Source organism: Plutella xylostella, chromosome 4 (assembly GCF_932276165.1).
Source record: "Plutella xylostella chromosome 4, ilPluXylo3.1, whole genome shotgun sequence".
Classification (NCBI taxonomy): Eukaryota; Metazoa; Arthropoda; class Insecta; order Lepidoptera; family Plutellidae; genus Plutella; species Plutella xylostella.
In genome coordinates this window covers 6,634,139-6,761,080 of record NC_063984.1, presented here as the reverse complement: position 1 = coordinate 6,761,080, position 126,942 = coordinate 6,634,139, and the positions used below count along the sequence as shown (strand labels likewise).

Sequence of the window (126,942 nt, the reverse complement as noted above, 5' to 3'; positions counted from 1 at the left end):
TTATAGATTTAATTTATTTTTAAGATGGTTAATAATAGTATTGTAGTATATACGAATAAAAGCAACACAGAAAGTAAATGAAACAAGTTATTAAGTGTTAAAATTACCAAATTTATTCTTGCCGTAACATAAATATTAAGGATGTTACGTTTTAGTTGTTTTTCGTTTTAAAACATAGTTGTAGTTTATATTAATAAGGAACATTTTCAATTAGCAGTTTTAAATCATAATAAACATCAGAAAAGGATGGACTGGCTGTTTTACTAAAGTAAATAGGCAAGTCATTAGTTATATGAATCAACATGTTAATTAGCTAGAAATAAGATAACTTATTCCAACCTCATTAACAATAACATCATTAACACATTGGCTTACCCATAATTGTAAATAATAATAAGTCTTTAACAAAATAACTAAAATCTTATACAAATGGAAAAATAAAAATTACTGAGCTAACCCCAATAATTATAATTTTCACCACTTTTTCGCCATAATGTCTTACGTCCATCCTTGTCTGACTTAAAGGACTTTTCATCACTAAATATCACCACATTGTTGCACCAATCAAAGTTTAAAATAGTCAGTCGCAAAACGCACTCTGTTTCGACATCGTCGGATCTGATCGGTTAGAGCAATTTTCTTCGTCGGCTTCCGACACCGCAACCCAGCAGCACGCAAGTGAACCCGTACGGTTTGTAGGGATAGATTATGTGTTGTGGCCGTAGAACGGGTGCTGCAGAACGGATCAGCGCTATGTGCAGCTACGATATCTCGATGGCGTGGTGATGCATCCGTATAGACGACTACTGTCTACATGTCCCGAATCTGCGTATCGGTGAACCCATAATTGAACAGTTCTCCTCTGCAAACAAAAAAAAACAAATACTTAGCTTATACAAATACAAATATTCTAACAGTCAAATAAAATATTTACAATTCTATGTTACTTACCGTTAAACGTCTTGCGATTTCACTAATTGTAATGTTTTGTTCATATAAATACGATTATCTCCGCCTTTTTGAACATGGTTAAGTGACTTTCCATACTGACTGCGAAGAGTAATTAATTAAATTGACAAATCACAAAGTGAATCACTTTGCAGACGCAGAGGTGAATTGTCACTAAAACTAAAAACAAATTTCGTTTATTCATATTGTATGAGGGTAGAATGGTTTTAATTCTCAAATGAAGAACGAATCATATATTTTTGGCGAAGAGAAATAGTCGACAGCTATGCAGCTTGTATTCATTTGTCAGTTTCAAATATATGAATTTTATACTCAACAGCGTTTAAATGAACGCAAAATTTGAATTAAGTTAAATAAAAATAACCATCCGTGGACTCGAACTCACGACCTATGTTTCATTAGTCTAACATTCTACCAATGAGCTACGAAGTGTATAGACACAGGTAGTGAAATTTTGCTTCACATCAATTTTATAACTATTTCACTAACACTACCGGTTGATATTTTTATGTCACAGCTGGTATGCGGGCGTTTGCCTACGCGCAAACTCGTTTGTGCTGTTGTGTGTGTGTGTGGTTTTTTACTGGTGTGTAAACCGATTTCTGCGTTTATGCACACATAGACAACGTTAGTGTGCACACATACACTACGTTAGTGTGCCCTGCCGACCATTTGATGTTGCCGTGTGTACCTATACCAAATTTCATTCAAATCCGTTCAGTAGTTTTGGCGTGAAAGAGTAACAGACAGACACAGTTACTTTCGCATTTAAGTATAATATTAGTAAGGATTCTCTAATAATCAGGTGATCTTGAGTCAATCTCATAGAAAATAACAAGACAGTTATTTATTTAACCTTTCGTATAGGCAGGCTGTTGCAGTTATACGAGTGTTATACCATTTGACGAGTCAACAGAATTTGTTCGATATCGTCTGTGACTGATTAAGCGACGGCGTAAAATTATTTTATGGTTCTTCGAAGTTATTAGACAGCCGTCACTGAGGGCGTAACTTTAGATTTTTACTGAAGTCATCTCGCTTGATGTGATGACATCCCGTCAGTGGTCGACGAATGGAGAACGGGCTAATGAGTTTTTTGATTTACAACCGCAGCCATGCTTGGAGATAACCGCGTTTCGACTAAAACCGCTAAATTGCAGCGCGACCGCAACATTCCCTGCAGCCCGCATCTGCAACAAAAATAATGTTACTTACATCGCTTTACATTTACAACGGAAAGTATGCTACTTGTTCCATTATGGTAATGACGAATTAATAGAACGGCATAAATACCTAATTATTTACGAAGCCTTCAGCTGTTTTAATTATCGATCATTACTTACCTATGTTTTTTAAATAATACTTATTCATATTTAAAATTCGTATCGAGCAAATATTTACAGTTTTTAAAGTACTCTCTTCTAAACTTTAACTTGTATTTAGAGGGTGATGTATGAATTGTATTGATACCGACAATGGCCTGTCACAAAATGTCACCCCAGTTTGTGTGACATATTTAAATGAATAGCAACGTGACACTCATGACGTGACGAGGACACCGGCATATTCGTGACAATTCAATAAAGGACTCTCCAGATCTCAGTGCAGAGCATCTCATTACCGCTGGGGATGAAATCAAATTATAAAGTTTCCAAGTGCTCGTGTTTACACTTGAAAATATTACTCCCCGCTGGGCTCATAGAGAGCTGAATGGTTCGCGCTGTAGGGTTAACGAATCTCACCCAGCATGCGAGTTGCTATTCAACGTTTCTCTACAGCTATGTTGCAAATACTTCATTTTATTATTATTAATTATAATATTGATGTTCTGCCTAAACCCAACTCGCTGTAAGGTAAACTAACGCAAAAACGTCCAAATATGAATGAAGAATATAGAGTTAAACCCTTAAACGTTCATCCGGGGCGCGTGTCAGGGCATAATCGGAAGATCTCATAAATAAATAGTGAGCTTTGAGTAGAAAAACAAAAGGGGGTTAAGTTATTAGCGAGCGAGCGAGCGCGTGCGGGCGGCGGCGGCGGCGGCGGCACATAGAGGGAAATAAATTGCTTTGAGCACATGTGGATGACTCAATTTTGATGAAATGGGCGTCTCTTATAATATCTTTCATAATAAACCAATATAAAATATTGTTCTATAAGGCAACGTTTTGTCATAAATTTTTTTTTTTTTTATGAGTCGTGAAAATCTGTAAGTGCCTTAGTGAGTGCGACAAATCTTTACTTTTGGAATAGAAATCTACCCCCAAATTTATAGACCTTTTTGACACTTTAAAATATGTATAAAATCGACGTTGTGTTATACAAATTTCAACTTTTTTATTGGCGTTAAGAGTCGAAACTCGTGAGTGTCGAAGTAAATTTTAACCATGTTGTAAATTTAAAATATGTTCAATGAATTTGAGGGCTATTCTCTATGTGCTAGACATGGAATTTGTCTTATAAAGTCATTGGCCAATGCTCACTCACGACTCACGATGATAAACCGTCATATTGTCATAAACATATCCCAAATAGGTTTCAGTTGATCATGTTTCTCGTCATCATTTATTTCAATAGAAAATGAATTATCTTCACATCAAAACAAAACAAGTAAATTATCCCGAGATCACTTAAGACAGTTGAAGAGTAGGTACCAATAAAATTTACGATGAAGCAGACAGGATCGCTTGTTTCATCTCGGAGTTGAAGTCTCGTGATATACGGCGCGCATGCGCACTCCAGTTGTTGGAGGAATTTATGATCGCTCCGAACACGGCTAATACATTTGTTAATAGACACATTAGCAGTTAACTGCGCCGGCGCAGGCTTAATTGCCGACATATTGTCGACGACGCACGCTTGATCTGTCCCACTATTGAATACATTCGACTCTGTTCACAAATTGGTCCGTTTGTATTGCAGTGCCTTTAATTCTCATATAAATTTATCTACACCTTTAGTACAGGCAATTAGGTACGTACTGCCAAACATATAGGAACAAAGTATGACTGTATATAATGTTCATTTATAATAAAAACTTTCTACATACAAATATAAAAATTCAACTCCTTATAGGTTGACAAGGAATTGAATAAAAACAATGTAATTTTAGCTTGGGGATTTACAAACAACATAAGATTTGCATAAAAATGCGTTGATGACTAAGTTTTCGTCTGGCACGGATCATGGAACCGCGACGATGACTCTCTAGCTCGGCGCACTGTGCCCGCTGCCCCGCTAACAATGCACATGTCATCACAGCGAACTCGCCCAGCAGTCTAGATTTATTTGCTTTCACTAACAGCCGCTCCCTACCGGCTCATCGAAAATGAAATGGAGTGAAAAGTAAACGTGCAAATAAAACGACAACAAAGCTCGGCGGTGCAATTAGCATAATGGCAACGTATGTGCAATGTGCGCGAGGTATTGTTTTAGCTCTCGGGCGCGTGCTGCTAACGAGCCACAAGTGGCGCGTGTGCCTTTGTCTCCACCCGCTGTGACGTCACACATCACCCACTACGACACTGCTAATGGCTTGACATCAGCCTCTTTACCTATTATAACATATGAAAGAGAACCAAGCCATTCAGCAGCAGATTACAGTTGAATTAGTGAATACCCTTTCATAAGCCGGACAATGGAGTGGGAGATAGAGGACGAATAGCCAATTACAATCGGCAGCGTCGACGTGTCTGCTTGCGCTGCAGCGGCAGCGGTGCGGTAGAGTGCACTCGATTAAGACTGAGATAACAATGTTGTATGAGTGTCCATTGATCGTGTAACAAAGGCTGGTACATTCAGCGTTTGTCGGAGACGCTCCGGAGCGCCGGAGCTGCGGACCACCGGCGGCGCGGCGGCTCCTGCGCCCGGGCTTGACCAGTACTGGCTGAACATGAATATACAATTATACTCCATAAGATACTGATTTATGCGTGTTGGGTAGTGAAACCAATTCGTAATACGTAGAATCAATAATGACACTAAATTCCTCATACAGTATTTAAGACATCAATCATTATAGCCATACGCTTTCCTTAACCGTTGGCATATTGTTGAATTTTAGGTTACTCAAAGGCTACTTCACTGGATAAAGGTCAGCAAGTCGACATTTAGAATGGCATTAGCCAAATAAATAAACAACATAATAACATTCTATTTGCATACTTCCCCCCAAAAGTTTTGTTATTGTGCAATATTTGACATCCATATTAATAAGTGAATTCGGACAATCGCTCGTTGAAGCGGCAGCGGCAGCGCTGCGCCCGCGCATTGTGCCCGCGCCATTCATCCGGCGCTATTGAGAGCCGATCGATACTCGACTGAGCATCGCTCCTTCACGCATACTTTAACACACTACAAACAGATCCGATCTCTATAGCACCTCGCTCGCTCGACCGACACCAAAATCTACAACCGAATTAACAGTATTACACCCTATTGCATCTTCAAGAAGACTCATATTCAGTATTCCCATGAAGAAGGCGAAGGCGGCATATCATAACAGAAACTAATGTTATTCTTACTTAATCTTTTGTACCAGTTCAAGTTTAAATACAAGGCTTTTATTGAAATGTTTGCTCTATACGAGTAATTCGATAAAAGAATTCAACTTGGTATGCATTTCAACACAATGCATTGCTACCTTTTTCAAGATCAAATCGAGAAATTCTAACAAATGGCTTTATTCGCCTTAATCTCATTTCTTTTGCATTGGTGTTTCACGATCTTAACTTTTGAAGTTAAAATAGTTTTGTTCATTTTGCAGGTAGCATTATTTTATATTTATTTATATGGGTCATATTTTTGTTAGTATCCAGCTAATAATAAAATCCATTAAGTACTTTGAAAAAATTATGGAGCTGCTAGCTTACGCCTCATTTCGGAATCCAATATAAAACGTGACGCAGGGCAGCTGGTAGAGGCCCGATTCAGTGACTCTCATAAAAACAGAAGAATTGTTGATAAAGTCCTATTCTCCATGTTATACAAGTTCTTACAGTCGAGACTGGCGGCGACTCAGAATCAGCTACCGTATTCACGCGAAGTCAGCGTTATCTTAACGACAGTAAGTAAGTAGTACATGATGATCAAACGTCTGAATCGTATGACGAAACTAGTTCACTAGTAACATTGTATTGCGAGCTCAATATAGTTTCGGTAACGCTTAGATGCCATGAATACGGCAGCAGGTATCGAGATCACGTCCGAAACGCAACCCGATAAGCTCCTGCTATTTGCCACCAATATTACCTAAATTACACATCATTGCGCTTCCAATTGAAAATAATTTGAGTAAACTGTATTGTTCGAATTGTTTGTTGTGGAAAGAAATATTTTATTTTCGTACTGATTACGTCTCGATCATAGGAACGAAAACCATACTCCATGAAAATTTCAGTTATGGCGAGCATTGAAAGCAGTGTGTTGGGGTCCACCAACCCGCACTTGGCCAGCGTGGTGGACTAGGCCTAAACCCTTCCTTCATTGGAAGGAGACCCGTGCCCCAGCAGTGGGGACGTAATGGGTCGTGATGAGCATTGAAAAAGTTCTACTTGTCAATCTTGTCATGCAGTTCGTTCCATAGAACAACGCGGACTCGAGATACTCAATGAGTTCGTTCCACAATTATGTCACTGGAACTTATTCATTGCTCGCGAGAGACTCGAGTATATATAGATAATGATGTTGATTCTGAAGGCAGAAATTCTAATTTTAACGCTGTCAAACTAAAAAAATTGCTAGCATAAAATGACATTTACGGAAACAATCATAGAGTCGAATTTTAAACAAAGAAATTAAGGTTTTGACATCGCTAAATTTAAAATTTCTGCCTTCAGAATCGATATCAATAATTAATTAATGTGTCATTTTCTGATATGTTCTTGTTTAAAAAACTTAAAAATCGTTTCTGCAACTGGGTGATACTTTAAGGCGTGGATTCGATGCTTTACATGACATGCTAACAGTTTGGAGGAGCACGCTGCAATTAAAACAAAAGAGAGCGGAAATAGTCATTTTGAGGAACTTAATTAGGACGATGGGCCGACACATGTTTATATCCGACAAAACAGAGCTATTATAGTTCGCTTAACCCGTCCGTGCGCCCCACGCCCACTTGCCGCGCACCGGCTGGACCCACGGACCTCACTATATCATCGCATCGGTCACGCACATTTCCCTCAACAAAACTACACAACATCAAAGAAGGGTTGGATTTTAATTACGGCAGTTTTCTATTATTTCCTACGCTCTGTCTTATTTTCGGCGCAAGGGTCGTGAGATGCAATAAATCCCGCTTTTTACGAGGTCACGGATAACCCTATTGATAACGTTTATCGCCCATCTGCTGGAAATTGGATGGCGATCGTTGTATTTATTTGGATTTAATTATAATTTGCGAGAAAAAATATAGTAAAACAGTACATCGATATGTAACCAATATACCTAGGTATATTAAGTACTATACATAAAAATAAAAACTTTATAAAAAATGATTCAAGTGACAGTGCCCTCAATTTTTCATGCAACTTCAACTCTGATCAGTCTGATCACAAAATGATCTAAAACATGTCACGGATAGAGGTACGTAATTAACTTAGACAGGAACGACAGCGTGACACACGTTAACATCGAGCTATAACAATGGAACAAACTTTATAGTACAGATATACAGTAAAACACCCTCTCCTGCTTGTACAGTAAACTACAGCAAGCGCCAGGCGAAGCAGATCGCACGACATAGAAAGTGGCGCCACCTCTAGAGGAGTGGTGGTGACTAGGCGCGATGTATAAAAACACCCCGCCGAACATTTTCGGACGATTGCCTGCGAGAAGCGTGGTTCAGATATAATTTTATTGATCACCTCATTTGCCCGCCTCTCGGTGTAAAAAAGTGATCTCTGTACAAAGGGTTTAATTGTTGCTATTAACATTAACTCAACCATTTCTTTTATTAATTTTGACATTGCTATTGTTGTGTTTTTCCGGATTCACACGCACGTTGAAATTAAGTTACTAACCTATAAGTACTTATTGAAAAATAAAAAATAATATGGCTACATCAGATTATTACATCGAAAACTTCTACTTCATTTAACCACGTGTGCGTTAAACTGTTTATGAATTAATTAAACATATTTTTTAAAGCTTGTCGTATTAAAATTTCACCGCATTTGCATAACATATCCATTTGTAAAGGGCTGCAATAAGCCGGGGCGGCGCGACAAGTGTTCACACTTTCTGATAAGGATTTACACTTGCGTGATTATGAACAATGTGTTGACGATATGCCCAGAAGTTTGTTGCTGGACAGTTAGAGCTGCATATGTAAGTTTAATTATCTCGGTGGGCAGTTGGCAATAATTGTATATTTGACCCGCGACGACAACTAAGCAAAAATTGGATGTGAAAAAGATAAAATGTCTTAGCTATTAATGTAGGTATACAATTTTTATGTTTTTATGGAAATAAAGAATGTTTATGTTTATACTTCGAAGAGAGTGAATTTTCAGTAGTCGGGTTGTGTTTGTCACAATGAAACCTATTTTTGACTCAGCTCTAGGATTTTCGTTAAATATTTAAAAGTCTGTTGTAAATGCTGATAAAATAGTTTTTATCGATTGTAGCTGTCATATATCACGGGTTAACTTAACACCGGTGCTAAATCACCGGATAACTACTACATAGGGTAGAGGTCTTTTTATGCAAACAGGCCGATGAATCGAAAGGATTGCGATTCGTATGAATAATTATAATTCTTTACTGCTTCGTGTGCTCAAGCGATTAAAAATATTTGAATACGGCTTTAATACAAATAGGTGTGGAGTGGAGCCGAGCGCAAATACAGATGTACGCGTTCACGCGGGGCGCAACATCGATCGAACCCGGACCCGGACCATTGAATACCCGAATCCGCGATTTTATATGATCCGGACAAAATAAACTCACGAGCAATGAAAAAGTTCCATTGAGAAAACCAACCACCAAATTACTCCTAAACGGAAAAAAGTGCAATATTTAAGTACATTTAACGGCTCATCAGAATATTCCGAACTAAAAACTATATACAATTATATAGTAATATAACTGTATGTATAATGTATAATATAAAACTGTATATAGTATATTTTGTTCAAATTTGCTAATAAATGTAAAAAGGGTCCTTTGGGGTCTGCATTTTTTAGGTGGAACTGTTTCTTTGCGTGAGTGTACTCAAAGGCATTTATGTCTGTTATATATTGTAGCGTAGCTAAATTACATGAAACTTAGATTATTCATCAAGATCGCATGGCGTTTGTCATATTATCAATTTGATGGTGCGATAAAATACTCGTAGTCCAAAAAATACATCTTACAGCAGATTACATCTCTCATTGATTGACGACGCGCGTATCCTATCATCCGCATTGTTCCAGCGATGGATGGCGTCCTCCGGTGATCGATCGCCCAACACGTGCTGAGAACGAGCGTTTTTTACCAAAAAAATACATTTTTAGCAGCAAAAAAATGTTAGGCAAACTACAACAATGGCTTTAATATCGCGATAAAACGTACCTAGTAGATAAACAAACATCGGCGGGGGCGTATCGACGCGTGAAACTCGCGCACAAAGGTATTAAGGATTAGTATAGGCATTAACGTTATTTGATTACTTAAACATATAGACGTTTATGGGAACATTGGGTGGATCCTCTTTCTTCGCAGGAAGCCTGTTGAGTTAAGAGGATTTAATCGCTTTGTAAGGGTAAACAAAATAACTACACTTACGACCATAAAAAACTAAAATGATGCTATTTAATAGTAACGATAGTTCTTTCTTGTAGTTAAAAGCATGGTTAAAGTAGCTTTTCCCGAAAGCTTCGCTTCGTCCTAAAGGGGTTTTCCGTGAGAATTCCGGGATAAAAATAGCATTTATTATATATAAACATCCCTCTCCTAAAATTCGCATCAAAATAAGTTTTGTATTTTTAAAGATCTATAAGCTTACATACATGCAGTTGCCGAAAGAACTTTGATGCAGGCTATAAATTACCTCTTACCTAATTCTTACATTAAAGTTCTTTCCTCTTATAAAGCCTTCGTAGCTATATCGATTGTAGAAAGAAATCGATAATGTTTTAATAATTTCAAATAACACTATCTATAATATACTAATCATATAATAATGCAACTAACTGCAATGGTCTTAGAAAATTTTAGCACAAAAATTCAGCGATATAAAACTGTATATTAAACTGTATTTTATGATTTTTGATACGGTTTAATTTACATATTTATGGGAGCAATATCATTTACATCATTTACTTCATAACATTTTACTAAACGAGATTTATGCCATACGACTTTTGGCGAAACGAGACTTTGACCAAACGTTACTATGCAATACAAGATTAGGCAAATAAATCTTATGCCAAAAAAGGTAGAACCCATTTACACACTATGCAGCTATAATACTATCTATCAATCGTCTATCGATACTATTGATTTTGACTATCGATCGATCTAGCATATAGTTAACTATCAACACTATTACATGCCACTATTATAAAAACAGATTTATCATATCATCGTAATTTATATTTTAGTAAACATATAAAAATAAAAATATTTATTAGGTACACAGATTTTAAATAAAAAAATTTGAAACAGCTTTTTGTTTATAAGGGCCAGTTTTTCAATGCCAGGATAATAGGTCAAATAACTATCAAACGAATAAATTTATTTGGCTGTTTATCGGCTTGGTAGTTGCTAAACCATTTTTCAATTGTGATTTATTCCATAGATAACTATCTTACCGATTTTTCTACTTGAACTCTGGAAAGGTGAAACAAGTATATGTAGACACCTAGTGCTAAAGCAGGACAGACTACTATTTTGATTGTCAGAGTCAACTGTCACTGTCAAGCCACAAGCCTCACTGACTGGTTTGGTTGTTTATTGGGTTGTTTCAATTTTGGTATTTATTTTTTGTTTTTGGATCGCAATGGAATCACAAAAAAGAGAGCGTTGGGCGAATTTTAATATTAATGAAGTTACTGTGTTAGTGAGTGGTAGATAAATTTTATTCAAACATGTCATAGAAAATAAAAAAACCGATGCAGCAACAAATAAAGATAAGGAGACTGCATGGAAGAAAATTGAGTTTCTTTTAACTCCAGTGGTATAACCAGTCCGCTCATTGAAAATCCTTTAATTAAAGTACGAGGGCATCAAAAAAACAATGAAGAAGAAGTCTTCCCTGCAAAGGCAGGAGATGTACAAAACTGGAGCTGGGCCCTCAAATGCTCCTTCATTTAACGATGTAGAAGAAAAGGTGTTAGGCATTTGCTCCAACATTAGCATTCAACGTATCCTTAATTTAAATTTAATGAATAAAAACTGAAAGAAATAACACCTATGTTTTATTATCAAGTACTGGATGGTTTCTCTCTTTTCTCCTCGGCCTATAGCCGTCCACTACTGGACATAGAAGATCATCCCGCCAAGCAGGAGGGATGTCTTAGATACTTGTATATGTAGCATAGGTTACCTACTTATCATAAAATGAAAAACTATAATGTACCTTAATATTTTATTATGAAGGAAGTGCTACTACATTCCTGTTTTTTTTTTAATTAATGCTTGAAAATAAATCAACATAATGTTTGTAGTCTGGCGCCTTTCGGCGATGAAATTCTTTTGCATCCCACATGCTGTAATGATCAGGCCTCGTTTTGACGACTCAGACTTTCCTTTCAACAGGATTAATACATTCGTTCATTACCTACTGCCTCTTTTTCGATCGCCAAATCATCAATATCATCGAAAATATCCATTGAAAAGACGATTATTCTCTGCGCTTGTAAAGTTTAGAATTGGTATACACACAAAAAAGAACTTACTTAATAAGAGTCAAATTATCAATCGAATAAGCACTATCTGGCGGCTCAAGCAGCAGATAGATTTATTCTCCAGGTAAGTGAGTTATTGGACGAATAAGTTCTATCTGACGGTTGAAAAATTCAATATTTCGCTATCTGTCGAATAAACGCTATCTGGTTGTCTATCTGAGCATTGAAAAATCGGCCCTTAATTAACTAAACACAGCTACGAGTATAAAATAAGCACAAAAACACTGAGTGTAATGCCAAAAAGAGATCCACACATGGGTTTTTTATTTCAGTTTTTTATTCTGTGTATTATGACATTTATTACTGTTACGTGCTTTCTCATAGCAGGACTGGCCCGTGCTACGAGAAAGCTCGTAGTGCCGCGTCCTCCGCTACGGGACTACGCCGCGCCGCCGCCGCCGTCGCGCCTGCGTTCTGCCATTCGCTGCAAAATCAATACTTTCTAGAATATTCTTCAACGTAAAAGGCTAAATAGATTTGATATAAGTACGGTGAATGGGAATTGATTAAAGGTAACTTTACGTAAAAACATAATTAGTAGCACTGCTCTGTATGTAATGTAATAGTTTTACAAAGATTTTTTTAATTTCTGGTCAGGCAACATTTGCTTAACTAACACGAAGTAAGCAATTGTCGTAAATATGTCTGAAGTTTGCTACTGTAAAATCGCGGGTTTTCTGAAAATTAATGTGCTAGCGTACTTCGCTTGTTTCTATTTGCAATGCAACTTCAACTTAACTTTATTTTGAATATACATTTTGAATGAAAATAGTATACTAATAAAATATTCATTGATGTTGATAATATGGGAATCATTATGGCCATTAATAAGATAATGACTACAAAGACTTTTTAAACGGAGGGATAAAAGGTCACGTGAAATCGTATTCAATTAACATTCAACGATGTGCTAGATGAATAAATATCTGAAACTCAACGTTATAACAAAAGTTATAAGATCCTAATTATGTATTCGTATTTTGTTCTTCTTAAGATTTCGTTGCGACATTCTGTATACAGATATCAGTTAATGGCGTTGATAATAATCCAATGAATAAAAGTTACCTTTTTAATAAAACCACAAAAAAACACAGGACATTAAAGTATGGATTAAGTTGTAGTCACACGTCATAATGGATAGAATAAAATGGAATGTCGACTAAATCTGTAAAATATGGAGCGATAAGGAACCGGCATTAATCATTGGACGCGCGTGAAATCAAATTACCATTTACTAGCCGAAGCCAAGCGAAAGGGTTGCGCAACCCGCCACCCTCCAGCAGCAATCAGATCCGCTGTCTTCATCCCTTTCCCTCTTACAAAGTTTCCTGTGAGCTAGTAAGGGACAAAAATCATTATGACCATGTATTCAATTCACCGCAAATCAAGAATTGTGCAAATCGAAAATGCAAACAAATCTACTCATGAAATTGGTTTTGTGTAGGCGATAAAATAAGTTTATGTTGTAATGAAAATGTCACAGCCAGGGCTTCTGACCTCCGTTCCCATAATATATAAAACAGCAGTTTGCTGATAATCCTGGGAGGCGTGAGAAATTAAGACATTTTAAACTTTTACTTGGTAGAACTAAAGCGTAGCCTGCATGTCCATGGCATGTTCTTAGATGCAGATTTAAAAACCTATTATTAAATAAAAACTGTATTTGAAATCAATTTAGCATCGAATGGTATTCACCCTTGTCACGAGATAGATTTTTTCCAATCTCGATTGACGGTGTAATAGCAGTCACCGGGTGCACACAATAGTTCTCAACTTCGGAAATGTTGAAATGTGCCGTTTACGTCAATTTTTAATCCCGGGATTGACTTTTGTCCCGGTCCGGGCTTTAATTAGGGCGAGTGGACCGCGCGGGCGGCACAATGGTCGCTGCAGTGATTGACACAAATTACTTCTAATCGAGAGTTCTGCACACACGGCGAGATCTATGAGTTTCACCCCATTGTAGTGCAGGATGCATGCCTTCTGCGCAAACTCTGACATCTGTAGATCGTTCTATCGCCATTAGCACGTAATAAATTGTGCCTATCTAACGTTTAATTTTGCTTAAAAAGGTTTCATCGTCCGTTTTTTTCGCCGTCAATGGTTACTGAGCAGGTAGGTGTTCAATACTGAATTTCCGTTACCAAAGTTCTTACAAAAAGGGTTGGATATTTGGATAGCTTTGTGCTCGACTTAAAATTAAATTTAATTGTATTTTAATCCGAGCGATAAACGTCAATCACGTTTCTGTGTCTGCGACTGTGATACATGTATCAGTGGAGCTCAGCGCCCCCGTGTGTGCGGGACTCGGGAAGGGGTGAAATTAAAATGTCAAAATAGTAGCGCGAGACGCAGGCATTTGTCTCCGGCCGTCAGCCGCCATTGTGCGCCCCCATTCTCTGCAGCTTACACGAAAAACGATACCGTTAAGGCTCTTTATTCATTACAAACTTTGTGCTTTTTAAAACTTCAATACGGGTGTTTGGTAAACATTTTTAAGTCGGCTTAAGGCGTGGGTACAATTTCAGCTACCTACTTAATAGAAATATCATAATATCATACAGGAAGCTACTATGAATGAGTTATTCTTTTCATGAACTGGCGAGGGACTCAAGATATTTTTTAATAAATGTAGAGTGCATTTCATAACGAGAAATAATAGAGGGCATTCCTTGAATTCGCATATTGTTCGTTGCATTTATTTGTTTGGGCGTTGAAAAGAGCCGGAGTGGGCGCCGCGAGGGTTCGGAGGGCAAATAAATAATTACACGCATTCTGCAGATACTTGCCCCGGGGCGGGGGCGGGCGGGGCGCGGGCGGGCGGGCGGCTACCGGCACTCGGGGGACATTGCGCATTGCTACTACTTATACGATGCCTATAACATTGTAACAAAGGCTCAGTATTTTCAGCTTTTTCTTAAATATTTATTCAGCATATTTTACCGTCAATATTTATAGAAATTGAATATTTATAACATCGTAGTAATGTTTTTCCAAATCTTAATACATAATTTATCTCTTCATTAGAGGAGTACTTAGTGTTTTATAGTTTATAAAGTTTCTTTAGCAGAAATGCAACCGCGAAGCCTTATTTATAATATAAAAAATACCAACCGTGATTGAAAATCTTGTAAGTAACATAATTGGGCCGCACAACGTTGTTTTCGTTGGTAGAAGAATAGAAGGCACAGTGAAAAAAATATTCTTCTACCATTACTGAGGAACCCTAAAAACGTGAGGAAACATAACGTTCCCGAAGATCAAAAGTCCCGACCCCTGCGAGCGTCGCTACAGAATAAAACAGTGGAATAATAAACAGTGAAATCGAAGGGCAAATCCATAGTAAGTTGCTTTGGACGTGTCGCGTTTAGTGTTTCAATTAGAGTTATTAGTCGTTGTAACAGCGAGGCACAGCGAGGCACAGCGAGGCACGGCGAGGCACAGAGGCGCGGCGGGGGGCGCCCGGCCCACGTTATTGCATATTCTGACAAATTGACTGTCGTTATTTTAGCAGAAAAAACTGTCGCAGATGTCGATGTTTTGTTTTCGCCAATGTGCCGGTCGGATGAAAAATTAATGGTCTAGTTACGTTGATATTCATAAATCACTTTAACGCAGATCTAAAGCTACCCCGTAGACCTAAACTTGGGTTTGTTTATTTTAAACGTCATAGAACAATAGTTTACAATAGCTTGCACGTAGTTGTAAAGTCTTTGGGTATCTTTTTGTTTCTCACAACAAGGTACATTTGAATGCTCTCAAAAGTGTTGTTAATTGTTGTTACATTACTTCTCTCAATCTTTTGTTGCTAAATAAGTCTGTAATTACTTTTCATCTCGTGAATTTCGGTAGTCGATGTAACAGAATGTGAACACAAAACCTTTTTATAGGCAGCAATCACACGTAGAGGACTGCAATTACGAGTGAGTTCTCAGTGAGCGGCGCGCCACCTGCGGGGCCGGGCTGTAATTACAACCTGGCGACGCCGACAGACCTATTGAAAACGATAACGCGGAAGCTGAAGCTAAAACTTAAAAAACTAAGTAAGTATTGTTACAGTAATGCATTTGCGAGTAAATATTGTGTAGCGACAAAGCGGGAGGCCGGCAGCCCTTGCCGGGCCGCGGGGGGCCATTACGCGACTCAAAGAGTTGGGAGTCGCCGGCCCGCGGGCGACGACGTCAATCTAATTAAAATATCAATATGCTCGCCGACTCCGCGACGAAAATTCGATTTCACGCCTCGCGCCCTCGCGCTGCACTATTCATTCATGGACTTTATATTCAAATATCACCATTGTCTGAGGGCAATGAGACAAACTTGTTACGTTTTTTGTGGCGTTGATCTAATGTTGCATCGTCAATTGAACGAAAAAAATATTAAAGGAAGTTTTATAATATGAGAACTCTGGTGTGAATAGAGCTATTTCTGCGAAAGAGCATCGATTATGCGGCCGTCGCGATATGTTTATAACACAATAAAGTCAACGAGTCGTCCATGAATCTGTCATCCATCCTCGTCGTCGGCGTGAAAGGCGATGTCGGCGCAGGCGCAGGAGTGCCCTTATTTTTTTGCGTATAAAGGTCCAGGTAGCAATACAAACATTTACAAAAAGGTGACGTATCAATCGATTTTTTTCTTGATGTCACAAATTCGCACAAATCAAACATTGAAGTGTTAAAAATAGCGGAGTACAATAAGGTTGGAAGTCTCCGGCAGGGGGCGCATTGTGCGCGTCATTAGTGCAGTCGGCGACGAGCGACAGTAAATCTTACACTATTTCTATCCAAACATCTCGCTGGATCTTTACAAGAAGGCAAACACGTAAACAACTCAACGTGATATACGAGCGCCCTTTAGCGACTAATTCCATGGACTTACTGGAAACATCAACATTGACATTTATATTTATATCTTTTGTATGTGCCTAAATTTTGTAAGATTCTCGGAATATTTTTATCATTGTATAAATTATTTTTAAATAATAAAATGTGTATTATACGAATTCAGAATCAGGTTAGCAAAAACTGAATACATTAGACGAAATATGTTTCATACCGCTATTATTATTAGTTCTCATTATCAAGCAGTAAACGACAAATGTTGCCGAGCACGGCTGGCGCAATATTTCATCGCTCTATTCTAACTAAATCGGAACCCTTTTTATGTTTTCTATTACAATCGTCACCCTTTCTCTTTTATTTCAATTAAATAATGTCTGGTCATTTGTGCGCCAGGGGTGCGGGGTGAGGCAGGGGTCTACTGTGATTTTGCGAATTCAATCTGTTGCATTGCACCTCTCATGCATTGCAATAGAGCAGTTGCGTTGTTAGGGGAGTATCGTTGCAAAGCTTCGTATCCGTGAAGTGGGACTAGCGCCCCCCGGGGTTGTTGTGTTCGCGCCTCCGCCGGCTCGCGAAGTGCGCGTCATCCTACTAACACATTAATCACTCCTATTATTAAACTTGTTATTGTGTTCATTTGAAGATAACGCGTTATAAACGGTGCCGTCCGCGCCCAACAATATAAGCTTCCTGTAATGACGTGTAAGCGACCCGGTTAGAGAGCGTTCTTATAAAAACGTATTGATTTGATTAATGGCATTTCGCAGGACGCGATAACAACAATCCCATTATTCGCAATCGCAAATCTTAACACTCGTTTATAATTTCTGGATTAAAGGTTATGTGGGATGAAAAAATCATAGTAGATAGGTATAATGGCACTCTGAAAATACGGTCGCGGTCGCGGTAAGACCATGACTTTTATCCGATTGATATATTATTTTATTAAGAAATGGTGAAACGGAGGGTCCGTTACATAGGTAAGTGTCTTATACAGACTGCGGAAGATTTATGAAAGCTTATTTAAATACCTACTGTACTACCACAAAATTTGATCAGTTGGGATTTGCTCATTGTCACTATTTGTCATAATAGTAGTAGAAGTCAAATTACATCGCATTATCTGTGTGATCCTAATGTGTCTTTTTAGTTTCATCAGACTTATTTCGTCCTAAGTAGTGCGATATTTGGCTGATGTTAATACGTAATCAAATAAATACATACTATTGCCATTTTTTCCGTAACAAAACCTTCAATTCAACTTCGATGAATAGTCCACTTCGGAAATACCGTGCGTGTTACGAAATGAGTGACGTCACAAGTGCAAGGCTGCACCGCCGACCACGACGCCTATGAACGAGCTGCCAGAGAACTATTCTGCTAAACGATTAACCTAGTTGCAATAAATCTCCAATTGTTACTAAGGTAATAAAAAAGCGCTAATTTATTGAAAAAATAAATGTCTTGCTCATTATCAGGCATCTTGTTCCTTGACATAAGGAGCGACCGAGCATCCGGGTCAGACTTTAGGAGTTACTTACAACTCTAGCTCAAGATTAGGATTAGATTTTCTTCAGGTATTATAAGAATCACTTTGGCATAGCGTCTCGCACAAGAGAAATTCGGACACTACTACTACTACTCGGAAAATTCGTAGATACTGGCTTAATGGGGTGCCTAGGAAGTAGGAAGGTACCAAACATTGCCGTCAGTGAAAAGGAGGACTTTGGACCAAATTCTTACTCTGACTTACACTAATAGGCAACTGGCAGGTATTGTGAGAGTATTTAGTCTCTCGATAAAACATTTCGGTTGGCCTAAAATTTTAATTTCAACAATTTAACAGCTATTAGAATTTACTGACAACATCGGTAATGTTAATCATTACAAAGAGTAGAAAGAATGGTTGTTACAAGCGAGCGCCGACAGTTTTTTCAGTAGAAATTCTCCAAGTGCTTCTCAATTGTTCGAAAATAACTAACCTTACCTAACTGAAAGATTATTTTACCGTTATTTCTGTATACGGCCTAACTTATGAGTAGAGTTGTCAATAGTAGAAGGGCGGTTGGTATTTCCGAGAGGTTGCCTAACGACTAAGCGACCTCTCTAGTTCTGGGAATCTATTCCATGTGTAGGTAACTCAGTAAAATTTTCCTATACATTTTGTCATAAATTGTATCTATGATATTATAATATTATGTTATGAGAAATATGATTTTATGTCGTTTTTAAAATATGGAAAGCTAGAGAATGGCAACTATCTACATCTCATCTACCATCTGTGAAACCACTATTCCTAATAAGCTACACTAAAATTATTAACTTAACAAATGCAGCATCTATGTAGAAGTTTAACAAACGCAAAAATGCCCTTTTCTGGCGGAAATAATTAGACTTCTACATCCTAGGCACTGGTTATTTTGAGATTCAAAATATTTTAATAAGCATGAAGTGTCAGTTTTAAGGGAAACACTGTTAATTTCAAACAAAAGTTGTCGGATTTACCTGCCTATTTGTATGTGTACATCAATCAAACTATAATATTAAGTTCATCATCGTAATTCACCTTAACAAAATAGATTTTAGATTATTAGAATAGGGACCTAATACATTGTTTATTATATCAGATTTCTACTCAAACAAATTAAGGGATCGATATAGGGAGGTACATTTTAAAAAAAAAACGTGTCACATACGTACATACATTACCGAGTAACTTGATAACAAGCAACGTATCCATTAGATAATTCAATAAATTGGTATCATTTCGCATAAAAGTTCAAATTAACAAAAATAAGCTATTTCCGTCCTTTTTTTACGTGCCGCTTTTGTATAATGTTTTTTACTCAAAGCAACATGTCAGAGACTACAAAAGCTATCACTAACATGTCCTACTTTATTTTCGTTTAGAGAATCTTTACCTGATCGGGTAATCTTCGGCGAAGGCCAATTTGAAAGAACCAAAAATGTTAATGTATCTCATCGGCTGACCGGATCCTTAAAGGTTCATCCCTACCGTTTTTTTGGAAACTTTAAAAAAATAATGTCAGGAAATTCGACTGATGTCCACATGGGTGGACTAAAACAGTTCTATGTGTGTATGGACTTCCGCCATAGGCAGGTTCACCGTTAAAGTTTTATTGGATTTGATCATAATATTTATTAGTTTATTTTATCGTGTCATAGCATACATATCCAATCCTCCATCTATGTAGACTTAAAACAATGCGAACTCGGGTGCTATGTAGTAAATGATGATGTCGCCTCTAAAATAAGTTGTTAAAAACTTATTAAATTATAATGCCTAAATGACTAATTAACAGGAGTTCTACCTCTAATAAAGACATCTCTCGGACTAAATGGTAGACAATGATTTCTAATAGAATCACATAGCTTGTACCTACTTAGCTCTGCTTATTCTCATAACCTCATTAGATAGACAGGTATTTCCCAAACGCCACACGAATCATAAGTTATTTCCACACCTGACCTTCATTCTCTATACATACTTAAATAGAAAAGCACAGTAATATCTACGTAAGTAAAACTCTAGATAATAATTATGAAGTTTATTCAGTTTTTTTTTAAGTAGAAGAATAATTATATTTAGGTACTTATTACTGTTAATGATTGGTAATCAAATATTAACCTGTTATAAGCGTAAACACGGATATTCATTATGTGTTGAGAAAATACGGACACGGACCAGGAAGCATTTACATTTTATTATGTCATTGGGAATTGGCTAAACTTACGTAGTAAGTAATGTGTAATCTGTGCCTGAAACTAACATGCACGGACCTCATTTACATCTAACATACGTAGTAAAGAATTATACAGTCATCAATAAATACTCCCACTTACTTAGATACCTTTTCTCTTTGACCCATTTTTACACCAGACACAATAAATTTTTCCCGAGATATGACAATTACATATTTTATCAGTTTTGTTTCGACAAGGTTCCTACAGGATGGTAGATTTGTCCCGATGCAAGGGCCGACACCGGGATAAGATATAGAATGGCAGCAAACTTTGACTACGTGACAGAATACTCGACTTCTTTCACATTACTATGCAGGACATATCCCTACATAATATTATTATCATTGTATGGGGCATAAATGGTAAGAAATATACTTAGACCCATTATTTAAAGGCACACCTTTTCAAGACCCAGCTAAGATAACTTATTATCTTGTCGTTTATTTATAATCTTGTTAATATACTTTAGTTTTTCATAAATGGTTAACTTATTATATAACATTGCAAGTTATTCCTCAGGTAATCTAGAATACTAAAATTAGAATCATTAACTCTTTAATCGAACCGACGGCCCTATTACTAAAATAAATCTCTTCCAGACAACCACAAAGAGAGAAATAAAATAGATTATGGAGGAGTAGACCAAAATTAAGTTTGAATTTTATCAATAAGCCTTTAAAACACGTGTTTATATTTATAACGCTGGTATTTCCGAAGGTAAAAACGAAATGAACGTGATGCGCGCCGCGCGAATGAATGACCTCCACGGTGCAGAGTTGCAGACACAGGAGGGTTACTCTATACTGATGAAATACGAACGAACGAGAGCTGTCGTGACATGCAATCGGCACGTTTGATACATCGAGATAGAGTCGTGCGTGTCTCACGCAGCAGCGCTGCGAAACTTAGTTTTTCCTCATATAGAGTGACCCCCCAGTGATGTGTCGTCACATAACAGTCACTGACGTATTATCGCCGTGACGAAACACATATAGTGCCACAATCTTATCTGTTCCGGTGGCGACTTCGCTGTGATCGAATCCAGTGATGCCATCGATTAATTTTTGCCTATTTCTGGTTTAAACGACAGTGCATTTCTGCTATTACCTATTGTTATAATAAGGTACATTCATAAGTATAGATAAATCAAAATATAGGGTCGATAGTAAATGAAAGAGGATATAATATATCAAACGACATTTGTTGTATGGAAAATTTGTCCACGGCGAACAGAAATAAAATTAGTTCTGATTATGTTCTGATATAGGAGATTAAATCTAGATTACAATGGTATAGGTAATATATGTGGGTCGTGGGAATAACGAGATACGACTTAAAAAAAACTATTAATTATTATTTTTGAACACTTTATTTAACATTTTTAAAGTAAATAGAAACAAGAGCATACAATTAAAAGAAATTCAGACAGTGTGCAAAGGTTAATTCATCATCATCATCATCACGACCCATCACGTCCCCACTGCTGGGGCACGGGTCTCCTTCCAAAGGCTAATTGCCAAAAAGCAATTTCTTTCAGCCAACTCTTGATAGGTTGGGAAAACAATGACATGTCATAAATCATCATTATTTCGTCTAAAATCGCTGCAGGTGCGAGAAATTCTTCTTGGTATACTGCATAAGATTTAAAGTATCATGTCATGTCCTCACACCTGTAATCAAAGAAAAATAAAGATTATATACTTTTCATCACGAGTATCACGACTATTCACGACCCATCCCGTCCCCACTGCTGGGGCACGGGCCTCTCCGCTCTCGGGAAAATATTTAACAAAATTACATGGAGTAAGTATATGGGTAAAATTATTCGTCATATTTGGCAACACTAACCTGTAGCCGCTGCAACTCGTTCTTCCAATTTTTCAAACGGAATTAAAGGCGCCTGAATATGTTATTCTTCCTGCATAAAAGGCAATATATATATAGTAATATATAGTACTACTTTTCTTGCATCACATTACAGCGCTTTTGGCAATATTTCACCCAGAAAATCACAAAACAAATTAAATAACGTAGCGTCAGCCTCTTCGTAGAAATTGACAACTCAAATAACGCACAGAGTATGAAATGACGTTTGACAATGACGTCTCGTTAGTTGCACATTTTGACCACCGGAATAGATAAGATTGTGGCACTATACAACCGGATCTCACTACACCTTCAATTGAAGACAATTAAAAGGTGGTTCACTCGTATGCGGATATTCCATTGCCTAACTCTGACTCATTGCAAGTTCGAACTGATCAAAATAAATATTGATGAAATATTTGCACCTTAGCTGTTAAAAGTATGGTATTGATGTGTATGGGTTTTTTTCATTATTTACCTAATATTGTTTATAGAAAATCACTGGGTTAGTATTAGTTTTGAAATTAGCAGGCGCATAGTTTAGAGCAGTAACGCTCGAAATTCATAAGGACTTCAATAAAAAATACCGTAAAATTTAAATTCGTGAATAAAAGCTTACAAATATACATCTTACATCTATGTAGTTGTAACTAACTAGGTAGAAGATTGTATCTTTACAGAAAGTACATGATAAGCTCACCATCGTTCGGATTCTATAATAAATATATCTTTAATAATAAATAATTTTTATCTTTTATCTTATCTTTATCTTTTTATAATTTACTACCATGGAAGTAATAAGTACCTAACTACTAATAAGTAGTAAACTACACAAAACCAGTGTCAAATTTAAAATGCGGATTGTAGTTTTCAGGAATTACCAATCTACATCCGCCATACGCGTCTAATAACCTCTCAAATAACAACCATTATAAATGAACAGATCATGTGTTGCATATTATATCCAATGACCTCGTGATAGACGATGACTGTAGATGACGCACAGCACACGGCTACTCGAGGTAACTGTGACGGAGACGACGACGTGACGACACTACAACAAGCTCAATCAAACCATCTCTGATATAGCAGGCATCTGACACAGCGTAAGATCCCAGGGGCCGGAACTGCCAACCGGTTTCCTCGTACAGTCGTACACATGTGGTATGGTATGGTACAAAATATACTTGTAGATTGTTTACTTTGCCGATTTACAATGAATGAGTAATTTAGCTATGTAGAATATGTGCTATATGAGTTTATTTTATTTAACAAATATGCACCGTTAGGGAAGAGAAAGTTCAACGGAAAGCAATAGCTGAATGTTTGCAAATATTTATTGTTACTGTTATCGTGCCTTTGTAAAATCCCTTTATCTTCTCCTTTGAACTGCCGTCGTGTTTGTATCCAGGCGCAGGTACGAAGTAGCAGAATGGATTAACGTTGCACCCTCATTATTCAAATTGCTTTATTATGTATTACACGCCCCTAAGACAATAGCAAAGGATACTCCACAATAGACACAATGCGACCCAAGCCGGGCAGCGCGTTGTCCAAACTTAGACATTTACGGGCCGAAATTTTACAAAAGCTAATTTTGTTGCAGTTTATGACTTTGAAATAGGATCAGCAGTCATTAGAGTTTTTTTTTAATACGCCTTTTATGAGGGTGTCATCCGAAGGCCAGGCGGCAAAAGACAAAGCTGCTATGCGTAGGGCTAAAATACGGAACGGAAATACAGGACGTACCACATTATACTTGTTAGATATCGAAGTTTTAAATGAAAAAATTATATATATATATCTTATATCTTCTAGCCATGGCGTGGCATCGAACACATCAAGAAATTAAAACTCCTGCTAATAAGAAATGACCTATCTATCTATACCTACTTAAATCGTAATACTGAGTACTCTATACTTATTTACTTACTGCTATATTTTATGAAGAATCGTAGCATACACGCTCAGTTTTACTTGACAAATGATACTCAGCTTCAGCGCATTATGTTACTATACTCATCTATAGATATTGCTAGTACGCGGCTCTTAGCCTGATGGCGACTGCTGCGGAATGGTTCGTATAAACAACCTTTGGCGGCTTCTTTACTGGTTTACGAGCTCGGCCTTCATCACTGGGCCCATAATGAAGTCAACATCCTACATCGGATGGCTGAAATATCTAATTCAAGCCATATCATCATATCAAACAATCTTTGGCAACAGTATTTATTTATACTTTTATTGCATCATCTACTTTCGAGTACTTAGGTAATAAATGTACAATCAAGTGGACTTAATGCTTAAAGTATTTTCTGCCAGTGAACCTGGAGGAGGTTCAGGAACCAAAATGTAAAAGGTTATGTGCAAAAAATATATATTAGTTAAACTTATAGTTTACCTCTGATATTCCTGCTTCCCATGTTACATTGAAAACTCTGTTCATTATTATAAGGTATGTCGAGTGTTCTATCATTTCACCTACTTAACTGACTTTCAAATAAGGAGGAGTTTATAAAATTTGTATGTTACTTTTACAATGTCTGAATGTTTCCCCATAACGTCTATAACACAAATCATTTTTTTATGGAAAGGGAAGTTGTAAAATAAAAGATTGGAACTATTTGGAACAAATGAGTTGACTGGCCAAGCGCGGCGAACAAAGAACAACATTCAGGAACATGTTTCAACCCTTTCACTGCTCCAGTTTGTATTGTTTCTGTGCGGGGTCAATGTGGGCTTTTTGCATCGCCATTGTAAAAAGGTTTATTAATCAATTAATTAAATGTCTGTACGGTCATTGTCCCTAAGTAAATATGTAAATTAGCCGGCGAGTAACAAAGCTTTGATTTATAGGCCATGTTAAAAAAACTTAACAGAAGGTGAGAATTAGTCGTTGTTGAAACGATGTTATAATACTTTCTTGTAGAAAGGTAACGTTTGATTTATTAATAGGGTTTGTTTTTTTAGATTTACGTATAATAATCATTGGTCATGGACTCATGGTTGTAGATGTTATAAGCCAAACTTAACTAATTTAAATGGGTCTGAGACAGTAATTGATTTGGCTTCACCTACTTTATAATACAATTTAAATATTTATGTTATGTTGGGTCTTGTGCTATTTCTAGTATATTATATCTAATAACATTAGATAATTTATTGTAAAATATAAGTAATTATAACTCAATTGGAACATATCACAAGCAGATAGCAATTGTGTGGGCGTGAGAACTGGGAACTACGGTAGGTACAGTATGAAATTATTATCTATGTGAAAATTCGACACAATGTATTCCCAACCACACGAATACCTAAATAGACACCGACAGTGCATTATCTACAAGGAAAACCATATAAATGATTTATCTACTTACTATAGATAAAATTCCTGATACTGAGAGAATATTTCTCTTATACCTACTTATATTTTATTTTTATTTTTTTGTATACATAGGATCTAAATTATTTAAAACGTTTCACCATGTAAAATACTTTATAATATACAGGGTGTCCCAAAAGTCAACGTCATCCCTTAAAGGGCTGATAGGTCAGCTCATGAGAGGCCAGAATATCACAATATGACCTTAGTAAAAACTCGATAATTTTCGAGATATTGACACTTTTATAAATTTGCTGAAAATCGACACCTTGGATCAGTTTTTTGCGTGCCGCCGGTACAAAAATCCATATTGTTAGAATTTGTGTGGTGTTGCATCACCCTGTATAGCCCTACTATTGATCGCAGTCAAAAAAATATCGAGTAATGCTGTATGTTTAAAAAAAACACGGTTTTCAAAGTCATAAAAGGTAATCGTATTTTTTTATAAACAACTTTGACTCTACATACTGTAAAAAAAATATACCACGCAAACCTGGCACCTTATTTGAAAAGATTGCTCATTTAATGCAGTTTCTAAAATGGTATGAAACGTTGCTATTGTTTCAATTAACAAAAAAGTTATTGCTATTTTAGTACAAAACGACCTCGATGTAAAATTGTTTGAAGGAAATTTATCTGACTGAATTTATTAAGGGTAAGTCATGTTGGAATGAGTAAAAGTAAAATAAGTGGTGTGGCCGGGAGTGGAAAAAGAGACAACGTTGTCACAGTTAACAAAAAAAACGCATTTTGAGTATCTTTCTCGAAAAAAGTGGACTATAGCAACTCCACATTCCCCATAAATGTAGCGCATGGTAACGTACATTCCTGAGTAGTGCTAATGTGTGATATTGTACAAGTAAAACGCTTACACATGTACATTGTACACCCACAGTACTCGTATCCAAAAAAGGGACAGATCAGTATTTCATTAACATTACCTCTAATTACTTGTTATTTATTTTAAAGTTCTTGTTAAACAAAACCAAACTCTCAAAATTATGATTATGACCATTAATGAGTATTATTTTTTGCTGATTATGTACTTAATATAATAATGTGGTGTTATAATTTTGAGAAATAAAAATAAAAGTCAATAAATGTTTGTTTTTTTTAAATAAGGTGTAAAAAACGCAAAAAATGTTTTATAATTCTTAGCTATTTTTGCGTCATCTATGTTGCCACTCCCAGCCACACCACCTATTTTACTTTTACTCATTCCAACATGACTAACCCTCAATAAATTCAGTCAGATAAATTTCCTTCAAACAATTTTACATCGAGGTCGTTTTGTACTAAAATAGCAATAACTTTTTTGTTAATTGAAACAATAGCAACGTTTCATACCATTTTGGAAACTGCACTAAATGAGCAATCTTTTCGAATGAGGTGCCAGGTTTGCGTGGTATATTTTTTTTACAGTATGTAGAGTCAAAGTTGTTTATAAAAAAATACGATTACCTTTTATGACTTTGAAAACCGTGTTTTTTTTAAACATACAGCATTGCTCGATATTTTTTTGACTGCGATCAATAGCAGGGATATACAGGATGATGCAACACCAAACAAATTCTAACAATATGGATTTTTGTACCGGCGGCACGCAAAAAACTGATCCAAGGTGTCGATTTTCAGCAAATTTATAAAAGTGTCAATATCTCGAAAATGATGGAGTTTTTACAAAGGTCATGTTGTGATATTCTGGCCACTCATGAGCTGACCTATCAGCCCTTTAAGGGATGACGTTGACTTTTGGGACACCCTGTATATACTTCGTAAAATATAGCATGAGTCCTAGGACAGCTTAAAATCTATACATTTTATTTGTCATTTATCTGTTTTTATATTTATTCACCAGGCATAACTGCGTGGTTGACGTGTCGTCGCACTGTAAACTTTTCAGTGCAAATGCTTGCTGATACTATTTTCGAATCTACACAAACATATGAAAAAAAAACAAATGTCACCTTTGGAACATTTTGACAGTGACAGATACTGTTCTTTTTGCATATGTTTGTGTAGATTCGAAAATAGTATCAGCGCAGCGATCTTGTGATCGCTGCACTGTAGCTGATTTTTGCCAAGCAGTGTTACCAAATAATGTTGTTGACTTTGACTCCGTCGACAGAATCGTGATATTTTCTAAATGATATTACTTATCAGTGTAAGCCCCTGTTCCACAATGTCTGGTTAGTCGCTACCTGTCGGATAAAATACATGCTGTCACTGTCTAAAAAATAATAACAGAAAGTGACAGCATGTTTTTAAAGAATTACTATTTAGCATGTGATGAGACTAGCTGTGACTGATGTGATAAAATCAATAATATAAGTAGGGTCTTATGGGAAAATGTTAACTATGAGTACTCCATTCGTTTTCCGGTAAGTCTTATATTAATTTAGTATATTACAGCTTTCGACTTACGTTTTTAAAAATATAATATAGTTTTTATGCGTCAAACTAAAAAACTTAAAACAGTGTTTCCTTTTCAAAACTAAAAAGGCAACAATAACAACCCTTGCCTACTGAAGCGTACGAGATAGCATCTCCATCGCAGCCCGACACTCACTCAACAATACTATTTAGGATCCTTATGCCATTATCTTTAGGGCTGTTTTCCATGACCATCCTAGTCGATCTGTATTTTCATGGTGTTGTAACTGATACGGTGTTGAGAAAGAACACTCGAAACTTAAAAGATTTTACCCAATGTTAGAAAAGACACTTTAAGTGGGACGGCATCGTTTGATTACAGGGATAATATGGGCCCGTCTGTACACACTTTCGGCGTTAAGATATTATCTGCCGGATGATCGAGATGTACTGCTTGCAATTATCTGCAACTCGGAATGACAATGCCTAAGTACTTGATATGTTTAGAACTATGACAAAAAGATGTGATGCTTTGATAAGTGTTATTCAAAGTCTGATCATGTTAAAAAGATGGCCAGACCAAACTGGATCAGGATATCTCAAATAAATTGTAGTAGTAAATGATGGGGCCTAGGGTCCTGACTATGATGATGATAGGATAAGCCCTAAGCTAATAAATGAGTGGACTGTATTTTATGGTATGAATAATTTAATGTCTGGTTTACAATGGTTGTATGACAAATATGTATGTATGAAAAGATCGTGCGTCCGAAAGGTAAGAGGGTAAGAGGGTCCGGACAACCGAAGATGACGCATTTATACGTGGTGTCGCTGCTCCCCGCGCTCCTCCTCTTGCACCGATGTTGCCAGCTTCAGTAGCCGCAACAAGCTCCCCGCCGTTGAGGTATTCAACAGTCCAAGGGTAGAGGACAGATATTGTTGTAGGCCCGTTGAATTATGCCTCGTTTGGTGTCTATGTCTGCCACTCTGCTGACTCCGTCTTTGCCGGTATGTAGCTGGACGATCCGTCCCATGAGCCACATCAAGGGGGGTTGCGTCTTGTCCTTGACCAAGACAAGGGATCCGGCTCGAAGGACCAAACTGATGGGGCCTAGGGTCCTGACTATGATGATGATAGGATAAGCCCTAAGCTAATAAATGAGTGGACTGTATTTTATGGTATGAATAATTTAATGTCTGGTTTACAATGGTTGTATGACAAATATGTATGTATGAAAAGATCGTGCGTCCGAAAGGTAAGAGGATAAGAGGGTCCGGACAACCGAAGATGACGCATTTATACGTGGTGTCGCTGCTCCCCGCGCTCCTCCTCTTGCACCGATGTTGCCAGCTTCAGTAGCCGCAACAGTAAAAGTAGGTTTGGGTTATCAATAAACGCGGTGTGTTGCAAAAGCGGTATAATAAGCCGATTGGGAGTTTGGGAGTGACCCAAGGGCTCATCCTAGCCCTGTACTTACAGGACTCTGTTAAGACGTGACAAGAGTTATCTGGACAACTATTGTTCCATGATTTTGGATAATTTGACTACCTACATTGTTACAGAAATTGTATGCGTCATCTCACTTTTTAGTATGGCATAGGTAAAGATTTTTTCATAATTTTCGTACACATTAACGTCGTAGAAGAAAATTTGTTCAGAATGATCAGCTGAGGGTGTTCCACACCTATAAATCTGGTCTTAGACGAAGAATTTTTCAGTCAAATAAATTGGTGAGCTTTTACTAGTGGCACTAGTGCTTTCTAGATGCTATAGATATACGAACCTTAGAGGAACTTTAGATGCGGCCGCCGTCGCAGGCTACATTTGCCTGTTCGTTGAGAGATTATTTACTATACTAATGTATAGTACTACTACTACTACTGTACTACTAATGTATAACATATAATGTAAATGATAAATAATTAAATAGCGACAGCCCGTATCAGTAACACTCACTCCTATGTTGTTGCAAGCATCTAACGTAATTATAGCGCAGCGCAGCTCCCTTTCAAGAGCAAATACAATTACAAGCTTCGAATAAACGGCTAATAAATGCAGCTTTCATGCCTGACAAAAATATCACGTTTCTTTTGACATTTTATCAGATCCTGGGATTTGGCTCCCCCTTTCAAAATGTATATAACATCTACACAATAGGAACAAAAGCTTCGCTACAAATATATAAAACACTTCAAACGTCGACAGCGGATAATGCCCATCATTATACATTCATGTGCTCGTTTCGTTTACAGTATTTATTTTCAAATGTATCGAGGGGGAAAACCCTCTTTTCGCTTGAAAGCTTCCGAAAGCGCGGCTGGGGGCGGTGCGGCGTCGCGGACGAGGCCCGGTCGGTGATTGGTGGACGCCCCCCCGGCAGGCCCCGCCCTGCTGCAGCTGCGGGCGGCGGCGGGGCCTCGCCGGCAGTCGAGCGGAGACGTCGAGGCAGGTGGACGTGTCGTCACTCGTGAGCCAACCTTCCGATTCGTAGTAGCGCGGTTGATTCATAGTCGCGCTGAGTCAGTGTGGTGCGCGTGCGCAAGTGATGGTGTATGAGCCCCGCGACAGTCAGTGACCCCGTGAAGCAGGACTAGTAATGCACGCGATGAGCGACCCGGCGGCGCTGAGCATGCTCCAGTTCGACTCCATCGGCCTGTACGACCCGCCCAAACAGCGGTTCATCTTCAAGATGCCGCGCGTCGTGCCCGACCAGAAGGGCAAGTTCGAGTCGGATGACCTCTTCAAAAGACTGAGCAGGGAAAGTGAGGTGCGTAATGTTGTGCTGTATTTCTTTTTCTACCCTCAAACATCTGATTCAACAATATTAGGTATTATTATAACCTACAGTCGGTTCTCAAAATTATTATGCACAAAATGTGCACTAATTGACTACTATTAGGTACCTATTACCTTGAAAATACCCAACTAATTGGTAGTTAATTAACTACCATTTAGTTGCTGATTTCACTATACACTTTAAATATATTTTTTTTATTTATGAAACGATGAATATTTTTATATTTTTTATATTCTTATTAAAAGACAAACTTTAAAGTTATGAACTTAAACTAACCATATGAAACATGGCAAATTATCTATGCAGAAGCAAAATAACGATCAAATCTGTCCATCCATTTCTCAGATGGTATTTAACGTGTTTGCTAACTATGTACCTACCTTCAAGGCTGCCACGCAATCCCAACATAATTTTCTAGAAGCCTACCCCCATAGCTTATTTTAAGTAGGTGGTACTATGTCTCTCCAACTCATATACTGATACAACCTATACCTAGGTACAATCATAACTTTTCATACCCAGTCCAATAAAATTGAAAGTCTTTATTCCCAGTCCAGCTCCAATGTTCAGAGGTACAGTTGCATCAACCTCTTCCCCCTAAGATCCTGTAGTCAACAACCTAGCTACCCTACAATATTCCTCAAACCCGGTCTTTCTCCCCCCAGGTCCGCTACACGGGCTACAGAGACCGCCCCCAGGAGGAGCGCATGATGCGCTTCGCCACCGGCTGCCGCGAGGGCCACACGGAGATCGCCTTCACGGCCACCGGCACCAACCTGCAGCTCGTGTTTGACCACTCGCCTTATAACAACCGAGGCTGTGATTTCAATAAGGAGAACGGGAAGGTAAGGGTTGTTGGGTTGATTTGAAATACACTCGCGAGCATTGAAAAAGTTCCAGTGACATGTGGAACGGATATGACGGGTGGAACTTTTTCATTGGTCGTGAGTGTAATATTTTACTTACATATGTTTTAACTGCCTTGAAAAAAGTCATCATTCTTAACACGATGGAAGAACTAAATTAACCTATTCTCCATTCGGATAGCGACCGTATAGGCTACGGAGAAGAACGGTGGCAAGATCGGCTACTCTGCTCGGTCTGCCATGTTGTGTCCTAATATGTAAATTGGCTACTTGGAGGTCTGGTTCATAGGTCGTAGCGTAGCTCACTGCTGGTCGTCTCCCTCGCCCGTCATCTCCGTCTTGGCCTGACTCTCCTACGGTAACCGTTGTGTCGTTGTTCGTCGGCCAAAAGACAAGGCTTCTCCACAAAATAATTATACTTTATATTGTTCTAGAAAGAACTAATATTGTAATCTGTCTAAATTAAAGAACTGCAGGGCTACTTAAAGAGCTACATTTATTTCATTAAAGTATGCTAAAGATTTATGGACGGAGAATAAATTTGGCTAAAGGTATACGTAATGTGATATTACCTATTTTATTTACAAATAATAACAAATTCAACTTAAAACAACAACTCGCGCTCACGTCAATTAAATATTCGATACATTATCCTTGTTTGCTATGCGAAAGGCAATACCTACCGTGACTAACACAATACGCATAAATATGTATAAAATGACTTATTTTAAAATCTGTTAGAATACCAGTAACGGTTTTACTAGATCGGCTAGGGGTAGGAGTAGGTGGATAGATCAGGGATAGATTAGATATGGATCCTTTTCTTTTATGTCGTGCAGTGTTATAAAAACTATATTAACTATATGGTTAACGGGGGTTTAGCACTGTATTTTACAGTATGATTACTATAATTAAACGCTGAAATTAAAATAAACAATACCTACATTCAAAAGAAAGTCTTCATAAGACAATCAACGGAATACGACGCTAATGCGAACCTCGGAACCCGTGCCTAATGACATCATCCGTCACCGGCCGCCCGCTGTGTCATCAGACCGGCACTTCCGGCCTACATCTCGACACTAAATTAAGACGTTAATATTCAAAATAAGAATAAAAAGAGACGAATCAAGAAGGCATTAAGAAAAGAAGGTTCTGTAGCGGAAAATGCACGCGTTGAACTCTTTTGTTTGGTGAAAGTAATTTCGTAGCATTCCTTGTTCGTAGCAGTCCTTGTTCGGTTTCTTTTTGCGATCGTTGCGGTTTTACTTTGTAATGTTTGGTATTATTGTGATAATATTTTTTAAAGTAGGTATATGATTAGGTATATTATATTGAATATTATTTTTGTAAACCTGTTTTCAAGTATTTTCCTACTTAACGTTTTTACTTAATTGAGGTAATAAATTCAAATGCATTTTGTATCAATCATAATATTTTATTTAATGTAATCGTAATAACTGTGACGTACTTCATTAATAATGTTGCACTTAAACCATATTTTTTTCCTAAACGTAGTGAGGTAATACAAATCAAAGATAAATTACTATTCGGTAAGTCAAATTAAGTAGTCGTTCTATCTGTTATTCCATGAAATATAAACAGGCGCGGATACCGTTAATTTTCAAAAATCCTACGGAACCCTTAAAATGAAGGCATAACGCTGCACATAACGTGTTGGTCACGCTCTGTCCCGATCTAATGCTCGTTTGAATGAAACACAACACATGTCTGTACCTGGACAATTACTGGACCAGATTTAATGTGACTCGGATCATGTTGATGCATTAATGACTACATGATATTAATAGTACAGAAGGTACTGCTGTTTGTTATTTGAGTCTTGATAATCAAAGACAAAATATGGTAGGTTTAGGTTATGTTATTACTTTTTACTCATTTTTTAAATTCGACAACGTTCTTCATATAGATAGTATGAGAAAATAAATTTCATTTTAAACATCTGTAGGTATCTGTACATTGATGACTAAATATTGAGTTACAGACTACTACACATCCCTAAAAAGATAAAGTCTTCAGTTGCAACCTACTGTGAAATTTAATAATGAAAGCTACAAATATTCAATGCAGTGCTATATAAAGATACACATATAAACATAACGAAATCCCATTTGGCGTTTCGTTTATTGAATAGCGCCCCCGGCCGCCCGCTGCGCCCCCTCGTAGGGCCGCTAGTATTTATTTACATACGGTTCATTTAACCAGCCACTCGAGCGTGATCGAGCCTTGCTATGAGTGAGTTAATATGATTTTAGGAGCTTTTTTTCATACGTCGAAAGTTTATAGTTAAGTTTGATGCCAGAATAGACATGTATGTTGAAGTAATTTTAAGGAAATATCTATAGTTATTTTTATCTAATAGAAAATATTTTCCTGAAAAAATTGCATTGATATTTGTAGGTTTTTAATCACAAATAAATATCACATACTTAAACGAGAACGACATAAATGTTTCAAATATCGTTAGATATTCAGTAATGGCGTTCATTCACCGTCAAAATGCAATTTCCCGACATCTGCTATTCCGGTAGCGATGCGAGTTTCCCCTGAAATCAATAAAGTCGGAAAATGCTCTTCTCCCATTGGCCGGCGTCGCGACGCCGCGCCCGCCCAACAAAGATGGCTGCCGACGCCGCTCGCCCCCCGGGACCCTCTTCATAAACATTCATTAATTTATCACTTCCACTCGAGTTACATGAGTCTCGTCCATGAGAAAATGAACTAAGATATGGGGGAACACTACGTAAGATATAATGTTGCATTGTTGAAATTGAATTTTTCAAAACTACTTGGTTTTATATGCATTAAAGGCAGATTTTCTTCAGTAGATAAATTATTTGAAGCTTTTAGGGCTTGGTTTTCATTGTTAGTAAGAGCTCATATATTTTATTTACGTATAAATCGTAACTGTTTCGTAACAGGAATCCATTAGTAAAAAAAAACAACCTTGCCCAAAAGGAAGCAATTAACAACAAATTTTGAGTCCCACTTTGTCCAAAATTTCTGTGAAACGTCCTATCAATACAAAACCCTCGCTCACTTCGCAAGTAAAGGATCATTAATCACGGAGCTTTGTTGGTAGGCCTTTTTGTACTGTTGCACAACGCAAGAAGCACGCCTGCAATAAGCAACACAATGAGAGGTGCCATACGGCGAACGGTCTGCTGCGAAAATACAAGCTTTTAGGAACAGGTTGTTATTAGTGAAATTACGTTCGAAGGATATGAAAATAAAAATAATGTGAAACAAAAAGTGTGTCTCGGAGCGGATGCCGGAACAAAGCGGCACGCGATGCGCCGCGAGGCCGCGCCCGCCACCGCCGCCGTCTGCTGCAGTCGCGGAGCTGCTGTCGGCTACACACACTGTCATTCATTTTCGATAATCTTTATTTATATAACTTTATACGTACTCTGTTTAAGTAACAAGTTAAATCTTCCGACTATTATGTGAAGAGGTTAAGAGGCGGAAGTAAAACAACTGACTAATTTGAGTAAACTCGAGTAGATAAGTGGTCTACAGTCCGCGGGCGACGATGAACGCGTGCCGCCTGCCGTCTGCGCGCCATGTGTCTGCGAGCAGTCGTATCTCTTACCTACCACCGAGAAAGCCCTAATTTCGACGTTTTTGCTGCTTTTTTTGTAGCCGAGCCCACTCAAGTAGTTTAGAATGATAAATTGATCGTGAACGTTGTATTGTTGCAGGTGCACATCGTGTCGCGGTTCATCATGAACGGCGTGTGCGTGCGGTGGCGCGGCTGGCTCAACCTGGAGAAGCTGGACGGCGCGGGCTGCCTGGAGCTGGACGAGGAGCGCGCGGCCAGCGAGGACGCGGCGCTGCGCGACCAGATCGAGCGCTACTCGCAGCGCCTGCGCGACTTCGAGGAGAAGCGCATGTACCGCGAGCACGGCGACGACATGCGCGCGCGCTGCCACCCCCCGCGCGCGCCGCACCCCGCGCCCCCGCACCCGCACGCGCACGCGCACGCCGCGCACCCGCTGCACCTCAAGCCGCACTCGCAGGGCGCGCTCATCTCCTAGATCTACACCACCGCCGCCTCGCATGATGATTCCTAGACGTGTACCTGTGTAATGTGGTACGATAACAGCATTTATTACCGCGATTATTTTCGCAAAATTTATTGAGTGATTATGAGGACTGCTCTGTGGTTACAAGTTGACAAGTTCGTAGTTATGAAGGCTCGCAAGAGTAGCCTCGACAGTCGAAATCTTTGAGTAGGTCGACTCGAGAGCTGTTATAGTAGTCGCCTATCTCAATATAAACACTTTCGGGGTAGGAAAGATGTGCGTTGCTGCTCCAATAGAGCACCGATGTTATGTATTCCCATTTTAATAGATGTAGGAGTATCGTACACCGTCTGTATAATTATGTAATTTACCAAATAGTTGCCCTAACCAGGAGGCGTAACCTTTGACATGACAACGTGCATCATTAGCCGTTGCATGAGACCTCTTACCTTATAATTGTCGACTGCTTACGAACAATGTAAAATTTACTGTTTAAGTACCTACTTATCTCCACCAAAAATAGCGAATAAGGTGTCGTAATAATGTACCTATATGTTTGAAAAGTTATAACATTTACTTTAGTCTTATAAAAAATTATAGCTGCAATGATAGATATCATAAGAGAATGTTAAAATGTCTACCAATATAATCAGATAAATGTATACTCCCAAGAAGTTTAGTTCGTGAATACTCGTGAAGACATACAGGACCATCTTAGGAAATATAGAAAAGTATTACTTATAGCAAGATCTCAACTTAAGCATATTATGTGATTCGTAAAATAGCCCTGTATGCCTTTCTGTAGTCTACAGTGATTTAATAAACTATATTATCAAATCAGTCAAGAACAACATCTATCGACCATCTAGATTCTAGAAAATACATTTAAAAGTCTAAAATAGCATCCATCCTAAGTTAATTAATGTTTTCGTTCATTATTTTTCCAAATTCCTAAGTACTCTATTAGTTAAATGTTCTTGTTCTAAACTTGTGTTACGTGTTAATTAATTTTAAGTTGATTTTATATTACGACAGAAATCAAACTATTGTGATAGAAATGTAAATAAATGTTTAAGCTAACTAAATGTTGAAGATTTTTAATTTTATAGCCTAGCCCGTGGTGAGAAGCCATGTCTGTCTGCTCGCAAATAACAGTAAAATCAAACGTGTAGTGAGCTATGATATAGCTACACTATCTAAAATACACATTTACCTAAAAGTTTCATTCTCAGTATAAAACATCAATAACAATACTTCCTTGGTGAGATGGTAAAAAGTAACAACCTATATCTCACAAATTTTATACGCTCAATGTAATGCATAATATATTATTCTAGTCTCTGGAATAAAATAAAATCATAAGAACACTATTTTTATATGCCTAAGGTACCTACTAGTACCTAGTTATACAGGATGTTGTAAAAAGGGTATACTAAGCCGTAACCTACATGTGCAGCATGGTATATCTAACCCTGAAACTGAAATCAGAATTTCAAAATTCGCGAAAAAAATCACTCTCAATTCTCAACAAAGTTTCTATGAAAATGATTTTCGCGAATTTTGAAATTCTGATTTCAGTTTCAGGCTTAGATATACCTAGGGAATGCAATCTCGTCTCGCCGAGATCTCGACCTCGCGAGATCTCGGCCATATTTTACGAGATTGAATCTCGTCAAATTTTGTACGAGATCTCGCGAGATAACGAGATCGAGAAATACAGCGTGACGACGTGTTTTTCATGCAAAATATGTGTTTTTTGTTTGACAAGCCATTTTCAGACAAACTAACTTTCCGTACCTTGATAACTTCATCTTCTACTTTAAACTTATTGTATTTGATTAATACGATCTCACAACATTTATTTCAAACTTGTGAAGTTAAATTTTTGTTTTTATTTATAAACAGTAATGTTGTATTACTCTTAATTATTGAAACTAAAGCAATACTTAATATAGATCATTATTTTGTTACCAATATTGTATGAATTTGAACTTATTGGGTTCCGCTCATCTCGCATAATCTTTATTGACCAAAACTCATTTCGCATAACTCGTATGGTCTAAACTTTTTCGGCCGAACCATCACTTTGCCAAGACTTATGTGGCATAAGGCTCGTTTCGTCTAAAACTCTTTAGGCACAATCTTTAAATCCTAAGTTTCGTTTGCTCAAATTTATGTTCGTCTATACCTATGTATAATCTTGTTTCTCCTAATGTTATCTTAATAAATAATATATTAAGTATGTAGTAAATGTACAAATTGTGGTATTTTCTCCTACATCCCGAAAATCACGATATTGTATGATCAAAAAATCGAAAGTTAAAGACCAATATAATTATTACAAACCCCATGAGATCGAAACCTAAAAATAGGTGCGACGACGAGCAAAGCGGGGAGGAGCGTGTTAGGTGCACATGTTCATCAAAACCAAAGCGGAGCGCAGCGTAGCGGAGCGGAGCGTTTTCCAAACAGCAGAAACAATGCAAGGCACCAGTTTGCGCTATGTAGGGAGACGCTCCGTCAAAGTTAAAGCCAAACGAATATTATTACTTTGTATAAACCTATGCCATAGCATTATTAGGCTATTCAAGATTTGGCAATACCATTATTAGGCTAAACAATGTTATGCGAAATAACTTTTTACTAAAGGAGATTTATGCCATACGATTTTCGGCGTAACGAGACTTTGACCAAACGTTACTATGCAATACGAGATTAGGCAAATAAATCTTATGCCAAAAAAGGTAGAACCATAATAAGTACTCTGCTGTTGATTTTTAAAAGAAACTTACATTATTTTAATAACTAACAACGAAGTTACTATTTAATTACAAATCATGTCAGTTACTAGTTCCTAATACAAGCATTTGCATAATGTTTTTATTGACATTCTCCCAATCTCGCGAGATCTCGCTAGGTGGAAATCTCGTACGAGATTGCATTCCGTAGATATTTAACATGCTGCACATGTAGGTTTCGGCTTAGTATACCCTTTTGCAACACCCTGTATATATATTTATTCTGTTCATCCTTGAAACAAAAACACTCACAGAGAAAATTCAATAGATTATTCAATGTACCACCTAATTGTACATAATTACTTTTGTATATTGTGCAATGAAGAATAAATAAATAAATAAATAAATAAATAAATAAATAAATAAATAAATAAATAAATAAATAAATAAATAAATAAATAAATAAATAAATAAATAAATAAATAAATAAATAAATAAATAAATAAATAAATAAATAAATAAATAAATAAATAAATAAATAAATAAATAAATAAATAAATAAATAAATAAATAAATAAATAAATAAATAAATAAATAAATAAATAAATAAATAAATAAATAAATAAATAAATAAATAAATAAATAAATAAATAAATAAATAAATAAATAAATAAATAAATAAATAAATAAATAAATAAATAAATAAATAAATAAATAAATAAATAAATAAATAAATAAATAAATAAATAAATAAATAAATAAATAAATAAATAAATAAATAAATAAATAAATAAATAAATAAATAAATAAATAAATAAATAAATAAATAAATAAATAAATAAATAAATAAATAAATAAATAAATGTACATACCTATTTCAAATTCAAAATTTAAAAGGAAGCAAGCTTCGGTTATTTAACCGTACCTATCGATGTTTGACCGATCACCGAGGCTACAATACAATCGAAATTAGGGGGCAATTCTGCTCCCCTTAGCAAATTAAATGCAATTAGCGTTGCCGGTTGCAGCGAGGTGCGCGGGAGGCACGCGACACCTGTGAGCGGACCCGGCCCCCGCCCTCGGTCATTACACGCAATTTACACAACTAAGGAAACGAGCATTGAAAATTTAATGAGTGCTGTAAATATTATTAATGCTGTAAAACCAGGGTATAAGCTGACAAGCTTGGCTTTGCCTTGACTTTGAAAATATTTATTAGGATTTTGATGTACATAACATTGCCAAGTATCCTAAAGAACTTAAGTTTCATTCATCTAAGTAGAAAGTGTTTCAAAAGTGGCATGAAAGGCAAAAGGAATTGAACGGTCTTTCGCTTATAAATACCCTTTTTGAACACTCTGTAGATTTGGGAAGCTGTACACAAGGGTGTGGAGAAATTCTAAGCTCACCACCCGAACCAAAGTCCTTGTGTACAATTCATGCGTTCTCAGTACCTTACTGTATGGTTCTGAAACTTGGACAACCTACAGAAAACAGGAGCGCCGTATTAACGCATTTCACATGCGCTGCCTGCGGATAATTATCGGAGTCTCGTGGAGGGACAAGGTTACGAACGAATGCGTCCTCAACACCACACGCACGACCAGCATTACTGCCATCCTGAAGCAGAGACGCCTGCAATGGCTGGGACATGTCCAAAGACAGGACACAGAAAGACTGCCCCGTAGAGTGATGTTGGGACAACTGGCCAATGCTACCAGACCAGTTGGGCGGCCATTACTGAGATTCAAGGACTCATGCAAGCGCGATATGGACGACTTCGAGATAGATAAAGATAACTGGGAGTCCCTGGCATTGGACAGACCAGTATGGAGACAACTGCTGCATCAGGGCAAATCAAAACACGATGGGAAATGGTTGGAAAAGTTAAAAACTAAGAGGCTTAATCAACATCTGGAAGCATCGCCAAACCCGAATTATGCCTGTGTCCGATGTGGCAAGCAGTGTAAGGCCCGTATAGGCCTGTTCAGCCACATGAGAAAATGTGGCTCTCAAAACCCACAGCCGCTGTAACAATCATCTGTCAAGATGCAGTGGCCAATGATGTAGATATAATAAACTTTCCATTAATAAACAACGGAGAACGTTCAGACGCGTCGTCGTCGTTACATGCTGTAGCCATCACAACTCACACCCTGCGTTATTTATCAGTCGATAATTTTGTACATTGACATAGCAAATTTTCTTACAATTTAATATTTATTCATACCTAAGTGTTCATAAAGGCATAGACTAATATTAGTGTATTAGTCTATGATAAAGGTAAGGGAAGAACAGGAAATGTTCAAGGTAAGTACAGTGCCACAAACTTATCTGTTCCGGTAAGAGCTCTAATATTTCTTCATTCTATAACATTTTAAGTTTGCTCGTAGTGGTGATTCGTCCTTACGATTTATATAAACCCATCTAATGTATATCAACAAATAATTCATTAGTAATAGTAATAATTCATTAACGGACGATAACGGGAAGTCGGTCGAAGAATGGGCGGATGCTCTCAATTTACAGCTTATACATGACGCCAAATTACCAGCTTCATTCAACAGCTGTAGGTGGAAGCGCGGCTACAATCCAGACTTGATATTCGCTAGCGCCCAACTCAGTCCACAGTGTGTCAAGTCCGTCTCCAATGCCATTCCACGCTCACAACACAGGCCAATAATGTGTCAGGTCCAGGCAGTTGTTAAGCCAATCAACGTGACATTCAAACGGCGCTTCAATTTCAATAGAGCAAACTGGTGTGAATACGCGGCAAAATTGGATAGCATGATGCTGAAGGTAACGCCCCTCCTACAAAATTACGATCTATTCGTGGAAGCAGTTCACACGGTATCACGTCAGTGCATCCCAAGGGGCTGCCGTACTTCATACATCCCAGGGCTTACACCAGATTCCGCGAAAGTACTCGCAAGATATGAGACCTTGTATAATGAGGATCCGTTTTCAGAGGAAACCATACAATCCGGGGAGGAACTTATATCTCTACTAAGCGAGGCGCGTAGAACCAAGTGGATCCAAAGTTTGGCTAATATTGACATGACACACAACAGCAAGAAGGCGTGGGCATCCATACGAAAACTGACGACCGATCCCCCACCAGCCAGTCAACAAGGTACCATTAACGCCAACCAGGTAGCCCACCAACTGCTGCTGAATGGGAAACCTCCGCGTCGAATACGTAGAACCCGCAAAAAGCCAAATCAAGAGCAAGCTGCCCCTGAATCTCCTGGTGACCCTCTGAGCAAGCCTATCACCTTAAACGAATTGATGAGAGGTATCAAGGGGTTGAAGGTGGGAAAGGCAGCGGGTGTTGACGATATAACGGTCGAACAACTGAAAAATCTGGGCCCTGCGACAATATCGTGGTTACTTCAGCTTTTTAACAACTGTCTCAGTAGCGCCAAAATCCCGAAGCTATGGAGAAAATCTAAAATCGTCGCCCTCCTCAAGCCTGGAAAACTGCCCGTGGAAGCAAAAAACTTTCGACCGATCTCGCTCTTGTGCCACACCTACAAACTCTTGGAAAGGCTTCTCCTCAACCGCCTGTCCAGCCGCATAGATCCGATGCTTATACCCGAGCAGGCTGGATTCAGGCCAGGGAAGTCATGCACCAACCAAACCCTAAAGCTCGCTCAGTACATCGAAGACGGATTCGAGCAAGGATTGGTTACTGGTGTGGTCTTTGTCGATCTATCAGCCGCATACGACACAGTAAACATCGGAAGGCTGCTGGGAAAGGTACAAAGCTTAACGAAGGACAATGACTTTGTTCGCTTTCTGGGTGAGATGCTGCAAAATAGACGATTCCAGGTGTCCCTGTATGCGAAGAAAAGCAGATGGCGCATACAGAAAAACGGCCTCCCCCAAGGCAGTGTCCTGGCGCCAATCCTCTTCAACATATACACGAATGACCAGCCCCAGGACCTGTCAAGTTTTCTATACGCCGACGACCTAGCCTTAGCTACCCAAACAAAATCGTTCGAGGAAGCAGAAGACAACCTCGGTGCTGCTCTGGAAGGCTTGGGGAAATTCTACGAGGACAATGCGCTGAAGCCAAACCCCTCCAAAACGGAGTCCTGCGTGTTCCACCTCCGAAACCGCCAAGCACAACGCACACTCAACATCACATGGCGTGGGACAAAAATTGAGCACAATGACCACCCCAAATACTTAGGCATCACACTGGACCGTGCCCTCACCTTTAAATGGAATTGCGTAAGCCTCAAACGGAAGGTGAGCTCACGCAACAACCTACTCAGGAAGCTTACGTCAACCAAGTGGGGAGCATCACCGGAAGTACTGAGGACCACAGGACTGGCTCTATGCTACTCTGCAGGTGAATTCGCCTGCCCCGTGTGGGCGAGATCTGCGCATTGCAGGGAAGTGGATGTGGCCTTAAACGACACCTGCCGGACAATCACGGGATGCCTTAAGCCGACACCGGTCTGGATGCTGTACTCACTGTGCGGTATCGCCCCCCCCGATGTGCGTAGAGAGGCTGCCTGCTCTCGAGAAAAACACAGACAGGAGACCGACCCGAGGCACCCGCTCTACAACCATGAACCAGCTCCTTACCGACTTAAAAGCCGGAAAAGCTTTCTTAGGTCTACAGTTGCCTCGCACAAGGACCCATCAAAGGAAAGGATAGACCTATGGCAGGCAAAATACCCGATGGCGAACTCCTTCATCCCTCCCAATGAGTCCCTGCCTCCCGGACACGAACTACCTTGGGCGACATGGAAGTCACTCAACCGACTCAGGACAAACATGGGCCGATGCGGAGAAAACATGTGCAGGTGGGGTTACCGCGGCCCTGCCTCCAACATCTGCGCATGTGGTGCGTCTCCACAGACCATGGAGCACCTGATGGTGTGCCCTGGATGTCCCAACACCTGCACCCGGGAAGACCTCCTCAAGGCCAACCAGAGGGGTATCGACGTGGCGGCCCACTGGGCCGCGCAAGTGTGACAGTTGCCATCGACACGACAAGAAGAAGAAGATTCATTAGTAAGTAATGAAATATGGATCAATATAGTTTGCTTTCACCGGAACAGATAAGTTTGTCGCACTCTATGCATTTATTTATTTATGAGCACTTTACTGTGCTTACACAAAAAAAAAGTATGAATACATTACAAATGAAAACAATTACCTACTTATGTAACTAGTTATTATGTAGTCTGAGCCTATCTGAAACCTAGTTAAACATTGTGAGATTTGGCGTTTCGACTTTCTCCGTGTTCGGCATCATAAGGGTCACAGTGACAGTTAAATAAAGTCCATTTTTCTCTCCACCTTTAGTTTGCAAGGTGCGGGTGCCTATATAAATAGAGTGAGTCGCCCGCGCGCCTCAGTTGGTTTTTGATTTTTGAAGTGAACACTTCGGCAAAATGGCTCAATGTAGCCACGGTTCTCGTCGGCTTCGCTCCGAACGGGGAAAAATATAATATTGAATTTGCGGAGTCCTCGCTGCCGGGAGCTGTAGCGTGATGCGGACCAGGCGGCGCGGGGCGCGGCCGCCGCGACACGTGGCGTCGGGGAGCGGGACCTGCCGGCTGCTGACGCAGCCATTACTGAGGATTTCGCAACGAAGGTTTGAGTTGATAAGCCGTGAGTAAAATGCTATTATTTACTGCTTTTAAAAGCTCAGCCACTGGTCATAATGCTCCGGCGCTTGGGGTTTTTATCCCACGCAGTAGGGTCCCATTCAATAGTCGTGGTGATGATTGATCACATATTCCGGTCCTACTAGTGGCGCTTGAGCTAGATACTTACATTAATGACCGCTTTAAGTAAAGCATATGTTAATTTTATACAGGAAAAAATAATAAAAATATATTTTTCTACCCTCAATTTCTAATATTTTTAGAAAACAGTTGATAGAAACTTTGCTATTACAATAATGCACTTGATTATAGCTTATGTAAGGCTTTACAAACAGGAGCTTTCCAGGACCGTCATAGGATTTTTTACAGGAAGCACGTGGCTCCGAGTTTCAGTATGTTGGGACATTGTGGCATGTGCGACAAGTAATGTGATCCGCCGGTACCTACCCGCTGAAGGGTAGGCAGGCCGATTCGGTGAAATTGAAGTTTCGTGTAACCTGCACCCGGCCCTGTGCTCCCGCGCTGGCCGCCGTCTCGTGCCACCTGCATCGCAGCGTACACCCGGCCCTGCGCTCCTGCCCTGGCCACCGGTTCGTGCCACCTGCATCGCAGCATACACCCGGCCCTGTGCTCCTGCGCTGGCCGCCGTCTCGTGCCACCTGCATCGCAGCGTACACCCGGTCCTGGCCCTGGCCACCGGTTTGTGCTACCTGCATCGCTGCATAGACCCAACCATGTACTCCTGTCCTGGCCGCTGTGATGTCCCACCTGCATCGCTGCGCACACCTGGCACTCCTGTTCTGGTTGCCGGATCCAAACGCCCCCTGTCTGGGAAGAGATTTTATGCTCAGCGGAACCGCCTGCACTATTGCTAGCACGGTCATCATCATCATCAGCCATCATTAGGAGTGACTTATTTAGAAGGTATCGAGTAACGTGCGCTATTCATCAGTGATTTTGGCATATGCAGACGAACGTTTACTGCCAAGCATAGCCATACAAGGGCACACCAACGAAGCCTGAGTAACCACCTGCAGTCGCCGTAGCCGCATCGGCATGGATGACGACAAATCGGGTAACGTACGTGCACCGCTTCTAAAAGTGTTATAGCACTTCAATTTGATGCCTCCGCTGAGGTAGGGTATTCTATTAAAGCAGCTTTCTTCTGAACTGCCCAAAGTGACCTGTAGACTGCTCCTGGGGATAGTTGTGCAATCAATTTTTTATTTCGATGTCTCTGCTGAAGAAACTGTCTAATGCAGCTTTTGTTCTAAACTGCCTAAAGATCATTGGACTGCTCATGGGAATGGTGACGCACGGTAAGTACAGGAGCGTTACTTTATACTGATGAGAAACGAACGAACGAGAGCTGTCGTGTAATCGGCACGTTTAATACATACAAACAGATAGCTCGCGCCGCAGTGCACTGAAAGTTCGTTTTTCGTGATATAAAGTGACCCCCCCAGACACTATCTTAAGTGTCATGACACATCCAGACGGCAGATTCCAGCTTTGAGTATTTTCTTTTTTCGTCTGTGAGCAAAGTGAATTCCACCGGCGAGTGTTCAACCTAAAAGCACTGAGCTAATTCCTGATTTCGTGAAAGTCACTGTTGCTATACCATACCGCTTCACAAGTTACCGAATTTATTATGATCCTACTGTCGGGTGATCATGATCGGAGTGTCATCGCGGTTTCTGAGTGGCACCATATTAGCTGTCTTCCTTATGTCCCAGTGGATTGTGAGTGTGTATCCGAGCTCTTTGTTGAAAAATGCGTGAACCTCCTACGCAGCAGCTGTCTACTAGTTGTGTATCGAATAAATCGAGTAACGGTGCTCTTGCACGAGACGACTACCTTTTGGTAAAATTATAACTTCCACTATTCTGGGAACATGCATATACCTACTGTGTACTGTGTATCACATCACGTGTAGCCGCAGCCCTACTCAATGTACGGGGCTAGATAATAAACAATGGCAGTCGTCATTAAATTTCTATGAATTTCGAAGGTCATCATTTGGAGCACAATCCAAAGGGTGAAAGTACCTATTCATGCCTAAACGGCTTCTCTAATGAAAATGTATTTTAATTTGATTCTGGCGCAAACGTTTCATAACTATTTTTCAACACTGTATCTGCTGAAACTACTTAGACTGACTGGTTAAGATGCAGACGTGCCGTTTTCGCAATTCCATTTTAGTAATCCTCAACTGTTTTATGGATCTTTCAGTTAGTTACGTAACTAGTTACCAAGTAAAAAAATTACTTGTGTCATGCTCGTACTCGCATCTCATTTAGGAGCTCCTGGCCTCTAGCTGAAGGCTAGAACTGGTATATATATCTACTAAGCTAGTACAGAGTTATAACCGGGCAGCGGTGACGTGGTAGCTGCTTGATTTATTAGAGTTTGCTGAAAACTTTCTAAATAAGTAATAATTATTAGTCATAATAGTAGCTCTTCGCAGTTCTTTCAGAATGCAATACCAGGTCGCTGAAGTAGGTAACCTTCCTTAGCTGGACAACCACAACAAGCCTTTTTGTTTTAAAGAATGTCACAGTTATTCGCAGTCCCACTGTAATATCGATGTCCAAGGAATTTTTCTTGGGTATAGCTAACTACCTAAGTTTACCTATAGATAGCCGCAAGCTATCTGCTGTTGGCGAACTGTCAGTTCTGATTGATAAGTCAGGCTCGAGGTGGCTCGTCCAACTGTCCATGTTCCCGCCACCATGATTGTTGCTTCCACAGATTAGAGAGTCTATGTTGGCTGTCGTTGCATCAGGTCTGATCAGGTACAACTAACATCTTTACGTACCATCTTTATTTAATCGAGCTATTTTATTTTGTTTTATCTAGGTTGACTTAATGGTTTTAAAATCGAACCTACAACAATGTAAGTAGGTACCTACATACGTATCTTTGAAGTTGCAACAAGGCGAAGCCTTAAGGTTTTGGCCGAGGTGACCTTGTTAATGTTTTTCATATGAAGTACTGAACATTTTACTTATCCTGGTGGCATGACTGATCATTTACTTACCCAGTTAAGACATGTTAGCCGGGTTTCATTTATCAACTATTATAATTGTTATTGTTGTGTTAATCAATCTTTATTAATTGATGTCATCTACCAAGGAATGCTGCCAGAGCTCATAATATTCACACATGATGATACAGAATGATAGTAGCCCACAAAATCGGTGCAAAGGCTTATAAAATAACTTTCCTTCCTAGTAGGACTGCACAGGAACTCGTTAACCGCCGAGTTAGTTAGAATACAAAATTAGACTGTGTGTTACTTGTCAATCTAGAATATGAATATAGTGACCTGCATCATGTTTTGAAAAACTGAATACTTAGTTATCCGCCAGTGTCACAGCCTTCATCTAATCTTTTCCAGTAGCTGATGAGGCTGAGATATTTAGTAAAATTATCTTCCCTTCAAGCACCACTCCTCGTTCCAAGGACTAGATGCCGCGCCAGGTGTTGCAGGCCGTGTCGTCATACAGGGCTGACTGAGCAGGTCCTCGAGGCTCCAGGGTCGGCTGCTGCATTTCTGAGGTCAGTCCAGAATTACATACCCTAGTCAGCATGTGCTGACCTGAGCCCCAGCGGCCTGGATCGATATTCTACATTTTACAACTTTTAAATATTGTTGCAAAGTATTTCACTGGTTCCATCCATTCGGCTAGTGTATGTTAAAAATATTGCCTTGACAATAACAAGATTTTGATCAATAATTACTTATAAGTATTGCTTTCGAAGAGGCACTGTGTGTATCCATATGTATAAATACCTACCTATATGTATAGGTACATACCTTCCATAACTTTCTGACAAGTCAGGAATATTAAGGAAGTACTTAAGTCTTATGTATACTTATACCTTTCTTTTTAGTATATCTATTACCTAGAAATCTATGCATTATAAATTTATAGATTCAAATATTTATCTACTGATACACTCATCAGTAGCTTATGGGTCACAGTTGGTTTTCTCTCCACCATGCGATAATAAACACATCTCACAATGTTTAACTAGGTTTCAGATAGGCTCAGACTACATAATAGACGCATTTTTCCTGAAATAAAAATGACATATTATGTATCTAGCCTATCTGAAACCTAGTCATTTCTGCATGGTGATATTACAACTGAGGCGCGCGGGCGACTCACTCTATTTATATAGGCACCCGCACCTTGCAAACTAAAGGTGGAGAGAAAAATGGACTTTATTTAACTGTCACTGTGACCCTTATGATGCCGAACACGGAGAAAGTCGAAACGCCAAATCTCACAATGTTTAACTAGGTTTCAGATAGGCTAGATACATAATATGTCATTTTTATTTCAGGAAAAATGCGTCTATTAACGATTTGGATATTGATAAAATTCCATTTATCTCTAAATTGATTATCATTGATAACGTTTTGACTAATGATTCCGGTTTTGATATTAATTCGATCATTGTAATCTAGATTTTAATTAAACTAATAGATGCCTATTTTAGATATTAGTTAGGTACGTACCTTCTCAGCCAGCTAATTTAAAAACTATTTATCAGGTCATTAACTAAATTTTAAAAATAAGTAAACACTGTTTTGGCTTCATTTCTTCCATAATAATAAAGCAACCAACAAAAAAATGAATAGTGGACAAAATCCACACGCAGTAAATATTTTTGTATTCCCTAAAAAACTCAGACCGTGTGCATTCATGCTAGTTTCCATATCCATATCTCATCGATCTCCTACTATTACATATTTAAGGCGGAAGAAGGTATAATCTGCGATGGTATCACAGGTTTTATTGTGACCGGCGGCACCTCGCCGAAATTGAGGCAGGTACCTGCAGAGATCACTGATGGCCGCAAAAAACTACTGAGATGTCGAACAACACAAAAATCGGACGCTATCCGATGTGTACAATGAACCTGTGATTTATCAGTTCTTTTTGTGCAAAAAGCGCAGGTCAGTATGGCAGCTCGCAGCAGCGAAGCACCAAAAGGGCATTCGGTGTAATCCGCGGAGCGTGGGAACGCACCGGCTTCGGCCTACAAACGCAATTTTAGTATGTGAACTGCAACCTTACAGCGTAACGATATGTACCTGATATATTAATGCACTAAAAAGCGTTGTAGGTACTTAAATTAAATGTGTTTCATTGTTTTGTAGGTGCTGAGAAAAATTGGGATGTGGTTCGGATCCCGGACCATCAATTTGTGTTTCTAGTGCCAAACACGGATCCTTTTTCCGGGCTACATTTAAGTGTCCGTATTCACAATTTTCGGTGTTCTATAATATCCTTTTTGCAACACCCTGCATAAATTAAAAATGTAAAGCTAGTAAAGCTTTAAAAATACATGTATAATGTTTTGAAAGTCATCAGCAGCAAATTATATTCATTAGTTATTTCTACCCGGTCACCGCGAGTGTTACTCAAAACACGATGCTCTCAAAGACCTTCCAAAAGTGAAGAAAGCAGTTTGAACCCGACACCGCGGCTGTAGGGCTTCCTGCCGCCGGGCGGGTCGTCTCACACGCGACTGCGCTGCGCATGCGGCTTCCCAGCCTGGAACATAGTCGCATGGGTATAACAAGAACAGTATGCAACAGTATGGTAGGCGAACTATTGTAATGGTCGATCATGGAAATCATCAGAACCCATCACGTTTTCTTTCTTTCCACTGCTGGGGCACGGGTCTCCTTCCAATGAAGGAAAGGAAAGGTTTAATCACCGAAATACTGTTTAATAATTAAAAAGCACTATGTAGGATCGCCAGTTTCAATTAATTAGGTAAGTACTTATTTTCCTATCGGCCATGACTGGTAGATTAGGAGCGCTGCTGCGGTAACATCGAATTGTACTTGAACTTAGGTATTAAACGGAAATATTGCATAAAAGCTTTCGTTTGTCAATTTGCTAGTAATCTGACTCTAGACCTATCAAACTTCTTTCACCATTAAGTAACTATAATGTTTCATTATCCCTGTATCTTATGGTTTAAGGCGATGCAAAACTTAACGATTACTTGATACGTGATATCTTTATAGTACCTACTTAATTAATTTATTCGTCCAAAAGACTGTTGTATAGAGTTGTTCCACTGGTGAGGTTTCGGCCACGCACGTCGTTGCTTGCTTGATGGAGGTATGACGAGTATCGAATGTCTTCGGTCAGAGTTGCTCGTACGATGAGCGGCTAGGGTGCTGTTTACTGAATCGGTCAATGTTAATTACAATTGCTTGAGTGATTGAATGTCGTGTAGGTTTATTGGAGTAAATATACACTCACTACTCGTCACGAGTCGTGAACTCGTGACTCACGAGCAATGAAAAAGTTTCAGTGAGAAAAACACCACATTACTCCGAACAGAAAAGTAACGCCGTTTGCAATATTGAATTCCATTAAATTGCGCATCGGAATATAACCAACTAAAAACGTAAATATTCAATTCATTGTTATTAATTGAATGTTTTGAAAAATTTGTTTCATTTGGTGTCGGCATTTTGAAAGTGGAACTTTTTCATTGTTTGCGGTTTTTGTTACAAATCATAGTTATAGAAGCAAATCGATCATCAATGATATAAAAAATCACTGCTGAGGGTTTTTAGTTTATAGAGCCGGTCGAAAATGTCTGACATTAAAAATTGTCATATACCTAGGTATCTACAAGACCGACACCACCGATAGTCGTATCGACATCAACTATGACAGTCAGTTACTCAAAGTAAGACAAGTCAATCAAAGGTTCATTTGTTTATCAGATCCAAATAAATAAATAGTCTGTTTTGATTAGGTTTAGTTTAACGAGTGCAGGGTGCAGCGTGCAGCGGCTACATCATAGCTGCGCGGGCGCACCACGCGGCCATGCGGCGGCGACTCGTTTGAACCAACAAGCGCCATCACTTCCATATGTTTCCTCGAATTAACGTCTGTTTTCTACGAACAAAACGGCCATCGTAAAACTGCGACGGAGATCAGTACGCTCATAAAACAGAATTAACTATTTGTTTACAATAAAAGCGCAGCAGTCAGACGCAGATGAAAGTATCGACGTTTACTGACACCGTTTAGAGATCATAATTTCACGCTACGATCGTCCCGATCTGTGTAAATAAACATCCTCTTAGTGATTACAAAATTGGGATGAGAATCTATTTTGAAAGGCAGTCATAGAAAATGGTTTACTTTCATATCATAGAAACACGGGAGATGTAACTACCCTACCCATACCGCCCATACCCTATAATACCCTTAATTGATAGGTAAGGTAAGTACCTATGGCTAATTTGACTGTAAGTATAACGGATGCTGAGGTCGTACCTAGGCTAGTACTATACCAGATGTGTCCATAACAAGATGAAGGAAATTAGGAAACCCAATTTTCTTATTTGTGAATTATGATATATACATTTCAAGAGACCAAGTGCGACGTTCTAGATCTAGATAGTATCATCTTTAAGTACCTGACACCCACTGCATGAATAACTTAATTAATAATCGCGAAATATAGTTACTTAGGTAAGTACCTAAGAAGATAAGTACTTAATTAACAATATATAAGTAGGTATTTCGCTTGATCACTTGGTAAATTGATAACTTTTTTTTATACTGAGGGAGCCAGTATGCTTGCACAAAGATTATGTCGTGTGGCCCCGTCCTGCCCATGCCGGCTGGGGCAGCGAGGGCCGTGTGCTCAACTACTCAACCCAGTGTGAAACAGCAGCTTCAACAAATGTTATTGTATTTGCACAACACTGCGCATTTATGGGACACGACACTATTCGATTATCCTTATAACAAATGTGTAACTTCTTATGAGTAGGTAAAAGTACTCCTAGGTACTATTGCATTAAAATATGTATGATAAGTACGTTAAGTACTTAATTCCTTTTTGAAAGAAAGTTACTTAAGTACAGAATTTTTGTTTGTACTCCATATACCTACATATATAAGTAATAATATGTCTAAGACTATGTCTAAGAGTGTAAGTACCTACCAATTGAGAAATAGGTTTATTCCAAAATCAAACCCTTCCTTTTCTCTATAGACTACTTGCCAATGATCTATTCCCATAGGAAACAATGCACACTACTCCGACCAGTAAAAATAGTCACACAATTGCCAAATTCAATTAATTTCACTATTCGAACACCGCCGATCCGATATGAGATGAGTCGCTAATAAAATGCAGGTAAGTAGGTACATAATTCAGGGTGAGTATCGGGATTAGTCGCGTGAGCGGCGGCACGTGCGGGATAAGCCCGCAGATCCGGGCTAATTGCGCCGGCTCATCCCGGGATCATCAGGTGCTCAGACCACCCTCGACTATTCTATGAACCGGGAACGCCGATCCATCCAGATTCGATTTTTGAATTGTATAAATTGAATTAGAATTTTCTGTTTGATCTGCAAGTACCTATGTATAGTGAGCGGAAAAATTGGTAGTTAATGGATGGTAGTGAAAAACGTTTTGTAAAACCTACAAAAACACTGATAAAGTTTCATAAATGATCCAAGGCAACCCTGTCGGAACGTACACAAAACGAAAGACAACATGCCTACTCCCACTTCGTACCTACCTAAATTCTAGATTTCGTTGGTAGCTTCAAGATTTAGATGGGCCGGATGTTCTATTTAGCTAGCTAGGTCAAATTAATGAAAGTAAGTACTAAATTATTCAACTCGTAGCATAAATGGAAATAACTACGAAGTGGATGAAAAGCTTCGAATAGTTGGTAGATTTTGATTGACTAGTAAGTATTTATATTCACTAGTACTGTTGTGGAACCCGTCCCTAACATTGCATTACTTATAAGATATAATAAAATACTTCGAGGATTACAGTCTGGAGCGTTTATAAATGCAGGAATGATCAAAGTATTTTCAAATCAATTTAGAGCATCAGTGAATAGTAAAGTAAAGAATAAAGAAAGTTGATAGTTACGCCATCTATATATTTGAAAGAAACCTTGCAGTCAGTTTCACTATTCGACACTAGATGTCCAAAAATTATGATAGTGCTTCTCGAGAATCATTCATTCATTCACTCTGTCGTTCAATTCTGTCAAAGTTGTCAAACATCACAGAGTATAACCGAAGATCGAGCGGAGCGAGTGTTGTTTTATTTATTAATACTTCGATGATTGGATTGTAATTTTAATGTTATTAGGGGGCTTTTAATTTCTTTCGTCAGTAGTTAGTGCATTTGAACATGGAGGAAGAAAGTGACAATAAAGATATACGAGAACTAAATGCAATGTTCCATCAGGAATACATAATTATGGCAGAATAGTAAGCACTCTTACCAAGTTTCACACCCATTTGGTTTGATGTTCTATTTAGATAATTTTAACTAATTAAACGTTAATTGTTCCAGTCGCATGTTGCAAACAGAAAATTTTCCAGGCATATACGTAATACCATCCTACGAAAACTCCTTTAGTAAGTTTTTAACTACTTATTACCATCCATTCCATTTGTCTGTTTACCTAATTACCAAGGTTTTTATTATTATACTATACCTTTTTCCTTTCTATTGCAGCGTGGTTTGGAGTAATATTTGTAAGATCTGGTTTATATGAAGGGGCAGTATTCAGATTTACACTAACTTTACCAGATAAATTCCCAGATACTGAAGAAGTTCCGGTGAGTACCTATTCTTATTTAAAATGGACATTGACTCAGTGCACATTGATAAAATTGTAAGTAATGAAAGACTTAATTTTAAATTTTACAGGTAGTTAAATTCTCTTCACCTGTATATCACCCAGCTATTGATGCCACATCTGGAGTCCTCAATATTAGTGAAGTATTTCCGCAGTGGGATAGAAAGTTCCACCATGTTTGGCAAATACTGAAATATGTGACTTGGATATTCCATCACTTAAATTTTAAAAGTCCTGCAAATGTTGAAGCTTCAGTTTTGTGAGTATACTTACAGTATATTTATATGACTATTTTGTTCCTATTTTTTCATACTTATTGCATACTTATATTTATTTTTCAGGTATAAAACAAATAGGAAACTATTTATGGAGAAGGTGAAAGAATCAGTAATATCCAGTATTGACCACATTTACGACGATCCTCCTACTGATGACAGACATTACATATCATTTCAACCATACGATCCAGAGATCCATGATAATGCTAAAAACATTATGTTAAAACCACTCAAACCTCCAGAAGGAATATCTCAAGGAATCTCCTGGGTTCAACAAGGATCTTTCCAACCATTTTCAAAAGAGGAGACATGATCAATAATATAATACTTACTTAATAACTCATTATAAAATAATATGCCATATTCAGTACCTGTGATAAGAAGACAGGAATTATTATCATGACAAAAAATTGCAGCAAATATTAACAGGTATTGTTACTGCCAGCTATTTCACAAAAAAAATAGAAAATAATAGGTATTTAAAAATCAAAAGTTATAATTATAAGTTATATCTACTTGAAAGTGATTAGTATTACTACTAAATTAACTTTATATTTATACCTGTACAAATTGTTAACAAAATCCATGTTTTTATAAATTGGTACCTACTACATTTAAGTATAGTGTTAGATAAAGCAATGAGGTGTGAACTAAAAGAAGTGTCTTGATTAATTAATAAACAATAAAATTTAATCTTAATATTCGACTATGTTTACAATTTATAAAAAGTTGTATTATTCAATATCTTGTTTAATTTTTAAATTAAATTCATTAATCTTTTCTTGAAACCAGTTTTGATCTAATTCATACTTGTGGTTCTTCCATGTGAAGTGTGTAGGGGGCTTTAATTCACCATTAATAAAATCAAAGCTTTTGCTTATTTCTATGGCTAGTTTAGACCGTATTAAACCAATACCGCCATAGAGGTCATCTGTTGGATGATAAACTCTTCCAGTCTGCGGCATCATGTAGATCTTTTCTGGTGTGAACAATGACTTTAATGCTTCACCAGCATATCCATATGTCAGGAAGTCAGTTTCAACATCCTTTACTGGTTTATTTATTATATGTGTGTACACAATTGGAACATCATCACACCTTATATAATTTCTCTCTCTACCACAAAAAGAAACAAAAGGGAATTCGTCTTGATATCTGCCTGTTTTATTCAGTCGAATTCTCTTAAAGAAGAAATCCAGAAATTTCTTCTCTTTGAAGCAGGATGTAAAGTTTTTCATTTTTGAATCATCCAAGAATAACTGAAAATTTAAGATTGTTAAAATAGTAACTAAGTAGGTATATTACGATATTGAGGATTAAACCTTATGGGAATAAAAATATAGCACTTACTTACCATACCTTGATGATCAATAAAATAAAAATATTCTCTTATTTTCGGTTCAGGAGACTGACCTTGTACATAATTAAGATATCTTTTTAATGTTATGTGTGTTATTTTTTGTTTGAATAAATCTGGTATCATACGTTTAGACACAGAAACAGACATAATTATAGTAAAGAAAGCAAAACTTTTGATCTTTCAACCTTTGAACTTCATGAACTTCTCGTATTGCGGTATCGTTTAGTTTGTTTGTTTAGAAATATATTTTTTTTTGCTAACTTTTTTTAACACTTGGCTTGATTGCTTTCATTCATTCATTCATTTCATTTTTAGTTCCCTAGTCTATGATCAATATTTTTAAACCGTGTGTCTGCGGGCTGCCTTATGTTATAAACATCACAGAGCAGAACTGGATAAAAATGTACGAGCTAAAGTGACAGGTGACAGTGACGGGACAAACAAAATCATACGGATTCCACGAAATTTTTCATCAACATTCAACATTTCTAGTTCTCCACAATACTTACCATAAAAGACAAAAGTATAATTCAATACACTATATATGCAGTAACTTAAAATAGTATACAGAAAGTGATATTATTGTCATAACGAGTCATAATTAAAACCCAGTTAACGCAAGGTTAAATTTCCGTATAAGGCAGAGTATGTATTACTAATCCCACAATGGAAACCGTACGACGATCATGGAAACTACGTAAGTTAAGTTCTAATTAGATGTAATATTTAACTATTTATTCCTACGTTAATGTTGAAGGTATTAAAAAGGTGTCTTTTAATTACAGAGGAGTTTGTTGCCCACAAGGCAAATGTCAACTGTCTGGCCATGGGACATAAGTCAAAACAAGTTCTAGCCACTGGAGGTGATGATAAAAAGGTCAATCTTTGGGCTATTGGTCGCCAGAGCTGCTTAATGGTAAAGTATTGACTACCTATAAGAATAACTCAGATGAGACTACAAAAAAACTACAACATTTTTATGTTTTTAATAATTATTGCAGAGCTTAAGTGGTCACACAACTCCTGTAGAATGTGTGTGCTTTGGACATTCTGAAGACTTGGTTTGTGCAGGCTCACAAACTGGTGCCTTGAAAATCTGGGATCTGGAAGCCGCCAAACTATTGAGAACTTTCACTGGCCATAAAGGTGCCATAAAATGTATGGACTTCCATCCTTATGGAGATTACCTGACCACTGGCTCATGCGACAGTCAGATCAAGCTGTGGGACACAAGGAAGAGAGGCTGCATAGTGACATATGCCAGCCACAGATTGGCTGTCAACAGTTTGCAGTTTAGCCCTGATGGACAATGGATAGCTTCTGCTTGTGATGATGGTGAGTCAAGTAAAACTTGTTAGTAGATTTAATTTTAATTGCTTAATGGTGCATTGAGTTTTTGCAATCCTTATGGCATATTTATATTTGTGCAATAAGGAGTAAAATAAAGATAGTGCTGTGTCAAAGGACAGAATTTTAGTATGTATCTGCATAATTCGGTAGAAAGAAGCTTGATAATTCAGTAGAAGAAAATGTGATAAAATATTTTTAAATGCAGCAATGGTTGAGATACGCTATGTATTTAACCACATAATTTTTCACATTCCAGGTATAGTGAAGGTGTGGGACGTGCGCGTGGGCAAGGTGCTTCAGCAGTTCGAGGAGCACACGGGGGCCGTCACCTGCGTCAAGTTCCACCCACATGAGTTCCTGCTGGCCAGCTGCGGCACCGACCGCACCGTCAACTTCTGGGACATGGAGAAGTTCCAGCTCGTCTCCAAGTTTGAAAAAGAAAACTCCTCTATCAAGTAAGTTTTATTGATATTTATTTAGCTCTTTATTTCATAGCTGAAACTTGTATTCAGGCTGAAAATATCTTTCCAGTAAATAAGATGATATAGATGAAAACAGATATGGAGAGACTGGAAAAAAAAACCTATAATTACATCTATACTAATATCTATCTATGTTGCAGTCTCCATTCTATGAATTTAAAATATAATATCTGCCCTTTGTCAGACTGATGGTGTTCAGCGACGACGGCAGCACGCTGCTGGGCGGCGGCGCGGACGGCCTGCACGTGGTGGGCTGGGAGCCGGCGCGCGAGCTGGACGCCGAGCCCGCCGCCTGGCCCGCGCTGCACGACCTCACCGTCGCACACACGCAGCTCGTATGTACCCCTCTCTCTCACACACTGTACCCCTCTCACACACTGTAACTCTCTCTCTCACACACTGTACCCCTCTCACACACTGTACCCCCCTCTCACACACTGTACCCTTCTCTCTCACGCAGTTTACCCCTCTCAAACACTGTACCCCTCTCTCTGAAGGGGATGACTCGTGGATGTGAAGGAAACCGCGTGTTGGTAATACTGGATACTAGTTTATTGTTGCTTGTACAGCGAGGTCCCGTGGAAAGAGGCCGAGACTCCGCCTGTAGCGGCTTATATGCTACCACCACCCCCGACACTGCGCCATCTAGCAGGATGTATAGGAACTTAATAGTGTAGTAATGCTTAATAATCGATCTATGCAAGTAGCCTGCGAGATAACGCTGTGTTTACATAGGAAACTAAGTAGTTAAACCTTCTAATTTATAGATGGCGCTAATATATTGTTAACACAGTTAACATGCTGCGCCCCAAGATTCTAATTAGAAACTAGTTATTTGGTTTCGAATGGCGCTTATGCCCAAATAATAATTTATTTATCTGTTATTACCTACCTATCTAAGGAAATGAAACTCATGTTATTAGCACGTTTAATTCAATAGTTAGATGGTACTAATATAACAGATTTAATTAAGTAGTTACTTATTTGTATTTTTAATATTTAAATTTCGAATCTAAATCCTAACGACTACGAACTATTTACAATATTGAAGCCTAACCTTTATTTAATGTGTAAGCTAAAATATTCCACAACCTATCATATTATCGGTAACTAATAGACCAAATTTGTTAAAACTGAACTATACGGGTATTAAATGAGATTTAACTAGTTATAAGTTATTTGATTGTTACAATAAAAGGCATTTTAACATGTAATCGGTAATGGACAGATATTGTTGAATGCTCTCTTGATTATTCCACGCGCCGTGCGCATCTCTGCGACCCGCGTGATGCCGTCGCGACCCGGGCAGCAGCCGACGATGCGTCCCAGCCCCCACTGGCAGGGCGGCAGTCGGTCATCTTTGATCAGCACAATGGTACCCACGTCGAGTCCGGCACCCTTGCAGCTTCTCCATTTCGTGCGTTCTTGAAGCAGTCCTATGTAGTCTCTTGACCATCTTCTCCAGAAGTCGCATTGGATCTGCTGCAGCTGTTGGTAGTGAGATAAGCGGTTTGTAGGTACATTTTCATATTCGTAGTCGGGCAATGAGATAAGTGTCCTACCAATCAGGAAATGAGCTGGCGTTAAAACTGATATCTCGTCTGTATCCGAATTTGGTAAAGGGCAGAGCGGACGAGAGTTCAAGATACCTTCCACCTGGGTAAGTATAGTACTAAATTCTTCGTAGGTTAATAGGGCTTGGCCTAGAACTCGTTTAAGATGAAATTTACAGCTTTTAACGGCCGCCTCGTACAAACCCCCCATGTGTGGAGTGTAGACAGGTATAAAGAAGAATGGCGAAACCTGACCCGCTTTGCATAAGTTAGCAGCCACTAACCAAACCTATTTTAAGTTATTGATAAAAATGTCTTTTATCAGGGAAAAATATTTAAAAAAATCTAAACCATGGGGTTCTTGAGATATTAGGGTTCAAAAGTAAATTAATTAAATATATTTTTTTCGTTAAATAAGATTTTGATGAATGGTACACGCACAAATATGTTTTATAATCTAAATCATGGGATTCCCAATACATAGCGCATCACAAAATGTATTACATGATTTTATTTATGCAAATAATATCATAATTATTTTTGCACATTTCACACTCAGAAACCTATTTTTATAAAGAGACCAATTTCAAAAAAATATTTTATTCTATTCAATTCCCGTTATCCCGAAGCAACATAAAATACTTTTTATCCAGGAATTATCACGGGAACACTTTTAAAATCAATTTTTAGCTCGAGGGTTACATCTAGTACAGTAGAAAGATTTGATCTTTCAGCACCTATATCTTCGTTCTCCCATGCCTCATAATAATAAAATTAATACTAGTATATGCTGTAGTCACGGACTACATATAAGTGTATGTTTCATCAATGGCCGCTCTGGGTCATGGCGCCATAGAGAAATGGCCATTCTCCTTTCCAATTTATTCCCTCATTTGCACAAGAAGCTATTATTTCGCTCGAACATTCGTCGATAAATTTATAAATTGCACATAATTCGTTATTGGCCCCATGAAAGGTAGTGGAATTATCACTCACTATTGTTTTTGGTATACCTCGCCTGGACGTAAACCTTCGCAGCGCAGACAGGAAGAGCTGAGTTTCTAGACCTGAAACTAACTCTAAGTGAATTGCCTTTGTCGAAAAACAAATAAAAATTGCTATGTAACATTTGTATGACCTGTAACCACGCCCCCTTTTGTCCCTCACCGCAAAGGGTCCTGCATAATCAATGCCAGTTGTGAGGAAGGGCGGTGCTGGAGTTACTCTTGACCTTGGTAAATTACCCATTATCGGTGAGTAGATCTTCGGACTGTTCCTGAAGCACGTTATACATTCTCGTACAACCTTATTAGCGACGATCTTACCGTGTGTCGGCCAATATCTCTCGCGGACAGATGAAAGTAATAACTGTGGCCCTGCATGCATTAATCTTATGTGTTCTCCACGCATTATAAGAATTGTTAGTGTGTGTGAGTGATGTAGAAGTATTGGGTGTTTTTTATCGTAATTGTATGAGGACTGTTCCAGGCGTCCCCCTACTCGAATAATCCCATTTTCCATAAATGGTTTCAAACACAATATGTTTGATGTTTGTGGTAGTTGTTTACTATTTTTTAGTAACTTGTACTCCATTTGGAACGATTCTGTTTGTGCAAATCTAATTAATTCGAGCAACGCATGTCGCATTTCATCTACTGATAAGACCCCGACTATTCTATTGTTCGGATGTCTAGAGTTGTGAATGAATCTTCGCATGTAAACAAATACTCGATTGAGTTTATTTAAGTTAGAATATTTTTTTATTAAGTTTGTAATTAACTCGCTTGACTTGTTTGTACTTATATTACAATGTGTCTCTTGTTCAGTTTCGAGTAACGTTATTTCCGTTTTGGGTAGTTGAAATGTAGGCCACTTCTCGATGGGCTCGGAAAGCCAGGAGGGCCCCTGCCACCATAATGAACTACTACCTAACCTTTCAGCAGCTAGACCCCTAGATAACAAATCCGCTGAGTTGTTACCAGAAGAGACCCAACGCCAATCATCGATGTTTGTATTTTTTTGTATGTCATTTACTTTATTTTTTACGAATGTGTTTAATTTTTGTAGTGGTGATTTTATCCATGCTAATACTACATTTGAATCTGACCAGAAGTATTGTTTCGTCCATTTAAATTTAAGCGCATTGTTTACGTCGTCAGACAATGCGGCTAACAGCCAGGCAGCTCGCAGCTCTAATCGTGGAATAGTTTCCTCACGCGCAACTCTCGATTTCGCGCGCAATAATCGAACCATAATCCTGCCCTGTTTATCTATAGATCGTATGTATATAACGGCCCCATAAGCGGTCAAGGACGCGTCTGAGAATCCGTGCATTTCTATGGTTATGTAATCATTGATAACGACTCGCCTTGGAATAGATAGTGTGTCTAACGTAAACAAACTGTTATAGAATGTTTCCCATTCATTAATTAATTGAATCGGTAGTTTTTCATCCCAATTAAACTTTAATTTGAAAAGTTTATGTATGAAACATTTCGCAATGATAATTACTGGTCCTAACATACCTAACGGGTCGTATATCGACGAGGCTATAGATAAAACGTAACGTTTTGTTATTGATTTTGACATTGGTTCCCGCTTTAATCTGTAACTTAATCGATCCTCATTATTATCCCATACAATACCCAATACTTTGTGTGTGTTATTATTATCTTGACCTATCGGGGTGGTTATGTATGTGTCATGTGTGGTACTGTGACTTACCTCGTTTAAGATGGTTTTCGAATTGGATTTCCATTTTCTTAATTTGAAATTAGCTGTGCTCAGGATACGGTCGACCTGTACTGAGGTCTCTGCTAGCCTGCGCTCGTCGTCGTCGCCGTGAGCGTAGTCGTCCATCAAAAAATCATGCTGTATCGCGGCGGATGCTAACGGGTACTCACCTTTGTTTTCGTTCGCTAGTTGCGTCAGGCACCGCGTCGCTATATAGGGTGCACATTTCAGACCAAAACTGAGACTCGTTAATTTGTAGGTGAGTAGTGGGTCAGTTTGTGTTTCACGCCATAGAATGCATTGTAGGTGACGTTGGTCTTCTCGAACATATATATTTTTGTACATTTGAGCTACATCTGCGATAACGATGTATTTGTGTTTTCGAAATCTTAACAAAATGTTCGTTATTTTGTCCTGACTGATTGTACCTTTGAATTGAATATCGTTTAATGACATCCCTGAACTAGTTTTATGGGAGGCATCAAATACGACCCTAAGTGGTGTCGTAACCTTTTCGCTATTAATTACCGCGTGTTGCGGTAGGTAATTACATGGTTGAGTGAAATCATCATTTTTTATCATAAGGCCCTTTTCTTGCAAATCCCTCATACAATCGACATATCTTTCTTTAAATTCGGGGTTTTTCTGAAATTTCGACTCTAATGTAATAAATCTTTTATAGACCGCGGGACGAGACTGACCGAGGGAAGAGATAGGCAACCTTAACGGTAAATCTACCACAAAATTACCCTCAGACGTGCGTGTGTGGTCATTGAATATTTTCTCACACTGTATAGTCTGTCAGTCTGTTTTGTTCGGTAATAGATTGTCATCGGTTTGACATAACGTAGTGTTGACTACTTGATTGGTATGCAAATTTATCGACTTTGATTCGTTTGTACCTACGCATCCAGTTGGTTTGGACTCGTAGGTATACAGGGTAGTTGGTTGTGTTTGTGCGCTCGGTTGCGAGTATGTATTTGGCTGAAGTTGTGTGTTTGAATGTGTGTTTGTGTGTGTGTTTGAATGAGTAATGTTGGATGATTGGACATGTAAAAGCGTATGATGCTTACCTTTACATATTTTGCAAGTGGTAGCTCTGCAGGTCGGCAGTGTATGTCTCGTACTCAGGCAATTGTAACATAGCCCTAATTTTTTCACGACTCGAATGCGTGAGACCTCGTTTAGGGCTAGAAATCTTGGGCATTGGTTAATATAATGCCCCTCCTTACAACTTGGACACTGATTATTGCTAGTATAAGGTTTAGGTATTACCCTTGAACTCGTGGGACTTGCGGTGCCGGTGTGGGAAGACGTAGCTACGAAGGCCTTCCTCGCGGGTATAATTTGGGCGTCACTGGGTCCATGAGGCTTGCCAGGGTCCAGCGACTCCAGATGGTCCGCTTGGTCCTTCAGAAAGGTCCGGAAATCCTGTAATGTAGGCAATTCACCAGAGTCAATTCTAGAGGTCCGGTTGGCTACTTTGTCCCATTTACTTTGCAATTTTTTATCGAGTTTTTGGTTTAGAAAAAATATCACTAACATATCCCAGTTATCGGTTGGAATATTCAGTGATCTTATTATTCTAAGATTTTTAGAAATGTTATCGGATAATTTTCTTAAAGCTGCGGCAGTTGTGGGGACATAATCGATGTTAAATAATTCTTTCAAATGATTATTGATTAATGATTTCGGGTTGTTGTACCTTTCGCATAATAACTGCCAACCTATCAAAAAACTTTCTTCGGAATATTCGAGGGAACTAACGACTTCAAGTGCGCTGTCAGTCAAACAACTCTTTAGGTACTTAAATTTTTGAATTGACTTTAAGTTCGATTGGTTAATAAGAGCGTCGAAGCTGTCTCTGAACTCGACCCAATGTGTTTTATCACCGTTAAACGACGGCAATGAAATTCCTGGAAATTTAATCGACTGACTACCCTCGGTTAACGGCGAAGAACTTTCATTGTTGGACGGGTTCAGGATCGTGTTGTTATGGTCGGAACCATTTACATTTTGTATGGATTTACCTAGAGCTACGTTCTTAAAATAACCGTCTTCAAATAATTCCCTTTCTGAGATTTGGTTGTCTACGTCTGTGGCCAATGTTTCTATTCTAGTTTGTACAATCTCGAATTCTTCAAATACTAGTGACATTCTAGTTATCCTAAGATCTAATTCTAATAATTGTTCGGCACTTAATTCTTCTGTAAGACCAGATACATACTTCTTAAAACTGGTTAATTTACCCTTTATGACGCCGCGCTTCTTAATTAAATCCTTTAACTCTAAGTTTTCTAGAACTAATTTATCTGAATTTGCCATTTTAATTTAGAAAATTAACAATCGAAAAAATTATATACGGTAGGTAGGTCTGTAGGTATCTTGAATTCGTAATTAGCGGGAAGAGAATTGCCTAGCTCAAAAACTGATGGTAGGTACTTATCTCTTGTTGTCGCTCGCTGCGTGTGGCCGTCCTCGTGCGGCCTCGGTAGGTGACTTCTTGTGTCTTGATGCTCCTTCCCTCTGGTAGACCTCGTGCCACGTGTCGTCGCGGTGCTCGTTGCCTCCGGTAGACCTCGTGCCACGTGTCGTCGCGGTGTCGGTGCTCCGCGGGTTGGCTCGCAGTTCTTGCAAGCCCCCACGAACCTTTGGTGTGTCTCCGCGTGCTTCTCCGTTGTCCACTGCTCCTCCTTACTTGAAATTTTTGCGCGTTCGCTCGAATCTGCTTGTCGTTGTCGCCGATGCCTCGGGCCGTCGCCTATCGCGCAACGAAACCCCAGCCCTCTAACGACCGACTTCACGGGATTGCACTCCTTTCGACTCAGATTCGAGAACTAGGGGTCACCACATGAAGGGGATGACTCGTGGATGTGAAGGAAACCGCGTGTTGGTAATACTGGATACTAGTTTATTGTTGCTTGTACAGCGAGGTCCCGTGGAAAGAGGCCGAGACTCCGCCTGTAGCGGCTTATATGCTACCACCACCCCCGACACTGCGCCATCTAGCAGGATGTATAGGAACTTAATAGTGTAGTAATGCTTAATAATCGATCTATGCAAGTAGCCTGCGAGATAACGCTGTGTTTACATAGGAAACTAAGTAGTTAAACCTTCTAATTTATAGATGGCGCTAATATATTGTTAACACAGTTAACACACACTGTACCCCTCTCTCTCACACACTATACCCCTCTCTCACACACTGTACCCCTCTCTCTCACACACTGTACCCCTCTCACAAATTGTACCCCTCTCTCACACACTGTACCCCTCTCTCACACACTGTACCCTTCTTACACACTGTAGCCCTCTCTCACACACTGTACCCCTCTCTCACACACTATACCCCTCTCTCTCACACTGTACCCCTCTCTCACACACTGCACCCCTCTCTCTCACACTGTACCCCTCTCTCACACACTGCACCCCTCTCTCACACACAGTACCCCTCTCTCACACACTGTACCTCTCTCTCACACACACTATACCCCTCTCTCAGCATGTGGGCTGGGAGGTGGGTTACATTATAGTGTTATACATATACATATAAACGCTGCAATATCCTCTATGAAACTTATAAATTTACACAAATCGAAATTCTTAAACATTAAACCACATCATAAACAACAGCATTTTATCCTCCACCCCCCTACATTCCAGATAGCGGCGTCATTCCACGCGACATACGTGGTCCTGTCCGTGGTGGACCTCAGCGCCGTGCACCCGTTCGGCGGCCCCCCGCCCCCCGCGCCCGCGCACTCCCCTGAGACCTCCCCCTTCCAGAAGAGCCACTCGGTCCGGAAGAGCTTCTCGAAGGAGAAACCCGCTAAACAGGGTATGTTTAGGTTCATAAAGAGTCGCGGTTATAAATTGCGTTGTCGTGTGCCCAGGCATAGCGGCTCGGATCCGTTAGCGATGCCGGTAAACTCGTTTAATATGCATTCCACCAATCACAGCGCCGTATTTATTGCGAATCGCTTAGTGACGATATCTACGTCGGTAGCGGACCCGTGCAGCAGGGACAGGAAGCTATTCTAGCTTGAAGATGACTTGCGAAAGAGTCGTGTTTAGCGCAGTAGCGCTCTGAAACTTCGTATTTGGTGATGCTAGAGTGAACCTTTAGGTATGGAACCGCATGGGCTTCCTTTTCACGTAACGTAAAATTGGTTGTGTTTTGGAAGACTTTCATTGATCTATAGGAGATTCAAGATATTCTTTCATGCAGTCTTTGCATTGTAGGTACGTTTGTTCTCGTCATTTTATTGATATTTTGCCACTAGCTTCTCTATAACGCCGTTTACGCGTGAAAGAAGGATTAACACAGCCTTCCGCCCTCATAACATTAGAAAGGAAAATCATTTTAGCCAATAAAAGCTTAACTACTTCCTTTTCCCATTAGTTAATATCCACAAAGTAGCAAGGTTACAACCAATACCGTTCACTAACATCCTTGCACTACAATAGCAATTAAACTCATTAGTTAATTTACTCCACAGTCGTGCACAAGTCTTCACTACTGGATGAGAAGACGGTCGAGGAGTCAGCGTCGGGCACGGAGGCGGATGAAGAGACGGAGGCCATCATATCTAATGTGCACGACTATAAGGAGATATTCAAGCCTTCTAGAGCACGTGAGTACTGTTGTTGAGAATAGTGGAATAGAATAAGGAGGAAGAAAAGTGTGCTGAACAAGTGACCATAGCTAGAATAGAAACGTAGCAGATAATTATGTATATTTGTGACAGCCAGCGCCATAAAATAGCCGCTAGCTTTCTAGGAGTACACACGTCCTTATTACACTGACTGTATGTGTATATGTCACACGTACTATGGTATTGGCTCTTAAAACACTACCTATGGGACTGAAATATAATTTAAGGTGTATACCGTAATACTATTCGATAGACAACATGCCCTCACGTTATAAAGGGATTGGTAGTAGTAGTAAGTCACCATATCGTTCTGAAACTATACAATACAAATACTACCTTCTATATCTGAAAGTAAATAAATATCTCATGGAAACTTGCACATACTTTCACATTTCATCGCCCGTGAACGGTGGCTTTCTGCGGTAAATACGGAAATATGGACCTTCATGCACTCGACACAAGGGTCACGAACTTATAGGAGACATTTCACTTTCAGTACCGCGCACCCCTCCGCCCGCCTCTAGCTTGTCTTCTGACGAATACTCACTGCCGCCAGGTAAGGGGACTGTTGCACTACTCGTTTATTATATTCTTGTCTTGCAAGCTATTTTATGAATTCAAAATACTCTACTTGAATTATTTTATCCTGAAAGTTTTAGAAACCACATTGTCTAAAAATTACATAGAATCGCATCAAAGGTTCATCAGTCTGACAAGTAATCGCACTTGGTTTGATGTTTCAAAACTTCTAAGTTCTTCATAATGGTAATGACAACACTTGAACTAGGCCCAGAGCAATACTCTAAACACATTAAAGACACATCCGCACTTGCATCAGGACAAACAAAACAAAACACAATCAACTCCAACAGAGTCCCTCCCAAGTCCGGAGGCCCAATGCCCGCTGGCGTCGTCGCCTTCGCGCGCAATCCGCGACCTCTCATTGGTGGAGGCGGCTCCCCCCGCGCCGGCACGCCCCCCGCCCCTCCCCTCACCCCCGCAGCGGCAGCGCCCGGAGCACTTCTCTAGAATACCCACCTCCACTAAGGAAACCTACGCGGAGAAGAAGACTGAGATTTTCACAAGTAAGCTGTGTGGTTTTTGGTGGCTTTTGTGGTGTGTGGTTGTAATGGGTGGCAGTTGTTTATTTGGTTCTTGACACAGGTGTGGTGCTTTTATCGATAATCCCTTGACAATGATAATAAAAGACGTTTACGTTCAGAATTTTATTAATCTTGTGTTTTTAATCATATTTATTTAGATGCGTAAGTAAGGTACTTATACAATTTAACATCTTGTAATACATAGTACAGTTTAATTAATGTCATGCTTTTGTAATACATAGTTACTAGATGCTGACTAGCCATAAGTAATGTAATTATTGCAGATAGACGAATGTTTTAGCAGTACGCATTAATTCTCTCAGAAAACGACCCGGTCAAATTTATCGCCATAACCTATTGAAAACTCCTCTTTCTTAAACACAAGGACTCGGTAAATCCTTTGTATAAACCCAATTCCACGGCTCACAACCGTCGCAACTGCTGAAACATTCCCCCAATCCGCAGCCATAAAACCATTCACTGCTTGACTAACATAACCCAATAACTCCTACAACCAGAGGTGGAGTCCGCCAAAGCGGAGGGGCGCGCGTCGCCGGCGCTGCGCGACTACTCGGGCTCGCATCAGCAGCTCAACCGACACAACTCGTACAAGGAGACCAAGACTAGCACCTGTGAGTTTTGTTTGAATTTATAGGACGAAATAATATCGACTTCTGATAAGGCTGCCTGTCCACCAGTGCCGAGCATTTTCAATGCTGCGAGCTCATCCAATGAGCGGAGTTTTTATGCAATTTCATTGGTAGATTTTTACCTCGCCTTGAAATTGAACTTTACACTCCAGACAGAAGATAATTACAAAATCGTCTTATAATATTTATACAATTATACATAGTATCTTCGTACCTATATGTAGACAGAGGAGAAGCTCAGGAACACAAAAAATATTGTGTGTAGCAATCTTTGTATCACTAATCACTATGCTAATCTGCTTATTTTTTCTAGCATCAACGAATCTTCGACAAAGTAACAGCGAAGTGAGCTTGGGGCCGCCGTCCCTCGGGCCGCGGTCCTTGTCATTCACAAGAACACCCGGAGAAATGAGGTATGCTCCTGACTATAATTTATGTACATTACGTATTCCTGACGACCGAATGGCGTAGTGGTTAGTGACCCTGACTGCTGAGCCGAAGGTCCCGGGTTCGATTCTCGGCTGGGGCAGATATTTGTTTAAACACAGATATTTGTTCTCCGAAGAGGTTATCCGTCAGAGGACTAGGGTTACCGACATAGCTGTCAAAATGTGCAAGCTGAAGTGGCAGTGGGCTGGTCATATCTGCCGAAGAACCGATAACCGTTGGGGTAGACGAGTTCTCGAGCGGAGACCACGAACAGGCAAACGCAGCGTGGGACGCCCTCCTGCCCGCTGGACTGACGACCTTAGGCGGGTGGCGGGTAGTGGTTGGATGAGGAAGGCCGAGGACCGAGTGTTGTGGCGCTCCTTGGGTGAGGCCTATGTCCAGCAGTGGATGATTATTGGCTGATGATGATTTGTTCTCGGGTCTAGGATGTGCCCGTAAAATGGCAATAGGCCCGCCCCCTATTATATTGGGATTGGGACTAACATAACACTCTGGCGAAAAGTGGGTGCAGTAATGCACCTCTGCCTACCCCGCAAGGGAGTACATTAGTACAAGGCGTGAGCGTGTGTTACCATATCCCTAAGGCCCTCCGTTGTGTTGAGGAGTTTTACTCGGAAGGCTTGCCCTTCGTAGTGTAAACTACCACACCAGTCACACATGCATAATCATAAATACCTGTATCCTCAAGGGACATAACAGCGATTCCTTTCACCACAGTGTCACCCTAGTCTAGCGCTGTGGCAAACACCACCTAGCTTAGGGCATATCGCTGACTGAACAGGACTCACATACCTGCTAAGTAAAATTCACATAGTATTTACTCCGCCTAAATTACTTATTTATTCCCCAGGTCGCGTCGCGTGGAGACGGTGGCCCAGAGCGCGGTGTCGTACTCCGTGTCCCGCGAGCCGCCGCCGCCGCCGGAGCCCGAGTTCGTGCCCTACGCCGCCGACCGGCCCGTCGGACTCGACATGGACGAGTTCTTGCCCGTGAGTAACTGGACAGTTTACTAGATTATAATTATATTTTAAATATTGTCCGTGTGGATATGTATGTCCGTTGACAATGGTGGTCTCGGTCTCGAAGCGGACAGTCAATCCAGAAATTATATGATGAATTAAGAAAGAAATAAATACGCAATAACTCCAATGGCGGTGAAGACATCATCAGTCCGTAATCATTTACTGCTAGACCCAAGGAGTTCTACAATAGACTGCCCGCCGCGTTCCTTTCAACCAGCACCGACTACTATTCTAAGGTCATCGGTCCAGCGAAATGAAGGCTGTCCCACCCACGCTACGTAGCGCTCAAGTAACTGAAACGTGGAGTAGCTCCTAGATTGTTATGCTACCATATCGTGCAGGCTATGGCTCCAATAATAATAATAATCATCATCATCAGCCTTCTATCGTCCACTGTTGGGTATAGGCCTCCTTTTTTGTACGCCAATTCTTCCGGTCCTGTGCCGCTCTAGTCCACTGCAATAATAAATCCCGTCACAGACTTAGCTATAATATATATTAATATAGCTAGGCATATTACTATATATTTTCTATACATTTTCGCAGTGACCGCACACTCAGCAATAATATATATGTCTGTGACGTCACCAAGCGATATCGTAATGTACGGTTATTGTATTTTTAACATTTCTTGCTTAACCCATGTTATTAACCCCCAGCGCGGCGGCGCGGCGGGGTCGCGGGCGCGGGGCGCGCGCGGCGGCGGCGCGGAGCCCAGCGAGCAGGAGGTGCTGGGCGTCATGATGCGCGGCCACGACTCCATGATGTGCGTGCTCACGGCACGGCAGAGAGCTTTGCAGGTAACATACGCTTTTTTTTGTTGATTGGCATTTTGCTTTTTATATTTTGGCCATGTAGTATCATCATCATCGTCCATTTGTGGACTTATGCCTTTCCCAAAAATGGCACAACGCTCTATTCTTGGACTACCTTATCCAGCCAATACCGGCTACCTGTTGCATAAATTAATATTTTTTGTATTAACTATTTGTGGTGACCAATAAAGAAATATTATATTCTATTAATATTTTGTAGCAGGCAGTCAATTGAATGTATTGTGATGTTTCGTTATTTTGCAGATTTTCCACTCCATGAGAATGAATAAGAATCTGAAAGTAGCATTAGAATCTGTGATCGCCTTAGAAGACACATCTGTGATATTAGACATTCTCAATGTGATGGCTCACAAACCGTAAGTATTTACCTTTTTCTTAATCGCAGTCAGCGCGCACGCGATCTACCGAGCGGACGCGATTTGCATAATACGTGTAACGGTAACGACAATGTCGTCAACTGTGTTAAAATGTAATTACTGTAATATTGTTATCGACGAACTACTCGCCTTTATACAAAATAAGGTGGATGTAATGGACGACGAAAGCCTAGTGAGGATTTGCAAATCAGCATTCAAACCGAAGATAATTGAAAATTCAAAAAACCTATTGTTTGATTCTGTGAGTACAACTTCGCCAAAGATTACGCGTAAAAGGGATGGGAAGTCTGAACGTGACCTCGAAGACATTATCACATTGATCAGAGAAACGGCCGTTGAGAAGTTACCCATATTTGTTGCCCGCAATCTTCAAAACCTACCCCCGGTATCGTTTGATCACGTCGATGTAACTAAATTGTTAAAGGATATTGTTTTGATGCAGAAAGAGATAAAGTGTTTAAAAGATCGATACGTGACCTCAGAGTCATTTGACCTTGTTAAACGGGACCTCGAAAATTTAAAACATGCCTCAATTGTAAATAATTTTCCATGTACAAGCTACGTTAACAGTAGAAGGGGAGCATTTCTCGATGGCTACAGTTACGATAGCGGACCGATGGGCTTGCAAACAGAAAATCTATGTGCGAATCTAATCTCAGAAAATAGTAATAACAAGATAACAGATTTGCCTACAGAACAACAGCTGTCTCACTCGCACCAGCCGTGCGCTCAACAGCAACCCACCTCACTCGCACAACGACCTGCAGTAACGGAAAAAACGATTGACGTCACAACAGCTGATGGGAACTCGAGTCACTCATACGCTGATGTGTCCGTAAGCCCATGCAAACAGAACCCTATTATAGTTAAGGATAAGGTTGACAATCGAGTGTCACCAACCAGAGAAACAACACCAACGATGGCCGAAGTGCTAAAAACAAGTTTGTTGAAGCCAAATAACACACAAGAACAACTAAATCAAGAGGACTGGACTATTGTGCAACGGAAGCGTAAACTTGCTAACTACCAAAACAGATTTGTTGGGCAAATTGGAAAAGCAAAAATTAGCGGAAACTCTAAATTTAGGGCCGCTCCGGACATCGAAATCCCATTATTCTTGTCGAACGTGAGTAAAGAGGCCACGCTGAAAGACGTAACCACTTTCATACTAGAAAAAACTCAACTAGACTTACGATTAGAGGCAATAGAAATGAAAAGAATCAGAAATTATAATGCCTATAAAGTATATGTGCCAAAGCGGAAACTCGCTCTTTTCTTAAATGATAACCTCTGGCCTGAGAATATTGAATTTAGGAGATTTATTAATTTTCATGACAGAAATGTAATCGAAGGGAACCAAAAAAGAGAGATAATCAATCAATTCAAAAATGAGTGAAAACCAAATATGTAAACTGATTAGTTTTAATTGTAAAAACATTAAGCGATCCGTTGATTGTGTTAGATCACTATGCAGCACGGCGGATATTGTGGCACTACAAGAGACGTGGCTACTGCCGCACGACATTCCGTTTCTGGGGACAGTGGACACCAACTTCAGCTACGTCGGGACCTCGGCGGTGGACACGGCGAGCGGCGTCCTGCGCGGCCGCCCTCACGGTGGGGTGGCTTTATTGTGGCGAAAAAACGTGTTTCAATCAGTCGAGATCTTGAAGTGCAATAATCCACGAATAAGTGCTATAAAAGTGAAAACGAGTGATCGGTCAGCTGTGTTTTTAAGTGTATACATGCCTACTGACTCAGCTGAAAACTTAGTGATTTTTACAGAGTGTCTCGGAGAAATATGTGCTATAGTTGAGAGTGCGGGGGCTCAATCTGTTTATGCCTTGGGCGACTACAATGCTCACCCCCATGAACTATTTGGCAACGAGCTGGTGGACTTTTGCTCAGAACAGGACTTGTTATGCGCCGACTACGAGAAACTAGGTATGGACTCAGATACTTATACGTTTATCAGTGAAGCACACGGCTGTAAGCGGTGGCTAGACCACTGTGTAACTACTGAATCAGCTTGGAAATCAATTGTTAATATCACGGTACATTATGATGTCTACTGGTCAGACCACTTCCCACTCGAGGTAACTTGTAACTTGAGTTTATTAAGAAGTAACAGTGTTAAAATAAATGTAACTTGTCAAAACAAAATCAAATGGGGTCAAAGAAGTTTAGATGAGATTAGTGAGTACTATAGATTATGTAATAATATGCTAAAGGAAGTCGATTTTATAGAAGAATTTTCACAATGTTCAGATAAACACTGTAATTATATAGAACATAAGGTGCTAATAGATAATATGTATAGTAGAATAGTAGGTATTTTGACCAAAGCGGCAATTTCTAGTTTTAAGGGGAAAGAATCAAATAGCAATAGACGTAAGATAATAGGGTGGAATTTTCATGTCAAAGACCTTCATCAAAAAGCTAGGTTCAAGTTTAAAATATGGGAACTAGCTGGAAAACCTAAACAAGGTGAAAAGTTTGATGAAATGTGTCAGAGTAGGAAATTATTCAAGGCTAAAATTAAATGGTGTCAAGCTAATCAAGAAAAAATAAAAATGGATCAAATTGCTACATCTCGAAATAATAAAGATTTCTCAAAATTTTGGAAACAAACAGAACAGCTAAATATTAAGCCAGGGCTCCCAGATTCCATACAGGGACTGAATGACCCAAGGGAAATATGCAATATGTTTAAGGACCACTTAAAAGTGAGCTCTTCACTTGGGCAGTCTGCGGGGCCGCCTTGTGGGACGGTGGGTGCTGACAGCTGTGAAGGTGAGCGATTCATACGTTTCTCATCACAAGAAATTGCAAAATGTATTAAATGTATGAAACGCGGGAAGTCGCCTGGACACGACAGTCTCAGCATCGAGCACCTCCTGCACGGCGGTCCATATCTGCATAGAGTATTGAGTATGTTCTACACACTATGCCTCACCCATTGCCATCTCCCACAGGCCATGTTGAAAACAATAGTAGTACCTATCATAAAAAATAGAACCGGAGACATTGGCGACAAAAACAACTATCGCCCAATATCGCTCGCAACAGTGTTGGCTAAGTTATTAGATAGCTTACTAAATTCTTATCTAGGAAAAAGCCTTGTATTGAATGATGCACAATTCGGCTTCAGATCAGGGTTATCCACAGAGAGTGCAATACTAGCTGTCAAACATGCGGTGCACTACTACACAGAGAGAAAAACACCTGTATATGCATGTTTTTTAGATCTCTCTAAGGCTTTCGACCTAGTGTCTTATGATGTTCTTTGGAGCAAGATGGATAGCCTTGATAAGTTGCCGAAGGAAATTAAGAATTTGTTTAGGTTTTGGTATGCTAACCAAACAAACTATGTTAGTTATGGTGGCGCTGGGTCAGACTTATACGGATTGGAATGTGGGGTGAGACAAGGGGGGCTCACCTCCCCCCACCTTTTTAATCTGTATATGAATGACCTGATCGAGGAGCTCAGCAGCATGCATGCGGGCTGCTATATCCACGGAGTAAGTGTAAATAATATTAGTTACGCCGACGACATGGTGCTGCTGAGCCCCTCGGTCAGTGGCCTAAGCAAAATGTTACAGAAATGTGAACAATATATGCTCAGTCATGGTATGGTATATAACACTAAGAAAAGTGAATTTATGGTGTTTGTGTCAGGTAACAAAAAGCCGAAAACGGTTCCACCGGTTCTTTTAAACGGAGTGGCGCTAAAACGTGTTTCTCACTATAAGTACTTAGGACACATACTGACAGAAAGCCTAAGAGATGACATGGACATCGAGAGGGAGCGCAGGGCGCTGTCGGTGAGGTGCAATATGCTTGCCCGCAGGTTTGCTCGTTCTTCAGAACAGGTGAAGATCACGCTTTTTAAAGCATTTTGCCAATCTTTTTACACGAGCAGCCTGTGGGTAGACTATACGCAGAAATCCTACAGCGCACTGCGCGTCCAGTATAATAATGCCTTCAGGGTGCTGTTGAGACGACCCCGCTTCTGTAGTGCATCGGTCATGTTTACAGAAGCGCGTACCGATGGCTTCCATGCCATCATACGTAAGCGAGCCGCGTCCATGCTACGCAGACTGCGGGACAGTCACAACAGCATCCTGGAGGTCATAGCCGATAGGATAGACTGTAAGTTGCTCAAACACTGGATAAAATTACTTATAAACTAACACTAGTATAAGAACATTGTTTTACTAACACATCTATGAACTATGTTGTTTGATTCAATAAAGATATAATAATAATTATTATATGCTCATTAATCTAAATCGCTATAATTAAACTATTCTACTGATTAACTTGAATCTTATGTTTTCAGATCTTTATGGAATCTGGATATATGCTTGCTCATGCTTCCGAAAATATACGAATTATTACAAAGTAAATATGAAACGTAAGTATCACAACCTATAATACAATATTATTAGAATGTAGACATCCAATTCTTTTATTCAATTAATAAAACTTACTTTTTAATTTAAATTGGCCCTAAATTCACATTGTAAATCCCCACCAGTTACATGCAGTGCGGCTGCAACGCGCTGCGGCTGATCGTGCGCAACTTCTCATCCGTGGTCCGCGCCAACGTGTCGGCCCCCGTACGGACGCTCGGCGTGGACATCCCCCGCGAGGAACGCTTCCAGAAGTGCGCCGCCATCCACCAGCTGCTCCTCGACGTCCGCGCCTTCCTCCTCAAGCGGCAAACCCTCCAGGGCCGCCTCGGAGCAGCCTTCAGAGACCTCCACACCCTCATGCAGCAGGGACTCGACTGATATCAACCCCCACCATTCCACGCGCCGTCGCCGTACGTCTCGTTTTGGACCCTTCCAAATCTGCCCTGAATAGTTATTATATAACTGCTCTGATTGAATAGTTAAGGTAGCGTAAAATATAAACTCCATAGTTTGAATAAGGATTATAAACCCTATAAAACAGCCCCCATCAAAATTGAGTTTAATTATTATTATTATCATGAGATTTTTGTCATCAATTACTCAGTAACTATCAACTTAGAATACTAAATTAGAATATAATTAGTCATTAATCTAATCCTTTTGCTCATAAGTAAGATATAGGAATGTACATTTCTCTAAATAAATATGTACTTGAATAAGAACTTAATAACACTTCAACAAAATATTTTACTTTGTAACTAACATTAGCAGCATTAGCTCATATACTGATTACTGCTTTTAAAGACTTTGCTTTTATAACTCGTTCATTTTTTTATGGCCTGCATTTACATACTGATGTTATTACATTTAATAATCTGATTCAAGTTGAAGGTCTCTTATAAAAATGCAAATTCAATTTATATACTTTATTTAATCTTAACAAATCATGTAAGTACCTAACTTAACTAAATCTGTACATACAAACATATCCTAGATTATGGTTAGCCTGTGTGAAATACTAGAAATTACTGCTGTTAAACATAAATCTAGAGAAGACATTTAAAATGTTTGCCATTGTGTGCCTTTCCTTCCAAAAGTATGTATTTATTTTTCAAACCTAAGTGAATTCAATAGTTTTCCATAAAATCAAAAATTTTAATTACGACTGACTAAAATATTAATTTATTTGAATATGCAAGTAAGTATTGATTCTCAGTCTCCTTGACTGATTTATATTATTATCCAAACAGTAAATACAAATTTTATACAAATTAAATTTTCTTTTTTCATCTAGTAAAACCATTATCAGTACTAAGTAGGTATACATCTCATGAACAGACCCGGCTGGTGTTTGAAGTGACATTTAGTTACTTTTTCCTTTTCACGGAGTACTTGCTCTCTATTGGTGATCTTGATCTCTTGAAGGCGTTCATTTTCTTGGCTAGAATCTCGTCCGACACATCCTTCTCCATCTCCTGCGCAGGCTCCGCCTGCACGGCTTCTAGCACCATGATTCGCTCAATCTCTGGATTCATTCCCTTAAAAGATAACCTACCCTCCATTAAATCGTCGCAAAATATAAAACTGGATTCGGAAATGAAATTACCAGTAGCGTGTCTCATTTCATCAGTTATAATGTTGGAATATAAATCATCATGGCCCTGTGTATTGGCTATTTCTTTCTCGATTCTATCCTTGGTCTTCTTCATGAATTTCATGTCCAATACCGATTTTGGTAATTTGGGTTTATGTTTGTTATGGGTAGACATTTTGAGGTATTGTTATGTATTAAACTATATTCAGTACTAAACGGTGCAAAGCTGAACTACCGAATATTGATTTGATTTACAGAAGTTGAAATTGAAATTTTATTTATGGCAATCTGTCGGGTGTGCCAACAATTTCTGCAAGAAGTTAAAGTAAATAAAAACACGCTGCGGCCACACACAACACACCTCATGAGTCTGAGTGACAGATGAAGATGACAGCCCACAGAAGTGACAGTAGACACAGAACAGAAATGATAGTGAAACGGACATACACAGATATAGTGGAAGGTCCAGTGAAGACACCACAGAGTAGAATTTAAGAATTTGATCACTGAAATGTAATCTGTGAACATAACCTCACTTTTGCCATGTCTTGTTGCTCAACTCAAAGTATTATTATTTGTTTATTTTGAAGAAAAATATGGCAATAGTTATTGAGAAGACGTATTAAGAGAGAGTACACTGTGTTTTATTTAAATATTTCTTAAAAAGATCCTCTCATTTAACACAATGCAGGTATCAGAAATTGATAATGTGAAAATTTATAACCTGAGTGCTGGAAAAGCTCTACCAGATGTAAGTACACCAAACAGCTTTTTTATACTATTAAACTGGCTGGCTTATTAATTAAATAACAAATATATAATAATATGCATAACCTGTTTCTTGCAGTGGTTATCAGAACGTAAAAAACGAGCCCTCTTAAAGAAGAATGGAGATCTACGGAGAAGAATTGAGCTTATACAAGAGTTTGACATGCCTGGTCTCAGTACCAACATTCGCGCCTCCAAAGATGGCCAGTACATAATGGCGACAGGCATTTACAAGCCCAGAGTGAAATGTTTTGATGTGAACAATTTATCAATGAAATTTGAAAGGTGCCTGGACTCAGAAGTTGTTAAGTTTGAAATCTTGAGTGAGGACTACACTAAGGTTTGTAAAATTAATATTACTTAGTAATTTATTAGGTATTTGTATATTAACCCCTCACATACTCATAAATCAGAGACAATAAAAATTCTATTGTCTGGTTTACCAATACTGTAAGCTGTTCATTTCTTCAGAAATTTCAGAGAACGATGTTCATCATGCACATAATACTCAGTCACTATGTTATTAATCATTACAGTAAACATAATATTTTTACTTGCAGATAGTATTCCTGCAATGTGACAGATATGTGGAGTTCCATGTGGGTCACGGGAGGCACTACCGCTTGCGAGTTCCGAGATTTGGACGAGACATTGCTTACCATAAACCTTCATGTGACTTGTTTGTTGTGGGAGCATCCTGTGTAAGTTATTTTTTTATTACTTACATATTTTTTTTATAGTTGATAGATATGGAATAGGACCATTTATGTAAATTATTTTTGCTACCCATATACTATGATTTAACATGCACACGGGTTCCGCTCATCTCGCATAATCTTTATTGACCAAAACTCATTTCGCATAACTCGTATGGTCTAAACTTTTTTGGCCGAACCATTACTTTGCCAAGACTTATGGGGCATAAGGCTCGTTTCGTCTAAAACTCTTTAGGCACAATCTTTAAACACCTAAGTTTCGTTTGCTCAAATTTATGTTCGTCTATACCTATGTATAATCTTGTTTCTCGTAATGTTATGTAAATAAATAAAATATTAAGTACGTAGTAAATGTACAAATTGTGGTATTTTTCTCCTACATCCCGAAAATCACGATATTGTATGATCAAAAAATCGAAAGTTAACGACCAATATCATTATTACAAACCCCATGAGATCGAAACCTAAAAATAGGTGCGACGACGAGCAAAGCGAGGAGGAGCGTGTTAGGTGCACATGTTCATCAAAACCAAAGCGGAGCGTTTTCCAAACAGCGGAAACAATACTAGGCACCAGTTTGCGCTATGTACGGAGACGCTCCGTCAAAGTTAAAGCCTAACGAATATTATTACTTTGTATAAACCTAATAAACCTATGCCATAGCATTATTAGGCTATTCAAGATTTGGCCATACCATTATTAGGCTAATAAATGTTATGCGAAATAACTTTTTACTAAACGACATTTATGCCATACGATTTTCGGCGTAACGAGACTTTGACCAAACGTTACTATGCAATACGAGATTAGGCAAATAAATCTTATGCCAAAAAAGGTAGAACCCATGCACACACTAGTTGGACTGCAACCTATTTTCATAAATAAACACCCATGCCCTTTTGCTTACTATACTCTGTTGTGAGGAAGGCAGACATGCATTCTACTTAAAACCTTACTAACCTATATTATTTGATCCAGGAAGCATACAGACTGAACTTAGAAGCTGGTCAGTTCATGGCACCATTTGTTACAAAAGCTACAGAAATCAACAGCTGTGCAGTGAATGAGGAGCACGGACTGGTTATACTGGGCTCGGAGAGTGGGCTGGTGGAGGCGTGGGACCCGCGGACCAAGTCCCGGCAAGGCATCCTTGATTGTGCCATGCACTGTACTGATTCAGACTATAGGTTGGTATACAAATTATTAGATTTGATTTATTTCACATTCATTCATGAATGCCATACCTAAATTCTACAAAGAGTTCCAATCTAAAATCCTATCGCCTAGCTAAAAGCTCAAAATTTACCGATTTCCTTGAAGTTTGAGTGACACAGATTCTACTGATATTTTGTAATGGATTTTTTTCTCATTTCTTAAATGGTTTTATTTGCAGAAATAATACCCTACCAGCTATTAGTTCATTGAAATTTGATGGAGCCCTAAAAATGGGAGTTGGGACATCCACAGGACATGTGCTACTGTATGACATCCGCTCCAGCAAACCTCTACTTGTGAAGGATCACATGAATGGGCTGCCTATTAAGAATATTGAGTTTCACAAACAAATGGAATATGTTTATTCAATGGATTCTACAGTTGTTAAAATATGGGACAAAAATACTGTAAGTATTGCTGTAACGTCTTTAACCTGCTGGTCTGCAGATATTCTGGCAAAACATATTTAAATATTTTGCAGGTTTTGATAGATTTATGATTTAGTAAGTCAGCAAATGTTTCTTTACACCTTGTACATGTTTATTATACCTTTGTTATGTGGCAGGGTAAACAATACACGAGTATCGAGTCGTCGGCGGACTTCAACGACCTGTGCGTGATCCCCAACACCGGGCTCTGCATGATGGCCGTCGAGGACCAGAAGATGCAGATACACTACATACCTTCCCTAGGTCAGTAGCATTACCACACTCATAAAACAAAATGTAGCACATATTCGTGCCGCGATTAAAAATGAATGTTTTTGGAACTACAATGCGGTGATGATATTTTTGTACAGGTTTCTATTACATAAAGCATCACTCATATAATAAATTTAAGTCCTAAATTAAAGATTCACGCGAAATAAGATGAAAAGTGATACTCAACTCATTTTTCATCATACTATAATTAAAGGTAAAACTCAGTGACACAAATATTCAATTTTATTACTAACCTACTGTTACCTCACCTAACTTCACCTCATGTCTAATATTTCTCAATCCACCAGGGCCGGCGCCGAAGTGGTGCGCGTTCCTTGACAACCTGACGGAGGAGCTGGAGTCGTCGGCGTCGCAGACCGTGTACGACGACTACAAGTTCGTCACCAAGCAGGAGCTCGACGCGCTGGGGCTGGATCACTTGCTGGGCACCAACTTGCTGCGCGCGTATATGCATGGGTAAGGGTGTGCAGTTGTTTATTACTAGCGGAAAATTCCGGACTTTGGCCTCTGTAAGGGTTTTCCGTGGAAATGTAGCATTATAATGGAGAATTTGAATTGAATTCCGCCCTGTAGTTTTTGAGTTTGTTCGTTATAAAAACCATACATACAAACGCATCTTTCTCATATTAAGAAAAAAGTTTACGTCTTCTCCTGTCATCTGCATATGTTATGTGTCAAAAGTTTCATGATATTTTCCGCTCTAGGCGCCACTTTGTATGCGCGAAAACGTAAACTTTAATAGTTTTCGACAAACTATCAAACCTGTACTAGTCCCCCTGAAAGTAAACTATAACTATAAATTTATTTATTTATTTTTTTTATTTATTTGTAAGTTACAAAAACAGATTGTTATTAACACATTCTTATAAATTCATGCTTGTGGATCTTAATGTAAATAACAGTCCAAAACTATGTAACAAAAACATGCTAGAGTAGTTTGCTACACAAACATTTGTTTAGGTTAGTAATTATATTTTAAACTTAATTTTAAATCTATGAGGTAACTAGTTAAACTAAATCATTAATAAGGTAAGTTCTAATTCTAAGCCAGTACATATTGGCTTACAAACAACGTAATTAGGTATGTATATACTATAAGTAGTTTAATTATGTACTTAACAAGTGTTCATTCAATATTATAAAGCAATTTTATTGCATAACGGAACCCAGGTAGTGATGACCCAAATATATCAATATGATTATGACTGCTGATTAAACTATTATATAGTTGACACATTCTGTGTACTGGTGTATTAACTGTGGAGTTTGTTCTGTGACCCGGTATAAAAAAAGGTTTTATATTACGAGGGGTTCGTCTAGGGCAATTAAAGTGTATATTCGGTAAAATATTAGTATCCAACTTCCCATGAATTATCTTATGCAGTACACAAAGATCTAGTATTTGCCGTCGATTATATAACGATGTAAAATTAAAATGTTTGAGTCTCAAATCATAGTTTGTTAATTTATATTTAAGGTCATATCTATAACTCAAAAATCTAAGGAATCGCTGTTGCAAGGCCTCTAAACTATCTATGTGATTTTGGTAAAAGGGTGACCAAATAGTAGATCCATATTCAAGTATAGTTCTAATGAGAGAGTTATACAGGAGAATTAAACTACGGGGATTCTTAAAGTTTTTTGTAATTCTAAAAATAAATCCTATCAGTTTGTTACATCTGTTTATTATGTATTGAAAATGTTCTCTAAAGGAAAGTTCGGTATCAAAGATTATTCCTAGGTCTTTGGCGGACGATTTGGTAACAAGCAAGTTGTCATTAATTTTATAAGAGTGGCTAATTTTATTTTTTTTCTTTGTAAAAGACATGGCAAAACATTTATTTACGTTGAGGGACATTTTATTTTCAGTGCACCATGCACTTAAAGTATCAAGGTCTGCTTGCAGTGTCTGACAGTCATTGTTAGATTTTATACTTTTAAAGATTTTCAAATCATCGGCGTAGAGTAGACTGTTACATTTAAGGATGCTTGCAAGGTCATTAATGAATATTAGGAAGAGTAATGGACCTAGGAGGGAACCCTGTGGAACACCAGAAGTCATGACAGATGCTTTAGATTTAAACCCTTTTATTGTAACTATTTGTGATCTATTATTTATGTATGACGTAACCCATCTTAGGAGATTACCATGCACTCCTACACCAGAAAGCTTTCGAATAAGTATGACATGGTTTACTTTATCGAAAGCCTTCTGGAAGTCTGTATAGATTGCGTGAGTTTCCCCATGGTCATCAAATGTATTTTTGATAAAGGTTATATATTCAACTAAGTTGGTAAGTGTTGATTTGTTATTAACAAATCCATGTTGCTGGTCCGCGAGAAGTGGTTTAAATTGAAAATATAGTGCATCATAAATTAGACTTTCGAATACTTTTGAGAAACAACATAGGATGCTTATTGGACGATAATTTGAGCAGTCGGATTTATTGCCGGATTTTAGTATGGGTATTATGTGAGCGGTTTTCCAGGACGATGGGAATATACCGTGTCTGACAGATAAGTTATACAATGCACAAAGAGGTGCAGTTAGTTCTTTGCTACAAGTCTTTACAAACGACGAGGGGATGCCATCAGGGCCCGGGCCTTTATTGGGATCAAGGGAATTTAGTTTTTTTAGTACCATTTCAGGTGTTATATTAATTGAACTTAAGTTATAATTCGATTTAGAAGGTGAATCGTTTTTTTCCGAATAATTGTTTGAATTATTATTAATTGGTTCAAATACAGAAGCAAAGTACGTTGAAAAAAGATTGCAGATTTCAGGCCCTGTTGATGCATTTACGTTACCTAAAAACACTGATTGAGGGATTTGATTTACGGATTTTTTACTTTTAACGAAATTCCAGAATAATTTGCTGCTATTGGTTAGAGATTCTTCAACGTTATCTATATAATTATTGTAACAAATATTGATTAATTTTTTTGATCTAGCTCTAAGCATTGAAAATGTGTCGTAGTCACGGGGGTTGGAGTGTAATTTAAACAACCTGTGATATTTTCTTTTTTCTAAGATACAACTTATTAAGGCATCACTATACCAAACGGGAAATCCATCCTGCGATCGTCTTTTGTATGGTGTAGTTGACATTATAATCTCATTCAATGCCGAGTAAAATGCGGATATACAATCCTCAACATTCTTGCCTTTGAACAGCGTAGACCAGTCAGTAGATTTCAACTTCGATTTACAAAGATCATAATTACATTTCCTAAAATTAAAAGTTCTATTTTTATTTGATTTCAGATAAATAGGTTGAGCAAGTTTCAATTCAACAGCAAATGCAGGGTGATGTTTATCCATCTTACTTAGGGCGTCTGTTTCGGCTAAATTAACACCGTCCAGGTTCGACAATAAATAAAAATAATCTCTCCATCTGTTTTGTTCTCAAATCCCAATGCTTGTCAACAGATACTTCGTAGACGTACGACTTTACAAGAGAGCGAAATCCATAGCGGATCCATTCGCCTTTGAGGAGTACAAGAAGCGCAAGGTCCGAGAGAAGATCGAGCTGGACCGGCCGTCGCGGCTCAAGGTCGAGGACCACCTGCCTAAGGTCAACCGCGACCTGGCGGCCAGGCTCATGGACACTGAGGGGAAGAAAAAGAAGAAGCCACAGGCTAATCTGCTGCAGGATGATCGATTTAAGGTATGTGACTATTGTAACTGGATATACGAATTAAGAAAAGTTTTGAAAATGGCGGACAGATTCATGCTATCTCGCTCTATTCCATTGTTATTGTAGACATATTGATAATCCTTCCTACTCTTACTTATATATATATATATATATATATATATATATATATTTTCTTATTTAATGGCCACTTGCGATCGGTCCTGAGACCATAAGCAGGTATTTTCTGTGAGCGTCACATGTCGGGTCTGTCATCCATTGATTGTTTCCCCATGTTTTAAACTAGTCCCCTTTTGTCAAGATCCAGGATTTTGTGTCTCTTGAGTCGGGTACTATTCAGTTCGTTAGTGAGCTGGGCGGCGAGTGGGTTCACATGCAGCTGCAGTCGCGTTCTGTATCTAGCTGTTCGAGATCTAACCTCCTCCAACACGGTAGGAACTTTCAAGTATTCATGTATTTCAGATGTTTTGGTGAATAGGGGCGCGTTGCTTATTTTTCTAAGGATTGCATTTTGACACCTTTGTATGACTTGTATGTTTGAAGTGCTTGCAGTGCCCCAAAGTTCTATGCCATAAGTCCACAGTGGCTTGAGAATAGATGTGTATACCAACAATTTATTTTCAAGGCTTAGTCTTGATCTCATCATATCATCATCATATGTATTGTATACCAACTAGTTTTAAGTCTTTTTTTGAAAAGATGGCTCAGAGTTTCTTGCCTCCGTTCTTCTCCTTAGACAGAAAGATCCCCCCCTTATCCGAACGGAGAGTAATTTGTAAAAATTGACGTTCATCAGAAAATTTTATATTTGTACGATGAATAAAAAAATTTGAGTTTGAGTTTCAGGTTGATTGCGTTCCTCTTTTGCTGAATGTGATGTTTCCATGTCTGTTTTCTGTCCAGGTGCATACCCAAGTACTTGACATTATCTACGTGCTTGAGTGCCTCTCCTCCTAGTTTGACTGGTGGGCAGTTACCTTGTCTTAGGGTGAATGTGATGTGCACTGACTTGGATGCACTTGCCTTTATCTTCCATTTTTCCAACCATTTATCCATTTCCCCAAGGTATTCTTGTAGTTGCTTCGAGGCTTGCTCTGGCATCTTGCTGCTAGATAGGGCTGCTGTATCGTCAGCATAGGTGGCTGTGGTGACATTTCTGGACTGAGGTATATCTGCTGTGTAAAGACTGTACAGGGAGGGGCCAAGCACAGAGCCTTGGGGAACACCAGCTTTTATGTCATAAAGTTTTGAGTGGGCTTCCTTGCACTTTACCCGAAATAGTCTCTCACTGAGGTAAGATTCCAGTAGTAAATAGTATGTTATGTATGTGGTAGTACCATTTTTAGCTTGTAGAGTAAGCCTTTGTGCCACACCCTATCAAAGGCCTGCTGAACATCCAGGAAAACTGCCGAGCAGTACTCTTTCTTCTCAAATGACTCTCTGATTTTATTGCATACCCTGTGGAGTTGCTCTATTGTTGAGTGCATTTTTCTGAACCCAAACTGATGGTTAGGTAGGAGGTTTCCCTTAGAAATTATGGGCTGAAGTCTGTTGTTAAATAATCCTTCAAACAGCTTGGACATTACTGGCAAGAGGCTGATTGGTCGGTAAGAGCTAGCTAGGTTTGGAGGTTTACCTTCTTTGTGGATCATAATAATATCTGAGATTTTCCAGATGGAAGGGAAATAGGAAAGTCTGAAGATGCTGTTGATTAAGTATGTTAGGTAGATGACCGCTTTCTGTGGTAACTCTCTGAGTATCTCAGCAGTGATTAAATCAAAGCCAGGAGCCTTTCTCAGTTCTAGTTTTCTTATTTCTTTCTGTAGTTCCTTTGGAGATACAGCTCGTATTGGCATACTCATTTGATAGTCACTCTGAAGGTAATCATCCACTTCTTTTTCCCAAGATTCCTGGTTGTTACCGGAATTCTCTTGAAAAACCGATTTAAGATGTGATGCAAATGCTTCTGCCTTTTCCTCATCTGTTTTTGCCCATTTGTCATTGTACTCAATTGGTGGTTCAGCTAGTTGGGGTTGGCTTAGATGTTGAGTGGCTTTCCACAACGAGTATTTAGAGTGGACACTTAATTGTGGTGACAGGGCTTCAAGATGGCTTAGTACAGTTTCATTTTCTATATTGGCCAAGAATCTTTTCAGTTCAGCTGCAGCTTTGTTTAGTGCTGTTTTATCAGATGCAAGTCGACTGACATGCCATACTCGTCTTAAACGTCTCTTTTCTAGAATTCTCTCTTTTACTTCCAGGGAGAAGTTGTGGTTAGTTTGATAAGAGTGTTTTACTGTAGGTGTGGTTTTCCAAGCTGCCTCCTGTATAAGGTTAGTGAATTTAACAACGGCATCATCAATGTCATCTCGGGTTTTAAGTTTATGTTTTAGATTTATTTCATTCTGTATGATTTTTCTAAAAGCCTCCCAGTCAGTTTTATTACTCGACAATCTTTCGGGTCTTTTTGTTGAATTACTGAGGTGCTAAGTGTGACAATCACAGGGGAGTGGTCACCTGCAACATCATAGCAGCTCTCTGTCTTTGTATATAAATTTGATATGCCACTGGAGATTAGGAAGTCTAGCAGGTCTGGGATTTTACTCCTATCTGTGGGCCAGTAAGTTGGTTCACGTGTAGTGAGTATTCTGTAGTTTTTGTCATCAATGCAGTTCTTTAGTTGTCTTCCTCTTGTGGTTATGAGTCTTGAGCCCCAGACAGTGTGCTTAGCATTCCAGTCACCACCAGCCAGGAATCTTCCTCCTAGTCTGTCAAAGAAATCCTTAAACATGTTCTGTGTTATTTTATGTTTCGGTGGGCAGTATACTGACGCAGCTACCAAATCACCCCCTGTGTCCTCAATCACTACCGCAACACCCTGTAGAAAAGCTTTTTGATATTGAAGTAGCAGATAGTGCTTGATGCTACTCTTAATGAGAATGGCAGCACCTGCATGAGCAGTTCCATCTGGGTGGTTTGCAGTGTAAATTTTAAAGTCAGGCAGTATAAAGTTGCTGGTGTCCGTCAAATGTGATTCAGTTATAAGTATAATGTCCATTTTGTGCAGTTGTATAAATGTTTTCAGTTCTAATTTGTTTGGAGTCAGCCCATTTATGTTCCAAGTTCCTATTCTTAAGTTAGTGTTGAATTTTTCCAACCAACATGGTCACTAGGCTTAATAATGTCCCAAGTTGTGTGATAAGCTGGTCAATTTTTTCAGTCTGCTTTATTATTATAGATTGGAGATAGTTATCTTTCTGTGTTGATGGTTCAGTATCATTTGATGATGGCAATGGCTGTTGCTTTGTAGCTTCAGAGTAGGTGCGGTATGTTGGCTTATTTTGAGTTTTATCTTCAGTATTCAGCTGGGTCTCGCTTTGAGGACTAGAAGTGGTCTCAGTTGGTTTCTGGTGGGGAGTGTTCCTTGTGAATCTATTTTTACTGTTGTGTTTCCGGTCTCTAATTTCCTTGTAAACAGAACAACCTTTATAGTTAGCAGGGTGGTTTTCAAGACATAGCGCACAAGTGGCAGGGGTGTTCTTATCTTTAATACTCTTACTTATATAACGGCTGCAATTTTCATATTGTTGCTTTATCTGCGAACGTTATATGTTTCATGAACACTGAATAACAGAAAAGTCAATCATCATTTGATATAAATGTAGCATATCATTGATTTTATTTTGTTTATTCCAGGCTATGTTTGAGAACCCAGACTTCGAAGTCAACCGAGATGCTGAGGAGTACAGGTTGTTGAACCCGGTACTGTCCCGGCTGGACAAGACTAAGGCCAAACACAACAAACGAGAGGAGGAAGAAATGGAGGTAAGTTGTGTACTTCACTGTCAAATTTAAATGACCGCTGCTTGCGGCAGTATCGGTCGCCCAATTCTAGGGATATATAATTTAGTTACTTTGAAAGTTTGTGTGGTAAGAAGAAGAATTCCAATTAAATCCTAAAGTACTAAACTAATCATAATCTTTTCCAGGTACAATCAGATCATGAAGAAGAGAAAGACTCAGACGAAGAGCTTTACGGTGGTTCCAGCGAGAGCTCTGACGAGGACCGGACGTGGGTGAAGGAAGTAAAGAAACAGCACAAGATGATCCGCCGCAAGAATGAGCACCAAGACAATGAAGAATCACAGCCGAAGGAGAAGGTATACGAACTCAATGAAGCACCCAAGTTCGCGAGCAATATCAAGAACATAACCAGAGTTAGCAAGTCTAGCTTAGGAGATAGATTAGCGAGAGAAGCGTTCTCCACGGTGGTGGCAGGTACTGGTGGCAACAGAGAGATGAAGTTTAGTATGAGGAGAAACAAAACAGACTCGGAGAACCACAAGAAAATGCAGAAACACTACCAGGAGAGGAAGCAAATAGTCAGAAGAACAGGCTTTCTAAGTAAGAAGAAAATGCCCAAAATGTAAATAATGTTCTGTGATTAATTATAGATTTGTTAAATGTATTTGGATTTTTATTCATAGGTACTATTATAAATAAGTATTCTTTTGAGGTGTGACGTCAGAATCGAGTATCTACCATCACAAATTTATAGAAATATTACCAGGCATACAATACTCATATAAACAAAAACAACATAATATTCTTTCTCGGCTTTTTATCTTTGTCCCGGGTTATCACAGTTTATTGATTCATTGCTCTCGCCGCTGTAATGGATGTGTTCTATATTTTTTTCATAATTTATTATGTGTTCTAAAGAATACATTAAATAGCTAGAAAATTAATGTAGCTAATTGGCTATCAGATTAAGCAAAACCACGGCATCTGCTTTATATCTTGAAACAAAGTAATTAAGGAGATGGATGCCATGTTATCTGTCCAGACGTAATAATAATTCAGCAGAATGAATAAAACTGTATGCGCTATCTCTATGTTGGATGCAGTAGGTCCACTGTGTAAACAAAAGTGCAGTATAGGTAACAAACGTTTCTCCAAAACACCTATTATTTTTTAAAGAATAATTTATTAGCTGTGATTAATTTCCGCCTACCCGCACGCGGGCATCGTGCGGCGATGTATTCGCCAATACAGAATAACGACAATGGACTCTCAGACAGCGGTAAGAAATAATCAATGAATATTACCCTCAACTTGAGCATAATTGTTAGTTAGAATTGAGAGAGTGAAGTTTCAATGACCAGTATCAATCTGTCCATTAGTATTTTATTGCTTCTTTCGATGAGCAGAATGGTAATTATTATTTAGATACGGCGAATGAAATGGATAATGTGCACTTTTCAACTGATTACGTAGCGAGTGATCTGCTGGACAGCCATGTCCGCGGCAATAACAAGCTGCCCGAGCCCACGATGGAGAGATCCGCCACCAGCCTCGACGCCAACAGCGTGGACGTGAGTACATGCACCATGCGGATACATGATAGTGAAGTGTTTGTGTCATGTGAAGATTAATATTTTGTGTGCATTCTGTTCAAGATTGGAGAGATTACGGAATCTCCAGACACGGATTATATGAGCACGTCGGCTATATTACACTACTGTAAATCTAAGGTGAGTGTTTTACAGACTTTTGTTTTGGATGTTATGTAAATTTGTTCGTTCTAGAAATACCTACCTAAAACTACAAATAACTGAAATCCAAATCATCACTGTTTACATCCGTGCGCTTATAAAACCATTAGGGCGCTTTTCCACCAGAGATATGCTATGCTAGTATGCTACGTAGATATCCACCAATCATATTCATTGGTCTAGTTACATAGCATAGCACTGGTGGGAACGATAATATCATTCAGACCATCGCACATCTATGGCAGAAAGGCCCTCATATAAGGCAATGCTACTGGTTATTCCAGATTCTAATTCCGTATCTGAAGCTGCTGACGATCATGGGGCTGCGGCCGGTGGTGGAGGCGGCGCACTCGTCGCGCTGCGCCGTCTACTTCTCGCACCTGCACTCGGCGCAGGTCGCCGTCTTCATGGTCCTAGGATATATTCTGCAGTATATGGCATGTTTTAGGTAAGTTACTTGTACACCTACTATCCTAACTAATCCTTACTAATATTATAAATGCGAAAGTAATTGTGTCTGTCTGTTACTCTTTCAAGCCAAAACTACTGAACGGATTTGAATGAAATTTTGTATAGGTAGGTACATATGGTATAGACACTGAGAAAGAACATAGGCTACTTTTTATCCCGGGATTCCCACGGGAAAACTTTTTAAGGTGAAGCGAAGCTCGCGGGAACAGCTAGTTATTTATATGCATGTGTTTTTTTTAATGATTCGCACCTCGGAACGAAACACTAGTCAGTTTATTCTCAGTTTGATAACTTTACAAGGTTTTAACTTGGCTAATACCTACCTACACCAGAGTTTAAATGCCTCAACCATCTCAAACGCAAACCATGCCAAACGCAGCGTGGGACGCCCTCCTGCCCGCTGGACTGACGACCTTAGGCGGGTGGCGGGTAGTGGTTGGATGAGGAAGGCCGAGGACCGAGTGTTGTGGCGCTCCTTGGGAGAGGCCTATGTCCAGCAGTGGATGATTATTGGCTGATGATGATGATGATGATGATGAACCATCTCAACCTCATATAGTTAGGTATCTACTTATTTTACCTATTTACCTACATAAATTAAAAACACAGCTTCACTGTAACCTGTAAGTACTTTTAAGCTTAAACTCTCAAAGCAATAATCATTCTTCCTCTCCTTCCAGACGTGACCGAGGGTTCTGCTACAAGCTGGTCCCACTAGCACTGACGTCATCGCTGGAGTACGAGTCGTACAAGCAGGTGTGCTACGGCAACGTGACGTTCACGTACGTGGGCCCGAGTGTCTTGCACTTTGTGGGCTTTGTATACTCGCTGTATCTGTTCCGGATATCCGATAATGAACAGCTGCAGAATCTGATGGAGAGGGTAAGTGACACGTTCTTTAAAAAGGGCTTCATATCTTTGCACTCCTATGTACCTTGCTCTAGCCTTTTGTAAAACTTTTGTCACGTCTTAAATGCGCCCGTTCTAGCCCTTCAGGTTTAATAGTGTTTTATGCATAGTGAAATTTTCCCAAAGGAACTTAGATAAATTGATCCTGTAATAACACATGTTCAACTCATTAACCTGTCTTTGGGAAGTTCACTGTCTAATAAAATTTCAGCCTAAATGTACCTAGACCAACATAAATCCTTACATCTACAGGTATTCCTCTTATCGTCCTACGCGCCGCAGGGCTCGCCCTCGGCCAACCCCAAGCGGCTGCTGCGCGTGCTGTGGTGCTTCATCGTGCTGAGCGCGCTGTGGATGGGCCTGTCGCTGTGCTCCGTCAACCTCATGATGGCTGAAGGCATGATCATATTCCGGTGGATGGAGGGTTGGTGCGTATCGTATTCATAGTTCATGAGAATTGAAGGTCTTATGGTTTATAATTCGTTGAATGAAACGTCACATTTTCTCTGTAACTATAATAGCTATAGATCGCATCCAGTGGCGTGTTTTGGGAGAGGCCTACGTCCAATAGTGGACTGCTATGGGCTGATGATGATGATAATGAACTATTATTAAAATGAAATTGTAGGTGCTATTTCGAGTAGCTAGGTATTTAAAGTTAACAGATTAATAAATAATTAAAATACCTTATGGCTCTTATAACTTCATTCACATTTTTATGAAAATAAAGCACTCGTAGAACCTCATCAATTTACCAATTACTTTCAACAACTTACCTACTATCAGTATTCGGTTGGTTTCAGCGTAGGTGAAACTAATCAATCTGAGACTTCTGAGAGTATCTATTACCTTACTACTAATATCAACCGGCTGTACCTATTGCTAGTTCCGACGAATGGAAGCTGGTGCTCAAGATCCTCCTCATCGCGTGCACGCTGATCCACGACATGGTGCAGGCCACCGTCACCACCAGCTACTGCCTGCAGGCGCGGCTGCTGCAGGCGCACCTCATGTTCCTCAAGGAGCGGTTGCTGAATAGGACCATCACGCCGCTCAATTGGATGAGGGTGAGTCACAAGCTATGTAATAGGTTAGCAGGGCATTCAAAAAAATTCAAATTTACAGCAGGGCATTTGATGTCGTTAAAAAAACAAGGGGGTTCTCTACACACCCCGCCAACTTTTAGCGATGTGGTGCGGTTTTTATACAGAAGTTTGTGGTGCTGATGAAAGTTATAGGTATAATAAGAAAACTCCAAGTACAGCACAAATCACTTTATTCCTCTTCACAGATTCACTTTACAAATCACTTAAGATCACAATAACAATCCACAAGTAGGTATAAATAATCTATGCTAATGTAACATCGACCATTCTCGTCGACTGACGGAGAGCGACTGAACCGAGCTAATGGCTCTCACTTGCTTTTATACTGGTTTGGCATCACTGCTCACTCTTACATTTAGCCATAGACGGCGGGACTGAGCAGTGTTGCTAAGTGTAAAAAGACGTAGTGAACTCGAATCATGACATTCGGCCATCCTACATCGCGTAGCCTCCCGGCACGCGTAATAAACAGTCAGACAGTCGTCTTAATCATAAAGTTACATGTACATATCAGCCTATCGGTTTAACACAAAACAAAAACTTTCCTAAACAATTTCATCAACTGGAATCATGACATTCGGTAAAGATATAAATAATTTATTATACATAGCAATGATAAATTGCATACTTATCGTTATTCTGGGATACATATAATTTACATTTCTTTTTAATGTAACGTATAAGCTATACAAGTACATAGGTACACATAGGTGTAAAATACTTAGAAGTAGTTTACATAATTTATATTCTACACATGTAATTTTATAACATACTCAATATTAGGTATTACATAAAAATAGTCTAGGTACCAAATCATATAAATAATTACAAAATCTATACTCCTTTAAATTATAAACAATTGAAATACACACATAATAAGATAGCAAGTAGATATTATAGACAGCACTTTGTACATATTACGAACCTAATATTTAATCTGAATCTTCACTGTTATTGGAACTACTGTGGTCACTGTCGTGAATCTCTAATGCTTTTATGTGAATCCAAGGTCTTATCCTGTCTACAGCAATGACAGAGTCATAAGCTTTGCCCCTTTTTGGGAAACCAGGCACTTCAGTTACTCTATAACGATCATTACCGAGTACTTCGGAGATCCTGAAGGGGCCAATAAACTTTGACAGTAGTTTGGTACTTTTACCGTCATTGCCGTAATTGTTTCGCGATATTTTTACTAAATCACCGACCTTGTATGTGACGGCCGGTGCTCTTTTTGAGTTATGTCTACTTTTCTGTTTTTCCTGATCTTTTGCTATATTAGAGCTAATTTCTTCTCGAATAGTTTGTAAGCTGTCATTATCGTTTTCGGTGCCAATTTCTAATTTGTTTGACAGATTGTCTCGCATCCGAACACCAAATAGAGCCTCTGTTGGCGTTTTTTGGGTGGTGGAACTAACAGTATTGTTGATTCCCCATTGGATTTTTCCCAATTGCTTGTCCCAGTCGCGTTCATGGCTGTTACAATTTTGAGTAGCTAACGAGTTCAAAACAATTTGGTTATATCTTTCAGCTTGACCGTTGGCTCTGGGACAAGCAACTGCATTTAGAACATGCTTTATACCATTCTCGCTACAAAAATCCTTGAAAGCCGTTGACGTGAACGACGTTCCACGATCTGATATTATCCTAGCTGGTATTCCAAAATCATAAAAAATGCTTTGAAGCACCTTAATTGTACTTTTGGTTTTCGTATCCTTTACCGCACGAACAAAAACGTATTTTGTGAATCCATCCACAATTGTCAGTATGTGAGTATTTCCGGTCTTGCTTTTAACAAACGGCCCCAAGTGATCAATGTGGATGGTGTGAAACGGTACGCTTATTTTTTCGATGGGAAATAGGTGGCCTGTCTTTTGTCGCGACGCATTGTCTTTGTTATACGCACACTCTATGCACGCGTCCACATACTTTTTCACAAATCGCCTAAGTTTAGGAAACCAATATTCTTTTTGAATTCTTTCTAATGTTTTAGAATAGCCCGGATGGCCCATCTCATCGTGATTTGCTTTGCATATTTGCCACCTGGCGTTTCGCGGAACAACTAACCGTAAGCTGTCCTCTACCTTCCTATACACGGTTCGATTTTTGACATGATAATTCTTTTTAATATCTTTACACTCTTCATCTTCTTCCGGCTTAAGGATTTTAAACACCCGTGCGATATCGGGATCTGCCAGTTGCAATGTAAGAAGCCAATTATCCTGTTCAATGTTATAAATATTAACGCATGGATTGTCATCTGATCCCGCGGTTAGCGTGGCATTCCGGCTTAAGGCATCAACGTGTGTCATCTGAACTCCAGGACGATACTCAATTTCAAAAGAAAATTCAGAGATTTGAAGCCACCACCTTGCTATCCGCGGAACCAAGTCTCGTTTCGTTAATGTAGTTCTAAGGGCAGCGCAATCTGTATATACTTTGAAATGCAAACCAAGTAAATACACCCTAAACTTTTTTAGAGAGCAGACGACAGCCAACGCTTCTAATTCGTAGGAGTGCAAATGTTTCTCTTCGGCTGTCGTTTGCCTACTGAAGTAAGCGACCGGCTTTAATACCCGAGTTTCCTTCTGCCACTGCATCAAAATTCCTCCAACGCCAAGGGAACTGGCGTCGGTGTGCAGTTCAGTTTCGAGCTTGGGATCGTAAAGTGCTAAAACTGGTCTACTTACAAGTTTCTCCTTCAAAACTACAAAGGCTTTATCTTGTTCGTGAGACCATTGCCAGGCAGAATCTTTCTTAAGTAGGTACGTTAGGGGTCGGGCAATTTCCCCATAGCCTTGGATAAACTTACGGTAATACCCGGTCAAACCAAGAAATTGACGAACCTCGTGGATGTTACGGGGTGTAGGGAATTCCTCTACAGCCGCAACCTTTGCCTTACCAGGCTGTATACCTTCAGAGGATACTTCATACCCCAGATACTCAACCTTCGTAGTGAAAAATCGACACTTTGATAACTTTAAGGTCAGCCCAAACTGCCTAAAAAGTTTCAAAACGTCCTCCAATCGCTGAAACATTTCGTCAGCATTTTTAGAGGGTATCAGTACATCGTCTAAGTATGCAAGAGCATATTCGAATCTCTTATTGCCCAAAATCTTATTGATCATCCGCTGAAAGACAGCCGGGGCATTCGCTAGCCCGAAAGGCATGCGTTTAAATTCGTAATGCCCATCGGGCGTTACGAATCCAGTAAGATGTTGACTATCTTTTGCCATAGGGACCTGATAGTACCCGGAGGCCAGGTCTAATGTGGTAAAGTAAGTGTTACCACTGAGGTTCGAGATCTGGTCGTCAATTATTGGGAGAGGAAAACGGTCTTTACACGTCTTGTTGTTGAGGGCTCGAAAATCAACACAAAGTCGCTGTTCACCAGTTTTCTTCTTAACCATTAGAATGGGGCTGGAATAGCTAGAACTTGATTCTTGGATGATGTCATTACGAAGAAGTTCATCAATAGTTTCCCTTACTTTTTCGCGCTCTAAATGTGACAGACGATATGGCCGATATACCACCGGTCTATTATCCAAAAGTTCGATGTGCATCTCCACATCTTTCACACAGCCAATTTCGTTTAGATTAGTGGCAAAACAGTCCCGATAATCTTGCAAAAGAGAGTATAACCTATCTACTATCTCTGTTTCTAAACCTTCACCTATTTTCACATCCTCTCGCTTCAAAGGTTCCAAATCAGCCGCATTGGTAACGATCCTATTCATTTGGCATGAATCTCTTTCTAAGAAAGGTACGGCTCTTGCTATCAAAGTGCCTGTATCAAATTTCACAGCACCGGACGCCAAGTTGGTAATTATCAAATTACCCTTGCCATTTGCAAGGTGGTAAGCACCTTGAAATAAACCGAACTCTCGTCCGGACACAACAGAACAGTATCCCTCAATGTAAACATCACCAGTGTAGGTGGAATCACCAGCCTGTACAGTTACGATGCTTGTTTCCGTGACTTCAGTAGGCTCAGCAATGTATAGCTTAAGTGGAGCTTCATCAGTTTCGGAAGTGAACGGATTGCAAGATGGACTCTTGTAAAAGGTTAACCTATCACTGTTCTTTAAAACCGTAATGAACGGAAGTTCAGTAAAGTTCTGTCCGACAATAATAGATGTTGGCATTATTTCATCAGAAATTACAAGGATCTCAATAGATGCATCAACTTCGTCAATTTTAATCGTTACATGCGATTTATACAAAGGATGAATAGATGAATTGCCAAAACCCCTTACTACAGGTAATCCATCGTAATTCTTGGTCAATTGCAAGGCGTTTGCATCAGTTTGACGAATGAGACTACACTCGCTACCAAAATCAATGTATGCCTCAAAAGTTTTGTTATTTACTGGGATAACCTTAAAAAATTTGTCGTTAGCCTTATTGGACACGTCAATCTTTAAAGTCTTTCTCTCAGATGTGGTATCTTCATGAGCTTGTGATCGCTGCAGCGGTGTAAGCTTACAGTCATCACTGTCATGCCCGATTCTATAGCAACGTTTGCATTTAATTAGTGGCTTCGGACATTTATAATAAGGGTGTCCTTTTGAACGACAGTTAAAGCAATTAACGTTATTATTCCTATTCGATTGGTTGGCATCGTTTCTATTTCGGTTGATGGTTCTTTGATTACCTCTACTATAGTTCCTGTTTTCATTTTGATTCAGTGACTGTGAACGTTGGGAGCAAAGGAAATTTAATAATCCTTCGGGTTCCCTACAATCTAGAGTTTGCGCCCCACTTTTAATTGAACCTTCACTTAAACCATGTACAATACAATCGACTGCTTTCTTGCCACTTATTTCACACCTGTTTAATAAGCTAAGTTTATCATAATAGTACTCCCTAAGGCTTTCATCATTTCGTGAAGTTCGGCTAAGCATTTCTTCAAGAAGACGCCCATAGTTCTCCTCACTAGGAAATGCCTTCTGAAGTTTGATCTGCCATTCACTCCATGAATAAACCACTGATGGTAGAGTTTCAAACCATCTCTTGGCCAATCCGGTTAATTTTTGTAAAGAGAAATGTACAATTTGCTTTTCGTCCCATGCATAAATGGTGGCGCATTCATTCACCTTCTTTAGCCAGCCTTCGATGGTTTGAGCTCTATTGGAAGGATCAAACTCTGGTACCACGTTGTTCAAGTTGTTACTAAAAGATGAACTCTTACTTGATTCACCCTTGAAGTCAGCCAAGAGCTTTAGAACATCCTCTGTAGTTAGCCTGCTCGAATATTTACGCACTTTCCTGGGCGCTCTCTCTTCACTAGAAGACGATGATGAAGATGTTGAGGGGCTTCTTCTCCTCCTCCTCTTCCTTTTTCTTTTCATAGGTGGCGTCGAGGGCGGTGTAGCGCCGTCATCCTTCTCGAGAGGCATAGCTGTAACAATTAATTTCCTCTGACTAGCTATCCATTCATAATAACATTAATTCCTATACAATAAAGTATACTGTTCACATCCGATCTTGTTTTATTTTATTTCCAACTATGTACATGAGCACCTTAAACTTTAATTTTTTCCAGAAATAAAAGCAATCTTTAATTCAGTTAAAAAGTCTTGTCTAGTTTTCCTCTATGCATAATTTGGTATATGTCTTAATTAATCATACTTAATAATAAAAAAATAAACTGTTTCCGTTAACGAAAATAGACATACCTAGTCAACTACTAGTAAACATACATAATTCATTCAAGTAGTAATCCAGTGGACATGGCTAGTCCACTCATACTTCATAAGGACATACCTAGTCCTTTCTAACCAAATAATCCAGTGAACATACATAGTCCACTCAAGTAATAGTCCAGTGGACATACCTAGTCCACTCATACTTCATAAGGACATACCTAGTCCTTTCTAACCAAATAATCCAGTGAACATACATAGTCCACTCAAGTAATAGTCCAGTGGACATACCTAGTCCACTCATACTTCATAAGGACATACCTAGTCCTTTCTAACCAAATAATCCAGTGAACATACATAGTCCACTCAAGTAATAGTCCAGTGGACATACCTAGTCCACTCATACTTCATAAGGACATACCTAGTCCTTTCTAACCAAATAATCCAGTGAACATACATAGTTCACTCAAGTAATAATCCAGTAGACATACCTAGTCCACTCATACTCACTAACGGACATACCTAGTCCTATCTGACCAAAAAATCCAATGAACATACATAGTTCACTCAACTAATAATCCAGTAGACATACCTAGTCCACTAACTCTCATCAGTTTTGAAAAATCTAATAATTGAGATCAACAGAGATCTAATCTAAGTTCTATGTACCTACTCAAATTGTCTGTCTAATAATTATTCATGTCACCTTTGTAACCGGGTACAATTTAGGTAAAATATTTTGTTTCTTCATTTTTATTTGTATATTATCTTTATCTCAGTGAAATTTCAGCATGTAAGCATCATCATATAAATGTAATTGGAGCAAAAACTACAAAAACAAGAGCTAGGCAGTAATTTATTTGCAGCTTTTAAGTACTTTTAATTTAACGAGTCAGTACGATCGAAGAGTAGCCTCGACCACGTACAGTGTAATGTTATGTAATTATGTTTGTCATGCTTTATATTCAATGAGTATGAATTTATTCAAAAAAATAATTAACTGCCAGTCCAATTCTTGTAGCTTCAACTCATTTCAATTCGACATAAAGAAAAAATAAACCATGTGAGCGTACATACCTTGGATTTTATCCCGCTTCTGAAGTAATAAGAAAACTCCAAGTACAGCACAAATCACTTTATTCCTCTTCACAGATTCACTTTACAAATCACTTAAGATCACAATAACAATCCACAAGTAGGTATAAATAATCTATGCTAATGTAACATCGACCATTCTCGTCGACTGACGGAGAGCGACTGAACCGAGCTAATGGCTCTCACTTGCTTTTATACTGGTTTGGCATCACTGCTCACTCTTACATTTAGCCATAGACGGCGGGACTGAGCAGTGTTGCTAAGTGTAAAAAGACGTAGTGAACTCGAATCATGACAGGTAGGTATTTATTTAATTATTTGCTCTTCCGCCAACTGATTCCCCGGCAAATCAGCTTTAACGAACCGAAACTCATTCCAGACTCAATGGGGACTGGCATACTTTCTCAGCCTTTCTCATGTCACTAATATCATAAGATTCATAAGCATTACTTCTAATCTTTACAGGAGATAGCCGAATTCCGCAAGCTGCTGAAATACCTGAACGACGACCTGGCCCCAGCGGTGTGTCTGTTCACGATCGTGAACGTGTCGTGGGCCGTGTCGGGCGCGCTGTGGCTGCTGGACCTGGACCGGGTCGACACGGAGACGGAGCCGATCCGGGGCATCAGCGTGCTGAATGTGCTGCTGTGGCTGTCCGCGTCTGCTGTGCCGTTTATACAGGTACTTGTGATGTACTATGCACACTACATTGTTTATCTTGCCTAGTAGGGCGCACGTACATTCTCTAGTCTATACTATGTGTATAAAATAAAGCACACATGTTTATTACACAACGTTCGCCTTACCACAATAAAGTTTCTCCCTGATATTTAAGGGTGGATTGCACCATTTAACTTTAACTATTACAAACGTCAAATCGTCTGTCAAAGCATCGGTGATCAAAGCATAATTGATGCTTTTACGTTTGTAATAATTAAAGTTTAATGGTGCAAATGCCCTAACAACATACGGGATAACTGGAGTTTTTCAGCTTGAGAATATGTCGGCGCTGTTCAAATGTTGGTGAACAGAGTTATTTTATTTATGACGAAAAACGTTTTTTACCTCCTACTCTAAAGTAGGTAACCAAACGCCTAATTCACGGTCATCCTCGAGAGCATACTAAATTTTGTCACACACATTTCTCTAAAACAATCCCCTTAACAATTCCAGGCAGCGCGCCTCTCCCACGAGGGCCGTCTCACCCAGTCAGTGGGCCACGAGCTGAGCGTGCGCCCCTTCCTGCACCAGGACACGGCTCAAGAAGACATCACCACCGTGCTGATGTTCGCCTCCACCCTCAAGCTACAGGCCAAGCTGTTCCATTACCCCATCGTCAGCCGGTATCTATATCTAGTACTCACGTTAGGAACAATCGTTTTGTTCTCGCTTGGCATGTGCCATTATTTACAGTGATACTGTATGAAATGTTGATTATTGATTTTAAGTAATTAATTGTAAATAGTACATAATTATAATGTTAAATAAAATGGTGATTTTTTTCGGGATTGAAAAGAGGTTTTTGGTTTGTTTAGTACTCGTTTATTTGGCACGGCACGTCTAAAAGTCTAACATGTAATCTTTAACAAATAACATCGAATCTTCAGTTTAGAAGACGGTAACAAAACGTACAGTCTATAAAGTTTATATTTGACACTTAACTGTGCTACGTAGGTGTCCTATACCTTTTTTCACGAGGAAAGACATCTGACAGGACCCTTATTACATTTGAATAAGGGTAGTTATTGTTTGTTTCAGATGTCTTTCCCCGTGAAACAAGGTATAACATTTAAAGGATCAGCACATGTTACTATAGTTATAATTGGGGCATATTTTAGTAATCTGTAAATTCTTCACAACATAGTGTTTCACATAAGATAAAACAGGCTCACTCAGCGTGCGTTCTTACTACTGTCATCATTGGCGTTTTGACAATTTCAGCCTGTAATAATATTTATAAAAAAACAATATAACTACTATCAAATACTTTCCTTAACTAGCAAATATTATCTAAGCTCTGTCTTTGGTGGACAAAACCTTGAATCTAAAACTCAACAAATTTTCTGAGATTTACCGAAAACAGATCTTCATGCCCAGACACAACACCCCTTATTATAAAACATAGACTTATATTTTATATCTGGTTTAGAACGGTCCAGAGATTTTATATAAATCAGTAGTCTAAACTCGGGTTTAAACCAGCTAGCTTTACTGACAGTTTCAATAACTATATCTACCGATGACTGGTAGTTACTTTCATACTATTTTATTTATTTATTTATTTAAACACTTTATTGTATACAATATACATAGGTATAACAGTAAAAAAAAAATGGAGAGAATACATACACATAAGTTACAACCTGTCAAAATCGTATGAAAGTACTACCAGTAATCGGTAGGTAGATATATTGAAACTGGCACTTAGGGCCAGTTTTTTTATTCGGGGTCAACTTTAACCATTAGTCAAGTCACTTGTCAAGCATGACAGCTGCATTTGGGTGGTTTTTAACTAATGGTCGCCATTTTTGACCAATGGTTGAGTAAACTAGGGATCAAAAAACTGGCCCTTAGTCTTCGGTTCATAACAAGTGGGTATATGGACACTCTCTCAGCCGCGGTCCCTCGCCTCCACAACCCTGCATCAGTCTCCGACGGGCGCGGCCGCCAGCTGCGCGCTCCACCACGCGGTCACGTCGCGCACGGCGCAGCGCGGGGGCGCCTCGTCCCGCGCGGGGGAGGGGGACGGCTTGCTCGCTTTTATCACCGCTGTTATGTTATATTACTTATGTTATATTTGCTTTAGAACGGTCCAGAGATTTTATATAAATCAGTAGTCTAAAGTCGGGTTTAAACCAGCTAACTTTATCCATAATTTCGCCATAGTCAGTTAGATCATAACCAGATCATAACCAGGGATTACATCATCAATTATACATCATATCCATATATTATTAAATTCTTGACAGATGTGTCAAAAGTCACCTTAATCCCTGGTTATGACCTACCGACTATGGCGAAACCGGGCCTTAGTCTTCGTTTCATAACAAAGGAGCTACATATATGAACATTCTCTCATCCGCGGTCCCTCGCCTCCACAACCCTGCATCAGTCTCCGACGGGCGCGGCCGCCAGCTGCGCGCTCCACCACGCGGTCACGTCGCGCACGGCGCAGCGCGGGGGCGCCTCGTCCCGCGCGGGGGTCGGTGATGGCTTGCTCGCTTTTATCACCGCTGGGGGTGGGGAAATGAGGAGGATTTTATTGAAGTGAAAATTTGTGTCTACGTGTCTACATTTGTTGTACTTGAGATTGTCGAAATTTACCCCCTTATTCATAGCTATTGAACTGTTTTGTCCCTGTCTGTCAAAGAACAAATTGTTCTTTCATAGACAGGGACAAAACAGTTCAACGGCTAAAACGTTCTATGAATAAGGGGGTTTGTGTGTAGATATATTCAGGGTGTTCTACAGTTCAAAAACGGCGATACGGCTGGCGACGTTAGTACAAATTTACATCTATATCGGGTAGCGAGCGAGTCACCTCTGACTATCCCTTTTGGGATTACAGTCGTGAGAATATTATGTATGTATTTATGTCTAAAGTTGTTAGGATATTATAGTATTATTGATTGTGGAAACTTACTGCTTGTTTTCTTAGTCATGGCGGGATGCGGGTCACTCAATGTCGGCTGAAGGTATTTCTTGATTGGGCTTTCAGGCCTGAAACAGGGTGAGAATAAGTTATGTTGTATGAAATCTGATTATTGCGTTATGTATGTCAGTAACCATTATCCAGTACTAGACAACCAATAATCTTTCCTGGTTGGAAGGTCTAGCTGGTAGGAGATATCTGATGTATAACAGTGTAACCACGTGTAACTTACCTTGGCGCTGTGACAGATGGAACGCCAGGCCGCTTGAAAGGTGGCTTCGTCACTGTGCGTTTGGGTTGGGAATCAAATGATGATGTTAAATCTGGAAAGGTAACGTTATTTTTATCAACTGAAACACTTATATACTTTTTTTAGATATAGTGATGTAAGTATTAATTTCAGTCAGAGCAGATTATCAATTTAATTACATAAAACTTACTTGACATGACAGGTTGGGAAGTCGACTCAGTGATTTCTGTGCGTCCTGCGTTGGCTGAGGTTTGCTGTGAAAAGCAATGGTGATTAAATAGATAACAGTATACCTACGTGTTTCTTACTTTTTAGCGATTTTTGAAGTGTGTTTTTGTCATTATTACACAAAACAGGACGTATAATATGACAATATGGAATATGTTACCTGTGCTTCTGCTTCGGCTTTTTCTTTATCAGCCTTCTCCTGTGTGAGGTTGTCCACGGCCTGCTCGTTCGTCTTGCGCAGGCCCGCGATCAGACTCGTTTGTTGTTTCTGAAAAACAAAGAGACAGTTGTGATTTAATACTTATGTTATGCTCGAGTCAACATTTATGGCCGCGGCACACAAGATTCGTGGTGTGGCGTGTGCACCAACACTATTTATACACTCACGTGCAATGAAAAAGTTCTGCTCTACATTGGTTGGATTCTACTCTTCATTTGTTAGGTTCTACTCTACATTGGCCTAATGCTGCTCTACATTAGTTAGGTATTTCTCTACATTTGTTAAACTCTGCTCTACATTGGCCATATTATGCTCTACATTTGTTGGATTCTGTTATACGTTTGTTGGATTTTGCTCTACATTTGTTGGAATCAGCTCTACAGTGGCTAAATGCTGCTCTACATTGTTTAGGTGCTGCTCTACGTTAGTTAGATTTTGCTCTACATTTGTTGAAATCAGCTCTACATTGGCTAAATGTGGCTCTACATTGGTTAGGTGCTGCTCTAAATTATTTTCAATCTGCTCTACATTAGTTTTAATCTGCTCTACATTGGTTGGATGCTGCTCTATATTTGTTGGATTCTGCTCTACATTTGTTGGAATCAGCTCTACATTGGCTAAATGTTGCTCTACAGTGGCTAAATGCTGATCACCTTACCAATGTAGAGCAGCATTTAGCCACTGTAGAGCTGATTCCAACGAATGTAGAGCAGAATCCAACAAATGTAGAGTAGAATCCAACAAATGTAGAGCAGCATCCAACCAATATAGAACAGAACCTAACAAATGTAGAGCATAATATGGCCAATGTAGAGCAGAGTTTAACAAATGTAGAGAAATACCTAACTAATGTAGAGCAGCATTTAGTCAATGTTAGATGCTGCTCTACATTACTTTTAGTCTGCTTGGCCACCTCCTCCTCGATCAGGAACTCGAACTCCTCTAATAGCATGCTGTAGGGCTGGCAGTGACATGTTATTACTACAACTCACGCTGCTATTGGCGCGGATCTTCTTGAGGCAGCCCTCGAGCCAGGTGCGGATGGTCTGCTTGGCCACCTCCTCCTCGACCAGGAACTCGAACTCCTCTAATAGCATGCTGTAGGGCTGGCAGTGACATGTTATTACTACAACTCACGCTGCTATTGGCGCGGATCTTCTTGAGGCAGCCCTCGAGCCAGGTGCGGATGGTCTGCTTGGCCACCTCCTCCTCGATCAGGAACTCGAACTCCTCTCGCGCGAGCAGCTCCTCCATCTGCAGCGACTTGCGGATGTCCACCGTGCGGTATGATAGCATACTGGAGAAGGACAGGTGGTGTTAATGTTTGAGCTTTATTAATGAAGAACAGCCCATCAATGGAGAGAACATTTCTGAAAATTACTCTACCGCTTAAAAGATCTGCTTATGGCCCAACGAACGATTGCAAGTTAGAACAAACAAGGAAATATTTATTTGAGCTATATTGCTGTGCATCCCCTGAGGTATGCACGCAGTGACATGGGGGGGAAAGTCGGCTGCAGCGCTCTGTTGCGTCTCTATCTCTATCTCCGTCACGCTCATGGCGGCCCCGCTTCCCACCTCGCCGCGAATACCCCTGGGAGTGCACAGCACTATTGGGCACACTATAGAATGACACTATAGATTAGCGGTTGCCCGTAAGTTCCGCTTGGCCCTCAGCTTCCAACATGCCGATGTCTAACTTATGTCGTGGACGGTATAGTCAGTAAAAAAAACTGCCCATTAGGAAAGCAAGAGTGAGAGGGAAAGGTGGCGTCGGATTATGTCCACATTTTAAAGTCATATGTATAAGGTCATCGTCAGTCGTAGTTGGAAAAAAAATTGATTTCGCCTTGGGAGGAAATTATTATTGAGTCAGTACAGTATAGACTCACTTGATGACGTCATGGAAAGTGACGTCCTCGCCGTTGTGCAGGCGCTCCAGCTCGTAGCACATGTACTTGAACAGCAGCCGCTCCTTGTGCGTGTCGCACTCCAGACGACCCTTCAGCAGGCGCAGGATGAACTTCACCTGCATAGGGATAAAGGGATGTTTTGTTATGTTGCAGAGGAACAAAAAAAGTCTGGTCTTTGGTGTAACTGGACGCTTAACCAGTTAATTAGCTACAAAATAAATGTCGAGCAACGTATAAGGGCGCACAGTAAACTTAAAACTAATTCCGTATTTTTCCTATATTTGTACCCCATTTTCTATTATAGGTTCTACAGTCGTCTCTGAGGGCGGATGAGAATAACTAAGACCCTATACAGAAATAAAGCTGGTTATCTGCGCCGATCTCTCTGATACTAGTTCTTGACTAGCGCTAATAAGCGCTTCAAAAATCTCAATTGGCGCTGGCAACAGGTGTTCTTTCTTTATACGGCCTAACACATGGTTTTACCTTTCGGACCGGTATCACGCCTTTTTGGTGCACATCGACGATGTTCCACGTGTTCTGGAAGTTTCTGATGTCCGCGTATGATAGCAGCGCGTCTTCTTCGTTGGAATAGAATAACGAAAAGTTCTCCATGATAATAGCTGCAACAATAGGATTCGTGTTAATGGATTATTATTTTGTATGGTGAACATGTCCCGTACAGTCAATTAATGTAATTTTGAAGTACCTATATGTTGGTTTACGAAAGCTGGCGCGTGGTCGTCAAAATTCATAAGTAGTGCTCTTGAAAGAAAAAAAGAAGCACTAGAAAGTAATGTATACCTGAGGCGCACCCTAAGCAGTAAGAGACTTATACTAATCTGACAGTCCAAGATCTTTTCAGCACCGGCATCGTGACACCCTTTTAATCAAATAGCACGATACTACTTGAACAATCTCGACTCACCCACTAGCAAGTTTTACACAATATATGTAATAATAACGTAGAAGGTGCAGAAGTAGGCCAGCGACGCGGTGAAGTTGCCACAGTCCGTCTCCCAGTAGTTGTCGGCCGGAGTGCAGTACGGGGGCGCCACAATGCAGTGGACTTACTACTTTATATCTACGTAAGTGGCACGGTAGCCAGTTGTAATGAATAAAGAGTGTTACCTACCAGTGTAATAACAGTTTGTAGACGCACTAAATGCGGTGTGGATTTCACATGTCCGCAGAATATGTCCAATTAACAGTGTAAAAAAATCATAATGCACTAACCCACAAGTAGATTCAGCACGATATAAGTAATAATGACATAGAAGGTGCAGAAGTAGGCCAGCGACGCGGTGAAGTTGCCACAGTCCGTCTCCCAGTAGTTGTCGGCCGGAGTGCAGTACGGGGGCGCCACAATGCAGTGGACTTACTACTTTATATCTACGTAAGTGGCACGGTAGCCAGTTGTAATGAATAAAGAGTGTTACCTACCAGTGTAATAACAGTTTGTAGACGCACTAAATGCGGTGTGGATTTCACATGTCCGCAGAATATGTCCAATTAACAGTGTAAAAAAATCATAATGCACTAACCCACAAGTAGATTCAGCACGATATAAGTAATAATGACATAGAAGGTGCAGAAGTAGGCCAGCGACGCGGTGAAGTTGCCACAATCCGTCTCCCAGTAGTTATCGGCCGGGGTGCAGTACGGGGGCGCCACCATACAGTCGTGCATGATCTTGTTCCAGTCCTCGCCTGTTACTATGCGGAATAGCATGGCCACGCTGTGGATGGGCGAGTTGAAGTTTGCGCGCCTGTTGGGGAAATAAGTGTTGTGAAAAGTGTGACGAGGTAATATTTTAATGTTATGAAACAGTCAGTAGACTGTAACAGCAAGCGATAAATAGGAACATACTTATGGTAGGGTTTAAACGGGTGCAGTAGTATATTAGTAAGTGGTGTTTGACTCAGCAGGGTTTCTCATGGTTATTTAGGGATATATTTTAAGTAGCCTAGAGCGCTCACAAAAACGGGGCTATGTAAATATTAAATTTTATCACGCTAATATCATTAAGGCTACAGTTTATGCATAAGTATGTTACTTTTTAAAGATAATAGAGTTTTGTTGAACTATGGTATGTAGGCTTGAATTTTTACCTACGGGAAACCTATTAAAGCCGACGAAAAGCTTTCGCGGAAAGAACTAAACAACCAAAGAGTGTTGCTATGAGTTGTTGAGGCACAATACAAATGATGAAACGAAAAAAAAGAGCCACTAACCTGCCAATCCCCTCCCCGTATTTAACATTCCCGAACACGATAGTCCCGGCGAGCGCATAAAAGAACACGAGCAGGAACATGCCGAAGATGATGAAGAAGCTCTTGCACACGCTGACTCCCACCGTCAGCATCAGCATCTTGAGCGTCGTGTGCTTGCCCGTGATCGTGAAGAAGCGGAGGATGACCACCATGAAGCCCACGAAGTAGGATAGGTCGTTCTGGAATTGTTGATGGTGATTTGTGTGTTGGGAGTGTTTGCGAAGCAAATAAATGTAAGTAAAGTGCTAAATCCCTTAAAGGTCTTATTTTTTAAACTAGGTGTTTTTTTATGACTTTTATGTTCTATTGCAGAAAAATAATCATGGGACAGCTAGCTTTCTTAAATTGAAGCAGTACAATCCGCGTATAGATGCGTTTTCAGAATAGATGCGTCCATAGATATAAGATCGGTAGTAATTTCTAAATGGAGAAGGCAAATGAAATAAGTAGTTATTGTTCTTGTTTTGATTTTGATAGAGCCACTTAAAATCAACACAATTTTTTATTCAAATTCACAACTCAACCAACACTTGCCTTCAATATGAAGTGCATAAAGATCCAAATACACCCGGCGACGGTGACGAGCAAGTCGTATCGGTTGCGGCGACTCTGCCAGTACCCTCGTGGGGTGAACGCCACCGTCTTGAATAATACTTCCACTACGAAGGCCAGAGTTAGCAGCGCAGATGTCAGAGCCAGCTGTTCCGTGTATGGAGATTCGAGAGACCACTGGAAACAAGGATTGCATATAATTTTATATTGAAGATTGGGAATTTTAGGTTGTTGTTTTTGTATATTTTTGTAAACAGATATTTGTTCTCGGGTCTTGGATGTGCCCGTAAAATGGCAATAGGCCCGCCCCCTATTACATTGGGACTTACATAACACTCTGGCGAAAAGTGGGTGCAGCAATGCCTACCCCGCAAGGGAGTACATTATATAAGGGAGTATAGTACGTTTTTTTTTTTTGTAAACAGAACTGTGGATGCACTGCTGCCAAGTATTCTAGTAAAACTCTGAACGGCGTGAGTGCTTTATAGTGACGTTATAATACGGCTAATGGGCTCAAATAAAAGGTTTTTTCTAAGGCACCATAACACTGGAGTAACCATCTGCCATAAATATAGAAAAAAGATGATAAAGCGTCAGACTTCATACAAAAAACCCGTCATGCTTACCGTAACAGCCAAGAGCGCGCTATTGATCAGCACCACAATGGCGATGATCCTCTTGAAGGTGAGGTTCTGCGTGACGTCATAGGCGAAGGCGCGGACCTTGCGCCCGTCCGGCCGCGGCGGCAGGTGCAGCGGCTGCGCTATCTTCAGCCGCTTCTTGAGGTCACACCTGGTGGTAAGATGTGATATTTATTATGTATTCTTTGCTATATTCCAGTAACTCTATTTATGTAACTATCTGTCTTTTTTCATTATTTATTTATTTTTAAGTGTATTTTTTTCTATTCATTTGTGTAAATAATGGAGCGCCTATATTAAGGCGTAGTTGGCGATGACAACGCCCACCAACAGCGTGAGCCCTACATGGCCCAGGAAATGGCATCAACCTGAGCATACGTTGATTTAAAAGCGTGACTTGTAGTTTAAATACCGTTACATACGGAATAAAATCATCACATTACTCTCACCATATGCTCCGGTCTCTGTAGCCCTTAAAACCTTCACATAGGATATCTACACAATTTTCATCCCCGTCATATTCAGGGTTATTGGAGGCTACACTCCAATAACCCTTAATACTGCCAAAAATAGTCCACAAAACTGACCATCTCCTCTGGTCGACAGTGAGCAGCGCGGTGCCCTTGTTCTCGGAGTAGTTAGCGATGACCACGCCCACGAACAGCGTGAGGCCGATCATGCAGCCCAGGAATATGTACACGTGGATGTAGATCGCGTGCACCTGCCGTTGGTATGATTGGTTAGTTTTTGTAGGTCGAAGATAAGTCTTCTTTAACTAACTTTCGCTCGAGTTGCAGAAAGGGTTTTTTGCAAAAGTGGACCTTAAATATATTGCTGCGTTATACCTTGCTGCCTTGAGAGTATAAGGACAGAAATAGACAAGACATAGATTCAATGTCGACATTAGCTTAAAGTTCTTTTATGCAACTCGGCATTTAAATCTTGAAGACACTTCTTTTGCGTTGCTTTTTTTTTTATTTTTGCTAGTCATAAAATGTCAGCGTAATGCAGCCCAAGCCCTAAATTCAGACTGCATTGGATCCGAAAGACGACCTATAGTAATCTATATGATCTAATCAGTGAGGCTAAACTTGACTTACCGGTCCTAAAGCTTTGATAAGAACATCACGCACGTCCAGCCAGCCTTTGAACGAAAGAACTTCAAACAGCGTCAACATGGCATCGCCTATATTGTCGAAATTGAACCGCTTCGGGTTAGCCCTGTAATAAAACAGACGAATTAAAATAAAACCAACCAATGACTTTCGGTTTATGAAAATTTACAGTAAGGTTTGAGTTGAGGGTCTCGCTGAAAATAAGAGGCGCTGATTTATCAGTCCCATATCAAGAATTCTGTCTACAGTGACTCACGGTACGATAACAGCTCCCTGAATATGGGCATATACGGATCTATAGTTAGTATGTGACTCACCAGACCCGGGGCACGAGCATGGAGGGGAAGGTCTCGCTGGGCCCGGGCCGCAGCTTCATCTTTGTGACGAACACGCGGCGCATGAACACGCCCACGCACTCCTCGCGACCAGTGATCAAGGATCCTGTCTACAGTTACTTACGGTACGATAGCAGCTCCCTATATACAGTATACATAATAACCTATAGTTAGTATGTGACTCACCAGACCCGGGGCACGAGCATGGAGGGGAAGGTCTCGCTGGGCCCGGGCCGCAGCTTCATCTTTGTGACGAACACGCGGCGCATGAACACGCCCACGCACTCCTCACGACCACTGATCAAGGATTCTGTCTACAGTTACTTACGGTACAATGGCAGCTCCCTTTACACAGTATATATAATAATGTATAGTTAGTATGTGACTCACCAGACCCGGGGCACGAGCATGGAGGGGAAGGTCTCGCTGGGCCCGGGCCGCAGCTTCATCTTTGTGACGAACACGCGGCGCATGAACACGCCCACGCACTCCTCACGACCACTGATCAAGGATTCTGTCTACAGTTACTTACGGTACAATGGCAGCTCCCTTTACACAGTATATATAATAATGTATAGTTAGTATGTGACTCACCAGACCCGGGGCACGAGCATGGAGGGGAAGGTCTCGCTGGGCCCGGGCCGCAGCTTCATCTTGGTGACGAACACGCGGCGCATGAACACGCCCACGCACTCCTCGCGCCGCGTGATGGTCGGGTCGTTGCAGCGCGCCAGTCTGCCAATAAGTAGATGCATGGTGTAGTGCAATTCACGTGAACACCGAAATGGGAACACAGTCTGCGCATAAACACTCATAAACAAATGATAAGAGAACAACCAGACGGCGACAGCGCGGGATGTTACGTATAGAGGTCACAGCTCATATAAAAGAAAATAAAGGCGATCCGTTTACGTTACGGTTATATGAGCTGTGACCTTTAGAAGCGTCGACCGGTCTTGAAGCAATCAGGCCACGCCTACTTAATGGGACATAAATATGCGTTTAGGGCTACATTTAATTGTGTCAACGATATGTCTAGCACATCCAACATTACATAAGTTTATTACATGTAGCATTATTACAATAAACATTGTTCTTACCTTCCACCGTATAGTTGAACTCCGTAACTCGCAAACACAAACATCAGCAGAATGAGTAACGTTGATACCTGGAAGGACATAAAAATACATCATACAGATTAAACATTCTGGCTACAATAAACAATCTTGAATACACCTTCAATCTAACATCGACTCTATTTATTAAATAACTGCAATAATGCTGTGTTGCAGAAAGGAACTTTAAGCTAATGTCGACCTTAAATATAATGCTGCCTTGCTTTAACAATATACCGACAGAAAGAGACAAACAAGCATATTTTTCACAAAACCCACCAGCAAGATCTCCTTGAAGCCGCGGCACAGCTCGTAGACCACCTTCCTCATGTGCGGCACCAGAGTGAAGATGCGCAGCGGGCGCACGCAGCGCAGGATCATGAGCATCTGCGCGCACGAGCCCGGCGGCACCGAGCGCCCTCCAGCACGGGAACCACTCACTTCTACTCTATTACTTATAAATACTAGCGACCCGCCCCCCGGCATGGGTGAAATGCTGATGGTGAATACACTACAGGAAAACTGTGATGTGATACATAAACCTGCGCCTTCATTCACTCTATCTATTAAAAAAAACTCATAAAAATCCTTTGCGTAGATTTAAGCATATAAAGGGACAGAGAAAGTGACTTCATATTATACTATTCACTGCCAGTTTCAATAACTCTATATATGTTGTTTTAATTTTATTTTATTTATTCACGAATCCAACAGCGTAACTTAAATAACATAATTTCATATCGATAGCTGTCAGTTACTTTCATACGATTGATATGTCAAAGTCGTATGATAGTAACTGTCAGCTATCGATAGATAGAGTATTGAAACTGACAGTTAGTGGTACAAAACCCACCAGCAAGATCTCCTTGAATCCGCGGCACAGCTCGTAGACCACCTTCCTCATGTGCGGCACCAGAGTGAAGATGCGCAGCGGGCGCACGCAGCGCAGGATCATGAGCATCTGCGCGCACGAGCCCGGCGGCACCGAGCGCGGCATCCAGCACAGGAATGTTAGCGACACCTGGCGGAAATAAATTGCTTTACATTAGTTATAAGAACTAACTTTTGTTAAAATAATGAGATTTTGTGTCAGACTACAACAGTTATGGTACAAACGGTGACGACTCACCGCACTTGCGCTTACAGTGATTGTCTAACATGCTGTCATGCTCTTTTACAGCACGACTTTTACTGTTAGTAGTTTTGTTTACGGTATTACTAATACATAGTCATAAATATTCCGAATTCTAAGCTATATGATTTGTTCAGACTTCTTCTGTATATGTAGAATAAAATTTATGTTAATACTCACAATATAAATAAATACGTCTAGAACCGCTGCAGCATCTTTCAGGTACGCCTTGGGAGTGAAAAACAGTCCGTCGGCCAATATCTTGAGCGCCAGCTCCAAACTCATGAAGATTACGAAGCCGTATTCTGCAATCTGTTTTAAATAACTCAATGTAAGTTAAAGTTATAAGTACATCATTTTAGTCTAGATACAATACTAAATAGGTATATATTACATAAAAAACCCGTCAAGGTCTACAATTTGTAAATAATTATACTGAAAGCCTGTTAGAGAGAATAGACTGCAGGACGCATACAATCAGTCTTTGTAAGAAAGAAAGTATAAGATCTAACCTTGTATACTGTGCTAATACTTGGGCACTACCTATAGGTATAATCAACTCTTGTACAGATGGATGGATGGTCGAAAAAAGACAAGGAAATAACTGTATTTGTTACCTGCAAGACGAAGTTCTCCATAACCCTGTAGGTGGGCGTCTCGAACATCATGGAGAGACACGAGAGCGTGGTCGCCATGATCATCACCCAGTCCAGGTACGTCACGAGACCCAGGAAGTTACTGCAACGAAGCATGAAGTGAATTAACTTTTTGTAGGTTATAGATAGGTACCCCTGAGTACAAATGGCGGTATTTTTTAATACCTACAGTTAGATGACGAAGCGGGGATCCTTACGAAACAGAATAAATAGCGTCTGTAGTGAGAACACTGAGTAGGTCAGCATGCTTAGTGTGAGATTTAATTTTATTCAATATTACTGTCGAAAAGTTTGCGCAATAATATGTAGTTACGTGAACAATGCAGGCTGACCAATAGTTAAGAATGGTTCTATAAAACTCACTGGAAGCTCTTGTAGCGCACTTTCCTCTCGTTGCCCGTGACGGGGTCGCGGAGGCGCGCGTCGTACCGCGCGTCCACGATGGCGCGGCAGATCTTCCTGAAGCGGGACTCGCGCGGCACTATCAGCAGCGGCGTGTCGAACAGCGGGTGGTTCTCGCGGAGGTCCTCTTCGCGTTGGTTCCTGAGGGTTTAGAGTGGTGGGTTTGAGTTTTGGGTGCAAAACGTACCTATTACATATTTCATGCAGCATTGTAACAACGTTTTAGCAACTTTTAGCCTACGCTATGTACAGTAAGCTGCATAAATACCTGTGTACACTTTTTTACCTTGTCAAACTTACAAACTGCCTATTCAAATACTGTCAGTTTGCTATGTAGCTAGTTTGACAAGGCACAGTGTATAGCTACTTTGGCAGCTGACCGTACCAATGCTCGAATTTCAAAACAGATCGCTTTCTAATTTCAAATCTTTTAACCTACTAGCAAAACAGAACTATATTCAGTGTGCAATTTGTAGTTATGAACCTCATTACCTTCTCATCTCAGCCTGTTGCCGCTTGGCCTGCAGCAGGCGTATGTCGAGGTAGGGCGGGCGGGCGCGGGACGACGGCACCACTCGGGACGCGGCTCCGATGTCGCCGTTCTCTAACAGATGCTCGTAAGTCTGCTTCAGCTTGATGGAGCCGCTGCGGACTGATCGCCGAATCGAGCGGGAGCCGAAGCGGCTGGGAAGAAAAAATGTATGTTAAAAATGTGTAACATGCAATATGTTTGAATCGTGGGACGGTTCCCAGCTTGATCCAGCTGCCTCTATTTATGTCATCTAAGGATAATAATTAGTAATAAAGACGCATCTGTTCAAAAGCCCCTTTCTGCAACTGGGCTATAGTAAATTACAGTTCAATTCACGCAAGTTGAAGGTAGACGCTATTGGTGCACACTAGGCCGCTTGGTCACTTTTCTCACAAAAACAATATTCCAAATTTTATTACAAAAAGTATTACGAATTACCAATGAATCCGATCGCGAAAACCCAAGAGAGTCTATTTTTTATTTATTTATTTAGTTTTTATTGAAAATCCAACAGCGTTACACTGTAAAAATTAAGTACAAACAAAACAGTAAGGCTAATAATAGGATTCACAGTAAGATTACTATAGTAAATTCTATATCGAGATCGGGACAGATCACAAAAAAGGCTTAAAAAACATAGGTAGGTTATATATAAGTAACATAACTATAATTTTATCAATTAGAAAACTTAAATGTAACTAAATAGGTAGGTCCAACTAACTGCATAATGATGTGAGTATAGTACTTACGTAATTAAAGTTAAAATTAAAATCTTGTTTGTAAGGCAATAAAACCATCATTCATCAAGTAAAATTGATTAGCTTCTCAGAGTAGTGTTTGGGAAGGATAGGGTAACAAATAGGAATTAAGACTAATTATACTAATAAATATAAGTTGTATATATAAATTACTGTTATAAAAATATTAAATAGATAATACATAATTAAAATACATACATAAGTACTTACGATAAGTAAAAATTTACTATCAAATACATACATATAAATATATAGGTATAATGAATACATTAAATTAATTAAATTAGAATTGGTAATGATAGGGGTAGGATAGATATTATCTGTTTGTGAGTATATCTATAATTTGTTTTTTAAAACTAGTAGTCTAACCAACCGTCTCGTCTGAGACAAGGACCGAATTACAAACAACCAGAATCAGCACGCTAAAAATACCTACCTACAATTTTTTTTTTTTACAATATAATTACCTACCCGCATTTATTAAGAAAAAATATTCGATGATTTGAACTGAAAGGTTTGTATACAGCCTGGCAAGAAAGAATAGAAATTAATAGGGGCGCCACTTTCGACATGGCTATAATACATTGCCAGCCCAAAAAATAAAAATAAAATATGTTTTTACACGAACTTGCCGGGCTACAGGCTACAGGTTTGACAACTTATGTGGTATAGTACTTTTTTAAAAGGCTACGAATTTTCCCATTACTAGGCCGAGTCCTCCACTTTTTTCTTAACTTTACAAGTACATTTTTTTTATTTATTTATTAACAAACACATATTGGTACATATAATTAACAATATACAACACCACATAAGCCTTCAAAGGTTTGTGTGTGATGCGATTTTAATCTAAGTTATTTTTAGGTAATGATTAACGTAGTCATACAATATAAGTAGGTATAAGCCATATAAGCAAAAGTATTCTAGCACATATAGGTAGCATAAATAGGTAGTTACTTCTTCTGGTCGACCCGGAGCTGCTTGGCGCTGGAGATGGTGCCCTGCGGCTTGAGCCCCGCCTTGCCGGCCGCCGCCAGCATGGCCGAGTCGCCCAGCACCAGCCGGTGGTTGTTACAGTCACCCTTGAGGCGTCACGTCACTGCACGCGTTCTGGCGGTCAGCGTTCCGAGTTCTGCTGTATTGTGGCAACACCTTCCTCAGGTGGCGCCTCTTTCACTCTGAATTCGGTCGAAGAAAGCCACACGATCCGACCGTTTTAGTATATGTAAGATTCTAAGGCACCACTAAGGTTACAGAGAACGCAGAACATGGACCTCTGGGGTACAGTGTGGCAGACGACGCCTGTAGGTGCGGGTGAATGATGGACATCATTGGTCGCTTTTCTTCTATGGCGGCAGTTGGTCACTCTGACAACTCGTTTGACATCTGAATTTTGCTCAACTTACACCAATGGAACTTAACAAGTACATAAATAGCTAGCGAGTACATAAATAGCTAGTTACTTCTTCTGGTCAACCCGGAGCTGCTTGGCGCTGGAGATGGTGCCCTGCGGCTTGAGCCCCGCCTTGCCGGCCGCCGCCAGCATGGCCGAGTCGCCCAGCACCAGCCGGTGGTTGTTACAGTCACCATTGAGGCGTTAGCCATACTGCACGCGTTCTAGCGGTCAGAGTTCCGAGTTCTGCTGTATAGTAGGAAACACCTTCCTGAGATGGCGCCTCCTTCACGCTGCATTCGGTCGAAGAAATCACACGCGATCTGACCGTTTTAGTATGTGTAAGATTCTAAGGCACCACTAAGGTAAGGTTACAGAGAACGCGGAACGCAAACTCGGACCTCTCACATGCAGTGTGGCCGACGACGCCTGAAGCTGCGGTTTAATGATGAACGCCATTGGTAGCTTTCCTTCTATTGCGGTAGATGCTCACTGCGACGACACGCTTGTCATTTGTATTACAAATGGAACCTAGCGAGTACATAAATAGCTAGTTACTTCTTCTGGTCGACCCTGAGCTGCTTGGCGCTGGAGATGGTGCCCTGCGGCTTGAGCCCCGCCTTGCCGGCCGCCGCCAGCATGGCCGAGTCGCCCAGCACCAGCCGGTGGTTGTGACAGTCACCCTTGAAACGTTAGCGATACTGCACGCGTTCTAGCGGTCAGCGTTCCGAGTTCTGCTGTAGTGTGGCAACACTTTCGTTAGATGGCACCTCCATCACACTGCATCTGGTCGAAGATAGCACACGCGATCCGACCGTTTTAGTATGTGTAAGATTCTAAGGCACCACTAAGGTTACAGAGAACGCGGAACGCAGAACTCGGAACTCTCGCGTGCAGTGTAGCCGACGCTGCCCAAAGGTCCGGGTGAATGATGGGCGCCATTGGTCGCTTTTCCTCTATTGCGGTAGTGGCGCGATCCGACAACTCACTTTTCATTTATATCTTACTCTACTTCCACCAATGGAACAAAGCAAGTACATAAGTAGCTAGTTACTTCTTCTGGTCGACCCGGAGCTGCTTGGCGCTGGAGATGGTGCCCTGCGGCTTGAGCCCCGCCTTGCCGGCCGCCGCCAGCATGGCCGAGTCGCCCAGCACCAGCCGGTGGTTGTTCGAGTCGCTGGAATACAGTTTTATTGTTGTTATTTTGTGAAAGACTTCAGGCGTTGCTTCAATGTATGAAACCCGCAGGAGATTGTTATGTGGTCAGTGGTAAATATCCATAAGAAAAAATTGTAAGTGATAGGTGCAGTAATTTTATGTAGATAAATAAGTGGATAACTAATAAATTGTTTCAAAGTAAAGGTACTTGGTAGACTTTTAACAAAAAAATAAGCATCAAAAAAATTAAACCTGAATAATCTTCAGAGCTGTTTGTTTCAGCCAATTAATCGAAACCTGAAAGAAAATCATAAGTAAAACTAAAATTCATCAAATAATACAAAAATAGATATTTAAAAAAAAACACCAAAGCAATCACAGGACCCGCAAATTATAAATCAAGTAGGTAAAACAAATGTCAACACACACTACATTATCTAATGTAAAATCAACTCTACTAACTTGATAATAGAGGCTACAACGTGTCTTCTGAGCGCGGAGCTGGGTCGCTGCGACGGTGGCGCCACCACTAGCGTCTTCACCAAGGAACGCTTGCGGTATGGGAATGCTATCTTCTCGCCAGTAGAATATTCTAGTGCGCGTCGCTAGAAGAAAAATGACATAGTGGATTAGGGAAGGAGATCTGTATAATGCAGCGATTACAAGATTTTCGAACCTCCGTTAACATTGCGTATCGTTAACTATCACTGTCAAAATATTGTCAAAGGCAAATTTGTTAGTTCTAAAAGTTCCTACGTTCGCTGTTCGTTTGTGTAGTATCGTACAACGCTAGTGTATTGCCACGTTAGCTTGTGATAGGGGCTCTGATGTGATGACTGTATTATTTAGACAACGATTTATTTAAACAGACAAAATTATAGAAAATATTACGTCAGATATGATGACGCGCCCGTCTTGATCTACCTAGGCCTGACATGCGCATAAGACAAGAGGAGATTGTAATATTTTTTCCTTTAAAAGAAGCTATTACTGGTGATATATTTACCTCCCCACCGGGGCGCAGACTAATGGCGGCGCCGGGCCCGCCCTCCTCCTCGCCCTCCGCCTCGCACACGAACTGACGCATGAACGACTCGCGCACCTGACACAAACAACACTGTGTTAGGGCTCGCACACATTTTATAACTGCGAATTTGCATCGCATCGCAAAAACGTCTCCCTCCAACTCGCAGGTGTTCCATAAGAGAGAGCGTGACGTCGCGCGTGTTGCGAGCTCACATCGCGCCAATTCGCAGTTTTGGGTACGGACCCTTATTACTGCGTGTGCTGTTACTGCGAATAACGTGAGTTGACCAAAAATGGCGACACAATACTGTCGATAGCAACTCGTGAGATAAAAATAATTTGAATTCACATTCAATGCCACATTTATTTTATGTACTTTTTCTGAAATATACAAAACGATTGGGAGTACATAATTATGCTGACTAACATGCCGAGGGAAATTATTATAGTATAGAAAATATAAGTTGAAGAAGTTCCTTATTTCCACACTAACATAAACCGTCTTACGAAGAAAGTAAACATGTCTAAAATAGGTCCTCTGATGTCATTGATACCTTTGGCAGATTGAAGTCGCCAGGAACTTTGTGCAGCTTCGTCATCTGCGGGCTGTCGGGAAACTTCTCGAATATCCTCAGTCGGAAGGGCAGCGTCTCCTTGATCTCGGCGCTCTGCTGTCGGTAGCGGAGCTGTTTCAGCTTCTTTATGTCTTCGTCTAACTCGAGGTTGTCCAGAATTACTGCGACGAAGAGCGACAGCACTATCTGCAATCATATTTTATTTAGGTGAGGTAATGGATTTAATTTGTAGGTAAGTAAATAGGAATAGTTTTTTAATATATTTTGTAAATTAGTGAAGAATATGGTGGATTGTTAGTCAAGAGACCTATGTATATAACTCTCGTAACTTTTACATTTTAAGTTAAATATGTAGTGTACGTACGTGTAACGCACGAAGGCAGTTCAGCCAGTAGTGCTGATGGATGAGGAAGGCCAAGGACAGTGTTGTCGCGCTCATTAGATGAGATCAATATGCAACAGTGTATACGTACACTATAGGCTGATGGTTAGGTAGTGTTAGAAGGAATTATTCACAACAGCTTTGTGGCCGCACTCTTATCTTGAAGAATAACACAGAATAGAAGAAAGTTGTCTATGACATGTCTTGTCTATGGACGGAGCGTTTTCTGACGTTTCCGGCACCTTGTTCGCGAGCATGATTTACGTATGGTTCATTAAAACTAATCCTATTGAATACAATAAATCAAAGTAATGTGAGTTAATATTTCTATCTTTATTAGTAGGTACATACCAGCGTGACGAACAGGTGGTAGAGTATGAAGTAGATGGCGACGAGCGGCGTGAGCGTCTGGCTCGTGCGCACCATGGTCTCGTCCATCACCTCCACCCACGCCTCTTGCGTCAGGATTTGGAACATAGACATGAACGCCTGGAAGAAAATAATGATGTTAGCTGATGAGATGGAATAAATATTGTGCTAATATATACACGATCAGATTATGCATTTGTTAGTAACTAAGACTCTTGTACTGAGGGTTCAGTAAGGGTTCAAGCCTCAGCTACAGGGATCAGTTTAAATTTTAGTATCTCGGTTCCAGTTCTTCTGAGTTGTGTCCGAAAAGTGGCAAAAGCCTAATCTCATTGGGCCTCGTTGTTGTTTGTTTTTATAAAAACTAACTTACTTCTGGAAACGTCTCGAACTTGGTGAACTCGCACAGGAAGCAAAACATCTGCATGGAAATGGACGAGCTGATGATGAGCAGGCACATGGTGAAGATGATGAGGCTGCCCAGCTTCTTGCCGGGCCCGAAGATCTTGTACACGAACCCTTCTAGCAGAGGAGACGCCTTGATCAGACGCACTATACGGAGAACCTGCAAGGATAGAGATTCACGATTTACTATAGGTATTGAACAGTTAGTCAATGAAAAAAACAAAAAATTCTAAGCACAAAATTGTTAATTGAATGTTCAACTAATAGTGTTTTTTAAACATCTATGTGGCCAAATTAGGTTACTCATTAGTGAAAAATGGTAAATAAATTTATGTATGCAATGTAATTTACTTGTAGTTTGACAAAAGTGAACGGTTGGGAAAGAAATATCACTCAGCTCAACCCAAGGAAACTTTCTGACACTATCCAGAAGTACCTACACTTTATGATTTTTTTTAAATAATTTATTATAGTGGCTAATTAGGCTTACTTATCTAAGTTTATTACCTGGAAGTAGGTAAAGGCGGACATGTAGAGTTGCGGAATGATGTGTATGGAGGTCCCGATCGCCAGGAGAAGCTCGAATTTGTGGACGGAGTGCTTGAAGTACCCCTTCCAGCCCAAACACCATATCTTTATCAACGCCTCCAAGTCCAGAAATACCGTAAATGCGATCTGAAATAAATACATATATAGATTTTACTTTTAACTCGCAGATAAAGAATAAATTTTAAAATTGCGATTGTTCGATTAGTGAAAGTGGGAAGGGGAAGGACTGGCATATAAATATCATAATGGCAGGACAAGAAGGCAAGAAGCATAAGTGGGTCTGCCTTATTATAAGTGGCAATGTCAAGTGTATTATGTGTAAACTTGATTACGGAAGTTTTACCTCAATGTAGTAATATTTCTCGTAAAAGAACTCCCTTGGGTTGCCATCGTGCTTGAAGTTCATCGTAGCAGTTATAATACCATTAGCTAACACCACACCCATGACTAAGAGACGAAAATACGCCGATCGCAACATCCTGTGGAATATTTCTGGTGCCGAACCTAAAAATTACGTGTAGTTATTATTACAATATTTTTACAATTTACAAACTACTTTACAACTGGTGATCAATGCTACAATGTGTTAAGCACAATGAAGGAGGACACAAGTTTATATTGCGATTGTGCCAAGTGAGTGAGGAAGACTGTCTGTACATATAGCTGTATGTTGTAGATTTTTTTCTTATTGACACCACTATACAAAAGAAAGTAATGAAACACACATAAACATTGAGTCAAGTCAACATGGCCATCCTGTAACAATCATACCTGAGTGCTTATTTTCATCAATAGTGACAAGCTTCCACCCATTATCATCTCCTGTGAAGAACTGCGTGGTGGACCCCTTAGTGATGGGATTCCTCACGCCCCACATTTGTTGGAACTGCACTCGGATCTCGTTGAATGTTTCAGTGATGACGGCTATGAACACATTCTTCACCAGCCAAGCAAGGAAGAATATCATAGTGCTGAAATTATTATAATTAAAAATTAGTGTTCCATTTATTAATTGAAACCAAATAATTCAGGAAAATCAATCTTGTTAATTTTTGTTGACGTAAGTATTAAAGATAAAGGTTCTAACCTGAAATAAAGTGCCGAACGCCAAGTAGGTAGTGAGTCAATCGCCCGATACATGATGAATACCCATCCTTCTTGTGAGGAAGCCTGATACACGGTGAAGAGGCTGGTAGCTGAAACATGAAATAGATATATTATTATAGGTACAAATTATACTGCAAAGCCATCTTCATTATTATTATCATCAGGGAATACACGTTTAGTTACATTTAGATTATTCATTAAGACAAGATTCAGGCAATACCAACTGCTGCTCTTAGCTTAGATAACTCTATTTTATTGTTTAATCATGGCATAGCCAGGTACTTACTAAATTCTTCAAAGCCATTGAAGCCCATAATGTATTTGGAGAGGTTCAGCTTCATGCACTTCATTCCCGCTGGACACTGGTAGCCGGAGCCCGGCTCGGGGGAACAGAATGTGTCAGGTATTGCCAGAGAATTGATGGTCACTTCACTGAAACATTATTTAATCATAATTTGTATTGTAGGCTTGTAGAGTGGTATAGAATATTAATTGTAATAATTATCTTGTCCAGCAGTAGGAAAATAATTAAAATAAAGTAACAAAAAAAACACACATCATGCTGTCTTTCTTTCATAATGTGTTCTGAATCATACTTGGGCTTGGTAGTGTTCCTGACACAATGATGAGTTAGCTCCCCAAAGAACTGGACTCCCAATAAACTGTACAGTGACATGAAGAAAAGGAAGAACAAAGTGACATTGTAAATCTGTTGGCTGGAACGTCTGTAAGACAAAATAAAACATTGCAATTTCACTATAGCAAACATTACATAAATATTATGAAAAAACAGCTAAGGCACTGAAAATATTACAAATCTTTACTTACTTGAAAATTTGATTAATACGAGATTTTGGCATGGAGAATTTCAGGAAGACTCTGAGAAATCTTATCATAATGAGTGGTCTTGGTGCCCGCAGAATGCTCAGGTAGCTGTAGCGGGGCACAATGCCCGTCAACTCAAACATCTGCAGCAGCACCGACACCCACAGGAAGAATACCATGGACGCATCAAACTGACACCAGTGATCTTTCAAATATGCAACATCACCCTGAAATAAATAATAAAACTGAATTAACATAAGGTTTTTTTAATTGTTTTTTTTTGTCTTAGGGACACTAAAAACCCTAATTAGCTCCTGCAGTTGCCTTACTATTAGTACAAACCTTCAATATTCCCCGAATGTGCATCTTGGCTATCATTTCAGCAGTGAACAGCAGGGTGACGCAGCAATCAACACCAAAAGTTATATTCTGCAGGTTTGGATGTTTCTCAAATGTTTTTGGTGTATTTAGAGACACTGACATCAAGCTTAAGAGTGCACAGAACCGTAAGATTCTGCGCACCCATAGCTGTAACAAGAAAAGGATATAATGAAACTCATGCAACATTTATGAGAGATAACAACAATAATTAAGACATTGAATTTTAAAGCTAAATCAAAGCAAACATCACAAGTGTTTACACCAATTATGAGCAATTCTATCTAATATATTCTATTAGAATAGGATACGATAGGAACCTCATACATGGGAAGTGTGTAAAACAATTTCTTACCTTGTTCACCCATTCGATATCAGCGCTCTCATTGAGAGATTCTTCGGGGCCATAATCTGCCAACACCTGCTCCCCCTTTAAGCTCTGCTTTCGGCCTAACATTTCGAAGAATTTCACATATTTGCTGATTTAAATTCAACTCATCACAAGTTCAACATGAAAATTCAAAACAAACTCCACACAAAAATCAATGATTATGACATTTGCCAATTTTGACATAGCAACTTTAATTTTTGATCTGTGATTCATACCGACCTACACAGGCGAAGTTAATAATGAAGTGAGTTCATAGCTACAGTGAAACTATAAAGTCCTGAAAAATGAGGGCACTGCTATCTTTCATGTAACAACCCTATATAGCGAAACATAACTGACTTTGATACTTGAAATTTTGCCTGTGAACTTCCTACCTATTTATGTATTTTAAAAACAACTTACCACCCACAAAAAAGCTCTTATACAAGCTTGAAGGTGTTAATATGAATTAATATGAAGGCTAATAGTGAAACCAATAAATATTTATTTAGATAACGTTATTACAACTGTATAAAAAAAAACTGAATCTGTTGACGAAGGGCACACATAGTAAAGACATCATATTTCTTTTTGGACGGCCAGTTGAGACAAACGCAAAACTAACATGATTGCGTTAGAAAGAGCGCAAAGATCAATTTTAAAAGTAATGCTTAAGAAACCTTTTCGATACCCTACCACAGCCCTTTACAAAGAAATCAATGTCCTAACTATCAGAAAACTATTTATCTTCCAAGTATCACTTTCCCAACACCAACAAATTATGAACTTGCCAACCTACAGCCAGATGACAAGCCAAAGAGTATTTAGATTAGTTCCTATCACCGCTAGAACAGTCTTCGCTCAAAGATTCGCACCTTTCCTACATCCCTATATATACAACAAAATATACAAACAGTGCAACCTGAAAGACCTCAATAAGAAAGAAGCAAAAATAACTATTTTTAACTGGCTACTTACTCTAGATTACGAAGAAACAGAAAACATTCTATGCATCCCTAAATAGTTACCTTCATCACGACCCATTACGTCCCCACTGCTGGGGCACGGGTCTCCTTCCAATGAAGGAAGGGATTTAGGCCTAGTCCACCTCGCTGGCCAAGTGCGGGTTGGTGAATAGTTACCTACATAAGAATATATTATTGTATTTGTACATTTTCAACTTATTTATTAATATTATATGTATATACTGATATTTATGTATATTTTCATTTTTCTACTTAGTATCTATTTCAACACTACACTATTTTACAAAGAACTTTATATTCTACCTATTTCATAGGATCTACATACGTATAGGTATATTATACTATTATATAAAATTACATTGTTTTTGTTAACCATTGACGGATTTTATGTTATGTTTAAATTTTATTTTACTTAGTTATTTAAGTTATTTTAGTTTGTTTTTTACTTACTATTCATTTTCTACCGTATGATTTGTATCTTAAATGCTAACCAAATATACTAATTTCACCCTAATCTTACTCAAAATGTTGACAACAAGCCACCTGTTCTCAAATGTTACAGTCTGCCTACTGGTTACTCACGGCACAGGCTTAGCCTAGTGTGAGAACCCTAGCTACCATAGTTTTTAGGGTTCCGTAGCCAAAATGGCAAAAACGGAACCCTTATAGTTTCGTCATGTCCGTCTGTCCGTCTGTCCGTCTGTCCGTCTGTCACAGCCGATTTACTCGGAAACTATAAGTACTACAGTGATGAAATTTGATGGGAATATGTGTTGTATGAACCGCTACAAAAATATGACACTAAATAGTAAAAAAAAGAATTGGGGGTGGGGCCCCCCATACATGTAACTGAGGGATGAAATTTTTTTTTTCGATGTACATACCCGTGTGGGGTATCAATGGAAAGGTCTTTTAAAAAATGATATAAAGTTTTCTAAAAAACATTTTTCTTAAAGTGAACGGTTTTTGAGATATCAGCTCTCAAAGTCGTAAAAAGTATGTCCCCCCCCTCTATTTTTATAACTACGGGGTATAAAATTCTAAAAAAAATAGAGGTGATGCATGCTAATTAACTCTTTCAACGATTTTTGGTTTGATCAAAGTATCTCTTATAGTTTTTGAGATAGGTTGATTTAACTGTAATTTTGGTTAAGTTATTGTGCTTACTACGGAACCCTTTGTGCGCGAGCCCGACTCGCACTTGGCCGGTTTTTTAATCTGGTCCAAATAATTTATAACTGTTTTATATTCATAATATTTATTAAGATAACCAGTGTAAATTTTTTGGTTAAATAAACAATTTTTCATTTTCATTTTTCTTTTTTTTTTTTCAGTTCTGTTTCTTCCAGTAGTTAGAAATATTACATATTTTGCCCTCTTTGGCACGCTGGTCCGATACAACTATAAAATAAAATTAAAAAATCTTTTTGAGTTACACAATGCCCCCCAAATTCACACAATGTGAATTTAGTAAGTAAACAAAAAATATATCTTCAAGTATCAAAATGTTAAGGTTTGACTCAACTGAAACCAGATGAAACCTACAATCAGTAGTATGTAAACAATGTTTGACTTGGGCTCTAAACCTAGGTTTATCAATAAATGAAGCGTTGGTACTAATAAAAAATGAGTTATTACAATTTGTACAATGTTACACATGGGCTTTTCAGCTAATACAAAATGTCACTCTTATTTTTCAAGCTCTAATTTTTTGTTTGTGGGCACATCTATAGATGGCGCTGTAATGAGAAGTATAATAATGATAATTGAGTCCAAATAATATCTGGCAACATTATTTTACTATTATTTATTTTTAATACTGGTAATTATTAAAACTCCGGCAATGGTACGTTTCTTTACAGTCAAAATATTACGTCAAATTCAACTGCTATAATAGTTATTAAATATTTTAGTATCTAGTCATTCACGAAAATTTAATAAAATAAAACATTACATATTTATTTATATTACTAATACTGACATCAATATGTTTTAAAAATATAGAATTTACATACTACAAAATATTTCAGTGTGTATATGTCATTCGCGCAATGTGTGCATAATACGGAACGTTATTTGTTATTACGGCCGCCATAATACAAATAACTTTTTCGGATTTTTGTGATTTTATCGACAACTCTAGCTTTTTCGTGGACTCTGATTTGCATCCTCACCTTCTGACCTTTGCGAGTACTATAATTGACCTTGATTTGCCTTTTGATTTGGATTTTGTACTATGGCGTCGAAACATAAGTGTTTTATTCCTGGTTGTGACCAGAATGAAAAACGTAAGTACCTATATTCACTAATTAATGTTCCGACTTTGGACGAGTGTTGTGTCTACCGTCGTAAAATTAAGTTTGATGTAATCTAGCTGAAGGATTGGTGCTTAGTGGCGGCTTATCAAGCTATGTACAACTCGGTTGCCAAAAGAATGGACCTGATACCGTATTCATAGCAACTCGGCGATACCGTAATGGATCGCGTTCGTAGTTTATCGACGCTCAAGCGAAACCAAGAGTAGAAACCAGTATCCCGCGTGGCATTAAACTATGAACTCCATATCATTGGTACAGGCCAGGATTTGAACCCACAGCCTCTCGATTGAGAGGACGAGGCCGTATCCATTACGCCACCACGGCTCTCCGTCATGCTGGTTAAATATAAATGTTTTTATTGCAGGTGAAACCACCAGTACCTTACATAGGTTCCCCAATCCTGATAAGGATGCTGGAAGATTCAGAAAATGGACCAATGCTATTGGTGGAATGTTATGTGTGGAGTATTATAAAAAAAGAAATAAATGTCGAAAACCTTATCCTGATGTATTAATTTATCCCCGTTATTTTATTCACGTAGGTATTTAATAGATACAAATAGCTAGAAATAAATCAAAATACCTATGTATTACCATTAGTGCTATATATACATATATGAAATTTAGTTCCTGGGCACATCTACAGCTGGCGCTGATATCATCGTGTGACTGATAGCTCTATTCTCAGAATAATTAATGTACTCTGTGATGTTACATACCCGTCATAGACGCTTTACGAGCGTAAACATCCTCCAAATTCGACAAAATGTGTCCAGCTT

At 39.5% G+C, this 126,942-nt stretch overlaps 9 protein-coding genes and 1 long non-coding RNA gene across 15 annotated transcripts; 6 read left to right on the top strand and 4 right to left on the bottom strand.

Annotated features, from left to right (window-relative positions):
* The first annotated feature begins 27,989 nt into the window (after positions 1-27,989).
* LOC105387371 (protein big brother) lies at positions 27,990-36,883 on the top strand. Of its 2 annotated transcripts, XM_038121355.2 has the most exons (4): positions 27,990-28,096; positions 30,342-30,856; positions 31,552-31,731; positions 35,475-36,883. In XM_038121355.2, exons 2-4 carry the CDS (start codon positions 30,686-30,688, stop codon positions 35,808-35,810), a joined length of 687 nt encoding a protein of 228 aa, XP_037977283.1. In that variant the 5' UTR covers positions 27,990-28,096; positions 30,342-30,685; the 3' UTR covers positions 35,811-36,883. The 2 variants fall into 2 exon arrangements, with proteins under 2 accessions (XP_037977283.1, XP_048486786.1); XM_048630829.1 differs by lacking the exon at positions 27,990-28,096 and having other exon boundaries at positions 29,997-30,856.
* A 16,361-nt stretch (positions 36,884-53,244) lies between these two features.
* Positions 53,245-54,892, top strand: LOC105387380 (AKT-interacting protein). The gene is made up of 5 exons (XM_011558099.3): positions 53,245-53,459; positions 53,545-53,609; positions 53,710-53,813; positions 53,905-54,092; positions 54,175-54,892. Exons 1-5 carry the CDS (start codon positions 53,380-53,382, stop codon positions 54,422-54,424), a joined length of 687 nt encoding a protein of 228 aa, XP_011556401.3. The 5' UTR covers positions 53,245-53,379; the 3' UTR covers positions 54,425-54,892.
* Positions 54,776-55,702, bottom strand: LOC105387390 (UPF0598 protein CG30010). Its single transcript, XM_011558109.3, has 2 exons — positions 55,466-55,702; positions 54,776-55,370 (listed from the first exon to the last, which is right to left on the bottom strand). The coding sequence occupies exons 1-2, from the start codon at positions 55,616-55,618 to the stop codon at positions 54,846-54,848; spliced, it is 678 nt and encodes a 225-aa protein (XP_011556411.3). The 5' UTR covers positions 55,619-55,702; the 3' UTR covers positions 54,776-54,845.
* Positions 55,703-55,873: 171 nt separating this feature from the next.
* LOC105387401 (katanin p80 WD40 repeat-containing subunit B1) lies at positions 55,874-76,372 on the top strand. 2 transcript variants are annotated; one of them, XM_048627061.1, is made up of 16 exons: positions 55,875-56,168; positions 56,257-56,387; positions 56,473-56,806; positions 57,078-57,276; positions 57,488-57,638; positions 65,253-65,427; positions 66,089-66,223; positions 66,741-66,800; positions 67,117-67,329; positions 67,866-67,979; positions 68,311-68,410; positions 69,298-69,436; positions 70,129-70,269; positions 70,549-70,661; positions 75,025-75,099; positions 75,223-76,372. In XM_048627061.1, exons 1-16 carry the CDS (start codon positions 56,138-56,140, stop codon positions 75,476-75,478), a joined length of 2,367 nt encoding a protein of 788 aa, XP_048483018.1. In that variant the 5' UTR covers positions 55,875-56,137; the 3' UTR covers positions 75,479-76,372. The 2 variants fall into 2 exon arrangements, with proteins under 2 accessions (XP_048483022.1, XP_048483018.1); XM_048627065.1 differs by lacking the exon at positions 67,866-67,979 and having other exon boundaries at positions 55,874-56,168.
* On the bottom strand, positions 58,434-64,746 carry LOC119694117. Of its 3 annotated transcripts, XR_007267264.1 has the most exons (3): positions 64,438-64,746; positions 62,865-63,020; positions 58,434-58,791 (listed from the first exon to the last, which is right to left on the bottom strand). XR_007267264.1 is itself a non-coding variant. In XM_048627085.1 (2 exons), the coding sequence occupies exons 1-2, from the start codon at positions 63,132-63,134 to the stop codon at positions 58,507-58,509; spliced, it is 555 nt and encodes a 184-aa protein (XP_048483042.1). In that variant the 5' UTR covers positions 63,135-63,497; the 3' UTR covers positions 58,434-58,506. The 3 variants fall into 3 exon arrangements, 2 of the variants coding, with proteins under 2 accessions (XP_048483042.1, XP_048483033.1); XM_048627085.1 differs by lacking the exon at positions 64,438-64,746 and having other exon boundaries at positions 62,865-63,497; XM_048627076.1 differs by lacking the exons at positions 62,865-63,020; positions 64,438-64,746 and adding an exon at positions 59,853-60,676.
* LOC105387412 (M-phase phosphoprotein 6) lies at positions 76,012-76,935 on the bottom strand. Its single transcript, XM_011558127.3, has one exon. It carries the CDS (start codon positions 76,867-76,869, stop codon positions 76,468-76,470), a length of 402 nt encoding a protein of 133 aa, XP_011556429.3. The 5' UTR covers positions 76,870-76,935; the 3' UTR covers positions 76,012-76,467.
* A 274-nt stretch (positions 76,936-77,209) lies between these two features.
* On the top strand, positions 77,210-88,239 carry LOC105387421 (nucleolar protein 10). Its single transcript, XM_038120968.2, has 10 exons — positions 77,210-77,445; positions 77,542-77,802; positions 78,023-78,163; positions 79,157-79,365; positions 79,572-79,800; positions 79,959-80,085; positions 80,403-80,571; positions 83,546-83,783; positions 87,468-87,596; positions 87,761-88,239. Exons 1-10 carry the CDS (start codon positions 77,380-77,382, stop codon positions 88,199-88,201), a joined length of 2,010 nt encoding a protein of 669 aa, XP_037976896.2. The 5' UTR covers positions 77,210-77,379; the 3' UTR covers positions 88,202-88,239.
* Positions 88,240-88,331: 92 nt separating this feature from the next.
* Positions 88,332-100,033, top strand: LOC105387429. Of its 2 annotated transcripts, none has more exons than XM_048628327.1 (9): positions 88,332-88,854; positions 89,049-89,146; positions 89,231-89,305; positions 89,611-89,774; positions 90,478-90,679; positions 90,959-91,134; positions 91,593-91,773; positions 99,015-99,230; positions 99,723-100,033. In XM_048628327.1, exons 1-9 carry the CDS (start codon positions 88,809-88,811, stop codon positions 99,963-99,965), a joined length of 1,401 nt encoding a protein of 466 aa, XP_048484284.1. In that variant the 5' UTR covers positions 88,332-88,808; the 3' UTR covers positions 99,966-100,033. The 2 variants fall into 2 exon arrangements, with proteins under 2 accessions (XP_048484284.1, XP_048484281.1); XM_048628324.1 differs by having other exon boundaries at positions 89,001-89,146.
* A 1,097-nt stretch (positions 100,034-101,130) lies between these two features.
* On the bottom strand, positions 101,131-123,059 carry LOC105385499 (sodium leak channel NALCN). Its single transcript, XM_048631129.1, has 36 exons — positions 122,846-123,059; positions 122,455-122,640; positions 122,116-122,339; positions 121,884-122,012; positions 121,574-121,719; positions 121,268-121,376; positions 120,952-121,151; positions 120,524-120,684; positions 120,139-120,306; positions 119,600-119,791; positions 119,209-119,346; positions 118,455-118,661; positions 117,860-117,976; positions 117,337-117,479; positions 116,771-116,893; positions 113,526-113,717; positions 112,995-113,174; positions 112,593-112,713; positions 112,156-112,287; positions 111,697-111,864; positions 110,829-110,896; positions 110,323-110,463; positions 109,379-109,499; positions 108,866-108,999; positions 108,264-108,429; positions 107,620-107,814; positions 107,047-107,264; positions 106,357-106,580; positions 105,299-105,435; positions 104,792-104,928; positions 104,037-104,196; positions 102,840-102,947; positions 102,642-102,705; positions 102,434-102,524; positions 102,193-102,269; positions 101,131-101,318 (listed from the first exon to the last, which is right to left on the bottom strand). The coding sequence occupies exons 1-36, from the start codon at positions 122,945-122,947 to the stop codon at positions 101,194-101,196; spliced, it is 5,304 nt and encodes a 1,767-aa protein (XP_048487086.1). The 5' UTR covers positions 122,948-123,059; the 3' UTR covers positions 101,131-101,193.
* Positions 123,060-125,899: 2,840 nt separating this feature from the next.
* On the top strand, positions 125,900-126,664 carry LOC125490666. Its single transcript, XR_007267821.1, has 2 exons — positions 125,900-126,134; positions 126,529-126,664. It is a non-coding gene; the product is annotated as an uncharacterized LOC125490666 (long non-coding RNA).
* The last annotated feature ends 278 nt before the right edge of the window (positions 126,665-126,942 follow it).

Excerpts from the sequence above, each read along its gene's own strand:
- LOC105387429 (XM_048628324.1), top strand. The coding sequence starts at position 88,809 with ATGTATTCGCCAATACAGAATAACGACAATGGACTCTCAGACAGCG. Across the intron at positions 89,306-89,610 it reads TACACTACTGTAAATCTAAG|ATTCTAATTCCGTATCTGAA; the intron begins GTGAGTGTTTTA and ends TGGTTATTCCAG. Across the intron at positions 89,775-90,477 it reads CAGTATATGGCATGTTTTAG|ACGTGACCGAGGGTTCTGCT; the intron begins GTAAGTTACTTG and ends CTCTCCTTCCAG.
- LOC105387380 (XM_011558099.3), top strand. The coding sequence starts at position 53,380 with ATGGAGGAAGAAAGTGACAATAAAGATATACGAGAACTAAATGCAATG. Across the intron at positions 53,814-53,904 it reads CAGATACTGAAGAAGTTCCG|GTAGTTAAATTCTCTTCACC; the intron begins GTGAGTACCTAT and ends TAAATTTTACAG. Across the intron at positions 54,093-54,174 it reads AATGTTGAAGCTTCAGTTTT|GTATAAAACAAATAGGAAAC; the intron begins GTGAGTATACTT and ends TTTATTTTTCAG.
- LOC105387401 (XM_048627061.1), top strand. The coding sequence starts at position 56,138 with ATGGAAACCGTACGACGATCATGGAAACTAC. Across the intron at positions 56,807-57,077 it reads AGCTTCTGCTTGTGATGATG|GTATAGTGAAGGTGTGGGAC; the intron begins GTGAGTCAAGTA and ends TTCACATTCCAG. Across the intron at positions 68,411-69,297 it reads AGAACACCCGGAGAAATGAG|GTCGCGTCGCGTGGAGACGG; the intron begins GTATGCTCCTGA and ends TTTATTCCCCAG.
- LOC105387371 (XM_038121355.2), top strand. The coding sequence starts at position 30,686 with ATGCACGCGATGAGCGACCCGGCGGCGCTGAGCATGCTCCAGTTCGAC. Across the intron at positions 30,857-31,551 it reads GACTGAGCAGGGAAAGTGAG|GTCCGCTACACGGGCTACAG; the intron begins GTGCGTAATGTT and ends TTCTCCCCCCAG. Across the intron at positions 31,732-35,474 it reads TCAATAAGGAGAACGGGAAG|GTGCACATCGTGTCGCGGTT; the intron begins GTAAGGGTTGTT and ends GTATTGTTGCAG.
- LOC105385499 (XM_048631129.1), bottom strand. The coding sequence starts at position 122,947 with ATGTTAGGCCGAAAGCAGAGCTTAAAGGGGGAGCAGGTGTTGGCAGAT. Across the intron at positions 119,792-120,138 it reads CCGCCTTTACCTACTTCCAG|GTTCTCCGTATAGTGCGTCT; the intron begins GTAATAAACTTA and ends CTATCCTTGCAG. Across the intron at positions 102,270-102,433 it reads CCATCTGTCACAGCGCCAAG|GCCTGAAAGCCCAATCAAGA; the intron begins GTAAGTTACACG and ends ACCCTGTTTCAG.
- LOC105387412 (XM_011558127.3), bottom strand. The coding sequence starts at position 76,869 with ATGTCTACCCATAACAAACATAAACCCAAATTACCAAAATCGGTATTG.
- LOC105387390 (XM_011558109.3), bottom strand. The coding sequence starts at position 55,618 with ATGTCTGTTTCTGTGTCTAAACGTATGATACCAGATTTATTCAAACAA. Across the intron at positions 55,371-55,465 it reads TTATTGATCATCAAGGTATG|TTATTCTTGGATGATTCAAA; the intron begins GTAAGTAAGTGC and ends TTAAATTTTCAG.
- LOC119694117 (XM_048627076.1), bottom strand. The coding sequence starts at position 60,572 with ATGCGAAGATTCATTCACAACTCTAGACATCCGAACAATAGAATAGTC. Across the intron at positions 58,792-59,852 it reads GAGGTATACCAAAAACAATA|CTGCAGCAGATCCAATGCGA; the intron begins GTGAGTGATAAT and ends CACTACCAACAG.
- LOC105387421 (XM_038120968.2), top strand. The coding sequence starts at position 77,380 with ATGCAGGTATCAGAAATTGATAATGTGAAAATTTATAACCTGAGTGCT. Across the intron at positions 77,446-77,541 it reads CTGGAAAAGCTCTACCAGAT|TGGTTATCAGAACGTAAAAA; the intron begins GTAAGTACACCA and ends TGTTTCTTGCAG. Across the intron at positions 80,086-80,402 it reads ACACTACATACCTTCCCTAG|GGCCGGCGCCGAAGTGGTGC; the intron begins GTCAGTAGCATT and ends TCAATCCACCAG.